Source organism: Malus domestica, chromosome 03 (genome assembly GCF_042453785.1).
Source record: "Malus domestica chromosome 03, GDT2T_hap1".
Classification (NCBI taxonomy): Eukaryota; Viridiplantae; Streptophyta; class Magnoliopsida; order Rosales; family Rosaceae; genus Malus; species Malus domestica.
This window is the reverse complement of record NC_091663.1, coordinates 22,659,975-22,804,153: the sequence shown is the minus strand read 5'-3', so window position 1 is coordinate 22,804,153 and position 144,179 is coordinate 22,659,975. Positions and strand designations below refer to the sequence as shown.

General features: G+C 40.3%; 4 protein-coding genes and 1 pseudogene across 4 annotated transcripts; 3 read left to right on the top strand and 2 right to left on the bottom strand.

Annotated features, from left to right (window-relative positions):
* The first annotated feature begins 7,688 nt into the window (after positions 1-7,688).
* On the top strand, positions 7,689-12,012 carry LOC103402116 (autophagy-related protein 23-like). Its single transcript, XM_029100033.2, has 5 exons — positions 7,689-8,386; positions 10,131-10,418; positions 10,671-10,850; positions 10,941-11,159; positions 11,454-12,012. The coding sequence occupies exons 1-5, from the start codon at positions 7,910-7,912 to the stop codon at positions 11,856-11,858; spliced, it is 1,569 nt and encodes a 522-aa protein (XP_028955866.2). The 5' UTR covers positions 7,689-7,909; the 3' UTR covers positions 11,859-12,012.
* Positions 12,013-13,224: 1,212 nt separating this feature from the next.
* On the top strand, positions 13,225-24,251 carry LOC103399998 (uncharacterized). The gene is made up of 3 exons (XM_029100032.2): positions 13,225-13,386; positions 23,674-23,774; positions 23,859-24,251. The coding sequence occupies exons 2-3, from the start codon at positions 23,681-23,683 to the stop codon at positions 24,002-24,004; spliced, it is 240 nt and encodes a 79-aa protein (XP_028955865.2). The 5' UTR covers positions 13,225-13,386; positions 23,674-23,680; the 3' UTR covers positions 24,005-24,251.
* Positions 24,252-25,953: 1,702 nt separating this feature from the next.
* LOC139194480 (uncharacterized) lies at positions 25,954-28,000 on the top strand. The gene is made up of 2 exons (XM_070819164.1): positions 25,954-26,861; positions 26,935-28,000. The coding sequence occupies exons 1-2, from the start codon at positions 26,634-26,636 to the stop codon at positions 27,379-27,381; spliced, it is 675 nt and encodes a 224-aa protein (XP_070675265.1). The 5' UTR covers positions 25,954-26,633; the 3' UTR covers positions 27,382-28,000.
* A 27,881-nt stretch (positions 28,001-55,881) lies between these two features.
* Positions 55,882-59,239, bottom strand: LOC103424993 (isoeugenol synthase 1). The gene is made up of 7 exons (XM_029100031.2): positions 59,215-59,239; positions 58,603-59,080; positions 58,313-58,447; positions 57,931-58,159; positions 57,108-57,311; positions 56,551-56,740; positions 55,882-56,179 (listed from the first exon to the last, which is right to left on the bottom strand). Exons 2-7 carry the CDS (start codon positions 58,924-58,926, stop codon positions 56,173-56,175), a joined length of 1,089 nt encoding a protein of 362 aa, XP_028955864.2. The 5' UTR covers positions 58,927-59,080; positions 59,215-59,239; the 3' UTR covers positions 55,882-56,172.
* Positions 59,240-66,908: 7,669 nt separating this feature from the next.
* On the bottom strand, positions 66,909-143,952 carry LOC114823974 (isoeugenol synthase 1-like; annotated as a pseudogene).
* Positions 143,953-144,179: the final 227 nt, after the last annotated feature.

The window sequence follows — 144,179 nt, the reverse complement described above, 5'->3', positions numbered from 1 at the left end:
TCTTAGGAAGTTACGGATCTTTCGGATCAAGTTACGCAGGGTTGTCGACCCTACCGTGGACCTTTGACAGACGATTGACTTTTGGTCAATGGGTTACAAATCATTCTAGAATGTCCTTGGGGATGTGTTTTATGTAAGTTATGTGTTCTATCGATAAGAATTCTAAGACGTGATTTGATGTTTGTTCTAGGTGACGATTGCTCATGCTAAGGAGTTGTAGAGCAGACTTCAGATGAGTGGGTCTTTTCTTTTATATAGTATATACATATTTGGTAGTTTCCATTTATACATGGAAAGATAGTTTACTACATTTTCCTAGCTTAGATTAATGCTGATAAGAATTAGTGAACTAACAGAAAATTACGAAGTGATTATAAATCCTACGGGATGCACATGTATGCGTATGTTTATTGATGCCATGATTATACCTATGACTATGAATTATATTATGAGACTAAAATTATTAAATCATTATGGAATGCTTATATTTATGTAATCTGCTCATCATTGCTGCACTCGATGTTAGTGCTATTCCAATGCCAGGGTCAGTCTTTCACATGTATGTTCACATCCGCACTGTACGCTCGCCTTGAATCCAAATAGGTGCCAATCATGTCGTACAGGTTGCAACAGGCAACTCCGACATCTTGTCGTACATGTTGCAATAGATAACTCCAACTCGCATGCGACCGCGAATGACGCCTGTCTTCATGTAATTGTACCACTAGAACATATATTATGATTACACCCAATCATGTTGTACATGTTGCATTAGGCAAATCCGACTTGTGTGCTAGAATAGATTGATAAGCATCAGTCCAATCGTACAAGTTGCAATAGGCCTCTCTGATTTGTGTGCAAACATAAATCGATGAGCATTTGATTTTATTATGCTACTGTTGAGATATTGTGATTGGCATATTTATGGAATTATTGTTGATTTGGATTTGATTTCATGCTTATACGTAGTATGATTTTTTCTAGAAACTATACATGTTTTACGGTGAGAGGTTATAACGTTTTCAAAAGGTTTTTATAAAACTTTATTTTCAAGCCCACTTACCCATGTTTTTCGCCCATCCAGGTTTTATTGCAGAGCTTTTGTATCGACGAGGATTCTTGGCAAATCTTGGTGTAGACGATTACCTTCGATAGTATAATTCTCACCCTATCTTACTGTACCATACTTATGCTCTAACATCACGTGTGAAATGAGTTCATTCCCACTCACAGCGCACTCTTATATTTAGGCACTTTTAGGTTTAAATTTATTCGCATATTCCACCACAAACACAGCTTGATTCGGAATCTAAATGAACATTCCGGGTCGGGGTGTGTCACTTCATACAACCAATTTTCTAATAAACCAACTGCCAACCAAAGTTGTAAACTTAATTTTCAATGGGAACCATCATATGAATTTTTCAAAGTTTTTGGGTGTGCCTGCTTTCCCTATTTACATCCAACATGTCTAATAAGCTACAATTTCGTTCCAAGAAATGCATATTTTTAGGTTATTCTCAAAATAAACTTGGGTATAGGTGTCTTGATTCGTCAACGGGTCATGTTTTAATGTCTAAGCATGTTATTTTTTATGAAACTTGTTTTCCATTTCATGAAACGTCCAGTGTTACTTCTCACGCATCTCCTCTCTGCATAATAGTACTCCCATTGCACTTGGGTCTTCTGAATTAATTTTCCTTTAACCATCCCCACCAAACTCGGTCCTTATCTAACCCCACAACCAACCTTCTCCATCCACCATTTCCTATATACAATCAAACACTATCCCTAACTCAAACTCCTTTATTTCAGCACCCTTATCTCCTCCCTCACCTATCCTACCCCATTCATCACCCCTTAGTTGGCCTATAGCCCTTCCCCCCTAACCTACAACGTTTAGTATCCACCCAAATACATCCCATAGTAACCCGTGCCAAAGATGGCATTCACAAGCCTAATCCTAAGTATGCCCACAAATCCACCATTAATGCTTTACCTGAACCTACTTGTTATAGTCAGGCACATAAATTTCAAGAATGAATAACTGCAATGGCAGATGAATTTAACACCCTCCAGTGGGCTAGCACCTGGTCTTTGGTCCTCTACCATCCTTCAATGAACGTGCTTCCCAACAAATGGGTTTTAAGAATTAAACGAAAATCGGATGGGCCCATTGGCAGATTTAAAGCTCGACTTGTTGTGAATGGATATCTTCAACAACCTGGACTTGATTATGGAGAAACGTTTAGTCTCGTGGTTACTCATTCCACCATTCGCATGATCATTTCACTTGCAGTTTAATTTTCTTGGCCCATACGGCAACTGGATGTTCAAAATGCCTTTCTCAATGGCTCATTGTCTGATGAAGTATATATGAAACAACCAACAGGCTTCGTGAATTCTCAATTTCCAACACATGTTTGCAAATTGAAACATTCTCTTTATGGTCTTAAACAAGCCCCAAGGGCGTGGTTTCAATGTTTTTCCAACCACTTGGAACATCTCGGTTTTATGGCTTCTCAGGCAGATTCGTCTATCTTGTTTACTATCATGGTTTAGTTCGCATTTATTTACTAATCTATGTTGACGACATCCTTATCACAGGCAATAACATCCAGTGCATTAACACTTTGATCAAGGACATTGGCACAACTTTCTCCATGAAGGATCTTGGTCCTTTGAATTATTTTCTGGGCATGGAGGTTCACCATTCTAGCAATGGGATTCATTTATCTCAGTCCAAGTACATCATGGACTTACTGAAACGAACAACTATGGTTGATTGCAAACCAATTTCCACACCTGGAATCAGTGGCAAACTACTTAGCCTTTACGATGGCATACCATTGTTAGACATCATGAATTCAGAAGCGTGGTAGGTGCTCTTCAATATCTCATATTCACACGTCTAGATATTGCATTCTCTGCTAACTAGGTTTGCCAATTCATGCACAAACAAACCACTACACATTGGATTGCTGTCAAGAGAATTCTTCATTATTTAAAATCCACACTTAATCATGGTCTTGTGTATAAACGCGGACCTCTCACTCTTACTGCCTTTGCTAATTCTGATTATGCTGAAGACCCTAATGATCGCATATCAACAGGAGGATATTGCATTTTTCTTGGTTCTAATCTTGTGTCCTGGAGTTCCAAGAAACAAAAAGGTGTTTCTCGTTCAAGCACAGAGTTCGAGTATTGCCAACTTGCCATTACTGCCGCCACAATTTCATGGTTTCGAAAGTTATTCAATGATCTTCATATCCAGCTTTCTCCTCCAAAAGTATGGTGTGACAATATTTCTGCAATCTCCATGGCTTCCAACCCAGTTTTCCATGCCCGGACACAACATGTTGAAGTGGACTACCATTATATTCGAGAGAAGGTAACTCGACGTGAAATTCAAGTGGGATATGTAGCTACCCAAGATCAAGTTGCAGATTTTTTAACAAAAGGCCTGTCCACTTATTGGTTTAACTATCTTCTATCCAAGCTTCCCATTCGTCGGCGACCACTTAGCTTGCAGAGGTGTGATAAACCAAGTTTGAAATCAAAGCTTCCTGCCACAAAACTCACTAGAGATCACAATGGAATCAGTCAACGTGAATGCGTAGCTATAACTTCTCAACAGTCTAATCCTTTGGTTGTTGAATGCTTTTGAATTCAAATAGATTATTTGTTAATTGTATTATCTATAAATTATCTTTGATTTGTTTTTGAAGAGTTTGTTCTTCACTTAAACTCTACTTGTAATCTCTATATAAACATTAATACAATACGCTCAAACTATCAAGCACAATTCTTATACAAAGGAAATGGCTATGGGGTTTTGGCAGAGAGAGTGGAAGGAGTAGCTTCCACAATTTTCATTTGAGATGGGGGAATCAAATCGATTGATCAAGAAGATGAAATTGTTGTGTTTGTTCAGGTTCTGGTTCGGCAGGTTGTTGAGATAAAAGAAAGAAAGGAAGAGGGAAGAGAGAGAAAGAAAGGGTCGTATTTGCTTTTAACAGACAAATGACAAAAATTTCATTTTGGGCATAAATCTTAGCAGACTTCACCACAAAGGGTCTAAATTCAATCTCAGAATTTGCCTTGTCCAACCCTAACTCTATGTCTAAACGATGTTAGCTCTATTAAAAAATAACAATAATAAAAACTAAAAATATAACTTGAAACCTGAAGCCCAACCCTTCCTGCCACTCACACTCTTACACTCAATGCCACCACCAACATAGCATGGGATGTTGTTGCAGATGATGTTGGAAATTTGAGTAGTTTGAGTAGAAATTTCTTTGTCCCAAATTGGCCATTCTCAAAAGATTTTATCACTTTATAAGGCTTTGTCCTTTATAGAAAGTGATTTGAGTAATAGGCCTGGAGACTAAAATTGGGCTCATCCTTAGGGTTGGGCTTTGGGGTGTACTAATTAATTGGTAATTAATATATAATTAATTATAATTAATATATAATTAATTATTTTCTGAATTAATTAATTATTTTTAATTTTGAATTTAAATTAATTAATTATTTTCACCAACAGACTCATCTTTTCAGATGAAGTCTGAAGTGTGAGAACGCATAAACAAAAACACCCTTTTCAGCAAATGTCTCCCAACAGATGCATCCCTTCCTTATACCTGTTGTGAACATGTATAATCACAGTATATATACATCCATCTGCATGACATTTAGAAAACAGAAAAAATCATAAATCTTCTCCTGCAATCATAAACATCATTTCTGAGAGAACCACATTAATATTCGCCAAAAGTCAATTTTCCGGTGCTGGAATTTTTGACTTAAATCGTTGAATCCTAGTGAAGCAGACGTCCTTAGAACTACAAGCACTGAGTAGGGGCGAAATTTCTGTTTCAAAGACATTGCGGTACGCAAGCCTTGATCTTTTATTACTCTGCTTAATTAATATTTCATCTTGTTAAGTCTCTGGAATATATTCATTTGTATTTATTATTAGCATATTTATTTTATTACGGATTGTTAACATATATCCAACAGACGATGTGACCTCTGAGGAAATGAGGCTTAAAGTGGAAGGGGCTTTACATGATCCAAGTCGTCAAAGAAGTGGATATCATTCAATTTGGATAGGAACGGGTTCATCGGGCTGAGGTGCAGAGCCGATATAGAGTCATTGAGAAGGTCGCAGATTGACGGAAGAATTTGGGGCATGAACAGTTGGCGGCGGTTGGATTGCTTGAGAAGCTCTCTCTCTCTTCCTTTCTTTCTCTTCCTCCCGCTGCCTAACATTCAAGAATTTTGCGTCCCTGTGAAACTAACTCGAAATTGGAAAGAGAAACGAAAATGAAATCTCAGTTCCTAATCCCTCAAATTCATCGCTCTGTTATGTTTGAGGACATGTGTCAAACTTTAAGAGATATGCCACAGAGGAATTTGGGTGCAGAAGATTTGAACTTGACATTTAGTCGTCGTTTATTGAAAGAAGTACTAAGTTAAAAGTTCTAAATGACAGTCACTGATTGATCCAAAAAAAGAAACGAGAAACAATAAGAACTGAGTTTTCAACTATGAACATTTGAATAAAAACTAAAATAGTAGATTAAGCGATGAACAATGCTTGGAACGTACTTTTGATACTTGGGAAATGCGAATGAAATCTTTTTCTCAAAACTTGTTCTTGATTATCAAAATAAAATTACTGTATCTCATGGGTTTAAAATCCCCGTTCTAAAGCATGGAAGTCTCTCGTTCGATCAACCAATGCTAACTACTTGAGTCTCTATTGGAATCTAGAAATATAAAATATGAAATTTTTATTCATAAATAACTAATAATTTACCTTAGTTCCTAATCTACTTACTTATCACTTAATCATTCCATTTTTTGTTTACACGCATTTATACCGAGGAGAATGGGGCCAGATTTGTCACAGCAACTATTTACAATATTTTCAAATTTTAAGCATGTTTTGCACGTCTAATCCTACTATTTGTATATTTGAAGGCAAGGGGTTCCTAAACCTACTGCAACGTCTCTCTCTCTCTAGAAGGCCGTTTTACGTACAATTCAAATTGATTTTTTAATGCTCAATAAAAATATGATATATTCAATCTAAACTGAAAGATGGGACATGTTTGAACTTAAAATGCAATAGGTTATATGACATGAACGGTTCATCACTTACAATTCAAGTGCAATGTTAATAAACATATGAATCAGTTCAGACATTACACTAAAATACAAAAACACTTCAAATGAACAAATATTTTAGGGATAAAATCTGTTGACTTTGCAATAAGAGAATAGCACCAAAGAGGATTCAAAACTAAAAATCAGTTGGAATATGACAACCAACTTAAAAGACAATCTTACTAACACCCTGCAATTTGGATTTTATTTAGTGATTCAAAACTTTAAAAGATGTTTTAGTGGAAACGTCCAATTTCAAAGATCACTTAAAATGCAGTTTTACTAGCACTCTATAATATGCTGAAGACACCCTTTTCTTTTCTTTTTATTCGTTGAAAAACGAGACTAAAGGAAAGCACGCAAACAAACCGACATAATAATAAATCTAGACCTGAACATCCTTTTCAAAATTTAATATTGAGTCAATTTCTTATTTTTTCTGATAATATTTTAACACTTTATTTTATTATTTTAAAAAATAATAGACATGTTATTTAATTTTTCTTGAACTTTAAAATAAAAAACATGTAGTATTTTTTTTTATTGAATTAAATCAAAAAGCAAATACATGGAATACTTATCAGTGAATGCCGGTATTACCAAGATCAAATGGTCATACATAAGGAACAAACGTTGAGATCTCTTTTTTGGTAGGGATTCTAAGGATCATGTGATCGTTCATCGTATATCATGTGGTCAGAAATTATTTTAAATTTTAAAATTAAATATAAATAGTATTTAACGAAAAATGACCGCACGATGTACAATAAACGGTCAGCATCACTGGATCCCTAAGAAAAGGATGCGGCGATGATCATTTTCCCTCTTTTTTCTCTTTGGGTTCACAACAAACTTTAAAATATGCCTAAAGCCAAAAATTATTATTAAACTAAGACCATGAAATACATCACTCAGTATTACGATCTGGTGGTATTCCTCTTCACTTGTAAGTGAGAGGTCTGATGAGTAGATTTTATATTTTATCATATTTGATTTTAATTAAAATTCGTTTTTAATATTATCTAAATTCAAAATCACCTTTCTTAATTTTTAGTTCGAATCCCTGTGATATTATTTCCACTTAGTGGGAAAAAAGCTTTGTTGTTGTTGTTATTGTAAGTAGTTAATTAGGAATTGTTTCTACATAAATTAGTAAAATAGTTATTGAGGAGGATGACCTTACATGAGCATTTATACTACAACATCATTATATTATTGCAAGTATTTTTAAGTGTTATTATCCTTATTTGTGTAGACGGTAAAAATCTCATCAAGGTCTTAGGTTCAAATTTTGTGAATGGCGAATTCGATATCAAATTAGGTTACCTATTGTGTGGCTTAACCGAACTCTCCTCTCCTCTTCGAACTCTCCTCTTCTCTTAGTGTAAAATATATTGTTCTACTCAACCAAAAAAACCTGAAATACTATTCAAATTCCAATAAAACCAAAAAATAAAAGACAAAGGGACCAAACTAGATACCAATACATTTGGCCACACAAAATTAACATCAAGCGCAGCTTTCATTTGAAATCCCTGTTTCTTGCACTGAACGAGGTTGCACGCTCTCTCTCTCTCTCTCTCTCTCTCTCTCTCAACTCAGATGTTAAGCTACAGCTTACACTATACAAACAAACAAGATGAAGCCTAACGTCTAGCTTCTTTCTTCCTTTCATTTTCAAACCCAAAAAGGAACACAAAGTTCGTGTCTTTTTTAATCGTCTCGACTGCAAATGTCATCCTCCTCTGCAACTGCAGTTACCGCAACAAGAAGATTTAAATGGCAGTACCCACCACCCCAACCAACACCAAGAATCCTCCACCTCCCTCGGAGGCCTCGCCGGAGAGCTACCAAGAACGTTCATGGCGGAAAACACAATTCAGGGGAGGCCAGGAAGGACCACAAGGGAAAGCTGGAGGCTCTGTTTGATCAAGAGAGAGCTTTTTCGAGAAACGGTTCGCCGGTTGTGCTTCTAGAGTGTGGGGATGGGGAGGAGAGAGAGAGGAAGAGAGAGAGGGTTAGAGAGGAGGAGGAGGAGGAGGAGGGTGGGGGAGTGGTGGAGGAGGAGAGGTGGAGGTTTCAGGCTGAGATGCTGAGGGCGGAGTGTAATTTGTTAAGGATGGAGAGGGATATTGCTGAAAAGAAAATGGAGAGGACCAAGGTTAAGATGGAGAGGACTCTTAAATCAGCTGTGCACACTCTTGTTTCTGTAAGTCCTCTCTCTCGCTCTCTCTCGTTTTGTATTTGTTTACGTAGGTTTTGAATTGCCTGATTGGTTGATGAGAAAATGCTAGAAGGAGAAGGAAAACCCCAACAGGGTTTTTCTGTTTGGTTGCTGAGAAATTTGATAGGAATAAGTGGAGGATTTTTCAAGTTCGTTTCGTGGTGATAGTTAGATTACAAAGAAAATTGAAGTTTTGAAACACATGGGGAAATTATAAAAACCTGGAATTGAAATTGCCGTGCTTGCTCAAGTTTTGAATGATAGATTATATTTGGTTTTGAAAGCAGAACTATTCTATCGTTTCTCATGTTTTATCAGGGGAGAGAGAGAGAGAGAGAGAGAGAGAGAGAGAGAGAGAGAGAGTATTTATCTGGTTTGAATATTGCAGATTCTTTTTTTTTTTTTTTTGAAAAATATGCCTTTAGACCGTCTCCCACGGGGACGGGGGTGGAATAAAAAAACATAAGAATTTTGAGTTTGGAGTGGGTATTTGAGTCTCCAATGGCCCCCGGACGGATAAGGAAGCGATTGGAAGGCCCCAGCAAGCAGCAGCACCACATGAAAGGGATGGAAAGGGCGGAGCCGCTCGTCAAGCGCAAGTGGACCGAGGGATTCCCTGCTGCCAGGGTCACAACAAGCGCATTTTTTACGGCTCAGATGCGCTAGGCCATGTGATCCGGTGAGACGTGCTCAGACTTTCCAACAGTAACTCTGCTGTGCTGCCTAGATTTCTTTACCGTTTCAACCCAACTGTTTAACATTCTGGCTCAGTAAAACTTTCTATTCGTTTATAATATTTCTACCTTTGGTTAAAAAGAAAAAAAAAAACCCAACTGTCAGTTTGAAATTTTTTCGACCGTAGGTTTTATATTTCAATGGCTTAAATCTAATTTAATCAATTTTGACGGTAATAAAATAATGTAGCGGCTTAACATTTGAAATCCAACGATCAAAATAATATTATTAATTAATCCAATTCTTCTATATTGAATTCTTCTAGTATCTGAATTCGCTTGTCATGACTTGAACGCATTGAAAAATTAAAGTGTTTAAGCAAAAGTATGAGATTTAAGAATGAGGTGTGTGTTTGTGTACAACTCCTTCAGCTTATAAAATAGAATTGAAGATACCAAATATGTAGGAAATCAGACAAGATAGCTGAACATAGGAAATCAGAAAAATAAAAGAAGAGATCTTAAAAGATTAAATTTTCAGAACTCAAAAGCATTTTGTTTGTTGGAATCTGAATTTATGTACATAAAAAATGAAAATGTTTGTAAAAATAAGACAAGATAGATTATATAAAAACTAATTCCAAAATTGTTAGCAAAAAAAAATAAAAAAGTTTAATAAATTATAAAGTTGGGGTGGGAATTATAGGTCCCTTACCCTTGGAGGAAAAAACTAAACTGACCTCATACGTAGATGAATAGTTGAAAATACGGGGCTAAATTTTTGGATTTCCCACCCTTGAGTTGGAGATGGTCTTACTGCTCAAATCTGAACTTTGTTTCTGTTTCAGTTTCTTGGATTGCTCGGTAAATTTTTCCATTTGCTTAAGAAGAAATTATATTGAACTAAAATCAAGGAAAAATTCGAATCTTAAACCGTGCTAGTGCTTCTTCTGCATTCTTCGTTGTATTCTTATGATATTCCAGCAAGTTTTTCTTCAGAATAATGGACAATGGCTTTGTGTGAGACAAATTTTGATGTTGTGACTGGTTTTCAGGGGCAAAAGAAGATTTGCAACGGAAAGGTTTTGGAGGAAGAGATTCAACACTTGGCAGAGAAACTACAGAGTTTGCAAAGAAATTTACGCGTTAAGGATTCGGAGGTTGGGAAGAACTCTAGTAATTTTGATAAACAAGCCTATCATCTCCAAAGAAGGCTTCAGAAGTTTAGGACGACATCGGATGAGATACGTGTGAAGGAGATCCAAGGGATGGCAGAAGCAAGCTTGTCGATCAAATCAAGCTCTCGAGTAAATGAGAACTTGGTTTCGGGTGGGAAAAGCAATGTGAGCATTATCTTCCTTTCGTGCAAACTAGTGTCATCGATCTTCCTTTGATACTTCAATTTGAAGACACAGATGATTTTGACTCTTACGATTTATATTGTTATGATGCGTGTGTGTCACGTCTCAACTGGATCATATTAGTTTTGACTTTAAAATTGATATAGCGGGGAGACTCTCGGTAACCAGGCGTGCATTGTTTTACTTCATGATTTGCATGGTTGCCTTATCGGTTCTATAAAAAATACTACGCAGGCGGAGATTCTGAGAAGGAAAATGGAGGGATTGTCGAATGGGATGTTATTAGAGAGGATCAAGGAAGAGTATGGTTCAATGCTGTCTACAGCCAATGGTTCGGTTGCCAGTTCTGCCTCTTCTTTCCAGAGAATCGAAGCTGCAAATCTGTCTTCTTCCTTGATACAACAAATTTACAAGGTATATTCTTGCAAAAGGTTGACTTATTTATGGAATAAAGAAAACATTGTTACTAGAAGGAATTTTAGGTTTGGACAATTTGCTCTGCAGGAGAAAGAGTCTCGTGAAGAGGACGTATGCTCAGGACGTTGCAAGGCAATAGTTCGAAGAATTGTAGAGCAAGTCCGAGTTGAGACAGAGCAATGGTCTCAGATGCAGGAGATGCTGGGGCAGGTGAGGGAGGAGATGGAAGAATTGCAGGCTTCTAGGGACTTTTGGGAAGATCGAGCTCTAGATTCTGATTACCAGATTCAATCCTTACGCTCAGCTGTAAGATATTTCGTCCTTTACTATGCTATGCTTAGTTATAGTTTACAAATTTATCTAGACCAAGCTGCTACTGGGAAGAGGGCTATCCTCAGCTCTTTTTGGCTGGGCTACATTGCTCTCTTCGATGTTTTAGGAGAATCTAATATCCATCGAAAAGCAATATGCTCGGAATAGCTGGAATATCCTTGATTTTCTGCATGATTTTGCAACAGGATTGACAGGTTTCTTATGATGCTTAGAAGTTAGAAGGCCTGGAACTTAGTTTAGATGATTCCTTTTCAATTTCTTCTGCAGGTGCAAGAATGGAGACAGAAAGCCATTTCATCTGAAAGCAAAGGAAGGGAGTTACAAGTGCATGTGTCAACGCTCCAAGGAGAGCTTGATAGGTTGAGGAAGGAAGAAAGCACAAGACTAATGAAGTCCAACGGTTCGCCACTTATTCCCCGGAATCCACATAACGAAATGGAAAAGCGGGTACTGATTTGTCACTTGAAGGAAAATCAGCGTACCAAAGAAGACGGGCGCAAGCAAAGGGAGGGTTTAACTGATGAAAGGAAAAAACCGGACGCATACATCAACACAACACCTAATGCTCCGAAGCGAACGCCATTTCAAAACATCGGAAACTCCTCATTTTCGGCGAGGCAGAATGGCAAAGCAGTCTTCCCGTGTCATTACCCTCAACCTTCCAAGACATAGAAAAGTTTTGAGATAGATTCAGTACATGGATTCAGCTTAGGAATTTTCATCTACTTTACCCATATTAACTGTAGGAAATTGTTCCCCCTTTCTAATCATGTTAACTGTACGGCCCATTGTTCTAATTGAAGAGGGTTGGTGAGTTGGAATCTAAGTTCTAAGGAGTCGGTATCAACTTATGCTTAATTGCTCCGCATATAGTGTTGGAAAATTTAATAATATTATTATTATATTAAATTTATTAGTTGAATGAAAATTAGAAGTTGAGCCTTTTGGTAGAAAGATATGTCTACTTAAAATCATAAGGTCATTTAAATATTTTTCTCATCTACCAATTTATTCATGTATATAACCTGTGTATTAGTAAACACAACACCAACAAAAAAACGTGCATACAATTAAATTCTAGAAGAATGAAGATTAAATAATTAATGTTCAACTAACATGTATGGTTTGGTGGTCAAGTTGGGTGGCCAGGACTCCAGTAGTGTGGAACGTAAAATGTAGATCCTCCATGCTTTGTCGGGTTTGCTGAGTTCTAGTATTTACATCAAAATGGATGATTTTTTTTTTCTATCTTAAGGTGATGGAAGTAGGGGATGTTAAAAAACTGAAAACTGAAAAAAAAAAAAAAAAAAGGGACCAAACACCGAACTGAAAAACAGAAAACCAATAAAAAATTGAACCGAACCGAACCTTATTGGTTTGATTTTGATTTTGGAGGTTCGAAAACCGAACCGAACTGAATCCCTTTACACTTTATAAATGTATGCCCATGATGTTTCTTTTGTGAAACTTGTTGCCAAATTTGAAACTAAGCCTAAGACTTTTTCAAGGAGCATACTTGTTTCAATTAGGGAAAATATTTCTTTGGTAATAGATAAAAGTTTCAGAAGGCTTTGGAATGGTTTCTCTGTTTATTTGTTTTTTGAATGGAAAATGGTGATCACTTTTCATTGCAATTGAGGTTAATGATAGAATATGATTGATTTATATGATCTTGTATATGCAAAACTACCTTTCCATTTTCCACTTTTTCTTATTATTAGTTGATAAATGCAAATCTCTTTTCTAAATTTCATATTAAAAAAAGAATAAGTTGTATAAAATAAAATTAAAAAAAAAACTGAAACTGTACCAAAATCGAACCAAACAAAACCAAACTTAAAAAAAGCAAACAAAAAGAAATTGAACCGAACCGAAATTTCAATTCGATTTTGATTTTGACAAAAATCCAAACCAAATGAAACCAAACCTACCCGTAAATGGAAGACGAAGCATTTCCTCTGTTTCTTCTAAAAACGCATCACAGCCGCTGGTTTCAAGTTAAAAAAATGAGAGGTCGAGATTAAGTTTAACCGGGTCATGCGCATCTCACGCGCACAACCCACCATATGCGCAGGAGAGAACCACTCTTATAAATTCAGATGCGGCACAATTTGTGCCTCCGTTACCTGAGTCCCACCCACCATTTGCAGCGCCCTGCTCTCAACGCCGTCGTCTAATCTCTCCCCATTGCAATTCATCTGTGAGTTCTCCGTTTCATCAGTTTTGATATCCGCAACGTCGCGCTCTGAATTACATATCTGCTGATAGATCTAGGGTTTCGTTTATTATGCTTGGGATTTTCTCAGATTCGTATACTACAATTTACCAGATGAATTACTTTTATTGATTTTATATTTGTATATTATGTTTGGTTTCTGAGAAAATGTGGGATCATAGACTTGATAAATTGGATTCCAGGTTGATGTTTTAGCAGATTTTCATTTATTGATTGAGAAATCTAGAAACTTTATACATTGAAAGAACTTACATTTAACATTGGAAACGACCCTGTCTAGCCGCTGTTTGGTTATGCGAATCTCCGCCATCTTTTTGCTCTTTCATATGGTAGTTGCTGTATTTTGTTTCGCTGTGATGGTTTAGGTTCTTTCTAGCCTTGCCGAGTCACTGTATTATTTTTTACTTTGAACAATGCTCCCGTGTTTATGTTGGACAATACGGAAACTGAGTTGCTATATATTTGATTCAAGGTTTTTAGTCATCTCTTATATGCATGGTCTATATGCACCGCACGAACATGCTCCTTTATCAATATAGTTTTCAACTGTACCTTGTAGTTCTCTTTGGTTGTCAATTTGTTCTGTTCGGTGTCAACCTTGTTGTTGCGGTGGGGATGATGGGGACTGTAGAGTAATAAGCTTTAGGATTAATTGCTCTAGTTCTCCCTGAAACTAGTGTTAAATCCCACATTTCCACCGGATTACTAATATGTATTTACTACAACAACAACAACAACAACAACAACAAAGCCTTTTCCCATTAAGTGGGGTCGGCTATATGAATCCTAGAACGTCATTGCGCTCGGTTTTGTGTCATGTCCTCCGTTAGATCCAAGTACTCTAAGTCTTTTCTTAGAGTCTCTTCCAAAGTTTTCCTAGGTCTTCCTCTACCCCTTCGGCCCTGAACCTCTGTCCCGTAGTCACATCTTCGAACCGGAGCGTCAGTCGGCCTTCTTTGCACATGTCCAAATCACCGGAGCCGATTTTCTCTCATCTTTCCTACAATTTCGGCTACTCCTACTTTACCTCGGATATCCTCATTCCCAATCTTATCCTTTCTCGTGTGCCCACACATCCCACGAAGCATCCTCATCTCCGCTACACCCATTTTGTGTACGTGTTGATGCTTCACCGCCCAACATTCTGTGTCATACAACATCGCTGGCCTTATTGCCGTCCTATAAAATTTTCCCTTGAGCTTCAGTGGCCTACGACGGTCACACAACACGCCGGATGCACTCTTACACTTCATCCATCCAGCTTGTATTCTATGGTTGAGATCTCCATCTAATTCTCCGTTCTCTTGCAAGATAGATCCTAGGTAGCGAAAACGGTCGCTTTTTGTGATCTTCGCTAGATTGCTCCGGTCATTAGTGTGGATAAGTATATAAATGGATAGAGATAGGAAAGCAAACACAAGATGTACGTGGTTCACCCAGATTGGCTACGTCCACGGAATAGAAGAGTTTTCATTAATTGTGAAGGGTTTACACAAGTACATAGGTTCAAGCTCTCCTTTAGTGAGTACAAGTGAATGATTTAGTACAAATGACATTAGGAAATATTGTGGGAGAATGATCTCGTAATCACGAAACTTCTAAGTATCGGAGTGTGGTGTCGTCTTGACTTGCCTTTTCTGTCTCATAGGTAGATGTGGCATCTTCTCTGGAAGTACTCTTCCTCCATCCAGGGTGGTATCTTTAACTGGTGGAGATGCACAAGGTAATGTATCAATTTCACTTGAAGCTTACTTGTAGTTTCAGGCTTGGTCAAGCGCGATACAAACCATGTAGTAGGAGTCCCCCAAGTCGCCGAGCTAGGGGGTCTACTGAAAGAGGTGACAGACAAGGTAAGCAATCAAAGCTCCGACTGATTGTTCACCTTCTCCCCATCTTGCAGCAGCATGAAGGATAAAGAGAAGAAAAATGAGAAGAGATGATATGGGATACTTTTGCTTTTGAAGAAGTAACTTTCCACAGGCTTATTCTTGAACTGAGCTGGAGGGTTTTCTGGTTTCCTCCAGAGTATAAGGCCGACTGAAGAATTTGAGGGTCAAAACAAGTCCATCAAATCTAGAGTACGTTCCACCCTGCTGATATGGGATACTTTTGCTTTTGACAGAGTAATAGATGTATCGGCACGTGTGCTGATACGCTTGTCTCCACATGCTTCCTTGTATCCTTCACACTTGCCCTATCTGTTCCTCAAGCAGATGCGGAATCTTCCCTGGAAACATAAGATGTTGAAGATGAGTACTCGAGAGCAATGCCAGGTAAGTAATCAGGTAAGGGGTTCCAGGCAGTCAGTTCCTGGCTGGAAGCTTGATTCCAAGTGCTGACTGATTGCTCTCTTTCTCCTTGTCTTGCAGGTAAAAACAAGGCCAAAGGAAAAGACAGGGAAAAAGCATGATATGGGATACTCTTGCTTTTAACCCTGATGATATGAGATATTCTTGCTCTAGTATAGCTTGTTTGCAGAGGTATTATCGGGGGGAAAGAAAGCTGAATATTTTGAAAGGCTTCGTTGGGAGTGCCCTCTCAGATATGATGAAGGGTTGAGCATTTTTGCAGGTCTGCCTGTCCGTTGGGGATGGAGGTCGAAATATATAGGAGTCTCCCTAACAACAAGTAGTAATGCTATTCCTTTACCCTGCTTGGTCATAGCACGGTAGTGGGAGCTGCCAATTTCACATGTTTTAACTCTGTCAGAGCACTTTGAAAAAGTGGTCTGTGGTATCTGGCTCTCGAGATTCGGAGAACGATGCCTCTTCGATTTTTGAGAAAGCAATCATGCTGGGGGTTTGGCTCTCGAGATTCGGAGAGCAGTGTCTCTTCGATTTTTGAAGAAGTAATCATGTTGGAAGTCTGGCTCTCGAGATTCGGGGGGCGGTGCCTCTTCGATTTTGGAGCAAGCAATCCTGTTGGGAGTGTTGTCTCGAATGTGAGTAAAGGTTGGGCATGTTTGCTAGTCTACCTTGCCACGAAGCACAAAGGTTGACACACAGGGACTTTCCAATTATCCAGCAATGGTACTGTTCCTTTACCCTCTCTTCGCTTTTGAGAAAGTAGTCATGTTGGGAGTCTGGCTCTCGAGATTCGGAGGACGGTGCCTCTTCGATTTTGGAGCAAGCAATCTTGTTGGGAGTGTTTTCTCGAATGTGAGTAAAGGTTGGGCATGTTTGCTAGTCTACCTTGCCACGAAGCACAGAGGTTGACACACAGGGACTTTCCAATTATCCAGCAGTGGTACTGTTCCTTTACCCTTGTGGGTAATAATATGGTAGCTAGACCTTCAAAATTTATGTGTCTAAACTTTGTTAGTGCTGTTTCTTTGCTATTCTTTTACCTTTCTTGGTCAGAGCGATGTAGTGGGAGCTGCAAGCTTCACATGCTCAACTTTGGCAGAGAACTTTGGCAAAGTTATCTGTGGTACCCATGAGCTATTGTTGCGTGTGGGAAGTGGGTGATTGAACAGTAAGATTCATGTGCTTTCTACTTCACCAGAAGTCTTCGACAGAATGCCCATAATTTCTGCAAAGCTGAGTGTGCGTGTGACAGGTGCTGACAAGGCTAGAAAAGTAGGTGCCTCTTCGATTTCTGAGATCGGCCCTCGTGGTCTCTGAGCAGCCCAGCTTTGGAGAAAGCGAGCGCCTCTTCGATTGATTCGGAGAACGATGCCTCATCGATTTTTGAGAAAGCAATCATGCTGGGGGTCTGGCTCTCGAAGATTCGGGGAGCAGTGTCTCTTCGATTTTTGAGAAAGTAATCATGTTGGGAGTCTGGCTCTCGAGATTCGGAGGGCAGTGCCTCTTCAATTTTGGAGCAAGCAATCTTGTTGGGAGTGTTTTCTCGAATGTGAGTAAAAGTTGGGCATGTTTGCTAGTCTACCTTGCCACGAAGCACAGAGGTTGACACACAGGGACTTTCCAATTATCCAGCAGTGGTACTGTTCCTTTACCTTTGTGGGTAATAATATGGTAGCTAGACCTTCAAAATTTATGGGTCTAAACTTTGTTAGTGCTGTTTCTTTGCTATTCTTTTACCCTTCTTGGTCAGAACGATGTAGTGGGAGCTGCAAGCTTCACGTGCTCAACTTTGGCAGAGAACTTTGGCAAAGTTATCTGTGGTACCCATGAGCTATTGTTGCGTGTGGGAAGTGGGTGATTGAACAGTTAGATTCATGTGTTTTCTACTTCCCCAGAAGTCTTCGACAGAATGCCCATAATTTCCGCAAAGCTGAGTGTGCATGTGACAGGTGCTGACAAGGCTGGAAAAGTAGGTGCTTCTTCGATTTCTGAGATCAGCCTTCGTGGTCTCTGGGGAGCCCAGCTTTTGAGAAAGCGAGCGCTTCTTCGATTTCTGAGGTCGGCCTTCGTGGTCTTTGAGCAGCCCAACTTTTGAGAAAGCAAACGCCTCTTCGATTTCTGAGATCAACCCTCGTGATCTCTAAGCAGCCCAGCTTTTGAGAAAGCAAACGCCTCTTCGATTTCTGAGCAGGCGCCTCTTCGATTTCTGAAGCTCCGTCGAGTGCAGATTTTTATAGGGGCTGGCATTAAGTTCCAAAGCACACTTGAATCTCCACCAGTAGAAGCTTCATTCTTGCACTTCTAAGATCTTGATTTGTCCGACCTCTTCTCTCTTCAACACCTTTGAAAATGTCTGGCCCCTCCGACCGTCGTTTTGACTTGAACCTTGTTGAAGAGGCAGCCCCGCCTTCTCCAGACAACATATGGCGCCCATCCTTCGTCTCCCCTACTGGTCCTCTTACCGTTGGGGATTCCGTGATGAAGAATGATATGACCGCTGCGGTGGTGGCCAGAAACCTTCTCACTCCCAAAGATAACAGACTACTTTCCAAACGGTCTGATGAGTTAGCTGTTAAGGATTCGCTGGCTCTCAGTGTTCAGTGTGCAGGTTCTGTGTCTAATATGGCCCAACGCCTATTTGCTCGAACCCGCCAAGTTGAATCATTGGCGGCTGAAGTGATGAGTCTCAAACAGGAGATTAGAGGGCTCAAGCATGAGAATAAACAGTTGCACCGGCTCGCACATGACTATGCTACAAACATGAAGAGGAAGCTTGACCAGATGAAGGAAACTGATGGTCAGGTTTTACTTGATCATCAGAGATTTGTGGGTTTGTTCCAAAGACATTTATTGCCTTCGTCTTCTGGGGCTGTACCGCGTAATGAAGCTCCGAATGATCAACCTCTGATGCCTCCTCCTTCTAGGGTTCTGTCCAGTACTGAGGCTCCAAATGATCCCCCTCCGGTGCCTTCTCTTTCTGGGGCTCTACCGACTGCTGAGACTTCTCCTAAGCGACCTTTGTGAAGGCTCCCTCTTGTGTGTTTATTTTGACTCATGTATATGTACATATTTGTAGCTTATCGGGGATATCAATAAATAAGCTTTCCTTCATTTCAACGTATTGTGTTAAATACACCAAAGCCTTCTTCGCTAAGTTCTTTGAATTTTCTTTTGTTGAAGCTTGTATGTTGAAGCTTTCTGAGTGGAGCATGTAGGTTGGGGTAGTGTTCCCTTAATTTCCCGAGTGAGGAAAACTTCTCGGTTGGAGACTTGGAAAATCCAAGTCACTGGGTGGGATCGGCTATATGAATCTTAGAACGCCATTGTGCTCGATCCTGTGTCATGTCCTTCGTTAGATCCAAGTACTCTAAGTCTTTTCTTAGAGTCTCTTCCAAAGTTTTCCTAGGTCTTCCTCTACCCCTTCGGCCCTGAACCTCTGTCCCATAGTCGCATCTTCTAATCGGAGCGTCAGTAGGCCTTCTTTGCACATGTCCAAACCACCGTAACCGATTTTCTCTCATCTTTCCTTCAATTTCGACTACTCCTACTTTACCCCGGATATCCTCATTCCTTCTTTCTCGTGTGCCCACACATCCAACGAAGCATCCTCATCTCCGCTACACCCATTTTGTGTACGTGTTGATGTTTCACCGCCCAACATTCTGTGCCATACAGCATCGCCGGCCTTATTGCCGTCCTATAAAATTTTCCCTTGAGCTTCAGTGGCATACGGCGGTCACACAACACGCCGGATGCACTCTTCCACTTCATCCATCCAGCTTGTATTCTATGGTTGAGATCTCCATCTAATTCTCCGTTCTTTTGCAAGATAGATCCTAGGTAACGAAAACGGTCGCTCTTTGGTATTTCTTGATCTCCGATCCTCACCCCTAACTCGTTTTGGCCTCCATTTGCACTGAACTTGCATTCCATATATTCTGTCTTTGATCGGCTTAGGCGAAGACCTTTAGATTCCAACACTTCTCTCCAAAGGTTAAGCTTTGCATTTACCCCTTCCTGAGTTTCATCTATCAACACTATATCGTCTGCGAAAAGCATACACCAAGGAATATCATCTTGAATATGTCCTGTTAACTCATCCATTACCAACGCAAAAAGGTAAGGACTTAAGGATGAGCCTTGATGTAATCCTACAGTTATGGGAAAGCTTTCGGTTTGTCCTTCATGAGTTCTTACGGCAGTCTTTGCTCCTTCATACATATCCTTTATAGCTTGGATATATGCTACTCGTACTCCTTTCTTCTCTAAAATCCTCCAAAGAATGTCTCTTGGGACCCTATCATACGCTTTTTCCAAATCTATAAAGACCATGTGTAAATCCTTTTTCCCATCTCTATATCTTTCCATCAATCTTCGTAAGAGATAGATTGCCTCCATGGTTGAGCGCCCTAGCATGAATCCGAATTGGTTGTCCGAAACCCGTGTCTCTTGCCTCAATCTATGCTCAATGACTCTCTCCCAGAGCTTCATTGTATGACTCATTAGCTTAATACCCCTATAGTTCATGCAATTTTGTACGTCGCCCTTATTCTTGTAGATAGGCACCAAAGTGCTCGTTCGCCACTCATTTGGCATCTTCTTTGTTTTCAAAATCCTATTGAAAAGGTCAGTGAGCCATGTTATACCTGTCTCTCCCAAAAGTTTCCACACTTCGATTGGTATATTGTCTGGGCCTATTGCTTTTTTATGCTTCATCTTCTTCAAAGCTACAACCACTTCTTCCTTCCGGATTCGACGATAAAAAGAGTATTTTCTACACTCTTCTGAGTTACTCAACTCCCCTAAAGAAGCACTCATTTCATGTCCTTCATTGAAAAGATTATGAAAATAACCTCTCCATCTGTCTTTAACCGCGTTCTCTGTAGCAAGAACATTTCCATCCTCATCCTTGATGCACCTCACTTGGTTTAGGTCCCTTGTCTTCTTTTCCCTTGCTCTAGATAGTTTATAGATATCCAACTCTCCTTCTTTGGTATCTAGTCGTTTATACATATCGTCGTAAGCCGCTAACTTAGCTTCTCTGACAGCTTTCTTCGCCTCTTGCTTCGCTTTTCTATACCTTTCACCATTTTCATCGGTCCTCTCCTTGTATAAGGCTTTACAACATTCCTTCTTAGCCTTCACCTTTGTTTGTACCTCCTCATTCCACCACCAAGATTCCTTTTGGTGTGGGGCAAAGCCCTTGGACTCTCCTAATACCTCTTTTGCTACTTTTCGGATACAACTAGCCATGGAATCCCACATTTGGCTAGCTTCCCCCTCTCTATCCCACACACATTGGGTGATTACCTTCTCTTTGAAAATGACTTGTTTTTCTTCTTTTAGATTCCACCATCTAGTCCTTGGGCACTTCCAAGTCTTGTTCTTTTGTCTTACTCTTTTGATATGTACATCCATCACCAACAAGCGATGTTGATTAGCCACACTCTCTCCAGGTATAACTTTGCAATCCTTACAAGTTATACGATCCCCTTTCCTCATTAGAAGAAAATCTATTTGTGTTTTTGACGACCCACTCTTGTAGGTGATCACATGTTCTTCCCTCTTCTTAAAGAAGGTGTTGGCTAAGAAGAGATCATATGCCATTGCAAAATCCAAGATAGCTTCCCCATCCTCGTTTCTCTCCCCAAAACCATGGCCACCATGAAAACCTCCATAGTTGCCTGTCTCCCTGCCCACGTATTCATTTAAATCTCCTCCTATAAATAACTTCTCCGTCTGAGCAATTCCTTGCACCAAGTCTCCAAGATCTTTCCAAAATTTCTCCTTCGAACTCGTATCCAACCCTACTTGAGGTGCGTACGCACTAATCACATTGATAAGTTCTTGTCCTATTACAATCTTGATTGCCATGATTCTATCTCCTACCCTCTTGACATCTACAACATCTTGTACCAAGGTCTTGTTCACGATGATGCCAACACCGTTTCTCGTTCTATTTGTGCCCGAATACCAAAGTTTAAACCCTGAGTTTTCTAGATCCTTTGCCTTACTACCAACCCACTTAGTTTCTTGTAGGCACATAATATTTATCCTTCTCCTCACCATAACTTCCACTACTTCCATAGATTTTCCCGTTAAGGTTCCTATATTCCACGTTCCTAAACGCATTTTGCTATCTTGAACTCTACCCTTCTGTCATAGCTTCTTCACCCTCCCCCGTCTAATAGGATCAAAGTACTTCTTTTGTGTGTCCCGGGTAAAGTTGATAGGAGCATATGCTCCCAAACAACTTTGAGTGGAGTCGTTCGAAAAGAAGTTTCTATGGCCCCCTTGCTCATTTAACACTGCATCCGGGTGCCGATGGAGATACAGCGACCCTTGCTCACTTATCACTGTGCTCGGGCCACACAGCGCGCCACTTACGGGTGACGCCCTAGCTTTAGCGCGATTTTGTTCTGGATTCATTTTCATAAGGATTCGACGTGATCATGGAGTGCCGGCTGTCGACTACCTGACGCCCTCCCCCTCCTCCTTTATCCGGGCTTGGGACCGGCCATGTAAAACATAGGCGGAGTTATGTATTTACTACAAAAAAAAAAAAATGAAAAGAAGGAAAATTCCCCATCTCTTCTTTACTCCATCCCCAGCCCTAGCCATGACCACTTTTCCTCCACCCCAGCCGTGACCCCTTTCCCACCATCCCCTCCCCAGCCATTCATCTAAAACAGACCTCCCCGACCTAGTCTCAGATCCTCAACCTATCATTACATCCTTCTTAATTCTATAATTCCCTACCTCCCAAAACAAAACAAAGCATCAACTCTATCTTCACCCAAAGCAACAATGACATAATACAAGTCTCTTTTTGGGCAATTGAGTCTCTTATGTGGATTATTTTGGGTGTGGGTTTTGAACTTGGGCAGAAAAACTTGGAACTTCATGGAGTTGGGTAAGAATTTATTGGTTCGTCCCTGCCCTCTGCTGCCATAAGCACACCCACCTGTGTGTGTGTGTGTGTGTGTCTTTCTAGACAAGCTCAACTAGGCATGAATGCGGTCAACGTGACTTCCAGGAAGGTGAGGAAAAAGCTTTCCTAGCCCTATACCACAAAATAAAAAAGAAGTTCACAGCTTTTCTTTACCCCAGCCCCAGCAGTGACCCCTTCCTCGGCTGTTCACCATCATTACATCTTCTTAATTCTATAATCCCTACCTCCCAAAACAAACCGAAAGATTCAACTATACTTCACCCCAAGCAGCAACGACTGAATGTAAATATCTTTTCAAACAATGGGCCTCTTATTTTGATAATTTTTTGTTTGGGTTTTGCTTTGGGGTTGAACAACTTGTCTTCATGGGTTTTGGCTAAGAATTTGTGTATTTTTTGGCTGTGAATTTGGGGGTTACTCTCTCAGCTGAAGATATGTTGGTAGAGCTAATGGTCTCTTGGATTGTTACCTTGTAAATCACCATTATCTTATGGTTTTAATGTTTCAAGCCTTACTCCATTATCTGATTGAAAGACAACTATATTCTAGGGTGTCTTAAATGAGATTCACACATTAATTCATCCCTGAAAAATTGAACCATAGGTTTATTTGTGAAAGAATGCTTTTGCTGATTTGAACCCTTTGAAGTTTATGTGCATAGGCTCAAACTAGGACTTGTTAGAAATGTTATCTTAACTCAAATTTGTCATATTTTAGTTATCAGTATTTTTCTTCATTTATGGTAATATTCTCAGAAGCTGGGTTTGACCAGTGTTCGTAGATTCATTAACTTAAAAATTGTAAAAAATTGTAAGTGATGCTACTCCTTCTGACCTTGTGCTTGTGTACGTTAAAGGCTAATGAACGCATCTGTTTTCAACTTTCTATCTTCGTTGAGTTAACTCATTCCGAAACGACGCACAATGAGATAACTGGCTCTTCTCGTTGCCCATTTGTCCATTTTGCTTATTGTTTGACTTTATGTTTCTGCAGTTGAAAAATGGCAGCAAAGTACATTGCAGGATCTGTTTTGGGAACCTTTGGGCTTGCGTATGTTTTTGACACTACTATATCTGACAAAAAGATATTCGGAGGTACTTTTGATGACAAAACTGCTTGATGAAGTCGTTTAGCGTAATAAATTTCTGTGCAATTTAACACTATTAAATTATAACCAGGTAGTACTCCTGGTACCATTTCAAACAAAAAATGGGGGGAAGAAACTGACAAGAAGTTACAGGCTTGGCCACGTACTGCAGGACCTCCGGTCGTGATGAACCCCATTAGTCGCCAGAATTTCATTGTCAAATCAGGTTCGGAGTAGTGAAATGTTTCGTCATAGACTCATGACTTGAGCTGTTATTGTTTCTGCTTTGGTGGAAGATGCATTAAACTCCCAGAGGCATTTTTTTGACAAAATTCCGTTCAGTTACGGGTTCTTTTGCATTTGAAATAAGAATAGCGCACTTGTGCAAAATGAAAGGTATAGTTTACCGATTGCGTGATCTTGCTTTTTGGGGCAGTTTTCTGTGTACCGATTGTGTTAATGGAAGTTATTTACTGATTTGAAATTTCAGGCCATAGTTACAAACCTTCCTGACAATCCATCGTTATACCTGTAGGGATGAGTGATCAGGAAGGGAGGACGATTCTCTTTACTTTTTCATTGTTTCTTGCACATGAAGAAATGAATTTTTATCACAAACGGTCTCTGAAATTGACCTATCTCATCACTTTGGTTTCTCAATTTGAAAATCAATCAATGTCGTCTCTAAATTTGACTATCGCACATTACTATAGTGCCTGCAGTACGAATCTGTCAAATTGTCCCGTAGTTTGCTGACATGGCACATAGAAAAGTCACACAACCAATATAATGATGCCACGTGGATGATACCTAAAAGAACTCACTTTTTAATGGTTTAAAAAACAAGGGTAAAATATATTTTTACCCCCTCAAGTTTAGGGTTGATTTTAATTTCTTACAACATTTTAAAAACATTTCAATTTCTTACAACATTTTAAAAACATTTTAATTTCATACATTTACTTTTCATTTTATTTCAGTTTCATTCATCTATTAGAAAATCTGTTAAGTAAACCGTGAAATGATGACGTGGCAAATAAATGATCTATATTTGTGTTGACGTGGTTATCACCTTTGTGCTATGTGGCTAAACGCTTAATAAAAATTTTAAAATATTAAAATAATTAATTAAAAAAATAAAAAAAAACCAAGAAATCCCCTTCGTCTTCCCCACCTTTTTCTCCCCACCCGAGCCTACCCCTAAATCAGACACATTCCCCCCCCTCCTCTCTCTCTCTCTCTCTCTAATCCCTAGCTTCAAAACTACCCTTATCGTCCTGTATTTCCGAGTCCCCGTCCTCGTTGGTGTAGAACACCTCTCTGTTCGGCCGCTGGCAATTTCTATCCCTCCATCTTCTTATTTTCTGAAAAGAAACAAATCAGAATGCTGCAAACATCTCCCTCTATCCTTGCAAATCAAAACCTGCCAGGTTTTATCCCTTCCTCTATCTTTCCACTGCACATCTCCTTCTATCCCACCAACGCACTTCTCCGTTTCCACGCACATAGCTTCTGGATCTGCACTGGTGAAATCTGAAATGCAGAGGGACACAAGACGACGAGCTGTACAGAACTCCGGCAAAGATTCTGGCCAAATCTTTGCCGTTCTAACGAGGCCAGAACCATTTTGTTCCATCTTCTTGAGGAACTCCAGGGGAATAGGGACGAGAAGCAACATAGCAAAGACCTCGTCGATGGTGGGGACGACGAGGAAGTGGAGGGTGGAGATCCCGCAGAGAATGAAATGCTTGGAGAGGAGTAACCCAGAGAATGAAATGCTTGGAGAGGAGTAGAGGGGATAGGAGGGCGGCATATTAGGAGGTAGAGGATTGCTCGAGGTGGCCCTGAGGGCGGCGGTGGAGGAAGAGCTAGGGTTTAGAGAAAGAGGGAGTGTGTCTGATTTGGGGGTGGGGAAGACGAAAGGGATTTCTAAGGTTTTTTTGTGTTTTTTAAAAGTAATTATTTTAATATGTAAAGTTTTTTTTATCAAGTGTTTAGCAACGTGACACAAATGTGTCAGTCAAGTCAGCACAAATGTGGACCCCATATTTGCCACGTCATCACTTAACGGTTTACTTAACAGATTTTCTAACAGATGTATGAAATTGAAATAAAATGATAAGTAAATGTATGAAATTGAAATATTTTAAAGATGTAAGAAATTGAAATCGATAACAAACCTGAAGGGGTAAAAATGTAATTTACCCAAAAAACAATTAGAAACCAAATAACTAATAAAAACAAAAAAAGCCCAACGACATCTGCCTTGCCGCCTCCGTCCATCTGCCACACCCATCTAGCCTAAGTCCAGTCACAGTCCGTCAACGAAACTGGCGAGGAGTAAATTTTGAGCAACATAAATTGGTTGGTGCAATTGGGTTAGTGGGTATTTGAATCCATTAATGGCGGTGTTCTGTTTTTGCAATTGAAGTAGAGATAGAAAGATGCAATAAGAAAGATTTTATTTTTTATCACGTCAGCGAATTTAACAGAAAAATTGACGGATTTGGATGGCTACATTGATGTGCGTTAGTCAAATTTAGGAACGACATTGATTGATTTTGAAATTGAGGGACCACAACAATGAGTTGGGTCAATTTCATGGACTATTTGTGATCAAAACCCTAAAGAAATAGGTGTTACGGATTTGATCTAGTGATATTTCTTTTCAATTATGATTGAAAAATCTTAAATTCGACTCATTGATAACAATTTCGAATTTTGATACCAAGTTGAGGTCCTCAAGATTGCTGCCTCAAAGAAGGCTGAAGATGAGGCCATCGGGTGTGCTGCTGCCATAGTTGCAGGGGAGGAGAGACGACTGTTGCCTCTTCTTCCTACCATTAATCCCATATTTCTTCAAACCATGGAGTCTACTGACCAAGAAGGTGGCCCTATCTGTAGCCGTAAGAGAAAGTACAAGGAAGAGGTTGGCATCATTCATTGGAAGGACTTGAAGGTTGCCATACAGCCAAGTAGTTTTAGGTATGTCAATAATTGCTTGGCAGGACGTCGATCCACTGTTGATGAGCTTGGCGAGCCATTAGATGAGAACGAATCAGATCGTGACCGGATGATGAGGCTATCTTCTTATGTAAGTGTTACTTTGTCATTTCTTTGCTTTTTCCCCTATTTTTCTTGGTGATGACGATTATCTTGTCATGTAGGTCATGACCGAGTACGATGACAGATTACGAAAAGTCGAGCGGTACAAGGAAAAGTTTAAAGAGAATAAGCAGCTTGTGAATGACGCCAGAAAAACGAGCAAAGCTTTGGCTGATGCCATCCACCTTAAGGTTGAAAACTTTAAGAGTTTGAAGAGGCGGAATGGTGAGAACGTGAGGCTCAAGAAACAATTGGAAGCAACTAAGGAACAGTTGGAGACAACCATCCTTGAGGTTTCCAAGGTTAAAGGGGAGTTAGATAGTGCCTTGGTTGAGGTTTCTGGGCTGAAGAGGAGTATCCCAACTGAGAGAAATGTTGTTGTGCAAGAGTTCTTAGGTTCCCAGGGCTTTCACGATGCTTTTAGACCTCACGGCATTCGAGCGGCTAATTTTAAGAAAAGGAAATGGATGGCCTTCCTTAAGCGTTATGACAATGGAAACATTATTTGAAAGTACCGTGATGAGATGGATGAGTACCGACAAAAGGGTGAAGCCTTCGTCCTCGCAGTTGATCCTAGTAGTGATGATGACTCTGATAATGAGGCTAGTATCAGTGAGCAGTCTCAGGAGAGTGAGGATGGTCCTGGAGATGCTAAGGAAGGTGGTGATTGTGATGGGGTTGAAACGTAGAGTGATATTGTCAAAGGTTTGGCCTCAGATGAGGATGACTCATAGTGCCCTCTTTTTCTGCATGTACTCTGGATGCACGAGTTTGTTGTTTGTGTAGCATGTGCAATGTACTCTGGATGTACTAGTTTGTTATTTGTGTGGCACAATGTGTGGCTTGTGCCATGTACTCTGGATGTACTAGTTTGTTGTTTGTGTGGCTTGTGCCATGTACTCTGGATGTACTAGTTTGTTGTTTGTGTGGCTTGTGCCATGTACTTTGGATGTACTAGTTTGTTGTTTTTGTGGCATGTGCCATGTACTCTAGAGTACTAGTTTGTTGTTTGTGTGGCATGTGCTATACTCTGGATGTACTAGTTTGTTGTTTGTGTGGCATGTGCCATGTACTCTGGATGTACTAGTTTGTTGTTAATTACCAAGTATTTGCACTATTATTGATGAATGCCTGGCTATGTTTGAGCAAATCCTTTGTTTATATATAAGCCATAACTTGGATGTACTAGTTCTGTCCAGTATTGTTTGTTTATTTGTATAGTTTTGTTGACATATACTTAGACTTGATTTCCTGTTGGAAGCATTCATGTTGAAGCTTTGAACCCGAGTGTTTCATTGCTAGGAATGTAAGAGGATTAGGACCGAGTTGTCTAAATCACCTTTTTATTGAATTCATGCCAAATAGTCTTCGTTACATAGGATGCTGAACGGCTGAAGCTTAACACTTGTACAATGTGAGTTTACTTGTAATAGTACTTCAAGTGATCAGCGTTCCATAGATGGCCAAGGGTTTTGCCTTCGGAGCTTCTAAGCTTGTAGGAGCCAGGACGACTGATGCCAACAACTTCAAACGGTCCATCCCAGTTTGGACGAAGTGTTCCTTCACTCGGGACTCTGTCGCAGAGTAATCTTTTCTTCAATACCAGTCCCCCACTTTGAAAAAATGAGGTTTGACCCTTGAGTCATAGTAGTTGGAGATGCGCTGCTTGTAGGCGACATTCTTCAAGTGAGCCTGGTTTCTGTGTTCCTCGACTAGATCTAAGTTGAGGGTAAATTGTTTGTCATTTTCGCTTTGCACGTAGTTCTGGACTCGGAACGTTGCTTGCTCAAGCTCAACTAGGACAACTGCCTCTGTACCAAAGGTAAGTATGAATAGGGTTTCTCCTGTTGATGTCCGATACAAAGTGCGGTATGACCAAAGAACTTGGGGTATAAATTCTGGCCAACAAGATGGTTTTCAAAGTTCGCTTGATTATTTTGTTGATGGCTTCAACTTGTCCATTAGACTGGGGATGAGCTAGGGAGGCAAACCAAAAGTTGATGTTGAACTTAGAGCAGAACATCTTGAACTTATTGTTGTCGAACAGTCGCCCGTTGTTAGTGACTATCACATTGGGAATGCCGAATCTGCAAAGTATGTTATTCCATACGAAGTCTTCTATTTTTGCCTCAGTAATGGTTGCCAAGGTTCTACTTCGGTCCACTTTATGAAGTAGTCAACTGCAACGATTGCATAACGGACCTTGCCCTTCCCTGTAGGCATTGGGCCGATCAAATCAAGTCCCCATTGGGCGAAGGGCTAAGGGTTAATCATAGGAGTGAGCGGCTCGGGAGGGGAGTGAGGAATAGTTGTGTAGTGTTGACACTTATCACATGAGTGGGATATTCTGATGGCATCTTGGTGGAGTGTTGGCCAGTAATATCCTTGGCGAAAAGCCTTGTGTGCTAGGGATCGAGATCCAGTATGATCTCCGCAGACTCCTTCATGTATTTCCAGAAGGACAATTTCCGCCTTTGCGGCTATAAGGCATCTTAGGTATAGTAGGTTAAAACCCCGTTATAGAGTTGGTCATTAATGATCAAGTAACGGGTAGCCTTGTATCGAATATGCTTAGCTTAGACTTTGTCATTTGAAAGGGTGCCATGAGCAAGGAATCTATAAATCGGGGTAATTTAACTATCCCTGTTGTAAGTTGCACATTTCTGCAGCCATGGTGCTTGGTGCTGCCAACAATTCGACCTGAATTTTTCTCCCAATCTTGTCTTTCACCGCTAAGGCGAGGCGAGCCAAAGCATCTGCATGACTATTTGTCGCTCGAGGAATTTGGATGATCTGGTAGTGGAAGTGCTGGAGCAACAACTGTGTTTGTACCAGATATGCTGCCATAGAGCTATCCTTAGCGTCAAAGTTGTTGGTGACCTAGTTAACCACCAATTGGGAGTCACTGAAGATATCAATTCGTTTAACCCCAAGGTGTTTGGCCAAACATAAGCTTGCTAAGAGGGCTTCATATTCGACCTCATTGTTCGATACCTTGAATTTGAAACGAAGAGCATGCTCCATCGCCACTTTGTCAGGGGTCGTAAGGACTAGTCCTGCTCCACAACCCTGTTGGTTGGACGAGCCATCAACATATAGACTCCATGCTAGGGTTATTGGTTCTATTTTCTGTGCTTCCGAGGGTAATGAAACTACTTCTTTAGGCGTAGAAACAATATCAACAGGATATGTGAAGTCGGCGATGAAGTCTACCACTGCTTGGCCCTTCTCAACTGGCTTTGGTTGGTAGGAGATGTCAAACTCACCCAATGCTATCGCCCATTTGATCATTCGCCCGGAAGTGTCAAGACTTTGGAGTATCTGTCGAAGAAAATGATTGGTAAGCATGATGATAGAGTGTGCTTGGAAGTAAGGGCAAAGTTTTCGAGTAGATATGACCAATGCTAAAATTTCTCAATGTTGGAGTATCGTGTCTCTGCATCTTGTAAGGCCTTGCTAGCGTAGTAGACATGCCGTTCGACATTACCATCATTTCGAATGAGAACGGAACTTACTGCTGAAGCCGATACCGACATATAGATAACAAGAGTGTCATCAATCTCAGGTTTGGAGAGTAGAGGGGCTTTACTCATGTAGTCTTTGAGGTTCTTGAATGCCTCAGCACATTCATCAGTCCATGTAATGTACTTCTTACTTCCCTTAAGTGCTTTAAAGAAATGAGCACATTTGTCTGTGGCCTTAGAGATGAACCTAGTTAAGGCTGCCACTTTGCCAGTAAGGCTCTAGATATCTTTTGAAGTTACCGGTTCCTTCATGTTGAGGATTGCTTTGATTTTCTCGGGATTAGCCTCAATGCCTCGTTGGCTTATCATGAAGCCTAAGAATTTACCAGAGCCTACGCCGAAGGCACATTTGTTTCAACCTCATTCGATACCTCTTCAGAATGGTGAAAGTGTTTGATAGGTTCGTGATGTGTTGGTTAGCATGTTTGCTCTTGACTAGCATATCATCAACGTAAACTTCCATGCTCTTCCAAATCTGTTCGGCCAACATTGAATTAACCAGTCTTTGATAAGTTGCTCCTGCATTCTTTAGGCCGAAGGGCATAACTTTATAGCAATAGTCCTCTGTCAGTAGTGAAGGCTGTGTGTTCTTGGTCCGGAGGGTTCATGATGATTTGGTTGAATCCTAAGTAAGCAACCATGAAGCTCAAAAGTTCACACCATACTGTATAATCTATAAGTCTGTCTATGAGAGGAAGAGGAAAACTATCCTTTGGGCATCCTTTGTTTAGGTCAGTGTAATGGACACACATTCTCCACAAGACCTTTTGGAACATGAGACTTTCCTTGGTTGGATTCTTCTTAACAAGGACAACATTTGCTACCCATGTTGGATAATTGACTTCGCGGACGAAGCTTATGCCTTTGAGTTTTTCAACTTCTGCTTTCATTGCCTCGTACTGTTCAGCGTCATAAGATCTTCGCTTCTGTCTCACTGGCTTGGTCTTGGGGTCAATACTTAAACGATGACAGATGATATTGGGAGAGATGCCTGGCATGTCCTCGTATGACCAGGCGAAGACCTCAGTGTTCTCTTGCAAAAAAGAGATCAATGCTAACCGAATGGGTGGTGACAAGGTGGTGCCAATCTTCATCATGCGATCCAGATAATCTTTTGAGATAGAGACCTTCTCCAACTCTTCAGCAGGTTGTGCTTGCTTGGTGAAATAGTCATCTCAAGGATCGTTAGGTTGATTGTTACCACTGTGAAGATCCCAGTTGGCTTCGTCTGGGCTAGTCTTTATGACTTGGTCATGTACAAAAAAGGTTTTCTTGGGCACAGGCAAGTACTGTTGCTTGACCGAAGTGTTGTAACATGATCGTGCACTAAGTTAATCTCTTCTGATGTAACCATTGCCATAGGGGGTTGGAAATTTCATCAACAACATATGTGTGAATACCATGGCCTTAAGATCATTAATGCATGTGCGTTTGAATATGACATTGTATGCCATTGGGCAATCAACCACCAAGAAGTTAGTGGTAATGGTAGCTGTGTAAGGGCCTGTACCAATGGTGAAAGGTAAGTGTATGCTCCTCAAAGGTTGCACGATATCACTGGAGAAGCTTATCAGAGGGGAAATCAAGCAATCGAACAAGTGTTCAGCTACATTAAGTGCCCTGAAAGCTTCAATAAACATGATATTGACCGAAGTCCTAGTGTCTACCAGGATTCATCGTACTTCAAAGTTGGCTATGTGAGTTTCCACGATCAATGGGTCGTTGTGAGGGTAGATGATACCTCTTTCTTCCTCAGGGTAGAAACATATTGAATCCCAGTTAGGCTTTTGATACTTACCTCCCTTGATGTCTTCCACGTGAAACACTTGGTGGCCAGACCTTAAAGCTCGTTCACTATTTTTCATGGCCCTATTGAAAGATTTAGATATGGGTGTGCCACCACTTTTGGAATATATCATATTCACCTGGCGTTTGTTACGGTTACCCCTTGGAAGGTGAAGGAGGAATTGATCAATTTTTTCTTCACGTGCCAAAGCTTTAATATGATCACGAAGGGTGATACACTTCTCGCCGTCATGGCCGTTATGCTCGTGGTAGTAGCAAAACGTGCCCGTGTTCTTCGTGGGCTTGTAATCCGGGTGCTTTGGCTTTGGCTTCGGTATCAGGTGTGCTATGCTGGGGTAAATGGCCACGCATGTGGCGTTCAAAGGTGTGTATGCCTCATACCTCGGGGTCGGGGCTGTCCTGACACGTGCTTGACTTACTGTGTTGACTGCCTGGGGTCGGGGATTATCATGGCGATACCCTTGGTTATCGCGGTAGTGTCCCTTACTCTTTTTACTAAAATGAGATTGGTGAGGATGTAAATCTTTCCTTTTGCCCTAAGATTGATATGTCTGTAGACTTGGCAAAGTATTAAGTAAGGCGGAGTGAGGCACCATTGCCATTTGGTTGGATCTGGCTTTCACTCCCTACTTGCTGATAAGGGGTGGTTGTGGGGGGTTTCCCTTGATATGTCCTTGCCTCGGCAGAGGCATGGTTGTAAGCCTGTGCTATCACCTCAGAGTAAGTCTTCCAAGTGTTGGCATTGATCATATACTTGAAGAAACAATCACGTAGGCCTGTCGTGAATACCTTGAGGGCGGTTTTGTCATCTGCCTCAACGCAGCAAAAATACTCATGGCTGAAACGACCAGCATACTTTCGTAGTGACTCGTCCGGCTTCTGGCGAATAGTGTACAAGTCATCTGCAAAATGCAAGCGATCGGTCTATAAGATGTGTTGAGAGACAAACAATTTCCTCAGTTCCTCAAATGAGTCTAATGTCTCAGGTGGAAGAAGGCAATGCCAATTTAAAGCTCCGCCAGAGAGGGTAGAGGGGAAGAAAAGACATCGCTCTTCGTCGGTGTGCATCCGATATGCCATGGTGAACTTAAAAAGGTTAAGGTGTTTAATTGGGTCCTCGCTTCCAGTATAGAGTTGTAAACCAAGCTTTTGTTTTGACTTCGCTTGAAGGGGATGTCGAGGATCCTCCTTGTGAGAGGGCCAGACCTAGGTTGGTTCCAGTCAGGTATCTTGGCCTGACGTTCAGCCTTTAACTTGTTTACTTCCTCAAAGAGTTGTAGGACAAGGGGATCTTGAGTAGAGTCGTGTACCACTGGGATTTTCTTTCGTAAGTCTTCATCGTCTATTGGAAGTAGGAAAGTTTGAGCAAGGGCGTGTGTTTTTCCTTGGACTCGTTGTACTTATTTCTAGGGCGAGTCTGTCGGAATACCTCAGAGTCCCCTGTACTTTCATGTTCCTTTGGGTCCTGTCATTCCTTCCCTAGATTGGCAGCTGGCCTGGGTCATAGGAGGGACCGAGTCTTTCAGAAACCCTTGGGTCATTGATCTTCGAGCATATGTGGAAGGGATTCTCTCGAGTTGCTTTAGGAAGTCTCGGCTGTCACGATAAACGGCTTTCGATCCTTCCAACCCTTCTGCAAGGTTCTCCACTTTTCCTACTTCAGGTCGAAGCAGCTGGGTTGAGAGAAGTCTCATGTTGATCAATGTTTTGATGATTAGCTCGCTCCTCATCAAGGATACCCATGTCGAAGGAAGGTGACCTTCCGTGTTGGGGGTACCCAGATGATGGTTGATGTCCACAGGGGCAACGAGCTCGCATGTTTAAGTACGCCTAGTTTCATGGAGCGTCTCAAAGAGCTTCTCATACTGCTCCTGGAGGACCTCATTCTTGATTGCTATCTTGTTGATCTGAGCTTCTAGCTCATCGACTTTAGCTTGAAGAGCAACCCTTTTTCCTTCCTTCTTTCGTTGCTTGGCACTAGGTACAAGAGGGGTGTCATTCTGTGTGTTGTGGCTTCCTTCGCTCCTCACGTTGGAAATGGATGCCTGGTCAAAAGAGAGTGTATGAATGGTGGAAACCAGCTTGACAAAGCTGGAGAGAGTGGGAATAAATGTCGTTCCCACGGACGGCGCCAAATGTTGATGCACAAAATCAGTGAGGACTTTGGTACAACATAAAATGTTAAGTTTGTGACCTTCACTAGATTGCTTCGGTCACTAGTGTGGATAAGTATGTAAATGGATAGAGACAGGGAAGCAAACATAAGATGTACGTGGTTCACCTAGATTGACTATGTCCACGGAGTAGAGGAGTTCTAATTAATTGCGAAGGATTTACACAAGTACATAGGTTCAAGCTCTCCTTTAGTGAGTTCAAGTGAATGATTTAGTACAAATGACATTAGGAAATATTGTGAGAGAATGATCTCTATTTATAGAAGAGAGTTTCTAGTTTCATTTTGACATTGACACGTGTTGTGTTGTGATTGGCTTCTGATGTTGACACGTGTCGCGTTATGATTGGCTTCTGATGTCGACACGTGTTGCGCTGTGATTGGCCTCCTAGTTGGAGGGAAACTCTTCTGGGTCCTTGACGGTATAACATTGACCGGTGCTCAGTAATTTCGGGATTGGTCAAGTATGGTACTAACATAATCAATGGGTGTATTGTGAGAGAAATGTAACTCACTTTTGAGGGCTAAACAATATTTTCACCGTTGCACAAAGGAATATTGTAAAGAAATATGCTTTTTTTAAGATTATTTTGAAGTGTTGAAAAGAAACTTTAAGGAGCATAATTTAAGTGAAGACTATGTCGTCAAAAGTGAGTTACATATCTCTAAAATGTCGGATATTTTGAAGAAGTTGATTGATCAATAGAGATTTGTTGTAGTTCTATTTCCATTAGGAGAGTGATTATGAAAATTCTAGTAGATTATGTATAGAAATCCTATGAGATTTAGATGATTCTTCGTTATGCAACTTGTAGAACGTGGAGAGCAAGTTTTTCTCTCCTTTGTTAGTATAAATAAAGGCACAAGGCATGAGGAATATCACATACAAAATTCCTCAAGCCCTTCTTTCTCTTCTTCTTGCCGCCGGTTTCTCCCTCTCTTTTCCCTCAGTGAAATAGGCGTACAATATGCTATCAGCACGCTTTTGTTGCTACACTAAGGAATTGAAGAATTTTGGAGACAACATTTAAAGGCTTTTATTGTTTCCATCCAATCCAGTTTCTTCTAAAATGTGAAATTAATATTTTATAAGCCCTGGTGTCATGAAAACATTTACCATAATGCATAAACCTCGAATTTATTTTTTGCTTATACTGCATATATTTCTCAATTATACATATTGTTGAAGAAACTATTTTATTATGTTTGTTTTTGCTATGCAAAAATAGCATGAACAATATTCTTAAACCTTAAACCTGTAAAATCTATCTCTATTTTGAAATAAGAGATCATTGGTTATGTACATATCTGTACCTTTACCAATGTTGGTAAGGAGTACCATTCCGTAGTCAATTTGTAAGACTGATTTTGCTCCAACTTTTACATATAGATGAGTAGAATTTTGACATGGTTGCCCTTAATGCTTGAATCCCCTGAGCACAATTTGGTTTACTTTGTGAACGATTTTCTATGTTCCCAGATGCAAGTTTGGTGTTTTGTTTTTGTTATGGATATTGTCCGTGAATACCAGTTAATTGAATCATGTTTCGTTTATACATGTGGCAAATTCAATTAACATTTGATTAGGTATAAATGTTGGAAGTTAGTTGTCTGGATAAAAGTGCTACTACACACATTAACTTCATATCTAAAGCAACTCTCTAACAATGATCTATCCAACTTGATTAAAGGTCTTATCACCGCTCCTAGTTGTATGAATGGTACTACGTTACCATTAAGGGGCCTTATATTCTCCCAGTTCCATAAGAACATCATCGAATCTTAAGGAAGGATATTCGAGAAAACAATGATCATGAATGAAACAACTTAGGAAAATAGAGTGAAATATCTTTGCACTACCAACAAAATACGAAGCCCAAAGCTATTTCTAGGGCCAATAAGCTACCTCCCAATTAGGATGCATTATAAGGCCAGCCTGGAGCCGAGTGAGTCAATCACTTTACTTGATTCGACATGACCATTTGAGACACTTAGGTCGATCAGTGACTCCATGCATTATACGGCGCATCTCTTTATCCGAAGTAAGGATCTTGTGAGTACAAGCACAATTTCCCGAGCATGCTCTTGGGGAAATTTGATTTGGGGTCTTTCGCCATCTGGGTCGACCCGAACGACATCAAAGATGGATCTTTTGCTACCACCGCTCCGCTTTTCCCACTCCATCTCCTCATTCCTGGCTTCCCACAACCTGAAAACCTAGAAAATCGAACCCATAAAACCCATAAAACCCAAAAGACCGAACCCATAAAACCCAAAAACAAATCTGTGAGATGAGCTTGAATCAACGATGGGAGTGATGTAGATCAAACCCAGAAAACATAAAAATTGTTGATCACAAACTTTACCTATCTTTCACCTTCGAGCCAATTGCATATGCACCCTACCCCAACTCCTTAATTTACACTCTATTTTTTGCTTTGTGGTTTGATTTTGAAGATATGCACAGTTGGTTATAAATTGTGAGAGGGAGGGAAGAGGGTGAAAAGGTGGGGCAGAAGGAGCTGGACGGGAAACGGAAAGGGAAGAGATGGAGAAAAGGAGGAGAGATAGTTTGACTAAAGAAAAAGGGAGAGACAGAGAGACTTACTGGAATCTTTTTTTTTTGTGTAACAAACATCATTCTAGTGTTCTTTGATTCCTTTAATTATTTTTTTATTTGCAGTTGCGGTTAACAATGGTGAGATTGATGACAATTCCAATACGGCAAGAAGAGAAAAAAAAATAATTTTTTTTTATTTTTTTATTATTCTGGTATTTAGTCCGACATTGCACCAAACACTTCACTAAACTAGTCCAGCTTAGTCTAGTCTAAGCCAGTCCAGCTTAGTCCCTGAAGCAAATCCAGTCCGAGACAGTCCGGTACAACAAAAGCCCCCTAAAGGGAATACTTGTGGACTAATCCAACCAATATGCGGACCATTTAAATATTAATGATTTTGGTTGATGTATCGATACACTGGTCGCAGGGCTTACCACACATATTGCTGTTAACCTCTCGGCCCTTTTTACACATTAGTTGATGTCAACTCACTAGTCTCATCTTTCTTGTATGCAGTTATTTTGGTCTGCTTGAGGCCAATCACCACCTAACCTATTTTTGGCGTTACAGTTAGTTACTGGGTGACGTTTCATACTTCTGCATTGGTGTGTGCATTTTATGTACCAAGTTGCGCAGCTGCAATGAGACCAATATGGCCTTTAAAAAAGCATGTGAATATTTGTCAATTATGATTCTCTTTCAAATTAGCTTTTTAAAACCCTTGAAAGCGATCTCTTTACAACTATATTTTGCAAATTTTCACTTCGATGTGAAGGGGAGATAAGAACATTAACATTCATGAAGAACGACGCGAATTAGCATGGACGTTGCCCTCTCATCTTAACTCTTGTACCCCACAAGTATGATAAGAAAGTACGATGTATTCTACTTTCAAAATGTTGCTTTAGGTGCAATTCCATGATTTAGCTAAAGTAACTAGATAATATACGAGTTGCAAACATGCCTGCAAAGATAGACATACCTAATGTACGTTAAGTTAACTTACTCAAAGAGTGTGCCACCCCTCAAGGATGGTTGATAGCCCCTGTTGGCCGGCCCGATACCTCGACGGCTAGCCAATAAATCTCTCTTTAGCTTGAAGCGTGACAAATCACTCAGTTCGTAGGATTCACTTCCCTAGAAGAAGAAGAATATGGTAGAAAACAAATCCATACTCGATCGCTGTCTCAACCATTTTCTTCTTATGAGATTAGTTCAAATTATCCCGAAACTTGAAGTTCTTAGTCCAGTATACTAGTTTGGTAACATATAGATTATCATTGACGATGTTTCAATTATATGGTATTTATCGACATAAATGAAAAATGACGATATTGAACCACGTTCTGTTGATTATTGACAACAAAGAACTAATTGGCCAATTGGAAATAAACAATCTAGGTCGAATCTTAGATTCCTTACCAAATTGTGTTTGAACCTGTTGTTTCTACACCATTCAAGGTAACCCTGTTGCGCTACAAGGGCAAAAGGAAGTGTAATGAGAGGAATGAAATAGTGCAATATGATGCATGCCTTATGGTGCAATGTTTTTCTCATAATGTTCGGTGATTGATTGTAGCATTATGAATGTGGTTAGTGTTTCTCCATGGGGACACTAATATACAGATCTATATGTAAGTTCTCGAAGAATTATGTTAATGCACAAAATCGGGTCGATCTTGGACCAACGTAAATCCGACCGTGAATCACACAAACGCACAAGAATACTAAAATATAGCGTGGTTCACCTCAAGTTGAGGCTACGTCCACACTAGTGTTGATTCCATTTCACTATGTAAATGAATGTTGAATATACATGGAGGCTATAGGGGCAATGTTTGCTCTCTTTGCTATTATGTTTGCTCTCCTGTTTCCCATCTCCATTTTGTTTTTCTCCCCCTCTTAAGTGAGTGTGAGGGAGCCCTTGTATAGAATAAGGGTTTCTTCCCCTTTTACATAAATCATGGGCTAAGTAATGAAGCCCAAATACTAAGGCCCAATATATGGTATAACAGGAGTCCCCCAAGTTTTCAATCAAGAGAGTCTTTTAGCTGGAGACTTCAAATCCAATACATGTGCGGGCCGAAGTGACAAGATGTCGTCCAGAACTAGTACTCGACATGAGACAGTGCTTAACGTCAAGCAATACTCAGCTAGAGGTAGCACACGTTACGAGGTTACTCAGCTAAAAGTAATGCTTTGTGCAAGGCGGTTGCTCGGCTAGAGGCGATGCTCGTTGCGAGGCGGCTCAGCTTGTGGCATTCTTTATTGCGAGTATGCACTCGACATCAGTGTGAGCTCATTATGAGTTAATTCTCGACATGACTCAGATCCGCTTGTTGGGTTTGCATATGGGTCGATGCGTTGGCTAGAGACTTCAAATCTAATCCATGTACGGGCCGAAGTGACTAGATGTTGTCCAGAACTAGTACTCGACATGAGATGGTGCTTAATGTCAAGTAATACTCAGCTTGAGGTAACACACGTTGCGAGGCTGCTCAGCTAGAGGCAATGCTCTCGGCGAGGCGGTTACTCGGCTGCAGACAGTACTCGTTACGAGGCGGCTTGGCTTGTGGCGTTCTTCATTGTGAGTATGCACTCGACGTCAGTGTGCGCTCATTATGAGTTAACTCTTGACATGACTTGGGTCCGCTTGTCGGGTCTTTGATTTAGGGCCATCCGTTAGGTTCGTAAGTCGGGGTTCGAGCTCAAGGGTGTCCAAGCACATAGGTGTCCAAATGAGTGAGTGTCCGAGCAAGTGGGTGTTCGGTCAGATAAGAGATCACCATTCAGACTAAATCTTTGTCACCATAAGCATGTGGCTCATCGATCTATAGGCTGATCAATAGTGTCAATAGGCTTCCTTAATCAACAACAATATTGATCAATAGAGCTAGTTGCCCAATAATTCCTAACAATAAATGATAGTATAAGTATGAACGCATAATGAATAAATCAAATTGACAAAGTTTGTCAAGGCAAAATATTGTACTATGTGCCTACTACAAGTAAATAATTTATTCAGTTGTGTGGTAAATCATATGTTGTATAAGTGACATAGTGAAAGACAATCACATATCACTAGGCAATGAATAAAAATTTGCACAAGTAATTGACTATGTGAATTTCTGCGATCACTAAATGAGTTATTATTTGCACGGCACCTTGAGCATATGTAATTACTGTAGCATGTAGCATGTAATCTTAATAAGATAAATGTAGGGATAATGTGCGTATATGTATATATGTACAACTTTGTATTGTGGAGTGTGGACCGTGTCTTAACAGTGAAAGAGTGAAAATATGTCATGTGTCAGACTTTCCACACAGTGGAATAGTCATGTGGAATAATCATGATAAAGTGGCATTATGATGACAAGCATGGACGCACATGGTACATGGTATTAGCAGCCTGTGTTGGCATAGTAGTAATGATGCGACAAAAGATTATCATCATAATAAAAGCTATGTTATTTTAAAAGGAGATGGTCGACACCTTGTAACAAATATCACAATATATATTAATAACATATTAAATAAAAAGATAAGGTTCTTATCTTCATCCTGGTTTTCCCGTGGGTTTTTCCAGATAGTGGGATAGTGGGTATACTGACTATATACGTATCATAGTAATGGTCATAAAGTGATCAAAGTAATGGTAAACATCACAAACAATAATAATAATAAAGTAGTAAAAGTAGGAATCTAAGGCCATGTGACCCGACATAATAAGCACATAAAGGTAATCATGTAACCTTGGGCACACAACCAATATATATATATATATATATATATATATTAGTGAAAGTTTTGTGAGTGCCGCACTCATGTGACAAACATAATAATAAAATATTAAATAATAAACAAGTTAATGAATTAGAAGAAAACTTATCTTCTTCGTTGGTTGTCCCGTGGTTTTATTTTTCTTCAGAAGGTGGAAAGGTACGGCGGCGTCACTCCTCAACGAGTTTTTTCAACACCGACAATTTCAGAGAGTTTCCCCTGCGAGGTAGCCAACGCTAGAGTCATTCAGGTTGAGTGGTGATGACAGTTCGAGTCCCCCGATTCCACTAGTTTTGGTGGCGTTGCAAGTAGATGAATGGAATTCCACCAATCGCGCAGGCAGCGACCTCGACCTAGGTTCGATGAAGGCAGTTCCGTCTCTTCTAAGCCAAAATGAAAATCCTTCTAACACCACCCATTTGCTTTTCTTGGTATCTCTGATGCGTACTAATAAGCTGTTGAAGAAAAACTTATTTGTTACTGTACAAGCTGTTAACGATGAGGTCCATGAGGTGACTGACCTCACCCTAATACTTGTACGTCTCAGGAGGAGGTGCGATTGATGCGTCAGAGGCTGCAGCAGTGGACTCATACCGATTGCCGAAATACAGGCTATTTGCCAAGTTAAAAGTTACGTAATTGGTAGTGTTACACTTCCCAAGGACCAACACTGAGTGCCATCTGACTTGCATATCAATCTCTCCCACCGAACTACAGTGCGTAGGAGATAGGTGTCGTCGAGTTCCGGTACCGTGCGTCACCGTGGCGTAGGAAGACGGAGACAGAGCATCATGAGAGCCTGTGCATATTGGTTGAGATGGAAAGATGAAAGCCAGAGAGAGAGTGTGTGTGATGACTGTGAATAGGTGAGAGAGGGCTGGAAAGTGGAGAGAGGAGTTTTGGTTTCTTGGGTTTTGCAGATTCACGGTGGAATGTGGTAAGGTTGTGAGGGTTTTACGGTGGTGAGATGAAAAAAATGAAAGAGAACCGACATAGCTTTTCGTGTCATTTCCCACAGACGGCGCCAAATGTTGATGCACAAAATCTGGTCGATCTTAGACCAACGTAAATCCGATCGTGAATCACATAAATGCACAAGAACACAAAGATATATTGTGGTTTACCTCAAGTTGAGGTTACGTCCACACTGGTGTTGATTCCGTTTCACTATCTAAATGAATGTTGAATATACATGGAGGCTATAGGGGCAGTGTTTGCTCTCCCGTTTCCCCTCTCCTTTCTGTTTTTCTCCCTCTCTTAAGTGAGTGTAAGGGAGCCCTTTTATAGAATAAGGGTTTCCTCCCCTCTTACATGAATCATGGGCTAAGTAATAAAGCCCAAATACTGAGGCCCAATATATGGTATAACAAATTACATAGACTAGTTCAAATAGTTCTAGACCACATAACACTCTTTCAATTCAAACAAGACGTTCACTTTATGGATTAAAATAATCCAGGCAGATTTGGTATACTCGTCTAAGCAATTATTTGATCAATCATGGATATGAGAATAAACTATGCCATTGCGTGTTAACTAAGAAGTTTTTTGAATTACTAGAGTTGTAGTTTACGTCGATAACATGAATATCACTAAGACTCTGGAAGAGTTTAAGAAAACTGTCTTGCACCTGAAGACATAATTTAAGATAAAGGATCTTACAAAAACTCGTTTATGTCTTGACCTAAAGTTCAAGCATTGTTCTCACAATATTCTAGTCTACTAGTCGAACTACACCCTGAAGGTGTTGCCTTTTGAGTATACCCATGATCATCCATACGGTAAATGCAAAGGAGACCTTGAAGAGATTGTGGAACCCAAAGTTCCATATCTAAGTTCAACTTTGCATTTCGTTATATTTAGCTTATTGCATTAGACATGATATCCTTCATTATTGATCTATTGACAAGATACATTACTGCGCCTACACACAGCCACTGAATTAGTGTTAAAGATGTTTTTCCCTTATGTAAGGTACTACAGATGTGGCCTTATCCCTACATATTCGAGTGGATCCAACCCTCTGTTCCTCAGAATTATACTTGCCTTAATTGTTATGTTGACGCTGGTTACTTATTAAACCAGCATAAGGCATATTCCCTAACGATTATGTCTTTACCATTAGGGATATCGCTGATATGAGCATATTTATGTGACTTCCTTAGCTTGTTCTTATGCAATTATGTTGTTATTTCTTAGTTAAATTAGTACTTTAAGCCAATTTTGTGTGTTTGTAGGTCTAAAGGATTAAAGAAGCAAAAAAGTGCATTTTGGAGCTTTTTGGAGCAATTTTGGACATGGAAGGAATATCATTTGTTTGGAGCAAGAGAGATGGACGAAATTGAAGACCTAAAGATGCTAGGATTCCTAATTGAAGATGGATTCCTAGAAGAATGAGGATTTCTACTTGAAGTAGGAAAGTTAAGCCAAGGTTTCCTATTTTGGTTTGACCTTTCTTAATCCTAAATGTCCCTAAGTTCCAGCAACATTGAAGGTCTCTTATGCATTTTAGGACGCAAACCAAAGTATCCTTGCACCATACAAGGCCTTGCCATGGGTTATGTCCCTTTCCTCTTCCTTGCCGTGCATGAGAGCCATCTCTTTCCTATTTTCTGCCATAAATCACATTCCCTTTTCAATTAAAAGCTTTTCCCTTTCTTTCCTAAACCCAGCCGCACATTCCTTACCTTTTCCTTAGGATTTTGACTTTAATTCCTATTTCCCTTTATGTTTTGAATTAATTCCTGTTACCTAAATTATTTTCCTAACCTTAATTACCCTAAAGGCCTTAAATACTCATCTTTGCCATGGGAATCAGACCATTCATCATCACCCACTTCCATACACCCTAGCCGAATCCTTACACCATCAGAATCCTTTCCATACACCTTGGTCGTAACCCTTATCAATCCAAAACACCACCATACCTGTTTCCATCCATTCCTCCATACAAACAACCCTTCAAACCATCACCAACACCTTGTGCCGCAACAAAGGAAGGGAAGGAAAGTGCCTGGATGTGCTTGTTGTCCAAGTCGAATTGGTTGGAGCATTTAGGTGTTTTCTTTCTTTTGTTTTCAATGTATAAATCTGTTTATCTTTGTTTTGCAATTATGAGGAACTAAGCCCTTCTTGGCTAGGGGGCTATTCAAAACCATGATTATACTTGCATTATGAATTGATCACCTCAGTTGTTATTTCATAAGTTGTGAATTCAATTTGCTTAACCGTTTGATTGATAACTTATTCTTGTATGTTTATTAAGAGTGCACACTTAGTTTTAATGCAGGGATTTGAAGCTAAAATATAAGGGAGTTTCACCTAATAGTTACAATATTATATTTGCAAGTAGTGGAGGTCGCTTATAAACGATCGAATTAAGTGAATTCTTGGCAAGAGTATTATGCTCATCATAGTTACGAATGCCTCGTCAATACTTATAGTTTTCATGAAGCTCGATGATCTTTAATTGTACCTTTATTGTGCTTTTCACGTAGGGGACTTTTAGAGAATGTTTTGAATTGTTGTATGTGCTTTCCCATCTAATTCATTAACTTAAGGAGAACTTGAAGGTTAAAAAAGTGTTGTCACAGTTAACCTGGAGTATTGAGTTTCATGGTTTATTGAAAGAAGCAATTGGAAATCAATTTGAATGCAAGTGTGTCATGTGTGGAGAAGAACCATCTAGCTAGCCCATCATCCAACTAATTCAACCAATTTCGTGCAAATATGTCTACTTTTAATTCTTGCTTTGTTTTACTTTATTTTTGTCCAAAACCAAATCCCCCTTTACTTTAGAGTGTCTAATTACTTAGAATATGTTTAGTTTGTGTTTTTAAGTGTTTTGAATCAATATAAAACCTAAATTCGTCCAAAATTTTAGGCAGTTTTGAGTGTTTTTAGCTTGTTTTGAGTCTTTTGAGTTTGTTTTGAGTTCTTTGAGTCTAGTTAAGTGTTTTTAGCCTATTTTTACATATTTGAGTCAGTTTAGAGTGTTTTAGCAATCCCTTATAATCCCCAGTTTCAGAACGATCCCTACTTATCCATACTACAATTGTCAACAAGAGGGTTTAATTTGTGTGTTAAGTTAATTTTCGCATCAATCGCAATATCTTAGAGATCCATGAAATATATCTTAATTACAAAGTCTTCAAATCATTCCACAGCTCAATGTGCCTCACTGTCCCACATGTGAGAAAAAGGGTTGAGAACTTGTGTTGAGCATATTCGAAGTACCTATAGTTTTTCATCCATCGTTGGTCACAACGACGATCCGTGAAGATAATGTCGCATGTATCGACCATACCAAGACATGATACATCAACAAAGTCAACACCAAGCATATTATGCTCTGATCACATAACAAAGCATCGAAAGATTAAGGGCAAGTAAATTCGATCCCAAGACAACCTTGCCAACATCTTCACAAAGTCATTACCTAAGCCAACGTCCCAGCATCTTGTCTGAGGATTTGGTATGTGAAACTATCTCATTTACCATGCTTGTAGTTCTCATTTGGAAGTTTTATCAAAGTTAGGAGGAGTATCCAGAACTATACTCACTTGACCTTAGTGTACTCTTTTTTCCTACAATTAGGAGCATTTGTCCCTTTGGAGTTTTGCTATCTAACGACGCTTTAACGAGGCGCCCATCTTGGGCTGGTCATACCTTGTGTGTTCTACTTGCGTTTTAAAGGCTTTTAGTTCTGACTTAATGCAACTTCTCACTTTTCTCCTTGGACTATGAGTTTTTTTACCTACCTTGGGTTTTACCATAGTGAGGTTTACTATAGTGAGGTTTTGTGTGTTTTACTATGTATGCATTCTTCTGTTTATTTTTAGACTCTTATTCGCTCATTCCGTCGACTAGCCGAGATGGCTTCATCAACTATTTAGACATCATCACACGAAAACCCAATGTGCTACTTATTAAGTATTTAGACACTCAAGGGGAGTCTTGCCTTTCTAATTCTATTAGGAGTGTGATTGTGTAAATCCTAGTAGGTTATGTATAGGAAAATCTTATGAGATCGAGATGATCTTTCCTTGCACAACTTTTATTACTTGGAAAGCAAGCTTCTCTCTCATTTATTAGTATAAATAATGGCACAATACATGAGGAATATAACACATAGAATTCCTCAAGCCCTTCTCTCTCTTCTCTTTGTCGTCAAATTTCTACTGCTTTTTTACCTTAGTAAAATAGGTATGCAACATATTTCTAATTATTCGTCAATTAATCATTAATTTTGAAGCGTTTATTTAGCAAGTTTTGGTATCTTTTTCTTCTTCCTTGCTATTAGACTAGATTTAATTAATCTGGACGTTTTGCGTAATTTTGGCATGTATTGTAGTAATGTAATTTTCAATTGTAATTAGTGTAGGATTCCTACCTTAATAAGGATTAATATAACCCTATAAATTGTAATATTTTTCATATATTAATTCAAGGGGTCATACTTTTACATTGTATCATTTGTGTAGGTTTCTCTCTTTGGTCCTTGGGTTTTCTTTCTTCTTTTCTTGTTCAATATAGTACAAAAAAAAAAAAAAACACAAGCTTATTATTGTCCATCATTTTTGGTCTAGCTAGGGTTCTGTGCTTTTTCTCTTTTCCCGGTCAAACCTCTCATCCTTTTGGTCTCTTTTGACTTTACAAAGTCAAATCTCTTATCCTTTTAGTCTCTTTAGGCCATCCCCAATCGAGTCGGCCAAAGGACTATATGCCACAACATAGTCCGTTTTGACACAAAATTCATCTCCAATGGAGGGTTGGGCCAAAACAATTTGGGACCCACAAGGCTAAAATATAGTCAAATGGCCAAAGGGTTGGGCAAACATAGCCAGCTAGTTAGCCCTGAAAGTTGGGCCTAACTATGCTGCTAGCTGACGTCATGTAGCCTTTTTATTTATTTAGCTTTTTTAAGATGAAATTTAAAAATTCTAATTTTTTCCTATACATACCTAAGTCATTTATACACCATTTCTCACATCCTTTTCACCCTTCGATGCTATCTTACCTTATTTTAATGTCTAAGTTGTTAAATGCAAGTAAAATTAAAATATTTAATAACATGAAACTTAAAAAACATGAAAATTTAAACAACATTTAGCACAAGCGGCCCTCAAAATATGTTTGGAAACCTTATTTTAATATGGTAGTTTAATTCAATAAACTGATCAAATTAAAGAACAAACTTACAACAACAACAACAACAACAACAACAAAGCCTTTTCCCACTAAGTGGGGTCGGCTATATGAATCCTAGAACGCCATTGCGCTCGGTTTTGTTTCATGTCCTCCATTAGATCCAAGTACTCTAAGTCTTGTCTTAGGGTCTCTTCCAAAGTTTTCCTAGGTCTTCCTCTACCCCTTCGGCCCTGAACCTCTATCCCGTAGTCACATCTTCGAACCGGAGCGTCAGTAGGCCTTCTTTGCACATGTCCAAACCCATTTTGTGTACGTGTTGATACTTCACCGCCCAACATTCTGTGCCATACAGCATCGCCGGCCTTATTGCCGTCCTATAAAATTTTCCAAGTGGCCTACGACGGTCACACAACACGCCGGATGCGCTCTTCAACTTCATCCATCCAACTTGTATTCTATGGTTGAGATCTCCATCTAATTCTCCGATCTTTTGCAAGATAGATCCTAGGTAGTGAAAACGGTCGCTCTTTGGTATTTCCTGATCTCTGATCCTCACCTCTAACTCATTTTGGCCTCCATTTGCACTGAACTTGCACCCCATATATTCTGTCTTTGATCGGCTTAGGTGAAGACCTTTAGATTCCAACACTTCTCTCCAAAGGTTAAGCTTCGCATTTACCCCTCATGAGTTTCATCTATCAGCACTATATCATTTGCGAAAAGCATACACCAAGGAATATCATCTTGAATATGTCTTGTTAACTCATCCATTACCAACGCAAAAAGGTAAGGACTTAAGGATTGTTGATGCACAAAATCTGTGAGGACTTTGGTACAACAGAAAGTATTAAGTTTGTGATCTTCGCTAGATTGCTCCGGTCATTAGTGTGGATAAGTATGTAAATGGATAGAGACAGGAAAGCAAACACAAGATGTACGTGGTTCACCCAGATTGGCTACATCCACGGAGTAGAGGAGTTCTCATTAATTATGAAGGGTTTACACAAGTACATAGGTTCAAGCTCTCCTTTGGTGAGTACAAGTGAATGATTTAGTACAAATGACATTAGGAAATGTTGTGGGATAATGATCTCGTAATCATGAAACTTCTAAGTGCCAAAGTGTGGTATCGGCTTCACTTGCCTTATCTGTCTCATAGGTAGATGTGGCATCTTCTCTGGAAGTACTCTTCCTCCATCCATGGGTGGTATCTTTAACTGGTGGAGATGCACAAGGTAATGTATCAATTTCACTTAAAGCTTACTTGTAGTTTCAAGCTTGGTCAAGTGCGATACAAACCATGTAGTAAGAGTCCCCCAAGTCGCCGAGCTAGGGGATCTGCTGAAAGAGGTGACAGACAAGGTAAGCAATCAGAGCTCCAAGCAATCAATCCCATATCAGAAGTTTGATTTCGAGTTCTGGCTGATTGTTCTCATTCTCCTTATCTTGCAGGCAGCATGAAGGATAAAGAGAAGAAAAATGAGAATAAATGATATGAGATACTTTTGCTTTTGAAGAAGTAACTTTCCACAGACTTATTCTTGAACTGGGCTGGAGGGTTTTCTGGTTTCCTCCAGAGTATAAGGCCGATTGAAGAATTTGAGGGTCAAAACAAGTCCATCAAATCTAGAGTACGTTCGACCCTGCTGATATGGGATACTTTTGCTGTTGACAAACTAGTGGATGTATCAGCACGTGTTCTGTTACGTTTGTCTCCACATGTTTCCTTGTATCCTTCTCATTTTCCCTATATGTTCCTCAGGCAGATGTGGTATCTTCTCTGGAAGCATAAGATGTTGAAGATGAGTACTCGAGAGCAATGCCAGGTAAGTAATCAGGTAAGAGGTTCCAGGCAGTCAGTTCCTGACTAGAAGCTTGATTCCAAGTGCTGACTGATTGCTCTCTTTCTCCTTATCTTGCAGGTAAGAACAAGGCCAAAGGAAAAGACAGGGAAAAAGCTTGATATGGGATACTCTTACTTTTAACCCTGATGATATGAGATATTCTTGCTTTAGTGTAGCTTGTTTGCACAGGTATTATCGGGGGGGAAAGAAAACTGAGTATTTCGAGAGGCTTCGTTGGGAGTGCCCTCTCAGATATGAGGAAGGGTTGAGCATTTTTGCAGGTCTGCCTGTCCGTTGAGGATGGAGGTCGACATATATAGGAGTCTCCCTAACAAGTAGTAATGTTATTCCTTTACCTTGCTTGGTCATAGCATAGTAGTGGGAGCTGCCAGCTTCACGTGTGTCAGAGTACTTTGAAAAAGTGGTCTGTGGTATTTGGAAAGCTGATGTTGCGTGTGAAGATTACAGGCAAGCTTTATCCAAGGGGATCTGGCTCTCGAAGTTGAGAAAGCGGTGCCTCTTCGGTTTTCGAACAAGCAATCCTATAGGGGATCTGGCTCTCGAGATTCAGAGAAAGCTGAGTGTTTTCTCGATTATGAGTAAAGGTTGGGCATGTTTGCTAGTCTACCTTGCCACGGAGCACAGAGGTTGACACATAGGGACTTTCGAATTATTCAGCAGTGGTGCTGTTCCTTTACCCTTGTGGGTAATAATATGGTAGCTAGACCTTCAAAATTTATGTGTCTAAACTTTGTTAGTGCTGTTTCTTTGCTATTCTTTTACCTTTCTTGGTCATAGCGATGTAGTGGGAGCTGCAAGCTTCACGTGTCTAAACTTTGTCAGAGATCTTTGGCAAAGTTATCAGTGGTACCCATGAGCTGATGGTGCGTGTGGAAAATGGATGATTGAACAGTAAGATTCACGTGCTTTCTACTTCACCAGAAATCTTCAACAGAATGGCCTTAATTTCAGCAAAGCTGAGTGTGCATGTGACAGGTGCTGACAAGGTTGAAAAAGCAGGTGCCTCTTCGATTTCTGAGATTGGCCTTCCTGGTCTCTGAGCAGCCCAGCTTTTGAGAAAGCAAGCACCTCTTCGATTTCTGAGATCGGCCTTCGTGGTCTTTGAGCAGCCCAGCTTTTGAGAAACCAAACGTCTCTTCGATTTCTGAGATCGGCCATCGTGGTCTCTCAGCAGCCTAGCTTTTGAGAAAGCAAACGCCTCTTCGATGTCTGGGAAAGTGCCTCTTCGATTTCTGAAGCTCTGTCGAGTTCAAATTTTTATAGAGGCTGACATTAAGTTCCAAAGCACACTTGAATCTCCACCAGTAGAAGCTCCCTTCTTGCACTTCTAAGATCTTGATTTGTCCGACCTCTTCTCTCTTCAACACCTTTGAAAATGTCTGGCCCCTCCGACCGTCGTTTTGACTTGAACCTTGTTGAAGAGGCAGCCACGCCTTCTCCAGACAACATATGGCGCCCATCCTGGGTATCCCCTACTGGTCCTCTTACCGTTGGGGATTCCGTGATGAAGAATGATATGACCGCTGCGGTGGTGGCCATGAACCTTCTCATTCCCAAAGATAACAGACAACTTTCCAAACGGTCTGATGAGTTGGCTATTAAGGGTTCTCTGGCTCTGAGTGTTCAGTGTGCAGGTTCTGTGTCTAATATGGCCCAACGCCTATTTGCTCGAACCTGCCAAGTTGAATCATTGGCGGCTGAAGTGATGAGTCTCAAACAGGAGATTAGAGGGCTCAAGCATGAGAATAAACAGTTGCACCGGCTAGCACATGACTATGCTACAAACATGAAGAGGAAGATTGACCAGATGAAGGAATCTGATGGTCAGGTTTTACTTGATCATCAGCAGTTTGTGGGTTTGTTCCAAAGGCATTTATTGCCTTCTTCTTCTGGGGCTGTACCGCGTAATGAAGCTCCAAATGATCCACCTCCGATGCCTCCTCATTCTAGGGTTCTGTCCAGTACTGAGGCTCCGAATAATCCCCCTCCGATGCCTTCTCTTTCTAGGGCTCTACTGACTACTGAGACTTTTCCTAAGCAACCTTTGTGAAGGCTCCATTTTATTTGTTTATTTTGACTCATGTATATGTACATATTTGTAACTTATCGGAGATATTAATAAATAAGCTTTTCTTCATTTCAACGTAATGTGTTAAATACATCAAAGCCTTCTTCACTAAGTTCTTTGATTTTTTTTCTTTTTTTGAAGCTTGTATGTTGAAGCTTTGTGAGTGGAGCATGTAGGTTGAGGTAGTGTTCCCTTAAATTCCCGAGTGAGGCAAACTTCTCGGTTGGAGACTTGAAAAATCCAAATCACTGAGTGGGGTTAGCTATATGAATCTTAGAACGCCATTGTGCTCGGTCCTGTGTCATGTCCTCCGTTAGATCCAAGTACTCTAAGGGTGCGTTTGGTACGCAGACGGAACGGAACGGGACGGGACGGGACGGGACGGAACGGAACGGGACGGAATGAAGGTGTAATTTTTGAAAAAGACATGGGGTATATTTGTCTTAAAATGGTAAAACATTGCGTTCCACAGACGTGGAACAAACCCGTTCCAGGGGGGGAGGTGGGACGCAAAAACACCCAAAATCTGTCCCGTGGAACAGCCCGTTCCACCCATTTTTGGCGCACCAAACGCGGGACGGAACGCTTCGTCCCGTTCCGTCCCGTCCCGTCCCACGTACCAAACGCACCCTAAGTCTTTTCTTAGAGTCTATTCCAAAGTTTTCCTAGGTCTTCTTCTACCCCTTCGGCCTTGAACCTTTGTCCCGTAGTATCATCTTCTAACCGGAGCGTCAGTAGGCCTTCTTTGCACATGTCCAAACCACCGTAACCGATTTTCTCTCAGCTTTCCTAAAATTTCGGCTACTCCTACTTTACCTCGGATATCCTCATTCCTAATCTTATCCTTTCTCGTGTGCCCACACATCTAACGGAGCATCCTCATCTCCGCTACACCCATTTTGTGTACGTGTTGATGCTTTATCGCCTAACATTCTGTGCCATACAGCATCACCGGCCTTATTGTCGTCCTATAAAATTTTTCCTTGAGCTTCAGTGGCATACGACGGTCACACAACATGCCGGATGCGCTCTTCCACTTCATCCATCCTGCTTGTATTCTATGGTTGAGATCTCCATCTAATTCTCCGTTCTTTTGCAAGATAGATCCTAGGTAGCGAAAACGATTGCTGTTTGGTATTTCCTGATCTCCGATCCTCACCCCTAACTCATTTTGACCTCCATTTGCACTGAACTTGCACTCCATATATTCTGCCTTTGATCGGCTTAGGCGAAGACCTTTAGATTCCAACACTTCTCTCTAAAGGTTAAGCTTCGCATTTACCCCTTCCTGAGTTTCCTCTATCAACACTATATTGTCTGTGAAAAGCATACACCAAGGAATATCATCTTGAATATGTCCTGTTAACTCATCCATTACCAACGCAAAAAGGTAAGGACTTAAGGATGAGCCTTGATGTAATCCTACAGTTATGGGGAAGCTTTCGGTTTGTCCTTCATGAGTTCTTACGGCAGTCTTTGCTCCTTCATACATATCCTTTATAGCTTGGATATATGCTACTCGTACTCCTTTCTTCTCTAAAATCCTCCAAAGAATGTCTCTTGGGACTCTATCATATGCTTTTTCCAAATCTATAAAGACCATGTGTAAATCCTTTTTCCCATCTCTATATCTTTCCATCAATCTTCTTAAGAGATAGATTGCCTCCATGGTTGAGCACCCTGGCATGAACCCGAATTGGTTGTCCGAAACACGTGTCTCTTGCCTCAATCTATGCTCAATGACTCATGCTTAATGACTCTCTCCCAGAGCTTCATTGTATGACTCATTAGCTTAATACCCCTATAGTTCATGCAATTTTGTACGTCGCCCTTATTCTTGTAGATAGGCACCAAAGTGTTCTTTCGCCACTCATTTGACATCTTCTTCGTTTTCAAAATCCTATTGAAAAGGTCAGTGAGCCATGCTATACCTGTCTCACCCAAGACTTTCCACACTTCGATCGGTATATCGTTTGGGCCCACTGCTTTTCTATGCTTCATCTTCTTCAAAGCTACAACCACTTCTTCCTTCCTGATTCGACGATAAAAGGAGTAGTTTCTACACTCTTCTGAGTTACTCAACTCCCCTAAAGAAGTACTCCTTTCATGTCCTTCATTGAAAAGATTATGAAAATAACCTCTCCATCTGTCTTTGACCACATTCTCTGTAGCAAGAACCTTTTCATCCTTATCCTTGATGCACCTCACTTGGTTTAGGTCCCTTGTCTTCTTTTCCCTTGCTCTAGCTAGTTTATAGATATCCAACTCTCATTCTTTGGTATCTAGTCGCTTATACATATCGTCATAAGCCACTAACTTAGCTTCTCTCACAGCTTTCTTCGCCTCTTGCTTCGCTCTTCTATACCTTTCACCATTTTCATCCGTCCTATCCTTGTATAAGGCTTTACAACATTCATTCTTAGCTTTTACCTTTGTTTGTACCTCCTCATTCCACCATCAAGATTCCTTTTGGTGTGGAGCAAAGCCCTTGGACTCTCCTAATACCTCTTTTGCTACTTTTCGGATACAACTAGCCATGGAATCTCACATTTGGCTAGCTTCCCCCTCTCTATCCCACACACATTGGGTGATTACTTTCTCTTTGAAAATGACTTGTTTTTCTCCTTTTAGATTCCACCATCTAGTCCTTGGGCACTTCCAAGTCTTGTTCTTTTTTCTCACTCTTTTGATATGTACATCCATCACCAACAAGCGATGTTGATTAGCCAAGCTCTCTCCCGGTATAACTTTGCAATCCTTACAAGTTATACAATCCCCTTTCCTCATTAGAAGAAAATCTATTTGTGTTTTTGACGACCCACTCTTGTAGGTGATCACATGTTCTTCTCTCTTCTTAAAGAATGTGTTGGCTAAGAAGAGATCATATGCCATTGCAAAATCCAAGATAGCTTCCCCATCCTCGTTTCTCTCCCCAAAACCATGGCCACCATGAAAACCTCCATAGTTGCCTGTCTCCCTGCCCATGTGTCCATTTAAATCTCCTTCTATAAATAACTTCTCCGTCTGGGCAATTCCTTGTACCAAGTCTCCAAGGTCTTCCCAAAATTTCTCCTTCGAACTCGTATCCAACCCTACTTGAGGTGCGTACGCACTAATCACATTGATGAGTTCTTGTCCAATTACAATCTTGATTGCCATGATTCTATCTCCTACCCTCTTGACATCTACAACATCTTGTGTCAAGGTCTTGTCCACGATGATGCAAACCCCGTTTCTCGTTCTATTTGTGCCCGAATACAAAAGTTTAAACCCTGAGTTTTTAGATCCTTTGCCTTAAGACCAACCCGCTTAGTTTCTTGAAGGCACATAATATTTATCCTTCTCCTCACCATAACTTCCACTACTTCCATAGATTTTCCCGTTAAGGTTCCTATATTCCACGTTTCTAAACGCATTCTACTCTCTTGAACTCTACCATTCTGTCCTAGCTTCTTCACCCTCCCCCATCCAATAGGATCAAAGTACTTCTTTTGTGTGTCCTGTGTAAAGTTGATAGGAGCATATGCTCCCAAACAACTTTGAGTGGAGTCGTTCGAAAAGAAGTTTCTTTGGCCCCCTTGCTCATTTAACACTGCATCTGGGTGCCGATGGAGATACAGCGACCCTTACTCACTTATTACTGTGCTCGGGCCACACAACGCGCCATTTACGGGTGACGCCCTAGCTTTAGCGCGATTTCGTTCTGGATTCATTTTCATAAGGATTCGACGTAACCGAGGAGTGCCGGTTGTCGACTACCTGACGCCCTCTCCCTCCTCCTTTACCCGGGCTTGGGACCGACAATGTAAGATAAACTTACACAGGCGGGATTAAATTAAAGAACAAACTTAAAATAATAAATTATTAAGGGCTAAAAAATAGCCCTTTCGATTGGAAATTGTATATAGATATGGCTTGACATTATTCATTAAAAAATAATTTCTCGCATGGCTATAATCTGAACGAAGGCTAAATATACTCCTTTGATTGGAGATGACCTTGGTATTTCCTGCTTCTTTCTCCTTTGTCCTTTAGTTTACTCAAGGTTTTTCTTTTATAATGGTGTCATCCTCTTCTTCTTTTCTTGGCCCAAACACCATTCCCATCCTCCATTTTCAGCAACAGACCCAGCACTATGGCTGGCCTACGCCCCAGCCCTAAAAGCCTGCCGCAACGGCCCAGATGCATTAACCTGGTGCTTGGCCCAAGAGCGCTTGATATAGGGCAACCAGACCTGCTACTGTAGGCCTTTTAGGCCCTCCATGTTGTTAACGATGTTTTCACTTCTCAACACACCCACGCAACATGTCCTCACAAGTACCATGGGCTCGATACCGCTCATCCTTTCACCAGAGTCCAATTTACACCTCCATACCATCTGAACTATTATTTTGAAACCGATGCGACTCATTATATGACGGGCCAATCCTCTGCTTTTTAAACTCCTCAACCCGATCCCATCCCTATCCGCTGAATGTTTATTTGAGTAATGGCTATCTGATGAATATTACCCACACTAGTACAATTCCTCTAACTCTTGGTCCTATTAATTCCATCTTCGTAATGTTTTTCTCATTCTGACCTCCGCAAAAATCTTCTTTCTGTTGCCCGTTCCACTCAAGAAAATCCAGTCTTTTTGTGTTTGCTCTTAACTTCTATTAAATCTATAACTTTCGCACTGGTATTTGACCTTTTCAAGGCCTTTGTCAGGATGGGCTTTATCTATTGACCCTATCATCTACCACCTCCCCTGTTCCCAAAGCTTTTGTTACCATATTTTTCTTCCACATGGCATCAGCGATTTCGTCCCCGGTAAAGTCTTGTGTTTGTTACCATATTTTCTACCTCCTGTCATGAATTTGGGCATTGAACATCGTTACTCTTGCCCTCACACTCCTCAACAAAATGGGATTGATGAACCTAAGCATCGTCACATTGACACACCCCAACTCAAATAACTACCTAGCTAAAGGTGGAGATGTGATGACTATCACTAAATCAACAATTTAACCTCACCGTTAAGGTGATGGGTACCATCAGCCTAATGACGAAGATATCAGTAAGAAAAGAAAAATGTGAATAAATTTAAACCAAATGACTCTTTATTAAAAATATTAAAAGTTATCTTATGCAACCTTCTCACTTGGGAACACATTAGGGTTCAACCCTATTATTATCACATTAGTTCAGAGCATAATAGTTACGCACACAACGGTAATCACAAAGTATGTGTTGTGCCAAGCATAATCGATAGTACTATCATGCATTGTTACAAAAACCAAATAAACATAGCTAAAGGGAGTCACCCTACACAGTAGGAAGTTGGCACTCCTACCAAGCCCACTTGTCATCAAACTTTGCCTTGTGCTCACTAGGTCCTAAAGGGCAAAAGAAAAAAAAAACAAAGTGTGAGTAGATCATTATCATTTATATAGTCAAAATCATTTCAAATATCAATAGCTACCAAACTAAGAGAAACTAAACATAACTACAAGGAAGTGATTTCCGTTCACTAGTTTTTTTTATTTTTTATGTGTACAACTCTATTTATTTCCAGTTGTTGGATTGAATAAAAGCAACGGAGAATCAAGGTATAAAAATAAACACAAGTGGACATAAGGAGAAAATTAGTGTGAGTGAATCACTTCTATAGACTACATAAGCTCAATGTAATAAATATGTAATTATATTATATTATCATAGCATATCACAAAAATCTATTAAATAAAACTAAATTACAATTACTTACAATGTTGCTAATTTTGGCTTGGGAGGATCAACCAAGCAAATATCAAGGAAGTTATCAATGGAAGTGTAGTTGTAATCGGGATATAATTCTGAGGCCTCTAGGTTGTTTGCTGTGTGTTCAATCCTCATTTGACCTTTGATGAATAAGCTGTGAATGATTGCTGCACGTATATTGTCTGGGGGAGGAAGAGCTACAAGAAAATGAAGCAAAATGCTTTAAAAAAACAAATAATAATAATTGAGATCATCACCATCCATTTGATTCACAAAATCAAACTAGTTAGTGACATTATTTTGTTTATTACTGTAAGAATTGTTTGATTATCAGGTTGAATTAGATGGTAATTAAGTCATAGTGGTTAATTGAAGTGGTGAGGAAGGGTGCGGTAACGACTTAGGAATTAGGATTATGTTAGGGCTAAGTTTGATTTCTTCTAACGTATCAAAGAAAAAGTGCAAGAAACATAATCTGTATATCCATAGAGAAAGGTATAATGTATGAATCTGTAATCTTTACTTTCATATATGCGGTTGTATACAGATTAGAAATATTCTTACTCTTAGAGTGATTGAGGATTTCTTGTTCTGGGATATGAATCCTTCTGAGCATCCGTCCTTTCTTCTTTTCCCAACAAGAAATCAAATCCAGCTGAGATATAATGTTTCGTTGCGGTTTACAAGTGAGAACGTGATTGGCTGCCCTTGGATCTGTTGCTGCTTTTATTGTGTAGGTGGCTATATCTTCCTCGTAATTCAACACAGCTATAGACATCCAAAATAAGAGAATAAGGAACACAAAGAACATCAAAATTATTGTATTGCATATTGGTTTTTCAACTATACATTTCCTATGTAAGATAAATGAATTCAACAATATACCCTTTTTGTTGGTCGAAACAAGAATGTAAATTACAACCACGAAGAGAAGAAAAATAATCCCGTTGAACTAAGATGTGTCTATGAGTCTCAACCTAGACACTGAGCATGTGTGACCACAAAATGTATTGTTTTTAACAGTTATATTTGTGATTATCAATAACGTCTCCGTTTCATACATTCTACTGCTACCTCCTCCCTCTTTGCCATATTTCTTCGCACCTTATTATTTTCATACACTTTCATGCTATTTCTAGCAAAAAAAAGTGTGAACTAAATTAAGATACGAAAAACAAAAAATTTATCAAACAAGTCCTTAGCGATCACCAACTTCACTGGGGCAAAATACTATTCATTTCATTTCTCAAGCGACGTAACCGGTGTAAATTATTTTTATATAAATAAACAAAAAAAAATAAAAATAAAAAAAACAAGTAACATTCTACTAGCTAGGAAAATAGTGCATTTGTGGTTCAGAAGTAAAGTGCAACACTTGCATACTTACCCTTGGCTTCACCAGTGCCATAAACAATGACTTCCTCAAGTTCTTCACGAGGATGAAGCAAATAATCAACAAAATATGCAGCAAATGAGTTTGCACACACATAAGTGTACGGAATTCCTGCTGCTTCAGTCGCCCTTCTAATCACCCTTCTATTCTCATGTATAGCCTCGAAAGGCGGCAGCGCGCTTGCTCTTTCTGGATCATCTCCAAACTCTGCCGGAATAAATCTCTGATTTCATAGTCCCAACATATATATGTTGTACGCAGTTAGACACGAACATATATATGAAATGAACTTGACTGATGTAACCAAGAATATCCACATAATCATGGTTCAGATTCACAGTCAACGTGAAAGAACATTTTTCACATATATTTTCACCTTTATATTTCCAGCATCTTTGATGGCGTTGATAATTTTGAACTGTTGAAGAAGCTGAGGAATAGGCAATGTAGATATTACAATGTCAACTTGTCGAAGCACTGCGACTAGCTTTTCGTGCTCATCGAGTTCACCCTGTCCAGTTCACAACATATCAAATTGGTTCTCCTAAACATTAAATTGATTAGCTATATACGAAATATGAGCAGTGAATTAGTAGAGTTTAGCCAATTAAGAAATGAGAGGTTAATTAGCATAAGTAATATATATTTATATATATAATTAATTACTTGGAAGATGGTGACTCCCATGGCTTCATATTCTTTATGCAGCTCAAGCTTGGAAGGGTGAGTGCTGGGTTTGATTGATCGGGCGTAAGCATAGGTTGGATGGCCCAATGAAACGCTTGCTTTCACCATGTACTTGCCTAGGTACCCTGTGGCTCCAAATATCAGTATCTTCTTGTTCTCACAAGCCATAACCTTCTTCATTAATATTGTTCTTCCCAGCTGATACTTGTAAGGGCTATTGTGTTTTATATAGGGAAAATGAGTGCATGATGAAGATGGAACAAAAATTCCACAGTGCTCTAAACTACATGGTATTTTGAGCATTTGAACCGTTGGATTTTGGTTTTAGTGTTTTTTTTATCACAGATCTAATGGTCAAAAACTCGGAATATCCAATGGCACTCGAGAGGATCATGGAAAATCTCAAAGATGGAAATAGGTACATGAATTGTCACGATTGCTGACCAGATTATTACACCTGTGAATTATGCAATAGGGTTGGCAGTAATAATGTGGATTTAATATTTGATACTTCGATTGCTGACCAGATTATTACACCTGTGAATTATGCAATAGGGTTGGCAGTAATAATGTGGATTTAATATTTGATACTTCGTACTTCACATGAGGATTTTCTCCCTAGAATGTACGTTTCACGTTAATATTGGCAAGAGACCAAAAGATAAAAGCTGCACTGCGTACAGCCATAAATTAAAAGTTCCACTCTTTATAGCCACAAATTCCACATTATCCAATTCGACACTCAACTTTTTGCTTGAGACTCAAATAATATAAGCTGAAGTTTTCTAATGGAACTTAGCATTCGTCCGAGTTCGTACTAGATAATAAGTTTTGCTGCTGCAGTGGCGGAGTCAAGGATTTACAATCATGGAATTATAAAAAAGAAGCTTAAAAAAATTATCATACATTCATTTACATAGTCCATGACTGTGTTCTCATATTCGGAAAAAATTGTATCACATCATTGTTACGACACTCAAATGTAGGTTTCTAATAATTTTGATACAAAGTCAATAGTTATACACATAGCTATGTATTTTTATATTTCCTTATGCCATTATATACTTGGGAAATACCCCAAAATGGGACAATTCATTAATCTTGGGACAGAAATAGGACGAACCAATCATTCACAAGCCATGCACACCATGCACAAAACCAAAATTACTAAAATACTCGCATATAAATACTAAAAATCACCAACACATTGCATCATTGTTCACATTTAGAAGAGAGGGATGTCAAGAGAGCTTTGTGAGCTCTGGGTTTCTGGGTTGAGCTCAGATCTCTGAGCTCCAATTTCGAAGAGAGGGAATGAGTTGGGTTTTGGGTTGACCTCATACCTCTAATATCGAATAAAGGGATGTGAGAGAGAGGTGAGAAGAGTGAGCTGGATTTTGTACCATATTTTCTGTTTTGGCCAGAAAGTTTCATTTTTTCCGGCAACTAAAGCTTCGACATGCATAGTAAGGTACAATGTTTAGTTCCAAGTTCCTTCATCAATGATTCATGAAATAAATGGGTTGTTTGTAAGATGAATTAATACTTATAAGTTAAATTAGGGTTTGTGTTTCATGTTGGGGCGTATTGGTTCTGGAATAAATTTCAAGTTTTGACATGCTACAAAACTGGGATGGAACAATTTCAGGTTCAAGTGTCCAATTGCAGAAAATTGTGAAAATTTTTCTGTCATGTGCATATGGTGTGCATGGCTACATCTTAATATGAGAAGCAGGAATGTTCACTAGTTATGATGCACGTATGTTGTGCCCCGGAATTTGGCAAGTATGACAACAACCTAGTTGGCCTCGGCGAAAAACAAAATTAAAAAAAGCTTAGAGGACGTTAATGGTCATGCATGTCCATGAAATAACGACAACGAGTATCATGTTTTCCATGTGCCTGATTAAGCAGTGGTTGATATACGTAACAAGACTTTTCAAATTGTCATTGTAACCATATATACGTAACAATTATATTTTAATTGTATCCACTATACCAATATGTTGCCGTTAAAGTTTCTCTTGTTATGTGCATATCATGTGCATGTACTGGACATGTTATGTGCATGTATTGTACATATTATGTGCATGTGGTGCACATATAATGTATATGATGCGTATTTACATCTTTGATACTCTTCTCATTAATGTAGTTTACTACTTTTTCCTTTGATTTATAGGTAGGCGACGAGTTCGTGAAACAATTTTCTTTGATTCAATTGGGTTCTTTTGTGCCCATTCAAACTGCAATTTTTAAATCCTTGAAATATTTGAACTCAATCAAATTTGATACCAAATTCAAATTAATGAATTTTCGATTCTTCATATAAAGTTTAGGTCATTTATCTGAATGCATCATTTTTCTGATTTCGAAGAGAGAGTTCTGAGCTATGGGTTTGAGCTCAGATTTGTGAGCATAACATGTGCATGTCGTGTACATACAGTGTATGAGCAAGCTTAATACGAACAGAACGAATGAGTACGCGAAACAATTTCATCCATATCCTTCTCTCTTCCTTATTTCCACTCTGATTTCTCTCTTTTCCCTCCAATTTATCTCTTCTCCAAAAAGCAAATGACCTTTATACTAGGAGAAAAAAGGTCATCAACCATAATGGATGCCTATTGTAGATCGAAATCCACCACAGACACTTTGCCAGTTAATATTTTGGATGTGATAAAAAGTTCGGGTTTTTACCACGGGCAAAGTACGATGTCAATAAGCAAATAATCACATACATGACCCGTGGTAAATTGTAACCTAACACCACATGCTAAAACTGTTGTGAATCATTAATTGTCCAAGGCCAATGCCCATTGTAAAAAATTTTCTAAAAATAAAAAAATAAAAAACATTTTAATTAAAAATAATATTAGAAATACCCAAAAAATTGCTAATTAACTATAATACAATAACTTTTTAAATAGTCACATATTCAAATAGAATTATGTACAAGCATTACACTAAATTACAACAAAAGTCACATATACAATTGTTTGCGCCCGATTTTACACTATTGGCCCGAGTAATCGAGGCCGTTGAATGAGCAGAATTTTAGACCGTTGAATGAGAAAGTGAAGATAATTTTGTTATTGTTAAAGGATATTATTATTGATTTATCATAATAATTATCTTTTAATAAGGAATTATCTTAACATTTTCCTATCCAAGATAAATGGGATGCAAACTATATCTGCGATTTGGAAGTAAACAACACAGTTTGAGTTGGGACTCTTATCACATGGCATGGCTAGGATAAGGAAATGGTGATGTGATGTGGTAGAATGTTGGCTTGCATGTATGAATAAAGGTTATGGTGGGACCGAATATCCTTGGCATCCTGCCAAGAGTCTTGTCAAATGGCATCACATGGAAGAAACACATCTCATCAATATAAATTTCCATGTGAATTAATGAAGATTGCATGAAGATAGGCATGCATGCAACATGTGAAGTAGAGACAAGCCTACGTGGCTCTTTGTTATCCACCTAGAGTCCCATTTGAGATAGAAACACATCTCATCAAGCACATGGCCTCATCATGAAATATTGTTTAAATAGTGATGGGCACATGATAAAGATGCATGCGGATTACACTAAAGAGATTATGATTTGACTAAGGTTTGAATAGTGAAAGAGTTTTAGTAGCGTGGTGGAACTTCAAAGTTTATCAACCGCGTACTCGTCCCTATAAATATAGAGGCAGTGGCAATGGAAAAAGCCTTTCTAACTCAACATACAAACTGCCCTGCGCAAACTCTCGCTCTACGCGAAACCTCTCAACAATCTTGAGATTTTTATTTTCTTTTTCACCAACACATTTTCAGTTTGGATAAACAGCACTGTGAAGGCAACCGGCGAACACCTTCAGTTTGGATAAACAACACTGTTGTCCGTAGAATCAGCCGACTGCGAAACACCTTCAGTTTGGATTCAGTTTGGATAAACAACACTATTGTCCATAGAATCAGCCCACCGCGAAACACCTTCATTTTGGATAAACAACACTGCGATGAGGCCGATTGGTTATCTATCCAAGTCTCGGTCGAGATGGATTTTCAAATCCTTATTTTCAGAGGTCATCTCATCAGCCTTCTACGTGAAGTGAGGTGTTACCAGGTTACTATATTTGACACCCTGAGAGCCGAATTTGATATTGAACTTCGCAGAACTAGTAGCCTTGTCTTTAGGCTCTAGAACCCGAAGGCCGAGATGTGTTCCTTCTTCGGCTGCAATTGCAAGATCAAGAAGTTAGCAGCACACCCAATGTAACATCAACAAATTTTACTCACCGGCCGAAAGGTATAACAAACTCCTTGACCGGATCATTAAAGCATATCAACAAATTTTGATATGCGTTGACAAATAATTTCCTTGACCATTCGGCTTATGAGCCAAAGCTTAATGAAACTGGAAGGCAATGTTTGCACCCGATTTTACACTATCGGCTCGAGTAATCGAGGCCATTGAATGGGCAGAATTTTAAACCGTTGAATGAGTAGAATTTTAGACCATGGAATGAGAAAATGAAGATAATTTTGTTATTGGTAAAGGATATTATTATTGATTTATCATAATAATTATCTTTTAATAAGGAATTATCTTAACGTTTTCCTATCCAAGATAAATGGGATGCAAACTATATCTGCGATCTAGAAGTAAACAACATAGTTCGAGTTGGGACTCTTATCACATGGCATGGCTGGGATGTGATGGTCATGATAGGCTTTAGCCTACGTATGGGATAAGGAAATGGTGATGTGATGTGGCAGAATGTTGGCTTGCATGCATGAATAAAGGTTATGGTGGGACCGAATATCCTTGGCATCCTGCTAAGAGTCTTGTCAAATGGCATCATATGGAAGAAACACATCTCATCAATATAAATTTCCACGTGAATTAATGAAGATTTCATGAAGATAGGCATGCATGCAACATGTGAAGCAAAGACAAGCCCACATGGCTCATTGTTATCAATCTAGAGTCCCATTTGAGATAGAAATACATCTCATCAAGCACATGGCCTCATCATGAAATATTGTTTAAACAGTGATGGGCACATGATAAAGATGCATGCGGATTACACTAACGAGATTATGATTTGACCAAGGTTTGAACAGTGAAAGAATTTTAGTAGTGTGGTGGAACTTCAAAGTTTATCAACCACGTACTTGTCCCTATAAATATAGATGCAGTGGCAACAGAAAAAGCCTCTCCAACTCAACACACAAATTACCATGCTCAAACTTTCGCTCTACGCGAAACCTCTCAACAACCTTGAGATTTTTACTTTCTTTTTCGCCAACACATCTTCAGTTTGGATAAACAACACTGTGAAGGTAACCGACGAACACCTTCAGTTTGGATAAACAACACTGTTGCCATAGAATCAGCCGACCGTGAAGCACCTTCAGTTTGGATAAACAACATTGCGACGAGGCCAACTAGTTATCTATCCAAGTCTCAATCGAGAAGGATTTTCAAATCCTTATTGGCAGAGGTCATCTCATCAGCCTTCTCGGTAAAGTGAGGTGTTACCAGGTTTCTAGATTCGGTACCCTGAGAGCTGAATTTGATATTGAACTTCACAGATCTAGCAGCCTTGTCTTCAGGCTCTAGAACTTGAAGGACAAGACATGTTCCTTCCTCGGCCGCAATCGCAAAATCAAGAAGTCAGTAGCGCACCCAACGCAACATCAACAAATTTTACCCACCGGCCGAGCTCGGCTGACGAGTTGGCACACCCCGCACGCAACCGAAGGATGTTGTTAGCTCATTAGTTACTCGGCCTGCACGTCACGTAGTCTTGGTAGTTTTTAGGGTCAACAAAAACCTACAAGCTAACCTAAGAAATATGAAATTTACAAGGAAATTGTTACTTAGAAGACTTTAGTTTTCCTTGAACACCTCGAAACAAAATCCTTTCAAATGTGCAATTGCTCGCCTATGCACACACTTCAAAGTTCAAATTCGCAGTTACCGGTAAATATAATAGTTGACATTAGAGTTATGGACCCTCGTAAATTAGAACCACCAACCACTTATGAGATAAAACAAGAAAAAATATATATGTTACAAAGCAAAACTCATGTCTCAACTCAAGGACATGATACATGAAAAAATTTAATCCAAATGAACAGTACCATGAGCTTTTTGTTAAAATTCCCTAAAGTCAATTCCCAAAAGGCAAGCAATCCATCATCTAAGTGATAACAAAATGTCCAAGTGCCAATTGTGCAAGGGATATATTAAACTACTAAGACAGGTAGGGGATCGACATGTATCAAATGCTGAACCCGAGGATCAACTATCACATTGAAATTGAACAACACAAAATATTTAAGGAAGCCAAGTTAATTAAATAAAATAAAATAAAAGGACTGAAGGAAGAACATTTATGCGAACAAAATTCTACCCATCGTTCCAATTTGGTATCTGCACCAACTGAATTCGAGAGGCTTAACGGGAGAAAAGCACTATCAAGTATCAACCAATACTTCACATAGAAAATTAAGAGAATAAATTGTAAAACCTAAATCATGAAGCATAGAATCAAACCTAAATTGAAATTCTTACCAATTAAGGGGCTTCAATAAAAAAATTTTGAATTTAAAATTTAAAATTTTGGTCTCCCGCCTCCTGATTTTTTAATAAAATATATATAATTATACAACACATTATCCCCGTTGTAATAAAAAGACGTTGTGGATACTATCAATATTGACCACGAGCATTACCTATGGTGGCTTATTATTTTTACAATGTGCAACTCTGTGCATGATCATTAACTGCAATTTTATAACGGGTTAAGATTTGCACATGGTAAAAAATTATTATTAAACACGTGCTTATCATGTCCGTGGTAAATTTGTATTTTTTACAATAGGCTCATAAAGATTGTGATGGAATTGTCGTTGTAGATGAACTATTGTCTTGTAGTTGTAAATTTGGATCGAGAGAGGGAGTAGAGGGAATGAGAAGACAGAAGAAATGAAAATCCACATATAAATAAGAGAAACAATAAAAAAATAAAAAATAAAAAATGAAGGATTTGAGTCTCCAAAAATCCAAATCAATCACTTCAACTCCAAAAATCCATTAATCAAAAGGCAAAATTAAGCAAACCTGGTTCACAAAACCTACAAATGAAAATGTAGAGAGAGGGGATAGAGAAAGAGAGAGCTTGGATGAAGAAGATGGGTGGGTTAGAGATAGAGCACTTGGCCTCTTTGTTTCTCTCTCTACAAATGAGAAATGAGAATTGAAATTTCTGGATAACTCATTTACATGGGAGGACAATTTGGTTATTTCAAGGTGTAGGAAAAATCCTATTTATGTCCGATTGTTGTACATGGCGTGTGCATATTCGAAATGTCCTATGTCTATACCAAGATTAAGAAATTGCCATATTTCTGGGTATTTCCTTATATACTTTGTGCTTGTACACATTTTTTGCATGCTCGACTCATGAATTTTAAGCCGTTGGATGAGAGAGGATCTTAGGTGCAAATTCTGTGGGTTTAAGTTTTGTTGTGTTTTAATCATGATAATTATCTTTGGATTTTTGTTGAAAATACCTTACTTAAAGATATCAAATATTTTGAAATATTTTTTATTGGGTGAGGAACAAATGGGATGCAATCATCTTAATTTTAAAGCAATGGACATAGCTCAAATTGATGGAGTTCTTATATCATGTGGACCAGTAGGCATGTTATTTGGCATGAAAGTGCATAGGCAGTGTATGAGCGATTCGTGAAGATTGTTATTATAGGCACCTCAAAATTTTATTATGGAGCAAACTGAGAAAAATTGACCACTAGCTGCCAAACTGAGAGAAAATGAACATAATGATGGGGAAGTGATTATTGTTTACTCTTTTTCTTTATGTGTACAACTCTGTTTATTTCTGGTTGTTGGATTGAATAAAATAAACGGAGAATCAAGGTATAAAAATAAGCACGAGTGGCATAAGGAGAAAATGAGTGTGAGGGAATCACTTCTCTGGACTGTATTGTTGGAAAATAGAATCTCACATCAATCCTATGACAAAATGATATACAACTAATACATAGGAGTTACCACCTCCAATATCACCCAGATCTTTTGTGATAAAACCTGCATGGACCTATAAAGTTTATCATGAGATCATAGCAGGCTATTCTTATATTATTATTATTATTATTATTATTATTATATTATATTTTAGCATATCACAAAAATGTAATAATGAAAAACAAATTACAATAGTACTTTAAACATGCAAATATCAAGGAAACTAGTTACAATGATGCTAATCTTGGCTTGGGAGGACCAGCCAAACAAATATCAAGGAAGTTATCAATGGAAGTGGAGCTATAATCAGGATATAATTTTGAGGCCTCTAGATCGTTTGCTGTGAGTTCAATTCTCATTTGACCTTTGATGAATATGCTGTAAATGATTGCTGCTCATACATTGTCTGGGGGAGGAAGGGCTACAAGAAATTGAAGAAAAATGGTTTTAAAAAATCATTATAAATGAGGTCATCACCATCCATTTGATTCACAAAATCAAACAACTAGTTAATGGCATTATTTTTATTATTACAGTAAGAATTGTTTGATTATCAAATTGAATTAGATGGTCATTAAGTCATTGTGGCTAACTCTTGGCCCCCAGAAGGTGGATTGTTGTGGCGAAACCATCAGCTGGTCCTTTTTTCTAGAAATAAAAGAAATCATTGTGGCTAATTGAAGTGGTGAGGGAGGGTGCGGTAGTGACTTAGGAATTAGGATTATGATAGGGCTAAGTTTGATTTCTTCTCACATAACGAAGAAAATGTGAAAGAAACATTATCTGTGTATCCATGGAGAAAAGGTAATGCATGAATCTGTAATCTTTACTTTCGTATATGCAGTTGTATGTAGATTATAAATATTCTTACTGTCAAAGTGATTTAGGATTTATTGAATCCTTCTTAGAATCCGTCATGTCTTCTTCTCCCAACAAGAAATCAAATCCAGCTGAGATATAATGTTTCCTTATGGTTTACAAGTGAGGACGTGATTGTCTGCCCTTAGATCTATTACTGCTTTTATTGTGTAGGTGGCTATGTCTTCCTCATAAGAGCAACTCTACTGTTGCAAAATGCCCTAGGGCTATTCACTATTTAATCCACCCAGTGAACAGTAATTGCCTTTAATGAATAATAATTATCTTTTGCATCTCCACCCCTACACTAAATAGCCCTGACAATAGGCAATAAAATATTAGTATTTATTTATTTATAAAATAATACAAAATAATTTTATTTGTAATTTCGGATAAGATTTTTAATCGTTCTCGTTAAGCCACGTGTCATTAACCGAAAAGACAATTATTGGTGATGGATTTCGATACAATTTTATCCAATGCCGTAATGCCACATGTCATTACCTTTTCAGAATAGTTGAGGATAGATTTTCGATAAGATTTTTAACCAATCACGTCACGCCATGTGTCACAATCTGTTTATTTCGATTAGATTTTTAACGAATGACGGCATGCCACGTGACATTATCTACAGCCTAATCCTTTCTGAATCCTCCATATAATCCACCATCCATCCTCAGAAATCTCACACCAATTTTTTCAAGATCTCAATCATTATTCATAGTTTCTGCTTCATTCTTCACCAAAATCAAAATCTGTATCATTATTCATAATTTCTACTTCCTTCTTACAATGTCTTATTCTTCAAGGATGATGCGGGAAATCAATCAGCAGGAGAAAGAATTGTTTAACCAATCAGAAGGAATGTTCAATCTCCAGGTGGCCCAAAATGAGATGAAAGAGGATGAGGAGCATAGAAGGAGAGATGACCAAGCAAGAATGGTTAAAGCCTTACATTCCCGTCGAGTCATCCAAGTTGTGGCTCATATTTGCAGGCCCAGCCGTTCCGCAAACCTTGATAGAAGCATGCAACGACGAGGTACAGATCTCTTGGACGATTATTTTGTCCGTAACAGTGCATTCCCTAATACGTACTTTAGACGTCGTTTTAGAACGACATTTGTTCAACAGAATCATGATTGCTATTTGCAACCATGATTCCTACTTTGTGTAAAAGAATGATGCTTTTGGTGTTATGGGTCTCCTTTATGAGCAAAAAATTATTGTTGCCTTGCGGATGCTTGCATATGGAGCATCTGCAGACCAAGTGGATGAGATAGCGAGGATCGGGAAATCAACCATTCTTGAGTCCTTGATGAGGTTTTGCAGAGCAATCGAATCTATCTACACTGTAGAATACCTCTAGAAACCTACTGAGATGGACTTGCTAAAGCTTCTGCAGAAGGGCGAGATGCAAGGTTTTCCCGGGATGATTGGAAGTATCGACTGTATGCACTGGACCTGGAGAAACTATCCACGTGCATGGTAAGGCGCTTATGGGGACAGAAAATGAGCAAAAAGTATCATTTTGGAGTTGGTTGCATCTTTTGATACATGGATTTGGCATGCCTTTTTTGGCCCGGGAGCTCAAAATGACCTCTGTTGATGCACAAAATCAGCGAGGACTTTGGTACAATAGAAAGTGTTAGGTTTGTGACCTTTGCTTGGTTGCTTCGATCACTAGCGAAGATAAGTACGTAAATGAATAGGGACAGGGAAGCAAACACAAGATGTACGTGGTTCACCCAGATCGGCTACGTCCACGGAGTAGAGGAGTTCTCATTAATTGTGAAGGGTTTACACAAATACATAGGTTCAAGCTCACACTTTGTGAGTTCTAGTGAATAGTTTAGTACAAAATGACATTAGAGATTATTATGGGAGAATGATCCCTATTTATAGAAGAAAGTTTCTAGTTTTGTTCTAACATTGACACGTGTCGTGTTGTGATTGACTTCTGATGTTGACACGTGTCGCGCTGTGATTGGCTTCTGATGTTGACACGTGTCGCATTGTGATTGGCCTCCTGGTTGAAGGGAAGCTCTTCTGGGTCCTTGATGGTATTACGTTGACCGGTGCTCAGTAGTTTCGGGATTGGTCAAGTATGGTACAAACAGTGCTCCCCTAAGTTCCCGAATGAGGGAAGCTCCTCGGTTGGGGACTTGCAAGATCCAAGCCACTGAGTAATCACGAAACTTCTAAGTACCGAAGTGTGGTATCATTTTCATGTGCCTTATCTGTCTCATATGTAGATGTGGCATCTTCTTTGGAAGTACTTTTCCTTCATCCATGGGTGGTATCTTTAACCGATGAAGATGCACAAGGTAATGTATCAATTTCACTTGAAGCTTACTTGTAGTTTCGGGCTTGGTCAAGTGCGATACAAACCCTATAGTAGGAGTCCCCCAAGTCGCCGAGCTAGGAGATCTGCCGAAAGAGGTGACAGACAAGGTAAGCAGTCAAACTTCCAAGCAAGCAACCTAGGATCGGAGGTTCGACTTCGGCTTTCGGTTGATTGTTCTCCTTCTCCTTGTCTCTCATTCAGCTGCCGGGATAAGGAGAAGCAAATGGAGAAGAGATGATATGAGATACTTTTGCTTTTGAAGAAGTAACTTTCCACAGGCTTATTCTTGAACTGTGCTGGAGGGTTTAATGGTTCCCTTCAGAGTATAAGGCCGACTCAAGAATTTGAGGGTCAAAACAAGTCCATCAAATCTAGAGTACGTTCGACCTTGATGATATGGGATACTTTTGCTGTTGACGGAATAGTGAATGTGGTATGGAATTGTGTCGTGCTGTAGTGATCTGTTTCAGCTCACCGTTGAACCTTCTGCTTCAATCTTTTGCATGGCAGAAGTGGTGTGCAACCTTTGCATTTAAATGGTCCTTCAGAACATTCCTTCATAGTGACTTATCCATGCTTGGCAGCTTCAGTGTAAAGAGCCAATATCTGATCAACTGTCATGAGGTATGTGCCGGTGGAATTCATGACCTTGACAGCAGTTGAGGATGAGTTCTCGAGAGCAATGCTAAGTAAGCAACGAGGCAAAGGTCTCAGGCAGTCAGTTCCAGATTGGAGGTTTGATTTCAGGTTCCGACTGACTGCTCTTTTTCTCTTTGTCCTGCAGGTGTGGACAAGGACGAAGACAAAGACATGAAGAAAGCATGATATGGGATACTCTTGCTTTCGACCTTGATGATATGAGATACTCTTGTTCTTGGTGTGGCTTTTTTGCTGAGGTATTATCGGGGGGAAATAAAGCTGAGTATTTCGAGAGGTTATGTTGAGGGTGCATTCTCGAATGTGAGAAAGGGTTGAGCACTTTTGCAGGTTTGCCTGTTCGTTGAGGAGGGAGGTCGATGTATATAGGGATTTCCCAATAACAAGTAGTAATGCTATTCCTTTACCCTTCTTGGTCACAGCAATGTAGTGGGAGCTGCCAGCTTCACGTGTTTTAACTTTGTCAGAGCACTTTGAAAAATTGGTATGTGGTATCTGGAAAGCTGATGTTGCGTGTGAAGATTACAGACAAGCTTTATCTAAGGAAATCTGGCTCTCGAAGTTCTGAGAGTTGTGCTTCTTCAGTTTTCGAACAAGCAATCCCGTCGGGGATCTAGCTCTCGAGATTCGGAAAGCGGTGCAGCTTCGGTTTTTGAGAAAGTAATTATGTTGGGAGTCTTTTCTCGAAGGTGAGTAAAGGTTGGACGTTCTTGCCAGCATGTCTTTCCACAGAACACGGAGGTCGACACACATAGGGACTTTCTAGTTGTCAAGCAGTGGTGTTGTTCCTTTACCCTTGTGGGTAATAGTAGGGTAGCTGGAACTTCAAAATTCTCGTGCCTAAACTTTGTCAGAGATCTTTGGCAAAGTTATATGTGGTACCCAAGGAGTTGATGGTGCATGTGGAGAGTGGTGATTAAACAGTAAGATTCACGTGCTTTCTACTTCACCAGAAATCTTCGACAGATTGCCTGTAATTTCCGCAAAGCTGAGTGTGCATGTGACAGGTGCTGACGAGGCTGAAAAAGCAGGTGCTGAGCAACCTTTGTGAAGGCTCCCTCTCGTTTGTTTATTTTGATTCATGTATATGTACATATTTGTAACTTATCAGAAATATCAATAAACAAGATTTGGTTCATTTCAACGTATTGTGTTAAATACACCAAGGCCTTCTTCACTAAGTTCTTTGAATTTTTCCTTTTGTTGAAGCTTATATGTTGAAACTTTGTGAGTGAAGCATGTAGGTTGAGGTAGTGCTCCCTTAATTTCCCGAGTGAGGAAAACTTCTCGTTTGGAGACTTGAAAAATCCAAGTCACTGAGTGGTCGTGAGACTTCCGAGTATCAAGGTGCAGTAGCATATGGTAGGAGTCCCCCAAGTCTCTGGTCGAGGGAGTTGACGAATGAGGCATTTCCTTTCGAAGTGGTAGCCCAAAACTCCTTCTTCATATATATTTGTTATGAAAGTTGTTAGGCCCAAAGAAGAGGAGGCCTAGGCAATTTTTTTTTTATTTTTTATTTTTTTGAATTTTCAAATTTTTGAATTTCCGAAAAGCTTTGTTGGGCACCATGAATTGATTTTGCTTCGCACTATCTTGATGAAGAGTGTGTGAAGCTTTTATATGTTTTGGTGTTGAAATTTTGTATTGTAGGTGAAACTTTGGGGTTGAAGCTTGATAGGTGAAGCTTTGGTGTTGAAGCTTTATAGGTGAAGCTTTGGTGTTGAAAGCTTTATAGGTGAAGCTTTGGTGTTGAAGCTTTATAGGTGAAGCTTTGGGGTTGAAGCTTTATAGGTAAAGCTTTTGTTGGCACCATAAATTAATTTTGCTTCACACTATCTTGATGAAGATAGTGCGAAGCTTTGGAGATTGATATTTGTCCTCCATTGATGAAGCTTTTGTTGGCACCATAAATTGATCTTGCTTCACACTATCTTGATGAAGATAGTGCGAAGCTTTTGAGATTGATATTTGTCCTCCATTGATGAAGCTTTTGTTGGCACCATAACCTCCATTGATGAAGCTTTTGTTGGCACCATAAATTGATTTTGCTTCACACTATCTTGATGAAGATAGTGCAAAGCTTTTGAGATTGATATTTGTCCTCCATTGATGAAGCTTTTGTTGGCACCATAAATTGATTTTGCTTCACACTATCTTGATGAAGATAGTGCAAAGCTTTTGAGATTGATATTTGTCCTCCATTGATGAAGCTTCTGTTGGCACCATAAATTGATTTTGCTTCACACTATCTTGATGAAGATAGTGCAAAGCTTTTGAGATTGTAGTTGTGTTCCATTGATGAAGCTTTGTTGAATTTCCCAATTTCCAATTTCCTTTTCTTATTTTTTTCTTTTTTTTTTGTTTTTGTTTTTTTGTTTTTGTTTTTTTTTTTTTTGGGAAAACTAGAAATTTGAAAATGTGGGAGAGACAACGTATACAAATTTTGCTTCCATACTGTTAAGCGAGAGATTGTGATGCAAGCCACATCTTGTAGTAGTCGAAGGTTTGGATGAACCATATAAATTGAATTTGCTTCGAACAGTCTTGATCAAGAGTGTGTGAAGCTTTTTATGAGTTGTAGTGTTTGCATTGTTACAAAGGAGAAATGTCTGAAGCAGATGCAAGAGGGCTGAAGAGCTTGATCTTCGTATACCATGCACTGAAGCCATTGTTGGCTTGCAATAAGACTTTGTTGGTGACTATAGCTCTTGTTAGGCATAAGTGCTCCCCTAGTTGAGTTGTAAAGCTTGATGGTTTTTGATTATTTGTGAATGCTAGGAGTTCATATGTACAAGTTGTACCACTCGTCTTCTGGTTAGTGGAATGAAGGGTGGGTTGCTTTCATCACTTGGTTGGTGGTACGAATGTGAATTCCTTAATCACCTTTCATCACATTTCATTACCTGGTTTGTGACATGAAGGAGAGTACGCGTTGTACATTTCATCACCTGGTTGGTGGCATGAAGGAAAGTACGCGTTGTACATTTCATCACCTGGTTGGTGGCATGAAGATGAGTTCCTTCTTCACCTGATTGGTGATAAGGGTGGCAGGTTTCCAAATAATATTAGAGTACGGGTTGTACATTTCATCACCTAGTTGGTGGTACGAAGGTGAGTTCCTTCATCACCTAGTTGGTGAGAATAAGGGCAAGGTGTCGAGGCATATTGTGGCAAATGTCGAATGACACAAAGTGTGTTGAACCCTTTCGAAGCACAGTTGGCTTATGTATGGATGTGTTGGAATGTATGATGTTTATGCATGAATGTGTTGGAATGTATGATGTTTATGTATGAATGTATTGGAATGTATGATGTTTATGTATGAATGTGTTGGAATGTATGATGTAGATCCTTTGTATAGTCTTGTTGACACATACTTAGATTTTGTTTTGTATTGGAAACATTTGCGTTGAAGCTTCAACACTTGAGTGTTTCATTGTTCAGAATGTAAAAGAGTTTAGGGCCAAGTTGGCTAAATCACCTCTTTATTGAATTCATACCAAATGGTCTTTGTTACATAGGATGCCGAACGGCTGTAGCTTAACACTTGTACAGTGTGAGTCTATTTGTAATAGTACTTCAAGTGGTCAGCATTCCATGGATGGCCAAGAGTCTTGCCGTCGGAGCTTCTGAGCTTGTAGGAGCCAGGGCGGCTGATGCTGACGACCTCGAACGGTCCATCCCAGTTAGGACTGAGTGTTCCTTCATTCGGGACTCTATCACAGAGTAATCTTTTCTTCAGTACCCAGTCTCCCACTTTGAAGGAGCGAGGTTTGACCCTTGAGTCGTAGTAGTTGGAGATGCGCTGCTTGTAGGCGACATTCCTCAAGTGAGCCTAATTTCTATGTTCCTCGACTAGATCCAGGTTGAGGGTGAGTTGTTTGTCGTTTTCACTCTGCATGTAGTTCTGGATTCGGTATGTTGCTTGCTCAAGCTCAACCGGGACAACTGCTTCTGTACCAAAAGCAAGTGAGAATGGAGTTTCTCCTGTGGAAGTCCGATATGAAGTGCGGTATGACCAAAGAACTTGGCGTACGAATTCTGGCCAACAACCTTTAGCTTTGTCCAAGCTAGTTTTCAGAGTGCGCTTGATTATTTTGTTAACGGCCTCGACTTGTCCATTAGACTGGGGATGGGCTGGAGAGGCAAAACATAAGTTGATGTTGAACTTAGAGCAGAACATCCTGAAGTTCTTGTTGTCGAATTGCCGCCCATTGTCCGTGACTATCGCATTGGGAATGCCGAATCTGCAGAGGATGTTCTTCCATACGAAGTCTTCTATTTTTGCCTCAGTAATGGTTGCCAAGGGTTATACTTCAGCCCACTTTGTGAAGTAGTCAACTGCAGCGATTGCATAGCGGACCTTGCCCTTCCCTGTAGGTATTGGGCCGATCAAATCAAGTCCCCAGTGGGCGAAGGGCCAAGGGCTGATCATAGGAGTGAGCGGCTCAGGAGGGGAGTGAGGGATAGTTGTGTAGCGTTGACACTTATCACATAAGCGAGATATTCTGATGGCATCTTGGTAGAGTGTTGGCCAATAGTATCCTTGGCGAAAAGTCTTGTGTGCTAGGGATCGAGACCCAGCATGATCTCCGCAGACTCCTTCATGTATTTCCCTAAGGACAATTTCCGCCTCCACAGGTGTAAGGCATCTTAGGTAGGGCAGGGTAAAACCGCGCTTGTAGAGTTGGTCATTAATGATCAGGTAGCGAGCAGACTTGTATCGAATCTGCTTAGCTTGGACTTTGTCATTTGGGAGGGTGCCATGGGCAAGGAATTTATAAATTGGGGTGATCCAACTATCTCCTTGTTGTAAATTGCACACTTCTGCGACCATGGCGCTTGGTGCTGCCAACAATTCGACATGAATTTTTCTCCCAATCTTGTCTTCCACTGCAAAGGCGAGGCGGGCCAAAGCGTCTGCATGACTGTTTGCAGCTCGAGGAACTTGGGTGATCTGGTAGTGGAAGTGCTTGAGCAAAAGTCGTGTTTGCGCAAGATATGCTGCCATGGAGCTATCCTTAGCATCAAAGTTGTTCATGACTTGGTTGACCACTAATTGGGAGTCACTGAAGATATCAATTTGTTTAACTCCAAGATGCTTGGCCAAACGTAAGCCTGGTAGAAGGACTTCGTATTCGGCCTCGTTGTTCGATGCCTTGAATTTGAAACGAATAGCGTATTCTATCGCCACTTTGTCAGGGGTAGTGAGGACTAATCCTGATCCGCATCCCTGTTGGTTGGATGAGCCATCAACATACAGACTCCATGCTGGGGTTGTTGATTCTGTCTTCTGAGCTTCCGATGGTAATGAAGCTATTGCTTCAGGTGTAGAAGCAATGTCAACATGATATGTGAAGTCGGCGATGAAATCTGCTACTGCTTGACCCTTTTCGGCTGGTTTTGGTTGGTAGGAGATGTCAAACTCACCCAATGCTATTGCCTATTTGATCATTCGCCCAGACGTGTCAGGACTCTGGAGTACCTATCGAAGAGGGTGATTGGTAAGCACGATGATGGCGTGTGCTTGGAAATAAGGGCGAAGTTTTCGAGCAGACATGACCCAATGCTAGAGCTAATTTCTCAATGTTGGAATATCGTGCCTCCGCATCTTGTAGGGCCTTGCTAGCGTAGTAGACGGGCCGTTCAACACCACTGTCCTTTCGGATAAGAACAGAACTGACTGCTGAAGTCGAGACCGATAGATAGATAATGAGAGTGTCACCAACTTCTGGTTTGGAGAGCAGAGGGGCTTTACTCATGTACTCTTTGAGGTTCCTGAATGCCTTGGCACATTCCTCCGTCCATGTAATGTACTTCTTATTTCCCTTGAGTGCTTTGAAGAAATGAGCACATCTGTCTGTGGCCTTAGAGATGAATCTGGTTAAGGCTGCCACCTTGCCAGTAAGGCTTTGGATGTCTTTTGAAGTTACTGGCTCTTTCATGTCGAGGATTGCTTTGATCTTTTCGGGGTTAGCTTCAATGTCTTGTTGGCTAATCATGAAGCTTAAGAATTTGCTAGATCCCACGCCGAAGGCACATTTGTTGGGGTTCAACCTCATTCGATACCTCTTTAGAATGGTGAAAGTTTCAGATAGGTTGGTGATGTGTTGGTCAGCATGTTTGCTCTTGACTAGCATATCATCAACGTAAACTTCCATGCTCTTCCCAATCTGTTCGGCGAACATTGAATTGACCAGTCTCTGATAAGTTGCTCCTGCATTCTTTAGGCCGAAAGGCATGACTTTGTAGCAATATAGTCCCCTGTCAGTAGTGAAGGCTGTGTGTTCTTGGTCTGAGGGGTTCATGAGGATTTGGTTGTATCCTGAATAAGCGTCCATAAAGCTCAATAGCTCACACCCTGCCGTAGAGTCTATAAGTCTATCAATGAGAGGAAGGGGGAAATTATCCTTCGGGCATCCTTTGTTTAGGTCGGTGTAGTCGACACACATTCTCCACAAGGCCTTTTGAAGCAGGAGACTTTCCTTGGTCAGATTTTTCTTAACAAAGACAACATTTGCTACCCATGTTGGGTAATTGACTTCACGGACGAAGCCTATGTCCTTGAGTTTTTCAACTTCTGCTTTCATCGCCTCGTATCGTTCAACATCATAAGATTTTCGCCTCTGTTTTACTGGTTTGGTCTTGGGATCAATACTCAAGTGGTGACAGATGATATCGGGAGAGATGCCCGGCATATCTTTATATGACCAAGCAAAGACCTCGGCATTCTCTTGCAAAAAGAAGATCAGCGACAACCGAATGGGTGATGACAAAGTGGTGCCAATCTTCACCATGCGATCTGATGGTCTTTGGAGATAGAGACATTCTCTAACTCTTCAGCGGGTTGTGCTTCCTGGGTGAATGAGTCATCTCGAGGGTCGTCGGGTTGACTGTTGCCATCATGAAGATCCGAGTTGGCTTCATCTGGACTGGTCTTTACTACCTGGTTATGTATAGAGAAGGTCTCATTGAGGACAGGCAGGTGTTGTTGCTTAACTGAAGTGTTGTAACATGATCGAGCACTAAGTTGATCTCCCCTGATGTATCCATTGCCGAAAGGGGTTGGAAACTTCATCAACAACGTATGTGTGGATACCATGGCCTTGAGATCATTGATGCCTGTGCGCCCAAAGATGACATTGTATGCCATCGGGCAATTGACCACTAGGAAGTTAGTGGTAATAGTAGCTGTGTAGGGGCCTGTACCAATGGTGAGGGGTAAGTGTATACTCCCTAAAGGTTGCACGATATCGCCAGAGAAGCTTATCAGAAGAGAAATCGAACGATCGAGCAAGTGTTCAGCTGCATTAAATGCTTTAAAAGATTCAGCAAACATGATATTGACTGAAGCACCTGTGTCTATCAGGATTCGTTTCACATCAAAATTTGCTATGTGAGCCTCCACGATCAGCGGGTCGTTGTAAGGGTAGATGATACCTCTTTCTTCCTCAGGGTAGAAACATATTGGATCCCAGTTAGGTTTTTGATACTTGCCTCCCCTGATGTCTTCCACGTGAAACACTTGATGGCCATGTCTCAAAGTTTGTTCACTGTTTTTCATGGCCCTATTGGAAGATTCAGACATGGGTGTGCCGCCGCTTATGGAGTATATCACATTCACCTGGCGTTGGTTACGGTTATCCCTTGGAGGGTGAATGAGGAACTGATCAATTTTTCCTTCACGTGTCAAAGCTTCGATATGATCACGGAGGATGATGCATTTCTCGCCGTCATGGCCATTATACTCGTGGTAGCAGCAAAACACGCCCGTGTTCTTCGTGGACTTGTAATCTGGTTGCCTTGGCTTTGGCTTTGGTATCAGGTAAGCTATACTGGGGTAGATGGCCGCGCATGTAGCGTTCAAATGTGTGTATGTCTCATACCTCAGGGTAAGGTCTGTCTTGACACGCGATTGGCCCACTGCGTTGACTGTCTGGGGATGGGTGTTATTGTGACGATATACTGAGTTATCGTGATAGTGCCCCTTATTCTTTTTATTAAAATGAGATTGGTGAGGATGGAAATCTTTCCTTTTGCCCTGGGATTGATATGTCTGCTGACTTGGATTCGGTTGGGGGGTGTGTTGCTACCGTTTGGAAGGTTGAGGTCTTTTCATTCGGTTGGATCTGGCCTCCACTCCCTACTTGCTGATAAGGGGTGACTGTAGGGGGTTTCCTTTGATATGTCCTTGTCTCGACAGAAGCATGGTTGTAAGCTTGTGCCATCACTTCAGAGTAAGTCTTCCAAGTGTTGGCATTGATCATGTACTTGAAGAAACAGTCACGTAAGCCTGCCGTGAAGGCCTTGAGGGCGGTCTTGTCATCTGTCTCAGCGCAGCGGGAATACTCATGGCTGAAGCGGCCAGCATACTTTCGTAATGACTCGTCCGGCTTCTGGCAAATAGTGTACAAGTCATCTACGGAATGCAAGCGATCGGTCTGGAAGATGTGTTGAGAGACAAACAACTTCCTCAACTTTTCAAATGAGTCTACCGTCTCAGGTGGAAGACGGCAATACCAGTTTAAAGCTCCGCCAGAGAGGGTGGAGGGGAAAAGAAGGCACCGTTCTTCATCGGTGTGTCTCCGGTATACCATGGTGGACTCAAAGAGGTTAAGGTGTTCAATCGGGTCTTCCCTTCCAGTATAGAGTTGTAAGTCAAGCTTCTGCTTTGTCTTCACTTGGATGGGGGTGTTGAGGATCCTTCTTGTGAGGGGGCCAGGCCTGGGTTGGTTCCAGTCAGGTATCTCGGTTTGACGTTCAGCCTTCAACTTGTTTACTTCCTCCAGGAGCTGTAGGACGAGGTGGTCCTGAGTGGAGTCGTGCATCACTGGAGTTTTCTTCCATAAGTCCCCATTGCCTCTTGGAAGTAGGAAAGTTTGATCAAGATAGCATGATTTTTCCTTGGACTCGTCACACTGACTCCTAGAGTGAGTATGTCGGAACATTTCCGAGTCCCCTGTACCTTCATGTTCTTCTGGGACTTGTTGCCCATTCCCTAGATTAACTGCTGGCCTGGGTCTTGGGAGAGGACCGAGTCTTTCAGAAACTCTTGGGTCATTGATCTTCGAGCTTATGTGGATGGGATTCTCTTGACGTTGCTTTAGGAAGTCTCGACAATCGCGATAGATGGCTTTTGATCCTTCCACTCCTTCTGTGAGGAGGTGTTTTCCTCTACTCCTTCTGCTTCGGGTTGAAGCAGCTGGGTTGAGAGAAGTCTCATGTTGATTATCACATTGATGTGTAGCTCGATCCTTATCAAGGATGTCCGTGTTGGATATCGGTGACCCTACGTGTTGGGGGGCATTCAGATGATTGTTGACCTCAGCAGGGGCGACGAGCTTGTGTGCTTGAGCATGCCTAGCCTCGTGAAGCATCTCGAAAATTTTTTCATACTGCTCCTGGAGGACCTCGTTCCTCATCACTATCTTGTTGTTCTGAGCTTCTAACTCATCGACTTTAGCTTGAAGAGTAACTCTATTTCCTTCCTGCTTTCGTTGCTTCATACTAGGTCCAATGGGGGTGTCATTCTGTGTGCTATGGCTTCTTTCGCTCCCCATGTTGGAGAGAGATGTTTGGCCAAAAGAAAGTGTACGGGCGGTGGAAACCAGCTTAACAAAGCTGAAGAGAGTGGGAGTAAGTGTCTTTCCCACAGACGGCGCCAAATGTTGATGCACAAAATCAGCGAGGACTTTGGTACAACAGAAAGTGTCAGGTTTGTGACCTTCGCTTGGTTGCTTCGATCACTAGCGAAGATAAGTACGTAAATGAATAGGGACAGGGAAGCAAACACAAGATGTACGTGGTTCACCCAGATCGGCTACGTCCACGGAGTAGAGGAGTTCTCATTAATTGTGAAGGGTTTACACAAATACATAGGTTCAAGCTCTCATTTTGTGAGTTCTAGTGAATAGTTTAGTACAAAATGACATTAGAGATTATTGTGGGAAAATGATCCATATTTATAGAAGAAAGTTTCTAGTTTTGTTCTAACATTGACACGTGTCGTGTTGTGATTGGCTTCTGATGTTGACACGTGTCACGCTGTGATTGGCTTCTGATGTCGACACGTGTCGCATTGTGATTGGCCTCCTGGTTGAAAGGAAGCTCTTCTGGGTCCTTGACGGTATAACGTTGACCGGTGCTCAGTAGTTTTGGGATTGGTCAAGTATGGTACAAACAACCTCAATGTCCTTGCCTAATCCCCAGTGTTCAATGATGTCGTGCAAGGAAAAGCACCAAGAGTCACGTATTGGGTCAACGGACATAAGTAATATGGGCCATACTACCTAGCAGACGACATTTACCCAAGATGGTCATCATTTGTCAAAACAGTGCCATGTCCGCGAAGTGCAAAGGAAAAACACTTTGCAAGCTGTCAAGAAGGGTGCAGGAAGAATGTAGAGCGTTGTTTTGGTATCCTCCAAGCTCGTTGGGCGATTGTCAGAGGTATTACCAAAATGTTTGATTTAGAGTCGCTTTGATCCATCATGATGATGCGCATCATTCTTCACAACATAATTCTGGAAGATGAGTACGATTATGATGTCGTTGATGAATATGAGCTAGACACGATGAACAATTCCAGAACACAAATATATTGTGCTCATGACGCCACCGAAGAACCCGTGCAACACTAGCCATTAGAAAGGGATGGACGTTACAATGAAAGGCTTATTCAACAATATACTGCACTTTAGGAGCCATATATGCACAATGCTCGGCAAATTGACTTGATAGAGCACCAGTGGGAATTGAAACAAGCTCAAGATACTTAAGTTCATTTAGTGTGTTTGTTTATATTTGGTGTGTTTGTTTAATTTTATTTGGTGTGTTTTTTAAGTTCATTTAGTGTGTTTGTTTTTATTTGGTGTGTTTATGTCCTTTGAATAAAGATTGTCTTAGTTTAAACACATTACCAAATTAAATAAATATACTCTTAGTTTAAATAAAGTACTATATTCAATAAATAAGAAATTACAACCCAAAGTGATTGGCAAATTATAGGCTCCGATTACAAACAAAGTGATTGGAAAATTATGGGCTCGTGAATGGAAAATCATCACTTAACCAATTTGTGGTGCTAGGACCATCTCCTCTTGCTCTTGCTTCTCTTGCACGCCTTCTTCACACCACGTCTGCTTTCTCCGAATTCTAAAAAATATTTAGAATTCGGAGACTTCCCTTCTAAAGGCATGTTCATAATGTCACAATCTCGTTGAGCCCTTCTTTCTTCTCTAATCTCTTCCCTTTCTTGCCTAAGCAGCTCTTTTTCTCTCTCATTAGCTTGAAATTCTTTCTCAACAGCTGCAACTTTTGCCTTATCTCTAGCATTATCAACCTCAAGTTTTGCCATTTCTCGTGCAAAAGTCAGTTCACCTTGGCGAGCAAGTTCTTCCATATACTTTGCATAATCATTCTTGGAAGCACTCCTTTTTCTCTTTGAAGCCTTCTTACTTTGATGCCTAATTGGATAACAGGTCGACCCTGACGCTTGTTCAGGGGGCGTTTCCAGCACTTCTTCTACATCATCATCAGGAACATACGAGGCATGATCGGGCTTAGACTGTAAAAGGGTGCTGTTCATGACGACTTCTGGACCGACGGACACAACTCTGAATTTAGGACAATCTTTGACAACATTCCAACATTCACATCGGGTGAATGATTGCTTTTTGTTTTTGGATTTGGCATTATACCAAGCTTGTGCTTGAAATGTCCACACAATGGGGGAGAGGAAATAATTATAATCAAAGTAGCTAATGTAAATTTGGGTATAGTACAAACAAATAAATAATATATTGTTACCTGATCCGCTAAATTTTCCCCACTTCGAAGATTACTACTAGCTTGTGCCAAGGCGTCTCTCCACATACTAAAAGATTGGCTGAGTATTCTCCAACGACTGGACATCGATTCTTTGATTCTTTTCCCACCAATTTTCCCAAGATAATTAGTATGAATAAGACTCCACATTTCTCACAACTGCATCTCATTACCCGTAATCGGATCATGAGTAACTTCAACCCAGCTAGTACACAACGTAACATCTTCAATAAGCGTCCAATTCGTACCTGCATCATTAGTCATTTTGATGGAAAAAAAAGTGGATTGAAACTTTGAGAGAAAGATAGGAATGGGGTTGAAAGTAGTTGAGAAAATATGAAATTGTAGTGTAAGGTAGAAGATAATGAGAAGGTATTTATAGAAAAGTAAAATAATTTTTTTTTTGAATTTTTTTGAATATTTTACATTTTTTTAAAAAAATTTATTCACATAATAAATCTCTACCGTTGGATTAAAAAAAATTGATTTCCAACACTCCAAATTGTGCCACGTGGCACAACGGTAAGATTTCAAAATTTTAAACTGTTTTTTTTTATTTATAAAGGCGAATAACGTGGAACCAACGGTTGAAATTAAATAAGGTTTTAAAAAAAATTACCGTTGGAAATCCAATGGTCCATAAAATGTTGTCGTTGAAATCCAACGAACGTATGGAAGCCACGCGGCATCCCCAATGGTAACATTTCAGAAAAGCGTCGCAGGCCCCACGTCTGAAACCGTGTTGGATGACGCGCGCTTGAAGTGCACGCACCTGACATAAAAAAGAGAGAAAACGTAGCTGATGTTGCCTAACGTCAACCTTGCATCACCTGGGCATCGGGCTCTCGGGCCAACTACTTTCGCCGAGCCTCTCCCTCGGGCCCTTAAGCTCAATCACCAGCTTGGGCTGGACCTTCTTACTTGGGATGCATTGTTTGATAGCCAATCTATCGGGCTATCAGCTCCGGTGGAGCTGCTCTAATTCAGCACAACTATAGACATCCAAAATAAGAGAACAAAGAACATAAAGAAAAAAAATTATTTTTTGCATATTTGTTTTTCAACTGTATATTTCCTACGTAAGAAAAATGAATTCAACAATATAACCTTCTTTTTTTTTGTGGAAACAAGAAAAAAATAATCCCGTTCGACTAAGATGCGTCTTCGAGTCTCAAGCTAGACATTGAGCATTTAATTTGAATAGTCAATAATTGTGATTATCGACAATATTTGTTTCATACATTCTACTTCATTCCTACCTCCTGTTGAAAAACCCGCACACTAGACCTTGTTCTTTAATGTAACCAACGACAATAGACTAAACTAGCAAATATTAGAAAACTTAGAAACACACAAGAATTATATTGGTTCGGCAGAACTTTTGCCTACGTCCAGTTGTGATTTCTCTAGGTAGAGAAATCACCGCTCATTTGATTAATAATAGAGATTACAGAACTTTTGCAAACCCTAGAACTAATCTCAAAACTCTTGGCTGTCTAGTTGTTTTCTTTCTCTCTTAAAAAATCAGCCTTGCCGCACCCTATTTATAGACATAGAGTTAGCTTAAATGTCCCAAAGCTGATTGAATTCCTATTTCTAAGTGGATTAGGAAATTACACTTATCCAAATCCAAATAGACTTCTAGAAATCCAAACCTAAATTGAATAAGGAAACTGAAATTCTTTCCTAATCCCTCTAGGACAAGAATCGGTATACCTTTAGGTCTCCTAAAACAATCCTAAACCAACTAGGACATATTTGACGAGCCAAAATCCTAACAATCTCCACCTTGGTGAGTCAAACCAAGTCTTGATCGTTGCACCCCAGAGTATATTTGAACCTTCTTGAAGCAGCTCTGAAAATCTTCAAGATTCTTCACCTTGGCAATCTTTTTCTTGCCTCATTGCACCTTAAGTGAGGAGGTGCTTCTCCTTAATCAATCAACGAGATTGATCAAGTTCAAGCAATGCTTGAACTTCTTGGCCGACACTATCTTTGTAAGGAAATATGCAGCATTGTCATCCGTATGAACCTTTTCAATCCAAATTTCCTTAGACTTTACCCAATCTCTGATTCTGTGATAACTTGCTTCAATTTGCTTTGATCTTCCAGAAAAACCTGATTCTTTGCCAAGTGAATGGCACTTTGACTATCACACTTCAGCTTTACTCAATCTTTAGTGATTCCCATTTGACTTACCAAGCCACTAAGCCAAATCGCTTCCTTTCTAGCTTCGGCCAAAGCAATATACTCTGCCTCTGTGGTCGACAAAGCTGTAATTGGTTGCAGTAGTGCCCTCCAACTGATTGGTCTTCCTACACACGTAAACACATAACCAGAAGTTGACATTCTCTTGCCTAAGTCCCCTGCATAATCTGCATCCACATATCCTAACACCCCTGCATTTTCTTTTTACTTCTCAAACATAATCCTTTATCGCCAAGAACCCTTCAAATAACGCAAAATCCACTTGACTGCATCCCAATGTTGCTTTCCTGGATTTGCCATGTATCTGGAAACGACACTGATTGCTTGAGCTATGTCGGGACGTGTGCAAACCATTGCATACATGAGGCAGCCCACTGCATTAGCATAAGGCACATTCTTTATTACTTATTGCTCTTCTTCGGATGTAGGACACTGTTGCCCACATAACCTGAAGTGAGCCGCCAAAGGAGTCGAAACTACCTTTGCTTCTTGCATGTTGAACTTCTCAAGAACCTTCTTAATATACTTGGCTTGTGATATCCAGATCCTTCCAGCGGTTCTATCTCTCTGAATTTCCATGCCAAGGATCTTTTGTGCAGCACCTAGATCCTTCATATCAAACTCCTTGCTTAACATCTTTTTCAAGTCTTGAATTCTAGACTTGTTTTGACAAGCAATTAGAATGTCATCCATATATAGAAAATATGATCATCCCATCTTGGAACACCTGATAATACACGCAACAGTCATATAAACATCTTCTAAAATTGATTTTCAGCATGAATGAATCAAACCCCTTGTACCACTGTCTTGGAGACTGTTTCAGGTCATACAGGAACTTCCTTAGCTGACATACTAGTTTCTCTTTCCCATATTCAACAAACATTTCTGGTTGAGCCATGAAAATCGTCTCCTCTAGATCTCTATGAAGAAATGTTGTCTTCACATCCATCTGCTCAATCTACATGTCATGCTGAGCTGCTATAGCTAAAAGCAATCTGACAGAAGTATGCTTGACTACAGGTGAAAAGATCTCATCATAATCCACCTCTTCCTTTTGTGAGTACCCCTTAGCCACAAGCCTTGCTTTGAATCTCACGGCATCTTGTTTATGTAGTCTTTTCTTTTTCCTAAATACCCACTTGTATCCAACTAGCTTTCTGTCTTTGGGCTTAGGAACCAACTCCCAAACAAAGTTCTTGTAAAGAGACTCCATTTCTTCTGTCATAGCACTTATCTAACTATCTCTCTCATCATTAGCTATAGCTTCTCGATAAGTAGTTGGATCTTCTTGACTAATGTTAAGAGCATAATTAACTTCGTCTTGGTCAAACCCAAATCTATCACGCTTCTTCTTGTTTCGATTAGGTTTTTCTAGTGCTATGCATCTCTGGAATGCAGGTGGATTGTTTGTTGGAATTCGAACCCTTTGGGATGTCTGGAGGATTGAAGTGCCTTTAATCTGCCCTGTTTCTTGCTCCACCTGATTCCTAACTGGTGAACGATGCTGATGCTCTTATTCTTCCTCAAAACCATTAGATTCGGCCTCTTGCTCGATTTGCTCCACATGAGCTTTTTCTTCCTTTGAATTGGTTAATGGAATATTTGTTGCTTTAATTTCAGCATCATCCATCTTCTCCCTACTGCTCTCAACTTTATTAAGAGGCATGGTTGTCTCATAAAAGACAACATCTCGACTGACAACCTTTTTCCTGTTGTTGAAATCCCAAAGCTTGAAACCCTTAACTTATTTCTCAAAACCTAATAATATGCAATGTGTAGACTTCGGTTTGAGCTTGGACCTTTCATCACTTGGAATATGTGCATAAGCACTACAGCCGAACACCCTGAGCTTGGAATAGTCCACCGGCTTCTCAGACCATACCTCTTATGCACTCTTTAAAACCAAGAACTGTAGATGGTGACCTGTTAATCAAATAACTTGCATGATTAACAACCTTTGCCCAAGAACTGTAGATGGTGACCTGTTAATCAAATCGCATGCTCATCTCTATCTTTATGAGAGTTCGATTCATCCTCTTAGCAGCTCCATTTTGTTGGGGATTCTTCTTTACTGTGAAGTGCCTTATGATGCCTTCCTGCTTGCAGTAATCGGTGAACTCATTACTTGTATATTCACCTCCATTGTCACTTCTCAGGTACTTGATCTTTCTTCCAGTTTGATTCTCGGTTTCTGTTTTCCAATCCTTGAACTTTGCAAAAACCTCGAATTTCTGCTTCATGAAATAAACCCAAACCTTCCTAGAAAAATCATCCATGAAAGTAACAAAATACCTAGCTCCACCATTTGATTTAGTTGGTGCAGGGCCCTAAACATCTAAGTGAATATAACTGAGTTGCTCATTGCTTCGGTTATCTACACTGCTACTTGCGAATGATACCTTTCTTTGCTTTCTGAGAACACAGTATTCACAAAAGTCTAGTTCGCAAGATGACATGCCTTCCAACAGGCCTTGCTTGTGTAATTCTTGCAACCCTTTTAGGCTTATGTGCCCGAGCCTATGATGTCAGAGTTCAGTCTTGTCTTCTACACTCTGATTTATAGAAACAACTGCTCCCCCGACTATAGTGGTGTTGGAAATGTGCCCTAAAACCAATCATATGATGATACTTTACGGACATTTCACATGTTAAACTAATGTAGTTTAAATATAAAGGGCAAAGATTATTGTTTGAGCCGTCTCATATAAATGTTATATGCTTAAACGATAAGTCCAAGGAATATGTGATTGGGAGAATGCAATCTAAAGAAGTTAGATTCATGAGACCATTCTTTCGTAGACACATCCTAAACGTTCCTGATCATAGGATTGCCAATTGGGCATTGACAGTCCGTTAAGATCAGTACGTGCTGTGTCTTCTCTCAGGGAGAGTGACTAGTCTCGAGTCATTGGTGTGTGTGACATCAAGACAAGTACGTAGGTGCTCAATAGAGAATGAGTTCACTGAACACGATCAACGAAGAGTTCTCATATTCATGTCACATGAGAACTCATGGTTGGGATAATGCAAAGTAGTCCTTTGACCTGAGGCATCACAGTCGTCTTGTGGTTAAGTCCTTGATCTTTGATTATGTCAAAGTCACCCCATCTGCGGGTGTCCACGGCATCGTTGGGGTTAAGCCACTTAGCCATGGAGGCAATTGAATGCGCAACAAGGGATCTCTAACCTTCAAACCGTTTGAGGGAGAATACTCTGTGATATGATTGAAAATCTCTGATCAGAGTATGAATGAGATTTAGAAAGGCGTTCCAAATCACATTCAAGGTAATCATATAAGTAAACGAATCACATTAGATAGTAGACATGAATAAACTATCAAACCAAACAATGTGGTCAAGAGTATTGTATTAGAGAAAGACCGTATTGCATTTGTAATCCTAAACTGAATAGGTTCTCCACCTCTTCTGATTAGCTTGGGTAACCATGATATGCTGCTAGGTGTCACTCATGGTTTGTGGAAGCCCTAAACGTGTATAATCACTAAAGGGAGAATTGAAAGTAAGTTTCAATTCACAATCAGTTTGAAAGAGTTCTAATCGCCCACTGCCTCGCTAAAAGGAACCTAATGGATCGTACACCGTGTAAGGTAAAGATTGAAGAAACAACGGAGATGAGTAAGAATAATTAAATGGTTTAATTATTTATGGCAAGGATTAATTAATATGTTAATTAATCAAACGAATAAGTTCGTTAAAAGACCACGGGTTAGTTTTGGGCCTCAAGGCCCAATGGGCTTCGAACGTCAAGCCCGTTGACTTAAGTTGTATGACAACTTAATTCACAAAGGCCCAAAAGCCTAATAAAACCCTTGTGGCCGGCCATGTTAGAAGAATGGCTTTTTGGTTCTTTAGGTCACTTATTTGAAGGGACTATATAAAGGACTTTGTAGCCTAAATTCATTAAGGGGTTTCTTTTGGAGAAAATATGAGAACACAAAGCTCTCTTTTCTCTCTAAAGAGGCTGGCCACCCTAGAGGAAATTAACTAGCAATCTTGCTTCCTCTAGGTCACTCATTTCTTCATCAATCCATCCTTGGTGTGGAAACTTAGAGGTTCTCAATTTTGGGAACTTGGAGAATCTATTCTTCCATCCAAATCCATGGATCTAAGAAGCAAGGAATAAAGGCCCTCTCTTTGGGTGATTAGCCTTTGCTTATGCAAAGAGGAATCTACAAAGGTATAAATTTCTCAACTCACTTTGATTTGAGTTGAGTCTTGGTTCACCAATCTACTAGGCTTTGAATTTCTTGGTTAATGTTTTGTTTTTAAGTGCATGCTAGCATGATTCCGCCTTTAATTGTTAATTGCATGCTAATAGATGTTGCTTAAATGAACATGTTTTCACAAAATCTTCCTTCAAGTGGTCCCAATTAACTTATACAACTTATTAGGTTGTAGGTTACCCCGCATTACCACTAGCGATCCTTTGGTTACCCTGAGTCTTCCTTTTTTAGACTTGTACTCATAATCGGCCTGATCTAAAGTACCCAAGGAAATCAAATTCTTTCTTAGTCTAGGGACATACCTAATGTTCCCCAAAGCTCGTATCATTCCATCGAACATTCTGATTCGAACAGTGCTGATTCCTCGTACGGGACATGAAGAATCGTCCCCCATTAAGACTTCCCAGCTGCTGACTTCTTTATAAGTATCAAACCATTCCTTTACTGCACACATATGAAAAGTACATCCGGTATCAAAAATCCAATTGGTGAAAGCTTTGAAGCCTGATGTTATTGAAAGAAGCTCTCCGTCACTCTCATGCTCAGTGACTGCACTAGCTGAACCTAAGCTTCATTCCATCTTGGCTTTTTTCTCTTTCCAAATCTTGCAGTTCCTCTTCCAATGATCAGCTAAACCACATTCGAAGCAACCTTCCTTTTTTCTTTTTTCTTCTTGGATTTTGACCTACCTCTATTGCCGATTTTCTCTTCCTTTGTCTTTTCCCGCCCTCTCTCCTTACCTTTGGCATAAAGGCCTTAAGAGCTTTTAGTTATATCATCCAATTTAGCATATGACTGAAGAGCTTGAATTACGTCTTCAAGCTTCAGGGACTCTTTTCCAAACATTAGAGTTGTTCGAAAGTGCTTGAAAGACGAAGGTAGAGACCTCAGCAAGATGATAGCCATATCATCATCTTTGTAAGTTTATTCGACCTTCTGAAGATTAGCTATGCAATTTTGGAACCTGCATACATGATCTTCAATATCACCTCCTTCTTCTAGTCGAAGCCCGAATAGTTCATCCTTTAGAAAAAGTTTATTAGACACGGTTTTGCCCATATAAACATTCTCCAACTTTTCCCATGCTTCCTGGGCAGTCATCTTTTCGGTGATGTGTGACTGAACTGATCTTGTGAGATGGATCTCGATGGAACTCTGGGCCTTCTTCAGAACCTTAGTCCATGCTGCCTTGGTCATGTTTTCCGGCTTCTTACCATCGAGTGCATCAACCAAATCCTGTTGTATCAGTATGTTCTTCATCATCATTTGCCAGTCCGTGAAGTCATCCTTGCCGTCAAAGGGCTTTAACGCAGGTCCTTGATCCGCATTCATCTTCCCTTTTGACATCGTATAACACCTTGATCCTAGCTCTTGATACCAATTGTTGAAAAACCCGCACATTAGACCTTGTTCTTTAATGTAACCAATGGCAATAGACTAAACTAGCAAATATTAGAAAACTTAGAAACACAAAAGAATTATATTGGTTCAGCAGAACTTTTACCTACGTCCAGTTGTGATTTCTCTAGGTAGAGAAATCACCGCTCCTTTGATTAATAATATAGATTACAGAACTTTTGCAAACCTTAGAACTAATCTCAAAACTCTTGGTTGTCTGGCTGTTTTCTTTCTCTCTTAAAAAATCAGCCTTGCCGCACCCTATTTATAGACATAGGGTTGGCTTACACGTTCCAAAGCTGATTGAATTCCTATTTCTAAGTGGATTAGGAAATTACACTTATCCAAATCCAAATAGACTTCTAGAAATCCAAACCTAAATTGAATAAGGAAACTGAAATTCTTTCCTAATCCATCTAGGACAAGAATCGGTATACCTCTAGGTCTCCTAAAACAATCCTAAACCAACTAGGACATATTTGACGAGCCAAAATCCTAACACCTCCTTCCTCTTTTCTTCGTACCTTATTATTTTCATACACTTTCATGCAATTTCTAGCCAAAAAAATGTGAACTAAAGATACTAAATACAAAATATTTATCAAACAAGTCCTTAGCGATCAATATTTGTTGTAGCTGAAGGTGACTTCACAGGGGAAAAATATTTTTCATTTCATTTCTCAAGCCATGTAATCGGTGTAAATTATTTTTATATAAATATTAAAAAAATAAAATAAAAGAAAAATTTGTAACATTCTACTAGGAAAATAGTGTGTTTGTGGTTCAGAAGTAAAGTAGTGCACCACGTGCATGCTTATCCTTGACTTCACCAGCCCATGAACAACGACTTCAACAGGTTCTTCATGAGGATGAAGCAAATAATCAACAACATATGCAGCAAATATGCTTGCACGCACATAAGTGTACGGAAGTCCTGCTGCTTCAGTCACCTCTCTAACCCTTCTATTTTCATGTATCGCCTCAAAAGGCGACAGCGCGCTTGCTTTTTCTGGATCATCTCAAAACTCTGCCGGAATAAATCTCTGATTTTACAATCGCAATATGTATATATTGTACGTAGTTAGACATGAGCATATATATAAAATGAACTTGACTGAGTAATGTAGCCAAGAATATCCACATCATGGTTCTGATGCTGTATGGCACAGAATGTTGGGCGGTGAAGCACCAACACGTACACAAAATGGGTTTGGACATGTGCAAAGAAGGCCTACTGACGCTCCGGTTCGAAGATGTGACTACGTGATAGAGGTTCAGGGTCGAAGGGGTAGAGGAAGACCTAGGAAAACTTTGAAAGAGACCCTAAGAAAAGACTTAGAGTACTTAGATCTAACGGAGGACATGACACAAAACCGAGCGCAATGGCGTTCTAGGATTCATATAGCCGGCCCCACTTAGTGGGAAAGGCTTTGTTGTTGTTGTTGTTGTATGGTTCCGATTCACATTCAAACCGAAAGACCATTTCTCACATATATTTTCACCTTTATATTGCCAGCATCTTTGATGGCGTTGATAATTTTGAACTGTTGAATAAGCTGAGGAATAGACAATGTAGATATTACAATGTCAACTTGTCGAAGCACTACGACTAGCTTTTCGTGCTCATCGAGTTCACCATGTCGAGTTCACACCATATCAAAATCGTTCTCCTAAACGTTAAATTTATTCTATAAAACCCAAATTGGTGGAACACTGTTCATGAACAGTGAAAGTAACAGTGATCTGACGAAATTGCCTCTGCTTGGTTTGTTTAATTTCAATTGCGGCATGTTTTACATGTGTTTGTCATCGGTGAAATGGAAGCAGGCTGAAAAATCTAGGGTGTTCCACCTGCTTCCTTGCTATTCTTTTCCTCTTCTGGACTCATCTTTTCCATCGACTTCTCTGTCACTATCTTGCAACCAACTACAACACCGATTCACCCTCCATTTCGTTTCTCTCTTTTTTCTTCTTTTCTTCCACCTCTTCGTTTGCCGAAGCAACTAAAAATAAAAAACCTACTCGCGGCTTCTTCCTCCCGATTTCGGAGCTTCTCTCTCTCTCCCCTCCATTGAAACACCTCTATACACAGGTATCATTTCTCTCGTAATTATATATTTAATTATTTGAAAGTTAGTTCTTCTATGTAAAATTCTTGAGCTTTTGATTACCTGCAATTTTCAATTTTCTACGATATAGGATTTTTGGATAATTTCATGATTTCACGATCCTACTAATGATATATCAAGTAGAATCAATATGAGGAATAGATTCTTCAATTTCGTAGCTTCCAAGACTAGTCAAGAGATTTTTTGCGTTTGTTTATGTCTGATTTGCACCGATTTTGGTCGGATCTATTTCTGATTTTGTTTTCCGTTTGAGCACCGGTTGTTTTTGCATCGCTGGGAAGTTACAACTGAGGTATGTTTTCTAATTGTTGTGTTTTGATTTTTATTATGTGTTTTGATTAATTTTGGATGGAATTGTAACTGTTTGGTTTTGGGTTGGCTCTGTTCCTGTGCTAGAGTTTTCCTGGCTAAGAGGATATTTTGCGGTTTGGTTCCTTGCTTGGTCAGTCTCAGATTTACCGACGGTTCCGGAGGGCCTGTTATTTTTGGGTAAGTTTTTTCTCTTTTTGATTTTTCCTGATTTGACAACTCCTTGGTTGGTGTTAGATTAAAATGTGTGTGATTTTTTCGAAAAATTACTGCTGAGATGGTTCGACAGGATTCTTGAGTGAAAAACAGGCTTTTTAGTGCGGTTAAACAGAAATATAGAGCTTTATTGTAAGAAAGTTGTGGACAATTTAATCAAATTAATTGTACTGATAGAGATATGAATGAGCCTAATGTTTATTCTTTTCACTCAAACATCATTATACCATTGTAAACACGGGAATTCCCATGATGAACGAGACAAGAACACGTGTACAAAATAATATTTTGTATTGATTTTGTGGGTTACAATCTCTTTTACAATTTGATCCTCTGATTCTATCTATGTAATGGGTAGATTTGTTGATGTTGTTGATCCAAAGGGTCGTCGGGGCTTAATCTTTAGGATGAATGGATGATGAATGATGAACACTTTCTTCAAGGGCCGTCGGGATTTGATTTTGAATTAGTTGAAGTTTCTTCAAGGGCCGTTGGGGCTTGATCTTGAAGGAGGATTTTGATGAAGAACGAAGAGGGCTTTCTTGATTCTTCAGGATTTGCTTGAGAGCTTTAGAGTTTCGAGGGTTCAAGGCTTTGGTGTGATGTGAATTCTCTTCCAATTTGGGAGTAGAGAAATGTATGTAAAATCCTCCCTTGATCCTTTGATGGGGAGGCCTATTTATAGGCTTTAAGAATGAATTACCACCATCCTTTTGTTTTGGTGGATGTTGTAAGTGGATTGGGTGGATTGTTGTAGGTGAATTGAGTGGATATTGTAGGTGAGGTGAGTGTATGATGTAGGTGAAATGAATGGAGGTTGTAATTTTAATACAATTGTCAATATTTATTTCACCGAAATTTCAATGTCTACAAATGCCCCCACTTTAAGGCGCGTTGTATACATGAGCTTGTCACGTGTAGAAGATGCATTTTGAAGTCCCTTAATGTAGATGTCGATCCAAGGGCCGTTGAGGCTTAATCTTGAATTGGGCTGGGAGTTTCTTTAAGTGCCGTTGAGGCTTGTTCTTGAATTTTGTTTGAAATTTCTTCAAGAGCCGTTGAGGCTTGATCTTGGATGAAATTTGGACCACAATAAGCTTCATGTGGTAGATGATCTTTGGCTTTGGTAATGGATGAATCGGCACGTATTTTGTTACGCTTATTGACTTTCCACAGCTTTGATCTTGAACTAGGTTGGAGGATTTTCTGGTTTCTTCCAAAGGACTTTCCACAGACTTAATCTTGAACTAGATTTGATTCAAGGGTGGTGGACACTTGATCTTGAATCTGGCTTATGATTTCTTCAAGAGCCGTTGGGGCTTGATCTCGAAGGATTTAACTCAAGAGTGGTGGACACTTAATCTTGAATCGGACTTGTGATTTCTTCAAGGGCCGTCGGGGCTTGATCTTGAACTTAAACATGACCACGAGCGGTTTCAGGATTTGGACACATGGCAAGTAAGCACAAGATGGAGGTGATGGTCTGTTTATTTGTTCAATCTTTCCAATTCATATTAAAGAAGGTCAGGGAATAAGGTCAGATGCTGCAAAGAATTTGCTTTGAAAGAGCAAAAAAGTTCACAGCATTTTCATATGAACCCGGAGCAGTTTGGTGAACGGTATGATCTTCAAGAGTTATCGAGACTTTGCTCTTCAGCGATAGTGCCAGCGAAAGGTTGTTGAAGCTTATCGAGCTTTTTTACTATAGCAACGATGGCGGGCTTGGATTTGACTTAGACTCATTTTTTTATATTATACAGTTCTGCCAAGAAGGGTGTCCTGTTATAATGCTTTGTTCCAGCTCATCGTGCTACGTTCTCTTCTGCTTGTTTCTTTCACCTGGCAGAAGTGGTGCGCAACTTTTTGCCTTTCAATGGTTATTCGGAGCATCACTTCTCAGCGATTCATCCATGCTTAGCAGCTTCAGTGTAAAGAGCCAACATCATATCAACTGTCCTGAAGTATTCGTTGAGGAAATTCGAGACCCGTCGGCAGTTGAAGATGAGCACTCAAGAGCAATGCTAGGTAAGCAACTAGGCAAAGGTTCAGGGCAATTAGTTCCCGATCGGACGTTTAATTTCAGGTTCCGACTTATTGCTTCCTTTCTCCTTGTTCTGCAGGCAAGAGCAAGGGCACAGGAAATGATAAAGGAAAAGCATGATATGAGATACCTTTGCTCTGGTGTGATTTGGTTAAAGAGGTGTTTCCAAGGAGGAAGAAAACTGAGTATGTTGAGAGGCTTAGTTACAGATGTATTCTTGGCAAGGAAGAAGAGTCAGGCGTTTGTATTTTCAGGGAGGAAGAAAACTGAGTATGTCGAGAGGTTTGGTTGCAGATGTATTCTTGGCAAGGAAGAAGAGTCAGGCGTTTGTATTTTCAGGGAGGAAGAAAACTGAGTATGTTGAGAGGTTTGGTTACAGATGTATTCTTGGCAATGGAGATGAGTCAAGCATTTTGGATGTATGCCTTGCTATGGAGGATGAAAGGCGAAGAGGAGGTGGAGTGGTTGATTGACAAGCATGAAGAACCAATGACCACGACGTAATTTTGCCGTTGGAGATGATTAGCCTGGGTCACAAAGCTCTCAAGAGCTTCTAATTTCTTCATTGCATTAGCCATTTGCGAGACACAACTACCTTCACCCAGTTGACCATCTGACACAGTCTCGGTCGGAGTGTGCTGGAGCTTGTACCTGTGCAACTTCCATGTCGTACATAATTTGAAGCAAGTTATTGTCTTGTTGGTTAGAAACGAACATTTTGACAAAGAAGTGAAGAGGCCGCCTGTGAAGTTGTTCGAAAATAGCATCGGTTTAAAAAGCCAACCAAAACTCTCGAAATCAAGTTCAACCTACATATGATGATGATTGTGAACTTCCGTGCAACTGCTACTGTTGTCGCTGTTTGTGAAGAGAGACGTTGGAGAGGAAACGCACGTGACCAAAGAGACTTGCTTGCTGCCTGCAACAGATCTTAGATGGCCAGCGGCGACTGAGTGTTTGGGCTTCCATGGCTCGAGCTCTTTCCACAACCGCAACCACTACGTAGAGCGTTGACTGGGGAGAACCAAAAGCGACCCAACCCTTTGACTTTTCGAAGGCGAGCTGGGAGAGGTACAATGATTATGGTGGAGGAAGATTATGTACTGCGGCTGACAGTGCTACCGCGGGAGGTGTAAGAGCAGCTGGTCCTGAAGTGAGCAACGCCATTGTTGTGCGTCTAAGAGAGACGAAGAAAGAAGGTGGAACGCAGTGAAGAGGTTGCTGTTTGTTAATGGAAGCCTTGTAGCAGAAAGGTGCACTACAGTTGGGTCCTGTCTGATGTGGCTTCATCTCTTGCAGCTATGGCTCTACGTCCATCTCGTTTTTGTCCTCGTGTTTCAACAAAGTCACGACCATCAATGGGGCACAGGTCATGTGGGTGATTCAGAATCGCTCGATGAATCTCATCAGACACCAATTTCCCCTTATTTATGACCTCCGTAATCTAATGAGTGAAGGGAGAGTCGACGTTGAGATGCAGGTCACGGAATGAAGTGGAAGAATGGGGGATTGAGGCTGTGCTTCTGGGCCTGACCTGAAGTGATCTTACAGCTGTTGACGATGAGCATGAGAAACCAGCGGAGATGAAGGCTTGAAATCGAATAGGGAAGATGATGGGCCCATATTCTTGGGTTTGCCGATGATAGGCTCGGGTCAGGAGGACAAAGGGCAGAGTTAAGGGAGAGCATGTGCTGCTGGGCCATACTGTGGGCCGAAAAGAAATGGAGACGGGCCTGATTTTTTTTTTAATGGTTTACTTATGTTTTTGTATGAAACAATTTTATTTTATTTTATTTTTAGTGTAAATTGACTTTCTTTAATAGAACATTTATTTATTTTTATTTTGATGTGATGCTAGGAATCTTTAATTTTGAAGAAGGCAGAGCATGATGCTGGAACCCTCACGAAGCTTTCAGAGACGTGGTATTATGAGTGAGCAGGACGTGGGCATATCTGTGCTTTCTGCTGCCTAGGGTTTGTGCAAGAGACTGCAACGGGGTTTCGTTGTGTAGTGCCTTTTGATCACAGTTTTCCCTCGGTGGTGCGCTGCCGTGTGGTGCTGTGCAAAAGATTGCAACGGGGCTTCACTGTGTAATGCCTTTTGGTCACATTTTTCCCTTGGTGGTGACGTCATAATGCGGTGTAAGAAACTGCTTGTGTAATCGATGCTGGTTTGCGTAGTGCGATTGCGTGACATTTTGGTTTCTTTGCTACTGTAGCGTGCTTTGAAGGATCGTCTTGTAGCTGTCCTATTTGCCGTGTTGCTTGGAGCTTGTTCTAGTGTGTCCTTTACCTTGTGGGGTTGTGCAAAAGACTACAGCGAGTTTATGCTGTGCAGTGCCTTTTGGTCACAACTTTCCTTGGTGGGGACGTTGCCGTGCACATTAACCTTGCTGCTTGCCATGGGCTCTTTGCTACTGCTGCTTGGAGCTTGTTCCAGTGCATCACCTTTACCTTGTGGAGTTATGCAAAAGACTGCAACGAGTTTATACTGTGTAGTGCATTTTGGTCACAACTTTCCTCGGTGGGGACGTTGCCGTGCACATTGACCTTGCTGCTTGCCATGGGCTTTTTGCCGCTGCTGCTTGGAGCTTGTTCCAATGTGTCACCTTTACCTTGTGGGGTTGTACAAAAGACTGCAACGAGTTTATGATGTATAGTGCCTTTTGGTCATAACTTTCCTCGGTGGTGATGTTGGCGTAATGCTCACCTTTGTAATACGGCTTTGTAACCAAATCATTCCTTTAAAGAAATAAAGTATTCATATTTTGAATTTTTGTTTTTATTCTTCAAAGTTTTTGTGTTTTTGTTGATGATATGACTGTACTTGAAGTTTTGAAGTTTCAAGTTGCCTCCATACTCTTCCAAGGAAGAGATCAAGTTACAACATAGTTCAGATACTTCTTTTTTTATGGTTTTAATGGTGATTTTGATGATGGTTTTTCCGTACATAGTTTATGCTCTTGCGGGCCAGACGCTTTGGTTCGTGCAGCTTAGGCTCGTGTGAACAAGGAGCATTTGGTTGTTGTGGATTTGTCAAGCGACTTGGGAGAGGCGTTCCTCACAATCCTCATAGCAAGGAGCCTTGACTGAGTAATTGAATAAGTCTTCTGGAAAGAAATCAAGCATTATGATGGGGGTGGACGATCTTTGTGTCGAAATTTCATTATCTCCAACACTTTCACATGGTTGCTGCTTGTCCAATTTCTTCGAAGCGATCTTGGAGAGGCGCTCCTCGCAATCTTCATAGCAAGGAACCTTGGTCGAGTATTTGAATAAATCTTCGAGGAATAAGAGATCGTGCATGAACGATCTTTGTGCCAAAATTTCCTTATCCTCAACACTTTCACATTGCTTTGGAGGTTGGCGAAAGCTGCTTTACCCCCTTTCCGATTGGTGCACTTGTGAAGAAAACGTATACTTCTCGTGCAGTTTCTTCAGAGTGACATAACTCCATCCTTCAAGTTCACTTGACTTGGAGTATGCCCCCAACGGTCGAAGTGAAGACTTGATAGGAGCATATTTATGCGACTTAATTGGCTTGTTCTTGTGCGTTTACGTTGTTTTTCTTTAGTTATTTTAGTATTTAAAGCCATTTTCATTTGTTTATAGGTCATAATAACAACCTTGGCAAGAAAAGTGCATTTTGGTGCATGTTGGATCAATATTGGGCTCAAATGGATTGCATGCATGAGGATGGACGTTTTGGGCATATGTGTGTGCAAGTGTGTGTGTGTGTGTAATTGCAAGGATAAACAATGACAACTCATACACATGCAAAGAAGCCCACATGCAAAGTGAAAGACTCTAAGTACAAAGTATGCAAGAAGATGCATTTTGGAGGCCTTTGGAGCATGTTTCGGGCTTGGAATGGATAGCAAATGCATGGGCCAAAGTGGATGGACGAATTTGAGAACTAAAGAGGCCAAGAATGTGAAGAATTATGGTCCAAAAGATGAAGAAAACAGCCCAAAAATCTGTCACCCCAACTTGCATTCCTTGCCATGCAAACCACATAGAATTCCCTTTGGATTCCATGCCATGCTTGATCACTCTTGTCCCCTACATAATTTCTGATTTCATGCTTCAATTCATTTAATTATTACACTTAATTGCTTGATACCTCTTGTTCCCTTCACCCACAAAATTTTATACAATTTTCACAACCATAACATGCACCAATTGATGCTCCATCATTCACATTTGGAATCCCATGCCTTGTGTACCACATGTTGCTGCACCTTTGACCCATTTATTGACACATTTTCACCTCCCTTTCCATCTCTATGCAATGTACACAATCATTCATGCTCCCTAGCTACAACACCACTCCATTTTACCCTTCACACTTTGCATCATCACTTCATTTTCACCCTTGGACCATTGCACACCACACACACCAACTTGCCATGCATTTCATCCCTAGCCTAACCTGATTTTCTAAGGTTTTTGGGGCCTATAAATACATGTTTACACCCCTTGGCCAAAGGACAATCCCCCATATTCATCATTTTATCACAGAAATTCGTCCATACACACCCTAGGAAGCAAAACACCCCAAAAACACCATTCTAGTGCCTAGAAAACATAACAGCCACTCCACCTTCTTCCACCCTCTTTGCCTAGTTCTCCACCACCTTCCAACCATCAAACACTCTTCCACACTCACCCTAAACCCCTCCATATCATTCCCCATCCATTCTACACCATAAATCCACCCAAAAATTGTCCACAAGCTTCATGCCGCAACAAGGAGGAAGGGAGATCCATTGATGCACTTGCTTTCCAAGTTGGAGCATTTTAGGTGTTTTCTTTCCTTTGATTTTAATGTCTAATTTTATGTATCTTTGTATTGCAAGAATGAGGAACTAAACCCCCTTAGTTGGGGGATGATTCGAAACCATGTACATGCTTGCAATATGATTTGATTACATTCAGTTGTTATTTCATAAGTTGCGGATTCAATTCGTTCATCTACTTGATTGATAACTTATTTGTGTATGGTGATTGAGAGTGCACGCTTAGTTTTCATGCATGAATATGATGCTAGATTATGAGGGAGTTTCACCTAATAGTTACAATCTTATAATCACAAGTAGTGAAGGTCGCTTGAAAACGATCGCGTTGAATGAATTCTTGGCACTAGTTTCATGCTCATCATAGTAACGAATGCCTCGTCAACACTTATAGTTCTCATTGTGCTTCATGATTCTTGATTGTATCTTTATTGTGCTCATCACGTAAGGAACCTTTGAGGAATGCTTTGAATTGTTGTATGCGCTTTTCCATCCAATTCATTAACTTAAGGAGAACTTGAAGGTTAATTTAAGCGTATCTAATTAACTTGGGGTGTTGAGTTTCATAATTTATTGAAAGAACAACTGAAAATCATTTTGTTTGCAAGTGTGTCATGTGTGGAGAAGAACCTCCTAACTAGCCTTTTATCCATCCTTTTCATCCAAAAACGTTTTACAATCTGTTTTGTTTTAAAGTTTCTGTTTTGTTTTCAAATTTTGTCCAAAACAAATCCCCCTTTATTTTGAAGTCTTAGATTAGTTAGAAAGTGTTTTGATTTGTGTTTCTAAGTGTTTTGATTCAAGTTTTCATCCAACTTCGTCCAAGTTCTTGTTAGGTTCTCAAAACTGCCCAGAAAGTGGTTTTTAGGCAGTTTTGAGTCATTAGGTTGCTGTTTTGAATTTTATGTTTGTTTAAGTATTTTAAAGTATAGTTTTGCATTCTTTGAGTCTAGTTTAGTGTTTTAAATTTTGTTTTTATGTTTTTAAGTCAGTTTTCAAGTGTTTAGCAATCCCTCCTAATCCCCGGCCTAGAACGATCCCTACTTACATACTTTACTACATTTGATAAAAAGAGGGTTTAATTTTGTGTGTTAACTTATTATTCACATCAAATTTTGGCGCCGTTGGGGGATTAGCAACTTTGCTAATCTCTTGGATTGTTTTCTTTCGAATTATTGTATTTTGTTTAAGTTTCTGTTTAAGTTGCTGATTTGTTTTGTTTTCTTTGTTTTTTGGTACTAGTTTATGACCCGTAGCTCACAACCTGTTCGTTAGCATATCTCCGACTTTGACGGTGATTTTGAGAGGACTTTGAGAAGGAAAAAGAAATTGCAAGAGTCTAATCCTCCTAGTCCCAAGCCTGAATTACAAGAGCAAGAAGTTGAGGTTGAAGAGAAGGCCACGGCACAAGTGGGTGGAGAAGAGCAAGGTATAGCCATGGACAACCGTACGCTCAAGGAGCTTGCCGCCTCGGGTTTGGATAATGCCGCACCATTGTGTATCCAATATCCCATGGCTGCTCAAGGTAAAACCGAAGAGTTCGAGTTAAAGTCAAGTTTGCTCCACCACATTCCAAAGTTCCATGGGCTTTCCATGGAGGATCCGAACAAACATTTGAAGGAATTTGAAGTGGTGTGCTCAAGTATGACTCCGGTTACCGTTGACGGAAGTATTTTAAAAATGAAGGCTTTTCCATTCTCTTTAATGGACAAAGCCAAGGATTGGTTATACGAGTTGGCTCCCGGTACAGTTACATCTTGGGAGAGTATGAAGAGGGCGTTTCTGGAGAAGTTTTTCCCAACTTCTCGCATCATTCTTCTTCGTAAAAAAATAAATGGAATTCAGCAAAGCCAAGGTGAATCTTTTCCATCTTATTATGAACGATTTAAATCACTTGTTGCTTCTTGTCCACAGCATCAGATGAAGGAGGAGTTACTTCTTCAATACTTTTACGAAGGTCTTTTACCACTTGAACGGCAAATGTTGGATGCTTCCGCGGGAGGAGCTCTAGTGGATAAGACACCTAGGGATGCCAAAACTCTCATTGCGAATCGAGCACTCAATGCACAACAATATGAAGGTGTTGGGCAAAGAGACACCCCACGGCCACATCGTGTCAATGAGGTAAGTTCTATTTCTGAGTTACAATCCCAAATGGCTAACCTTACGTCTATGTTATCACAGTTGGTTGAAGGCCCCAAAACGCAAGGAACTACAATCTGTGGTGTATGCTCCATTCAAGGACACCAATCTGATCAATGCCCTCAATTAATTGAGAATGGAGGATGGGAATCGGCCAATGCTGTGGGTTATGGGAATCAAAACCAACCAAGGAATGATCATTTCTCCAATACATACAACCCGGGATGGCGTGACCACCCCAATTTCAGATGGAGAGATGCACCACAATATGGCCAACAAAGTGGATTCCGACAACCCCCGGGTTTCTTTCCAAGGCCAATGGAACCACAACCACCTCCTCAGGCACAATCTTCCCAAACTAACCCAGGTACGTCTATGAATGATGATAAAACATATCAGTTACTAACCACCATGGCGCAGGGAATGCAGAACCAAGCAAATGAGGTTAATGAGCTGAAGAAGCAAATGGGCCAAATGGCCGAATTTTTGGGGCAATTCCGTGAAAATGGTAAGTTACCAAGCACTACGCTGGTCAATCCAAAGGGTGGCTTCGAATCTGCAAAGGCTATCACATTACGAAATGGAAAAAAGGTGAGAAACAAGGAAGATGAGAAGATACAACTCGAAGAAGATGAGAACACCTACCCCACGGCAAGGGTACCATCACCCATGCCGCAGCCATCTAAGACATCCCATCCGTCCACCTCAGGTAAGAATGTTCCAAATGTTGTGATTTCGAACACTAATCTGCCCAATGTCCCCTTTCCTAGCAGATTTTTGCAATCAAATAACGAAGAGGAGGAAAAAGATGTTCTAGAGACATTTAGAAAGGTGCATGTCAACATTCCCCTCCTTGATGCCATAAAGCAAATCCCGAAGTATGCCAAGTGTTTAAAGAAGCTTTGTACAACAAAGAAACGTGTCCGGGAGAAAGAGGTGGTACATGTAAGTGAGAATGTCTCCGCCATCTTGCAACATAAACTACCCCCCAAATGCAAAGATCCGGGGAGTTTTACAATTCCGTGTGTCATTGCTAATACCCGTTTCAAATCTGCCATGCTTGATTTAGGTGCTTCTATAAATGTTATGCCATATTCCATTTATGCATCTATGAACTTAGGAGCATTGAAAAATGATGGTGTAATCATACAATTGGCTGATAGATCTAACGCTTATCCAAAGGGAGTTTTGGAAGACGTTTTAGTGCAGGTTGATCATTTAATCTTCCCGGCAGATTTCTATGTCCTCGAAATGGATGAATCGGACCATGCCCCTTTATTGCCCATCCTCCTTGGAAGGCCATTCATGAAAACGGCTCAAACGAAGATTGAGGTGGCCAAAGGATTGGTCACTATGGCATTTGGTGGTGACATGATTAGTTTCAAAATTTCTGAATCCATTGAGACTCCTAATGTTGTTCATTCTTGTTGTGCCATTGATAAAATTGAAAAGATAGGACTGGACCGTTCAGCACCAGGCACAAAGGATGCATCAAGAACCATGCAAGACGAGGGAATTGGAGTGGCGCACAAGGACCATACGGCCACTGCTCTCAAAATGCTCAAATTGGCCGAACGCACCATGGGGAAGAATGTTCACATTGCTGCCACTTCATCACAACACATAGGTAAGCCACCTAATCCAAATCCAATTTCCATTAAAGTTGATAGGTGGTTCCCTTCTTTGGTGCAGGTACCCAAGCAAATCCCCGATGGTGGGCGTATGAACATGAACCTTAGGCAACACAACGCACCCATCAACAAACATCACTATCCATTTCCGTTCAAGGATGTAATCTATGAGAACTTTGTTGAGCATGTTGTGGAGGACATTCCCTTGCATGTCGTGGGCTCCAGTGGCGAGTAATTGTGTTCATCGTCCGGCTGGAAGACGTTAAAGCAAGCGCTTTAAGGGAGGCAACCCATTTATTCTGCTTGATTGTCAATTTTATTACTTGTTTAATTATTTTTTGTTGTGACTTTCTATTTTGAAACATTAACAAATATGCAAAGGATTTTAACATTAAACTTCGTGGAAATGAACAGCAAACTGGGAAATAAAGAAACATAACATAATACAAGAGAAAGCCTTCACAAAGGTTGCTTGGGAGAGGTCGCAGTAGACGGCGGAGTTGCAGTAGTCGGCGGAGTCTCAGCAGTCGGTGGGGCCACAGAAGGAGGAGGTATCAGAGGTTGATCAGTTGGAGCTTCACTACGCGGTGCCACCCCAGAAGACGAAGGCAGATGCTGTTGGAACAAACCCACAAACCTCCGGTGATCAAGTAAAATCTGACCATCAGTTTCCTGCAGCTGGTCAATTTTCCTCTTCATGTTTGTGGCATAACTGTGTGCAAGCTTATGCAATTGTTTATTTTCATGCTTGAGTCCTCTAATCTCCTCTTTGAGACTCTGTATTTCAGCCACCAACGATTCAACGTGACGGGTTCGAGCAAATAGGCGTTGGGCCATGTTGGACACAGAACCCGCACACTGCACGCTAAGAGCCAGAGACTCCTTAACCGCCAATTCATCAGACCGTCTAGCGAGCAGTCTGTTATCTCTGGGGGTGACAAGGTTCTGGGCCACCACCGCAGCGGTCATGTCATTTTTCATCACCGAATCCCCAACGGTAAGAGGACCAGTAGGGGATATGAAGGACGGGCGCCATATGTTGTCTGGAGAAGGCAGGGCTGCACCTTCACCAAGGTTCAAATCAAAACGACGATCAGAAGGGCCAGACATTTTTCAGAGGTTTTGGAGAAAGAAGAGATCGGACAGATTAAGATTTCGGAAGTGCAAGAAGGGAATGTTTACAGGAAGGAGCTCAAGTGTGTTGTGGAACAAAATTAATGCCTTTATAAAAAGAAGAAATCAAAGAGGCGCTCATCAGAAATCGAAGAAGCGTCCTCTCGCAAATCGAAGAGTCGAGGCTCCTTTCTCAAAAGTCGGATTCTTTTCTCAAAAGAGGCGTTTCATTTCTCAAAAAAATAGGCTTGCTCAGAAACCACGAGCCGAACCCCGGATTTCAAAAGATAAATTTGTCCAGACGTGTCGTCACTCGTCACATGCAACTTGCAGCTTTGCGGAAATTACGGGCAGCTTTGTCAGAAAGCGCGTAATTTGTACTATTTATCCATCCACCGACTGCCGACAATGAGTGAGAAAATAGTTCTGGTTGTGAAGAAAAGCCCTATAAGTATCTACCTTCGCCTTCCACAGCAAAGGCACACCCTCTCAGCATTTCTTCATCTCTCTGAAATGGCTTTCCAACAAACCCTCTCGAGTCACTCTGTATTTCTCATCCCCTGGGATACCCTTGCAACAACCCATCCAGAGCACAAGTATTTCATATCATACAGGTTGAGAGCACGAGTATCTCATATCATGCTTTCTCCCTGTCCTTTCTCCAGCCAGCACTTGCTCTCGAGTACTCATCATCTTATGTTTCCTCTTCGTCTCTCACGTATAAGGGAAGTGAAGATGATACCTCGAAGCATGTGGAGACAACGTGTTGATTCATCCTCAACTAGGGACAAGGAGAAAGAAAGCAAGAGGTGGGCACTTGGAAAGATTGAAGAAAGAAACAGACCAACACCTCTACCTCGTGCCTGTCCGCCATGCAGAGACAAGCAGAGAAGAATGCAGCTCGTACAATCAACCCAGCACAAGGAGTCCGAGTTGAAGAACTCAAGAAGCTTCAACAACATCGCCAAAGAGCAAAGCTTCGCTGTACAATTCCAATCCAGTTCAAGATCAAAGTTGTGGAAAGGCAACAAGATCATCTACCTCCATAACTAGATTTGCGTTCCTAAACTCTACTCCTTCTTGTTTTTACCTTGCTATATTTGTCATGTTTATTCATTATTTGTTTATTTGCTTGTTTTTTTTTTGTGTGAGTTATGCTTGAAACATTGAGGACAATGTTTGATTTAAGTGTGGGGGGGGGGGGGTAACTAGTGAGTGTTTTACATGAAATTCGTAGAAAATTATCACCCATTACTTCTAGTGTTGTTCCTTGCTGTTTTAAGTTTTTTTTTTTTAAGCTGTTTTGGAGTATTTCAGTGTGTTTTGACATAAAAATCCGAAAATTCATAAAAATTTGAAAAATTGTTTTTGAAAATCCCAAAAAGAGTTGTTTTTGTGTGCTTATTTGTGTCTTAGGGTACCTTCCAACACAATGATGAGGATTCGGTTTGTAATTGCATGACTGTTAAAGAGAGTTATAAACATGGATGAAAGTTTGATTTACTCTTTATTTATGCGTGGTTGTGGTTATAACTTATGAAATCACATGTAATCATAAAAAAAAAAAATTAGTTTTTTGTAACATGCTTGAAGGAAAGAACTCAAACTAACGCTACAACCTTGTGAGACTTGAGCCTAAATGTTTATTTGGAGAGTTAAAATCTGTGCATTATTGTTTTCTAAAGTCGTTGCATGATCTCATTATTCTTTGCTTGGTTATTACTTAGAAGGCGTTTCATCATTTAGTTCCAAATGCTAGAACTCATGCCTATTTCATTCAAAGCATGCTATTGATTTGCATAACACATATTCAAGATGAAGTTGTGTAGTTACCACCACCAAAGCCAAACTGCCATGTATCCCATATCGTTATATGTTTAAGTTAACCCCATTAAGCCTTGATAGCCTACATTCTTTGTTAAACCACATTGTCCTTACCTAGCCTAGTTTAGGACCATCCATTCCCTTGTTCTTGAAGCATAGTAAAGTATGAGTCAAATTGAATTCCTTTTGATTAATGTATGGCAGAAAACAAGTGTGGGGGAAGTGATTCTTGTGTGTGTGTATGCCAAAATCATTCATAAGGCACGAGTAGAAAAGAAAGATTCGTGAAAAATAGAATGAAAAGAAGAAGAGCTGTGAAGAGAAAAGGAGTTGAAAAATATGTGAAAAAGAGTTTTAAAGTGTTGCTTGTTGAAGAAAGGGTCCAAAACATTGAATTCGGCCCTAAATATTGCTTGAATCTTCCCTTCGTGTTTAAATGTTGATTACTGTAATCTAAGTGAAGTCTAAGTTTCCATTTCATTACTTTTCTTGCTATTGCTTTAAGAACGTTTGTTATCCCTATCTTTGACTTCAATCTTGAGTGTTATGTGTTTCAATTTGTGGAGTTTGAATTTGGTATGAGCATATGGTGTCACTGGTTCTCGCGTCTAAGTAATAGCATTCCATTCATGAGATCATATCTAAACATGCTTATTAACTCCAGAAATTGCTTTCTTTGTGATACATATATGTGAGCATTCGTTTTCATATCTACATCAATCTTCTCACATATAACTAGTATAGGGTGTGTAGTTGGAAAATCTGAGTGAAAATTGAGTGCATATCTTGTAAGGAATTGAGCGAATTCTCTAAGGCATGTTACTACATCAAAAACATTGTTTTAATTGATTAATTGTGAACTAGTAAATGGTGACTATGATTAAGTATGTGCTTAACTGTAAAGATGACTCAAATTTGTGGGGATAATGATTTTTAACATGTCATGTGCATTGGAAATCCCTGAGGCAAATGTTGGAAGGTTTAGGTTGTGTTTTATTTGTTTTGTTTCGTTTTATTTCTTTGTTTTGCTCGAGGACTAGCAAAAGCTAAGTGTGGGGGAATTTGATAGGAGCATATTTATGCGACTTAATTGGCTTGTTCTTATGCGTTTACGTTGTGTTTCTTTAGTTATTTTAGTGTTTAAAGCCATTTTCATTTGTTTATAGGTCTTAATAACAACCTTGGCAAGAAAAGTGCATTTTGGTGCATGTTGGATCAATATTGGGCTCAAATGGATTGCATGCATGAGGATGGACGTTTTGGGCATATGTGTGTGCAAGTGTGTGTGTGTAATTGCAAGGATAAACAATGACAACTCATACACATGCAAAGAAGCCCACATGCAAAGTGAAAGACTCTAAGTACAAAGTATGCAAGAAGATGCATTTTGGAGGCCTTTGGAGCATGTTTCGGGCTTGGAATGGAGAGCAAATGCATGGGCCAAAGTGGATGGACGAATTTGAGAACTAAAGAGGCCAAGAATGTGAAGAATTATGGTCCAAAAGATGAAGAAAACAGCCCAAAAATCTGTCACCCCAACTTGCATTCCTTGCCATGCAAACCACATAGAATTCCCTTTGGATTCCATGCCATGCTTGATCACTCTTGTCCCCTACATAATTTCTGATTTCATGCTTCAATTCATTTAATTATTACACTTAATTGCTTGATACCTCTTGTTCCCTTCACCCACAAAATTTTATACAATTTTCACAACCATAACATGCACCAATTGATGCTCCATCATTCACATTTGGAATCCCATGCCTTGTGTACCACATGTTGCTGCACCTTTGACCCATTTATTGACACATTTTCACCTCCCTTTCCATCTCTATGCAATGTACACAATCATTCATGCTCCCTAGCTACAACACCACTCCATTTTACCCTTCACACTTTGCATCATCACTTCATTTTCACCCTTGGACCATTGCACACCAACTTGCCATGCATTTCATCCCTAGCCTAACCTGATTTTCTAAGGTTTTTGGGGCCTATAAATACATGTTTACACCCCTTGGCTAAAGGACAATCCCCCATATTCATCATTTTATCACAGAAATTCGTCCATACACACCCTAGGAAGCAAAACACCCCCAAAAACACCATTCTAGTGCCTAGAAAACATAACAGCCACTCCACCTTCTTCCACCCTCTTTGCCTAGTTCTCCACCACCTTCCAACCATCAAACACTCTTCCAAACTCACCCTAAACCCCTCCATATCATTCCCCATCCATTCTACACCATAAATCCACCCAAAAATCTGTCCACAAGCTTCATGCCGCAACAAGGAGGAAGGGAGATCCATTGATGCACTTGCTTTCCAAGTTGGAGCATTTTAGGTGTTTTCTTTCCTTTGATTTTAATGTCTAATTTTATGTATCTTTGTATTGCAAGAATGAGGAACTAAACCCCTTTAGTTGGGGGGTGATTCGAAACCATGTACATGCTTGCAATATGATTTGATTACATTCAGTTTTTATTTCATAAGTTGCGGATTCAATTCGTTCATCTACTTGATTGATAACTTATTTGTGTATGGTGATTGAGAGTGCACGCTTAGTTTTCATGCATGAATATGATGCTAGATTATGAGGGAGTTTCACCTAATAGTTACAATCTTATAATCACAAGTAGTGAAGGTCGCTTGAAAACGATCGCGTTGAATGAATTCTTGGCACTAGTTTCATGCTCATCATAGTAACGAATGCCTCGTCAACACTTATAGTTCTCATTGTGCTTCATGATTCTTGATTGTATCTTTATTGTGCTCATCACGTAAGGAACCTTTGAGGAATGCTTTGAATTGTTGTATGCGCTTTTCCATCCAATTCATTAACTTAAGGAGAACTTGAAGGTTAATTTAAGCGTATCTAATTAACTTGGGGTGTTGAGTTTCATAATTTATTGAAAGAACAACTGAAAATCATTTTGTTTGCAAGTGTGTCATGTGTGGAGAAGAACCTCCTAACTAGCCTTTTATCCATCCTTTTCATCCAAAAACGTTTTACAATCTGTTTTGTTTTAAAGTTTCTGTTTTGTTTTCAAATTTTGTCCAAAACAAATCCCCCTTTATTTTGAAGTCTTAGATTAGTTAGAAAGTGTTTTGATTTGTGTTTCTAAGTGTTTTGATTCAAGTTTTCATCCAACTTCGTCCAAGTTCTTGTTAGGTTCTCAAAACTGCCCAGAAAGTGGTTTTTAGGCAGTTTTGAGTCATTAGGTTGCTGTTTTGAATTTTATGTTTGTTTAAGTATTTTAAAGTATAGTTTTGCATTCTTTGAGTCTAGTTTAGTGTTTTAAATTTTGTTTTTATGTTTTTAAGTCAGTTTTCAAGTGTTTAGCAATCCCTCCTAATCCCCGGCCTAGAACGATCCCTACTTACATACTTTACTACATTTGATAAAAAGAGGGTTTAATTTTGTGTGTTAACTTATTTTTCACATCAAGACTTTGAGTCGAAAAAGCCAAAAGTGAAGTCTTCCTTAGGGATTTCATATTATTTGTCTTTTTAGATTTGTTGGCGTGAAGATTGGCCGGTGTGGATGATGGTGCGCCTTCTTACTTTCAGTGGTCCATTTGTGTCAACCTCCAAAGTTGCTTGGTGCTTCATCCTTGAAGGAATTGAGCTTTGAATATCGCCTTTTCTGCTAGCCTGTCGAGCTTTTCTTCCTTTGACGTTGTCTCCCTATTTCTAGAAAACTTCCTGTTGTCTTCAAGTCTTTCCAAAGCTGACCGACGAGGAGGAGAGCTAGCCATGTTGCTTTGCTTCTTAGGTTTTGACAACCTTTCAAAAACAGAGCTTCAGGATGTTAGCCTGTTAAGCCTCTTGAAGACGGAGGTTTGGTTTTGACCACCAATGCGATTAAGTGCTGAAGTTCTGGGTCTTGAACGATTCATCCTATCGAAGATTGACGTTCGAAGGGTGGATTTAGGCTCCTCTTGATCTTGTTAAATGCTCACGTTGATGTGTTAAGTGCTAGCATTTTTCGCTTTGTTTGAAATCTTCACGGGTGCATTTGGTGTGAAGCCAAGTCCAGCTTTGTTGTTGTTAACTCTGTAACCATGCTTTTTCAACTTATTTTGAGTCTCGGTGAGGTCATTTTCTTTATTGTTGACGGTGTTTAAAACCTTCTTTCCAGGATTCGAAGAAGAAGCGAAGTTGTACCCAGCTTTCGACATGAGTTTGTAAGTTTTGGATCAAAACCTTCTTTGGTCCTCTTGGTTGGGAGAAAACTTGGTTCCACCCCCTTTGGTAGAGCTTTTATGAAGCCTTGTGGTAATCTTGCAACCTTAGCGTCGCCTAGCTGTGTCAGAGGCAAAACTGCATTCGTCTTGAGCAACTTTACATTATCCCTATAGCTGTGCATCGACTTTGATTGCTCCAGTTTCGAACGGAGATTGACCATTCTTTCTTCTCGACATCGTGATGTATCGAAAAACAGGTGTGTTTAGTCCATTTGAGGGCGTCCTACTCCCTTTGGTTGTTGTAGGTTTAGTAGGCTCGTCATAGTTTTTACTTGAAGACCATGTAGAACTTGGCGTCTGCGAAATGTGATTCGACTTCGGTGAATGGTTTGGTGTCACCATAAATCACCTTCACTCCTTCTCGGTAAAATTTTAAGCATTGGTGAAGGGTGGACGATACTACTTCATTCGTATGGATCTAAGGCTTTCCTAAGAGCAAGCCGTAGGAAGTTCTTGCATCAATCACGTGGAATATCGTGCTTGACTTAAGTTCGCCAATAGTCATCTCCACTTGGATCATGCCCATCGCTATTTGTCCTCCTTGATTAAAACCTTGGATTAGTAGACGACTTAGGGACAGTTCACCTGCCTTAATGCCGATTGTAGTCATTGTTGACTTTGGCATGATGTTTATGGCTGATCTACCATCCACAAGCATACGGTTGATTTTGTGCTCCCTTACATACCCAGAGACAAAAAAAAGAACGGTTGTAAGGCTTGAATCCTAGCAGCAAGTCTTCGTCGGTGAAGTGGATTGTGTCATCGGCAACACAGCATGTGGCACATTCATGTGGCCGAAGCTTTAAGCCTTCGTTCTTGCTTTCTTGCACTTCGTGGTCGTCGGGAATTACCAAGACCGCTGTCAGTGCTCTTCGTATCTTCTTTGTCAATCATAGCGCTTCCTCGATGCTAAAGTGTATCGGCAGGCCTTCTTTAGGTATGAGGGTAATTTCTCCCTCAATGGCGACGGCTTTGCCTTTTAAAGGTTCTTCCATTTCTACTTCGACCATGTGACATGCAGCGATAGTGCACTGTTGGAATAAGTCATTCGGGAAGTACTTGCGTAAGGAGACAAAAATGCATGGCTCTTGCTCCATAGGTTCCCCGGCATACGTTGGCCTAGTAGCTTTTACGTTTCTTTTAGGCTTCATACTGTTGCGGCGACGGTGCTTTCTCACTTGTTCCCCATTTGGCCTTATAGCTTATGGTCTTGGCTTCCTCGTCTTCTTATAGGTCACCAACGTCCACCCTTCTTCATCATCGGTAAGTGCATTATGGTCGTTTGCCCCCGGCGATGGTTGCACAGAAGGTATTGTGCAACTTGAGCATTGATAGGAATGGTCAAGTGTCGCTTGGAAAGGCACGGGATCAAAGGATCCAAATGTAATTGTAGTAGTATATGTTGTGGCCGTGTCTTCTAGGTCGAGCTTAATTCGCCCTTGTTATGCTAGATTCATGATGAGCTCTTTGAGGACGAAGCACTTACCAACAGGATGGCTCATGATTCGATGGTACGTGCAGTATTTAGGATCGTTTACGCGATTCATTTCTTCAGGCCGCTTGCATTCGGGTAGCTCGATTACCTTCTTTTCCAGCAAGGCGTCTAACATTGCATCCATGTCTAAGTCAGGAAAAAGGTACACCTTCTGCTCTAATTCTCTCAAAGTGTTTTTGTACCTGTCTTGGGTGCGAGGAGGCTCACCTCTCTTTATCTCCTTTGTTTTGGTTTTGGAAGAGATCTTGATAGGCGCGGAGGAGGTCTTGATAGGCGCAGTGTTGACGGTGAACGCTTACTTGAGGGGCTTCTTACTAGTTTTGTCTACATTCGGGGAGAACACCTTATCCTTCTTGAAATCAGTGATCGACTCTTTCTTTCTGTGATTGGCAATACTTAGCTCTATGTCGTCGGAACGAGTTGCCAGCTCCTCGAACGTTCTTGGTTTTATGCCTTGAAGGATGTAATGTAACCTCCAGTGCATGCCTTAAATGCACATCTCAATGGCGGAGGTTTCAGAAAGCCGATCTTTGCAATCCAGACTTAATGAACGCCATCTATTGATGTAGTCAATGACAGGTTCATCCTTCCACTGTTTCATACTGGTCAGCTTCAGTATGCTTACAGTGCGGCGGGTGCTGTAGAAGCGGGAACTCCCTCTCTAGCTGATCCCAACTATTGATAGATTCGGGCTCGAGGTCGGTATACCAGTCAAAGGCGTTGCCTTTCAGCGAGCGCACGAACTGCTTGACGAGGTAGTCTCCCTCTGTTCCAGCATTGTTGCAGGTTTCAATGAAATGGGCGACATGTTGCTCGGGTTTCCCTTTCCATCGAACTGCATGAACTTTGGTGGCTGATAATCCCTCGGCATCTTCAAAGCTTTAATTTTCTTGGAGTAAGGTTTTGAGTATAGTACGGAGTCATGTAAGCTTCCTTCGTACTGTGCCTTGATGGTGCTGGCGATCATCTCCTACAGCTGCTGAATAGAGAGAGATCCCATGAGTGCCGCTGCTTGGTCTGGCTCCGACTTTGCATCGATTTTCTCCACCTGAGGCTCATCTTCTTCGCCAGCTTCTCTCTTTAGTGGATTACCCTTTAGGTTAGGTTTCTCGTCTTGCTGCGTCTCTAATTGGTTAACGAGTGCAGCGATTTGTGAGTCTTTTTCTTCCACAATTCATGTTAGCCTTGCTATCGCTTCATTCATATGAGTCAGCTACTCATCGATTGAAGTCGCTTCCGTGGTCATGACTTGCATGGCTGAGCTGCTGCTTGAGTCGGTATCGGAAAGCATGGAACCAGAGTACTTCCTTGGGCTTTCCTCTCTTAGCGCCCTTAGCGAGGCCAGGGTGATCACAGGTTCGTGCCTCAGGTGCTCTTGTTCCTTCGGCGGAGTTGATGCAGGGGTAGAAGATGTGGCAGAAAGAGCTCTTACCTTGCTTCGAGTCGTGACGCCCGAAGTGATACCACCTGCGGTGATGACACTCTTGTTCCTTGCATTGGTTGCGAGAACAACTTGAGCCTTCTTTGATGCCATTTATGCTTTTTGCGGATTCAAAGATAGAGATGAGAGGTAGAGAAAGGTCCCACCGGGCGTGCCAAATTTGTAAACACGGGAATTCCTGCGATGAACGAGACAAGATCACGTGTACAAAATAATATTTTGTATTAATTTTTTGGGTTACAATCTCTTTTGCAATTTGATCCTCTAATTCTATCTTTGTAATGGGTAGATTTGTTGATGTTGTTGATCCAAAGGGCCGTCGGGGCTTAATCTTTAGGATGAACGGATGATGAATGATGAACACTTTCTTCAAAGGCCGTCGGGGCTTGATCTTGAATTAGTGGAAGTTTCTTCAAGGGCCGTTGGGGCTTGATCTTGAAGGAGGATTTTGACAAAGAACGAAGAGAGCTTTCTTGATTTTTCGGGATTTGCTTGAAAGCTTTATAGTTTCGACGCTTCAAGGCTTTGGTGTGATGTGAATTCTCTTCCAATTTGGGAGTAGAGAAAATGTATGCAAAATCCTCCCTTGATCCTTTGATGGGGAGGCCTATTTATAGGCTTTGAGAATGAATTACCATCATCCTTTTGTTTTGGTGGATGTTGTAGGTGGATTGAGTGGATTGTTGTAGGTGAATTGGGTGGATATTGTAGGTGAGGTGAGTGTATGATATAGGTGAAATGAATGGAGGTTGTAATCGAATCCTTATGAAAATGAATCCAGAATGAAATCGCGCTAAAGCTAGGGCGTCACCCATAAGTGGCGCGCTGTGTGGCCTGAGCACAGTGATAAGTGAGCAAGGGTCGCTGTATCTCCATCGGCACCTGGATGCAGTGTTAAATGAGCAAGGGGGCCATAGAAACTTCTTTTCGAACGACTCCACTCAAAGTTGTTTGGAAGCATATGCTCCTATCAACTTTACACATGACACACAAAAGAAGTACTTTGATCCTATTGGACGGGGGAGGGTGAAGAAGCTAGGACAGAAGGGTAGAGTTCAAGATAGTAGAATGCGTTTAGGAACGTGGAATATAGGAACCTTAACGGGAAAATCTATGGAAGTAGTGGAAGTTATGGTGAGGAGAAGGATAAATATTATGTGCCTACAAGAAACTAAGTGGGTTGGTATTAAGGCAAAGGATCTAGAAAACTCAGGGTTTAAACTTTGGTATTCAGGCACAAATAGAACGAGAAACGGTGTTGGCATCATCGTGGACAAGACCTTGACATAAGATGTTGTAGATGCCAAGAGGGTAGGAGATAGAATCATGGCAATCAAGATTGTAATAGGACAAGAACTCATCAATGTGATTAGTGCGTACGCACGTCAAGTAGGGTTGGATACGAGTTCGAAGGAGAAATTTTGGGAAGACCTTGGAGACTTGGTGCAAGGAATTGCCCAGACGAAGAAGTTATTTATAGGAGGAGATTTAAATGGACACGTGGGCAGGGAGACAGGCAACTATTCATGGTGGCTATGGTTTTGGGGAGAGAAACGAGGATATGGAAGCTATCTTGGATTTTGCAATGGCATATGATCTTTTCTTAGCCAACACCTTCTTTAAGAAGAGAGAAGAACATGTGATCACCTACAAGAGTGGGTCGTCAAAAACACAAATAGATTTTCTTTTAATGGGGAAAGAGGATCGTATAACTTGTAAGGATTGCAAAGTTATACCGAGAGAGAGCTTGGCTAATCAACATCGCTTGTTAGTGATGGATGTACATATCAAAAGAGTGAGAAAAAAAGAACAAGACTTGGAAATGCCCAAGGACTAGATGGTGGAATCTAAAAGGAGAAAAACAAGCCATTTTCAAAGAGAAAGTAATTACCCAGTGTGTGTGGGATAGAGAGGGGGAAGCTAGCCAAATGTGGGATTCCATGGCTAGTTGTATCCGAAAAGTAGTAAAAGAGGTATTAGGAGAGTCCAAGGGCTTTACTCCACACCAAAAGGAATCTTAGTGGTGGAATGAGGAGGTACAAACAAAGGTGAAGGCTAAGAAGGAATGTTGTAAAGCCTTATACAAGGACAGGACCGATGAAAATGGTGAAAGGTATAGAAGAGCGAAGCAAAAGGCAAAGAAAGCTGTGAGAGAAGCTAAGTTAGCGGCTTATGACGATATGTATAAGCGACTAGATACCAAAGAAGGAAAGTTAGATATCTATAAACTAGCTAGAGCAAGGGAAAAAAAGACAAGTGACCTAAACCAAGTGAGGTGAATCAAGGATGAGGATGGAAAGGTTCTTGCTACAAGAATGCGGTCAAAGACAGATGGAAAGGTTATTTTCATAATCTTTTCAATGAAGGACATGAAAGAAGTACTTCTTTAGGGGAGTTGAGTAACTCAGAAGAGTGTAGAAACTACTCCTTTTATCGTCGAATCAGGAAGGAAGAAGTGGTTATAGCTTTGAAGAAGATAACGCATAGAAAAACAGTAGGCCCAGACGATATACCGATCGAAGTGTGGAAAGTTTTGGGAAAGACAGGTATAGCATGGCTCACTGACCTTTTCAATAGGATTTTGAAAACGAAGAAAATGCCAAATGAGTGGCGAAAGAGCACTTTGGTGCCTATCTACAAGAATAAGGGCGACGTACAAAATTGCATGAACTATATGGGTATTAAGCTAATGAGTCATGCAATGAAGCTCTGGGAGAGAACCATTGAGCATAGATTGAGGCAAGAGACACGGGTTTCAGACAACCAATTCGGGTTCATGCCAGGGCGCTCAACCATGGAGGAAATCTATCTTTTACAAAGATTGATGGAAAGATATAGGGATAGGAAAAAGGATTTACACATGGTCTTTATAGATTTGGAAAAAGCGTATGATAGGGTCCCAAGAGACATTCTTTGGAGGGTTTTAGAGAAGAAATGAGTACGAGTAGCATATATCCAAGCTATAAAGGATATGTATGAAGGAGCAAAGACTGCCATAAGAACTCATGAAAGACAAACCGAAAGCTTCCCCATAACTGTAGGATTACATCAAGGCTCATCCTTAAGTCCTTACTTTTTTATGTTGGTAATGGATGAGTTAACAGGACATATTCAAGATGATATTCCTTGGTGTATGCTTTTCGCATATGATATAGTGTTGATAGATGAAACTCAAGAATGGGTAAATGCGAAGCTTAACCTTTGGAGAGAAGTGTTGGAATCTAAAGGTCTTCGCTTAAGCCGATCAAAGACAGAATATATGGAGTGTAAGTTCAGTGCAAATGGAGGCCAAAATGAGTTAGGGGTGAGCATCGGAGATCAGGAAATACCAAAGAGCGATCGTTTTCGCTACTTAGGATCTATCTTGCAAAAGAACGGAAAATTAGATGGAGATCTCAACCATAGAATACAAGTTGGATGGATGAAGTGGAAGAGTGCATCCGGCATGTTGTGTGACCGCCGTATGCCACTAAAGCTCAAGGGAAAATTTTATAGGACGGCAATAAGGCCGACGATGCTGTATGGCACAGAATGTTGGGTGGTAAAGCATCAACACGTACACAAAATGGGTGTAGCGAAGATGAGGATGCTTCGTTGGATGTGTGGGCACACGAGAAAGGATAAGATTAGGAATGAGGATATCCGAGGTAATGTAGAAGTAGCCGAAATTGTAGGAAAGCTGAGAGAAAATCGGTTACGGTGGTTTGGACATGTGCAAAGAAGGCCTACTGACGCTCCGGTTAGAAGATGCAACTACGGGACAGAGGTTTAGGGCCGAATGGGTAGAGGAAGACCTAGGAAAACTTTGGAAGAGACTCTAAGAAAAGACTTAGAGTACTTGGATCTAACGGAGGACATGACACAAGACCGAGCATAATGGCGTTCTAAGATTCACATAGCCGACCCCACTCAGTGAAGAAGGTTTTGGTGTATTTAACACAATACGTTGAAATGAAGCAAATCTTATTTATTGATATCTCCGATCAGTTACAAATATGTACATATACATGAGTCAAAATAAACAAACAACAGGGAGCCTTCACAAAGGTTGCTTAAGAGAAGTCTCAGCAGTCGGTAGAGCCCTAGAAAGAGAAGGCACCGAAGGGGGATCATTCGGAGCCTCAGTACTGGACAGAACCTTAGAAGGAGGAGGCATCAGAGGTTGATCATTCGGAGCTTCATTTCGCGGTACAGCCCCAGAAGACGAAGGCAATAAATGTCTTTGGAACAAACCCACAAACCGCTGATGATCAAGTACAACCTTACCATCAGATTCCTTCATTTGGTCAAGCTTCCTCTTCATGTTTATAGCATAGTCATGTGCGAGCTGGTGCAACTGTTTATTCTCATGCTTGAGCCCTCTAATCTCCTGTTTGAGACTCATCACTTCAGCCGCCAATGATTCAACTTGGCGGGTTCGAGCAAATAGGCGTTGGGCCATATTAGACACAGAACCTGCACACTGAACACTCAGAGCCAGATAATCCTTAACATCCAACTCATCAGACCGTTTGGAAAGTAGTCTGTTCTCTTTGAGAGTGAAAAGGTTCATGGCCACCATCGCAGCGGTTATATCATTCTTCATCACGGAATCCCTAACGGTAAGAGGACCAGTAAGGGATAAGAAGGATGGGCGCCATATGTTATCTGGAGAAGGCGTGGCTACCTCTTCAACAAGGTTCAAATTAAAACGACAGTCGGAGGGGCCAGACATTTTCAAAGGTGTTGAAGAGAGAAAAGGTTGGACAAATCAAGATCTTAGAAGTGTAAGAAGGGAGCTTCTACTAGTGGAGATTCAAGTGTGCTTTGGAACTTAATGCCAACCTCTATGAAAATCTGCACTCGACGGAGCTTCAAAAATCAAAGAGGCGCCTGCCCAGAAATCGAAGAGGCGTTTGCTTTCTCAAAAGCTGGGCCGCTCAGAGACCACGAGGGTCGATCTCAGAAATCGAAGAGAGTTTGCTTTCTTAAAAGCCGGGCTGCTCAAAGACCACGAAGGCCGATCTCAGAAATCGAAGAGGCGCTTGCTTTCTCAAAAGCCGGGCTGCTCAGAGACCACGAGGGCCGATCTTATAAATCGAAGAGGCACCAGCTTTTTTCAACCTTGTCAGCACCTGTCACATGCATTTCACTCAGCTTTGCTGAAATTACGGGCATTCTGTTGAAGATTTCTGGTGAAGTAGAAAGCAGTGAATCTTATTGTTCAATCATCCACTTTCCACACGCACCATCAGCTCATGGGTACCACAGATAACTTTGCCAAAGATCTCTGACAAAGTTTAGACATGTGAAGCTTGCAGTTCCCACTACATCGCTATGACCAAGAAGGGTAAAAGAATAGCAAAGAAACAGCACTAATAAAGTTTAGACACATAAATTTTGAAGGTCTAGCTACCATATTATTACCCACAAGGGTAAAGGAACAGCACCACTGCTGGATAATTGGAAAGTCCCTGTGTGTCAACCTCTGTGCTTACTTGCTCCAAAATCGAAGAGGCACCGCCTTCTGAATCTCGAGAGCCAGACTCCCAACATGATTACTTTCTCAAAAATCGAAGAGACACCACTCTCCGAATCTCGAGAGCCAGACTCCCAACAGGATTGCTTTCTCAAAAATCGAAGAGGCACCGTTCTCCGAATCTCGAGAGTCAGATCCCCGACAGGATTGCTTGTTCGAAAATCGAAGAGGCACCGCTTTCTCAACTTCAAGAACCAAATCTCCTTGGATAAAACTTGTCTGTAATCTTCACACGCAACATCAGCTTTCCAGATACCACAGACCACTTTTTCAAAGTGCTCAGACACACGTGAAGTTAGCAGCTCCCACTACCGTGCTATGACCAAGCAGGGTAAAGGAATAGCATTACTACTTGTTGTTAGGGAGACTCCTATATATGTCGACCTCCATCCTCAACGGACATGCAGACCTGTAAAAATGTTCAACCCTTCCTTATATCTGTGAGGGCACTCCCAACGAAGCCTCTCGAAATACTCAGCTTTCTTCCCCCCCCCCCGGTAATACCTCTGCAAACAAGCTACACCAGAGCAAGAATATCTCATATCATCAGGGTTAAAAGGAAAAGTATCCCATATCATGCTTTTTCCCTGTCTTTTCCTTTGGCCTTGTTCTTACCTGCAAGACAAGGAGAAAGAGAGCAATCAGTCAGCCCTTGGAATCAAGCTTCCAGTCAGGAACTGATTGCCTGGAACCCCTTACCTGATTACTTACCTGGCATTGCTCTCGAGTACTCATCTTCAACATCTTATGCTTCCAGAGAAGTTACCACATCTGCCTCAGGAACAGATAGGGAAAGTGAGAATGATACAAGGAAGCATGTGGAGACAAGCGTAACAGAACACGTGTCGATACATCCACTACTTTGTCAACAGCAAAAGTATCCCATATCAGCAGGGTCGAACGTACTCTAGATTTGATGGACTTGTTTTGACCCTCAAATTCTTCAGTCGGCCTTATACTCTGGAGGAAACAAGAAAACCTTCCAGCCCAGTTCAAGAATAAGTCTGTGGAAAGTTACTTCTTCAAAAGCAAAAGTATCTCATATCATCTATTCTCCTTTTTCTTCTCTTTATCCTTCATGCTGCCTGCAAGATAGGGAGAATGAGAACAATCAGCTGGAACTCGAAATCAAACTTCTGATCTGGGACTGATTGCTTACCTTGTATGTCACCTCTTTCAGCAGTTCCCCTAGCTCGGCGACTTGGGGGACTCCTACTACATGGTTTGTATCGCGCTTGACCAAGCCTGAAACTACAAGTAAGCTTCAAGTCCAGCTGAGATATAATTGTTGGAAATGTGCCCTAAAACCAATCATATGATGATACTTTACGGACATTTCAAATGTTAAACTAATCTAGTTTAACATATAAAGGGCAAAGATTATTGTTTGAGCCGTCTCATATAAATGTTATATGCTTAAATGATAAAGTCCAAGGAATATGTGATTGGGAGAATGCAATCTAATGAAGTTAGATTAATGAGACCATTCTTTCGTAGACACTTCCTAAATGTTCCTTATCATAGGATTACCAATTGGGCATTGACAGTCCGTTAAGATCAGTACGTACTGTGTCTTCTCTCAGGGAGAGTGACTAGTCTCGAGTCATTGGTGTGTGTGACATCAAGACAAGTACGTAGGTGCTCAATAAGAGAATGAGTTCACTGAACGTGATCAACGAAGAGTTCTTATATTCCATGTCACATGAGAACTCATGGTTGGGATAATGCAAAGTAGTCCTTTTACCTGAGGCATCACAGTTGTCTTGTGGTTAAGTCCTTAATCTTTGATTATGTCTAATTCACCCCCTCGGGGTGTCACGGCATCGTTGGGGTTAAGCCACTTAGCTATGGAGACAAGTGAATGCGCAACAAGGGATCTCTAACCTTCAAACAGTTGAGGGAGAATACTCTATGATATGATTTGGAATCTCTGGCCAGAGTATGAATGAGATTGGGGAATGCGTTCCAAATCACATTCAAGGAAATCATATAAGCAAACGATTCACATTGGATAGTAGACATGAGTAAATAAACTATCATACCAAACAATGTGGTCAAGAGTATTAGATTAGAGAAGGACCGTATTGCATTTGTAATCCCGAACTGAATAGGTTCTCCACCTCTTCTGATTAGCTTGGGTAACCATGATATGCTGCTAGGTGTCACTCATGGTTTGTGGAAGCCCTAAACGAGTGTAATCACTAAAGGGAGAATTGAAAATAGTTTCAATTCACAATCGATGTAAAATGGTTTTAATCGCCCACTACCTCGCTAAAAGGAACCTAATGGATCGCACACCGTAAAAGGTAGAGATTGGAGATTAAACGGAAATGAGTAAGAATGATTAAATGGTTTAATCATTTAATTATGGCAAGGATTAATTAATATGTTAATTAATCAAACGAATAAGTTCGTTAAAGACTTCGGGATAGTTTTGGACCTTAAGGCCCAATGGGCTTCGAACGTCAAGCCCATTAACTTAAATTGTATGACAATTTAATGAATAAAGATTCATTAAAGCCCAAAAGCCCAAACATCCCTAAATGGCCGGCCATATTAGATGAATTAGGGTTTTGGTTGTTTAGGTTACTTAAAGAAGTGACTATATAAATGACTTTATAGCCAAAATTCATTAAGGAAAAGTTAAGGGTTTATTTTGGGGGAAAATTGGTGAGAATTGTCTCTCCATTTTCTCTCTAAAGAAGCTAACACCTTGGAGGGTACATCTAGCAATCCTACTATTCCAAGGTCACTCATTTCTTCTACAATCAAACCTTGGTGAAGAGACTTAGAGGTTCCCTATTTTGGGAACTTGGAGAAACCTATTCTTCCATCCAAATCCATGGATCTAAGAAGCAAGGAATGAAGGCCCCTATCTCTTTGGGTGATTAGCCTTTGCTTATGCAAAGAGGAATCTACAAAGGTATTAATTTCAACTCACTTTGTTTTGAGTTGATTATTGGTTCACCAATCTACTAGGCTTTGAATTTCATGGTAATGTTTTGTTTTTGAGTGCATGCAAGCATGATTCCGCCTTTAATTGTTAATTGCATGTTATATGATGTTGCTCAAATGAACATGTTTTTCAAAATAAATCCTTCAAGTGGTATCAGAGCCTAGGTCTAGTAGTTGGTGAATCCTTTTGGGTTTTGTAGTTCATAAGTTTATGATTTAAAAGTTGTAATTGTTACAAGCTTTATTCTTGCTTCTTTGAATGTAAATTTTGTTTGAAAATTTGCCATCTCAAATGTTGTAGATGTAGTTCATATGAGGATGAATATTGGAGCTAAAATTTGGTGCCATGTTTTTGGGGATTTTCGGCCAAATCCAAAGGGTGATTTTTTGGGTTCATGTTTGTCTTGTTAAAATGGTTTTAAGGTGACTTTTGGAACCCCTAAGTACCCTAGGATGTTAGCCTCATTTTGAATGATAAAAATTTGAGTTTTATTGCATGAAAACATTCATGGAGCTCTTATGGGTTTTCATGGATGTTCTTCATATGTTCTTGATGTTCTTGCCAAGAACACAAAGGTTTGTGTTTTGATTCAAAGTTTTGATTTATTTCATAAAGTTTATGATATATGTTTTTCAAATGATTTATCATGTATTTAAAGTGTTAAATATTTGTATAAATGATGATGGAAACATCAATCATCAAAACATATATTATTTTTATGAAAGTATTTAAAGTGTTAAATATTTGTATAAATGATGAAAGAAATATCAATCATCAAAACATATATTATTTTTATGAAAGGTGAAAGCACTACTTGATTGTTTTTGACAAAACTAATAAATCAAAACACCCACCACTCCTTTTTATCCCTAAAAACCGGCCACCCTAATAAAATAGGGTAATTTTGGGGCTTTTATGCAATTACATAAAGTTTTGATACTTTTGTGTATTTGTACTTTGACCCGAAAGTTTACGTTTTGACGTTAAGGCCTAAAAACGCTAAAGGACAAATTGTTTTGCTCCTTTAATGAAGTTTTTGAATTTATTTAAATTTTAGGTTCTAGTTGTATTTACATGAAGTAGTGACTTTTGTGTTTTTACAAAGTGACCCCAAAAGTTTATGTTTTCGCAATATGGCCCAAAAAGTTGTGGTTATTGCATGATGGCCCAAATAGGATGAGAACAAAATTGTTTTGTCTCTTTAAATGAGAATTGGATTTTCATTTTGTTTAGCTCCACTTAAATCAATTTTATGGATACAAAAACCAAATGAAAATGTTGCATTCAATTAATTAGTTAAAGCGTTAATTAATTAAAGGATGATTATGAACCTAAGCCTAAAATAATTGAGCTATGTGAAAGGCGTTTCAAATTTGTTTGAACCATGGGAATGTGTAGATTAGATTTTGGTTGTAATTTGATTTGATCAAATGTTGTAAAAGGGCATAAGTCCTTCTTTACTTTAAGGTAATTTGTTTTATGCAAATGTTGTAATGAGCATAAGCTCATCCTTTACTTTGAAGTATTTCTTTCTTGCTTTATATGATATGCATGAAAATGAAGTAATTGGGTCCAACGCCCCTAAGACAACACGCCTTAATGTGATTAAACGCGTAACTAAAATCAATCTCCATCCCTAGACCGAGATTCAACACAAGGCTCGTGTTGAATCTAAACAAAGGTTCATAGTCATCCTAAGGCCCTAAGGCAACTATATAGTCCATCAAATGAATGCAAACCTTATGTTAGTAGTAACATATACTCTTGCTTTAAAAACCGTTTTAAAAGCATAGTGGGAGTATTATGTACAACTAAAACAATCATATGGACCAATAGTTGTAATAGGACCAAAATTGTTTTAATAGAGATTAAAATGTATATTGATATGTGATGAGACCTAAAACCCTCAACCAAACCATTATTAAGTTGATAAGCGTGAGAGTGCTTAGAACGCTCTTTCGTGGCCTTCCACTGTGGTGGGCTTCAATAGTTTGTGACTCGTACAATGTATTCGTCCAGTTCTGGGGTTGCAAAGTATGTGCTTACATTCAGGAGAAGCCCATAAACATATGATGAAGTGAAAGGTAGGCAACAAGTGTGGCCAATATGGAGTTCTTCTGAGGCCATTCTTGAACCCCTACTTGAACTAGCATGGTGGGAATGACTTAACTAAGTGCAATGGTGCCAATATGGAGTTCTTCTGAGGCATCATTCTCTAGAGGCCAAACGAGATGGGTACTTGCATTAGTTGCAAATGAGTAAGCGTACTCTCTCATTATTATCGTTGCTAGCCAATATGGAGTTCTTCTGAGGTGGGCTTGGTAATAGTGAGTCTCCCATAACCTACTAAGAGTTTCATCCAAAACTCTCGAATTCCAATGAGGGATATGGAATTTGCCAAAAATAGTGGGTGATGCTATTTGATTTAAAGACCCGAATCAAATGGCTTAAAATCAATCAATTTATATACGTTATGTATTTGTTTACCAATATATTTGCAAACGCTATCCAACACTTGACAAATAAAAGCCGAACGTTTAGTTTACGGACTTGGTACTACAAAACCATAGATTGTCTTTAATGGCTTGTAAATGTACCTAAGTAGTCTCATCCTCACAATCTTCCTATTGATAATGTATCATTAGAAGAATATGTTAGAAAAGGTCTATCATAGAGAGGACAACACTTTTAATGTCATAATTCTTCAATTACAAATTGTTGTATGAAGAAATAGGAGTTGCTTTGAACAACCCTTAGTCAATGCAAACACTTAGTGCTTGTTTCTTTGTTAAATGAACAAAGAACTTGAGAAGAAAGCACAAAGGCATGGACACTTAATGTGCCATGATTCTTCACTTGCAAATTGTTGTATGAAGAAATGAGAGTTGCCTTGTACAACTCTTGAAAGTTTGTAATTATGTTTAGAACATAATGGTTGGTTGACAAAAATAGTCCATTAACATGGACTTATGATGATTTTGAATCATTGAGTGTTGAAGTGTTAAACCACTTAACGAGACGGAAACTAGGCAAGGACTTCACCTTTGTGTCCCTATCCTAATGGTTCACTAAGTTTATTGTAAACTATGTAGTGAACAATAAACCACATGCTCTCCAAAATTGTTTGATGTGTATAACACAATTGAAAAAAGGTTTCAAGAGAGATAGTGGGAGTTTAGGGACCATGACTAATGTAGTCAAAGGTGAAAGTCAAATAAAGAAGATAAATAACTCCAAGGGAACAAACTTTCTTTATGAAAGGATGGACATTGGAAGGGGTATTTGCAAGAAATGTCTTGCAAGTGTCAAGAACACACCTTTCGAAGGTGTTGTAAATTGTTCTTGAATAGTTCAAAACAGTTGGTTCTTCTACTTGAATGTATGATTCCGTATTAGTAACTATGTTTTACAAATCGTTGTAAAAGTGTGACTAATAAGAAGTAGAAGATATATGAGAGAAGAAAAGGTACTTCACATACGGAACGTGAATAAGATATAGATCTCTGCGAAAGCAGATAGTACTTACTTCCTCATATGAACTACCAAAGAAATTGGATTATAGTAATCTAATTGATTGTCTCTATAGTAGAGATGATATGGTAGTGTTAACTGTTTAGAATATATGATGCTTAAAACCCAAAAGGTTGCAAGGTAGTGACTAATCCCAACTAAATTGTGATACCTCTAAAACATAAGTTACGAGTTGGTGAAACAAGGATGCTTTGGATCGTTAGATCCGGATCCAATACCTTCTTGTTAAAATTGTATAGAGGCGAAATGTTCGAATCTTTATTCTTTTGGAAAGAAGAAAGAATCACAAAAGTTGTTGAGGTTAATTCACTTAGATGTTAGTGGCACTTGTCCTCAACATAATACTACTCATGTTATATGACATTCACCGAAGATCACTCTCGGTTGGACTATAGTTTATTTTGAATAAACACAAGTCCGAATACTTTGCAAAAAGTTTCAAAGAATTCAAGAAATGTAAATAGATGAGTAAGATATCTAAAGTATTTACCTCTTTAGATTTGATCCAAGGAAAGGTAACACTTTAGATGAGTTTCCTTGAATGATATCAAGGAAAATAGCATCATAAGATAATGTATTTCTCCATTAGGAGAAGAACGAACTAAAATAAGATTTAGTTCGTTAGATGTTATCTATTACCCATATATAGGATATATACTTCTAAAACAATATGATTGTCAATTAGAAGATCTTCCAAAATTTTCATAACTCCATAAGATGTAGTTGGAAAGAAAGACAAATCTTAAGCATGTTAAGATTTGAGGTTGTGTGCTAATAAGCAATATTTGTTTGATAACAATCTTGTGGGATATCCTTAAATTAACTTTTGGATATCGCTTCTATAATCCAACTAACAAATGTTGTTTTGTTGGGAAGTTCATTGTAATCCTACAATGTGATTTGCCTAAGAGCAAATGAACGAGAGATAGAACTCAAAGAATGGGTTCTTTGAGAGACAAGGAAGTAATCAACAAATATAACAACCTAGTTCCTATACCTCAAGCTCCAAGGTAGTCAATAAGGATTTATAAACCGTCTCAGTTGAATGGTTTTGAACTTTATGACTATGTCATAGAGTTGCACCTCTTAATTCGAAAGAAGTAAGAATGAAAATCCTTATACACTGAGTGCATATACGATATATACTCAAGAAAATGGTAAAGTACCATTTGACTCGAAATAATGAAACCTTCATAGCTAATTGGTAGCTTAAGGTGACTACAATCAAAGAAAAATGGTTGACTTTGAAGAAACCATCTTTGAGATAGTCTTAGTTTCAATTAATTCGAAGATTGCTAGCTACAACTAAATGGTGATTCAATGTTTGGACATTATTAAGATAGTCTTGATAATATATGTCTAAAACTATGAATCACAAGACATGTAAGTTGTAGAGATCCATCCATCATGGATCTTAGCAAGCTAGTGGGAGCTATTTGCATCTTATGAGAAAAAGATCAAATCGTTTGATTGCTTATAAAGATGTAAATGAATCTTTTGTTTACTAGGTTTACAAAAGATTAGTGGGAGTTAATCATGTTCCTAAAATTTAAAATATATATGATATATTAATTTTGGAAATGAAATGAATTCTTCTTCGTTAAAGTTATGACTTTAAGCATTCTATAAACGATAGAATGTATATGGGAGATATAGTCTATATACATGGGAATGAAATCTATATTGATAGATTTTAGGATATAATTGGATTGTATCAATCCCTAATAATAGACAAGAGATGCTGGGAAGTTTCTCATATGATGATAAACTTCAATCAAATGGACAATTCTAGTAAGACTAAGAAGTTGTTGACTCCCAAAGAAATAATGCGTAAATAGAATCCTTTATGCGTAAGCAGAAAGGTGATTTATGTATTTCATATTGTATGAAAAACATTGATATGAGTTGTACCTAGAACGGTACAAGACGATATCAATACAAGCCCAGGATCAGAACCATGGCAACTGTCAAGTGAGTCCTTAAGTATTTAAGAAATACTAAAGGATAAATTCCTCAAAGATCGAGGAAGAATTAGAGTAACGTAATGGAAGCGTAAATGTATTAGATTATGAATCTAATCCATCATTGGATGTTTCTTCATTACGAATGAAGAAATAAACAGATATCTCTTTATTATGACTAAAGAGATATTTGGATGGAAGCATTAAAGTAATGACTTTAGTGTGTTCCATTATGAATGCAAGATATATTGCCATATAGAAGTTTACAACAATGTTGTTTGGATGGGAAAGTTCATTTATGAACTCTCTATACGGTTCCAACCAGAAAGTGTATGACACTAATGGGGCGATAGCTCAAGCCTGGGAATCAAGGGCTCATCAAGATCCGAACACAAATGAGAGACTGAACCACATGATTGAGAATCATGTATAATGGTGACGTCGTTATTCTCAACGTTGCTTCTATGGATAACATATAGATATCCATTGTCTAGGCCTACTTTTCAGCCATTTATGAAATGACTACAGAAGAGGTATCATCACTGATGACCAATGCTGATTGGCTCTAGTGCAAGTGGGAGATTGTTGGAAATGTGCCCTAAAACCAATCATATGATGATACTTTACGGACATTTCAAATGTTAAACTAATCTAGTTTAACATATAAAGGGCAAAGATTATTGTTTGAGCCGTCTCATATAAATGTTATATGCTTAAACGATAAAGTCCAAGGAATATGTGATTGGGAGAATGCAATCTAATGAAGTTAGATTAATGAGACCATTCTTTCGTAGACACTTCCTAAATGTTCCTTATCATAGGATTACCAATTGGGCATTGACAGTCCGTTAAGATCAGTATGTACTGTGTCTTCTCTCAGGGAGAGTGACTAGTCTCGAGTCATTGGTGTGTGTGACATCAAGACAAGTACGTAGGTGCTCAATAAGAGAATGAGTTCACTGAACGTGATCAACGAAGAGTTCTTATATTCCATGTCACATGAGAACTCATGGTTGGGATAATGCAAAGTAGTCCTTTTACCTGAGGCATCACAGTTGTCTTGTGGTTAAGTCCTTAATCTTTGATTATGTCTAATTCACCCCCTCGGGGTGTCACGGCATCGTTGGGGTTAAGCCACTTAGCTATGGAGACAAGTGAATGCGCAACAAGGGATCTCTAACCTTCAAACAGTTGAGGAGAATACTCTATGATATGATTTGGAATCTCTGGCCAGAGTATGAATGAGATTGGGGAATGCGTTCCAAATCACATTCAAGGAAATCATATAAGCAAACGATTCACATTGGATAGTAGACATGAGTAAATAAACTATCATACCAAACAATGTGGTCAAGAGTATTAGATTAGAGAAGGACCGTATTGCATTTGTAATCCCGAACTGAATAGGTTCTCCACCTCTTCTGATTAGCTTGGGTAACCATGATATGTTGCTAGGTGTCACTCATGGTTTGTGGAAGCCCTAAACGTGTGTAATCACTAAAGGGAGAATTGAAAATAGTTTCAATTCACAATCGATGTAAAATGGTTTTAATCGCCCACTACCTCGCTAAAAGGAACCTAATGGATCGCACACCGTAAAAGGTAGAGATTGGAGATTAAACGGAAATGAGTAAGAATGATTAAATGGTTTAATCATTTAATTATGGCAAGGATTAATTAATATGTTAATTAATCAAACGAATAAGTTCGTTAAAGACTTCGGGATAGTTTTGGACCTTAAGGCCCAATGGGCTTCGAACGTCAAGCCCATTAACTTAAATTGTATGACAATTTAATGAATAAAGATTCATTAAAGCCCAAAAGCCCAAACATCCCTAAATGGCCGGCCATATTAGATGAATTAGGGTTTTGGTTGTTTAGGTTACTTAAAGAAGTGACTATATAAATGACTTTATAGCCAAAATTCATTAAGGAAAAGTTAAGGGTTTATTTTGGGGGAAAATTGGTGAGAATTGTCTCTCCATTTTCTCTCTAAAGAAGCTAACACCTTGGAGGGTACATCTAGCAATCCTACTACTCCAAGGTCACTCATTTCTTCTACAATCAAACCTTGGTGAAGAGACTTAGAGGTTCCCTATTTTGGGAACTTGGAGAAACCTATTCTTCCATCCAAATCCATGGATCTAAGAAGCAAGGAATGAAGGCCCCTATCTCTTTGGGTGATTAGCCTTTGCTTATGCAAAGAGGAATCTACAAAGGTATTAATTTCAACTCACTTTGTTTTGAGTTGATTATTGGTTCACCAATCTACTAGGCTTTGAATTTCATGGTAATGTTTTGTTTTTGAGTGCATGCAAGCATGATTCCGCCTTTAATTGTTAATTGCATGTTATATGATGTTGCTCAAATGAACATGTTTTTCAAAATAAATCCTTCAATAATGTCTCGTTGCGGTTTACAAGTGAGGACGTGATTGGCTGCCCTTGGATCTGATGCTGCTTTTATTGTGTAGATGGTTATATCTTCCTCGTAATTCAACACAGCTATAGACATCCAAAATAAGAGAATAAGGAACACAAAGAATATCAAAATTATTGAATTGCATACTGGTTTTGTTGATGCACAAAATCAGCGAGGACTTTGGTACAACAGAAAGTGTCAGGTTTGTGACCTTCGCTTGGTTGCTTCGATCACTAGTGAAGATAAGTACGTAAATGAATAGGGACAGGGAAGCAAACACAAGATATACGTGGTTCACCTAGATCGGCTACGTCCACGGAGTAGAGGAGTTCTCATTAATTGTGAAGGGTTTACACAAATACATAGGTTCAAGCTCTCATATTGTGAGTTCTAGTGAATAGTTTAGTACAAAATGACATTAGAGATTATTGTGGGAGAATGATCCCTATTTATAGAAGAGAGTTTCTAGTTTTGTTCTAATATTGACACGTGTCGTGTTGTGATTGGCTTCTGATGTTAACACATGTCGAGCTGTGATTGGCTTCTGATGTCGACACATGTCGCATTGTGATTGGCCTCCTGGTTGAAGGGAAGCTCTTCTGGGTCCTTGACGGTATAACGTTGACCGGTGCTCAGTAGTTTCGGGATTGGTCAAGTATGGTACAAACAGTGCTCCCCTAAGTTCCCGAGTGAGGGAAGCTCCTCGGTTGGGGACTTGCAAGATCCAAGCCATTGAGTAATCAAGAAACTTCTAAGTACTGAAGTGTGGTATCATTTTCACGTGCTTTATCTCTCTCATATGTAGATGTGGCATCTTCTCTTAAAGTACTTTTCCTCCATCCATGGGTGGTATCTTTAACCGATGAAGATGCACAAGGTAATGTATCAATTTCACTTGAAGCTTACTTGTAGTTTCGGGCTTGGTCAAGTGCGATACAAACCCTATAGTAGGAGTCCCCCAAGTCGCCGAGCTAGGAGATCTGCCGAAAGAGGTGACAGACAAGGTAAGCAGTCAAACTTCCAAGCAAGCAACCTAGGATCGGAGGTTCGACTTTGGCTTCCGGTTGATTGTTCTCCTTCTCCTTGTCTCTCATTCAGCTGCCAAGATAAGGAGAAGCAAATGGAGAATAGATGATATGAGATACTTTTGCTTTTGAAGAAGCAAATGGTTCCCTTCAGAGTATAAGGCCGACTCAAGAATTTGAGGGTCAAAACAAGTCCATCAAATCTAGAGTACGTTCGACCTTGATGATATGGGATACTTTTGCTGTTGACGGAATAATGAATGTGGTATGGAAAGGTGTCGTGCTGTAGTGATCTGTTTCAGCTCACCGTTGAACCTTCTGCTTCAATCTTTTGCATGGCAGAAGTGGTGTGCAACCTTTGAATTTAAATCGTCCTTCAGAACATTCCTTCATAGTGACTCATCCACGCTTGGCAACTTCAGTGTAAAGAGCCAATATCTGATCAACTGTCATGAGGTATGTGCCGGTGGAATTCATGACCTTGATAGCAGTTGAGGATGAGTTCTCGAGAACAATGCTAAGTAAGCAACCAGGCAAAGGTCTCAGGCAGTCAGTTCCAGATTGGAGGTTTGATTTTAGGTTCCGACTGACTGTTCTCTTTCTCTTTGTCCTGCAGATGTGGACAAGGATGAAGACAAGGACAGGGAGAAAGCATGATATGGGATACTCTTGCTTTCGACCCTGATGATATGAGATACTCTTGTTCTTGGTGTGGCTTATTTGCTGAGGTATTATCGGGGGGAAATAAAGCTGAGTATTTCGATAGGTTATGTTGAGGGTGCATTCTCGAATGCGAGAAAGGGTTGAGCATTTTTTCAGGTTTGCATGTCTGTTGAAGAGAGAGGTCGATGTATATAGGGATTTCCCAATAACAAGTAGTAATGTTATTCCTTTACCCTTCTTGGTCACAGCAATGTAGTGGGAGCTGCCAGCTTCACGTGTTTTAACTTTGTCAGAGCACTTTGAAAAAGTGGTATGTGGTATCTAGAAAGCTGATGTTGCGTGTGAAGATTACAGACAAGCTTTATCTAAGGAAATCTGGCTCTCGAAGTTCTGAAAGCTGTGCCTCTTTGGTTTTCGAACAAGCAATCCCGTCGGGGATCTGGCTCTCGAGATTCGGAAAGCGGTGCCGCTTCGATTTTTTAGAAAGTAATTATGTTGAGAGTCTTTTCTCGAATGTGAGTAAAGGTTTGACGTTCTTGCTAGCTTGTCTTGCCACGGAACACGGAGGTCGACACATATAGGGACTTTTCAGTTGTCAAGCAGTGGTGCTGTTCCTTTACCCTTGTGAGTAATAGTAAGGTAGCTGGAACTTCGAAATTCTCGTGCTTAAACTTTGTCAGAGATCTTTGGAAAAGTTATATGTGGTACCCGAGGAGTTGATGGTGCGTGTGGAGAGTGGTGATTGAACAGTAAGATTCACGTGCTTTCTACTTCACCAGAAATCTTTGACAGATTGCCCGTAATTTCCGCAAAGTTGGGTGTGCTTGTGACAGGTGCTGACGAGGCTGAAAAAGCAGGTGCTTCTTCGATTTCTGAGATCGGCCCTCGTGGTCTCTAAGTAGCCCAGCTTTTGAGAAAGGAAACGCCTCTTCGATTTTTGAGATCGGCCCTCGTGGTCTCTGAGCAGCCCAGCTTTTGAGAAAGCAAACGCCTCTTCGATTTCTGAAGCTCCGTCGAGTGCAGATTTTTATAGAGGTTGGCATTAAGTTCCACAACACACCTGAATCTCCACCAGTAGAAGCTCCCTTCTTGCACTTCTAAGATCTTGATTTGTCTGACCTCTTCTCTCTTCAACACCTTTGAAAATGTCTAGCCCCTCCGACTGTCGTTTTGACTTGAACCTTGGAGAAGAGGCAGCCATGCCTTCTCCAGACAACATATGGCGCCCATCCTTCATATCCTCTACTGGTCCTCTTACCGTTGGGGATTCTGTGATGAAGAATGATATGACCACTGCGGTGGTGGCCAGGAACCTTCTCACTCCCAGAGATAACATACTACTTTCCAAACGGTCTGATGAGTTGGCTGTTAAGGATTCTCTGGCTCTTAGTGTTCAGTGTGCAGCTTCTATGTCTAATATGGCCTAACGCCTATTTGCTAGAACCCGCCAAGTCGAATCATTGGCTGCTGAAGTGATAAGTCTCAAACAGGAGATTAGAGGGCTCAAGAATGAGAATAAACAGTTGCACAGGCTCGCGCATAACTATGCTACAAACATGAAGAGGAAACTTGACCAGATGCAGGAATCTGATGGTCAGGCTTTACTTAATCATAAAAGGTTTGTGGGTTTGTTCCAAAGGCATTTATTGCCTTCGTCTTCTGGGGATGTACCACATAATGAAGCTCCAAATGATCAACCTCCAATGCCTCCTCCTTCTGGGGTTCTGTCCAGTACTGAGACTCCGGATAACCACCCTCCGGTGCTTTCTCTTTCTGGGGCTCTACCGACTGCTGAGACTTCCCCTAAGCAACCTTTGTGAAAGCTCCCTTTTTTTTGTTTATTTTGACTCATGTATATGTACATATTTGTGGCTTATCGGAAATATTAATAAATAAGCTTTGCTTCATTTCAACGTATTGTGTTAAATGCACCAAAGCCTTCTTCAGAAAGTTCTTTGAATTTTTTTCTTTTGTTGAAACTTGTATTGTTGAAGCTTTGTGAGTGAAGCATGTAGTTTGAGGTAGTGTTCCCTTCTCGATTGGAGACTTGAAAAATCCAAGTCACTGAGTGGTTGTGAGACTTCCGAGTATCAAGGTGCAGTAGCATATGGTGGGAGTCCCCCAAGTCTCTGGTCGAGGGAGTTGACGAATGAGGCATTTCCTTTCTAAGTGGTAGCCCAAAACTCCTTCTTCATATATATTTGTTATGAAAGTTGTTAGGCCCAAAGAAAATGAGGCCTAGGCAATTTATTTATTTATTTTTTTTTTTTGAATTTTCAAATTTCCGGATTTTTGAATTTTCGAATTTTCGAAAAAATAAAAATTAAAAATAATATATATATATATATTTAAAAGCTTTGTTGGTGAAGCTTTGGTGTTGAAGCTTTGTAAGTGAAGCTTTGAGGTTGAAGCTTTGTTGGTCATCATGAATTGATTTTGCTTCACACTATCTTGATGAAGAGTGTGTGAAGCTTTTATATGTTTTGGTGTTGAAATTTTGTATTGTAGGTGAAGCTTTGGGGTTGAAGCTTGATAGGTGAAGCTTTGGTGTTGAAGCTTTATAGGTGAAGCTTTGGTGTTGAAGGGTTGAAGCTTTATAGGTGAAGCTTTGGTGTTGAAGCTTTATAGGTGAAGCTTTGGGGTTGAAGCTTTATAGGTGAAGCTTTAGTTGGCACCATAAATTAATTTTGCTTCACACTATCTTGATGAAGATAGTGCAAAGCTTTTGAGATTGATATTTGTCCTCCATTGATGAAGCTTTTGTTGGCACCATAAATTGATTTTGCTTCACACTATCTTGATGAAGATAGTGCGAAGCTTTTGAGGATTGTAGTTGTGTTCCATTGATGAAGCTTTGTTGAATTTCCCAATTTCCAATTTCCTTTTCTTTTCTTTTTTTTTTTTTTTTGTTTTTGTTTTTTTGTTTTTTTTTTTTTGTTTTTTTTTTTTTTTGTTTTTTTTTTTTTTTGGGAAAACTAGAAATTTGAAAATGTGGGAGAGACAACGTATACAAATTTTGCTTCTATACTGTTAAGTGAGAGGTTGTGATTCAAGCCACATCTTGTAGTAGTCGAAGGTTTGGATGAACCATATAAATTGAATTTGCTTCGAACAGTCTTGATCAAGAGCGTTTGAAGTTTTCTATGAGTTGTAGTGTTTGCATTGTTACATAGGAGAAATGTCTGAAGCAGATGCAAGAGGGCTGAAGAGCTTGATCTTTGTATACCATGCACTGAAGCCATTGTTGGCTTGCAATAAGACTTTGTTGGTGACTATAGCTCTTATTAGGCATAAGTGCTCCCCTAGTTGAGTTGTAAAGCTTGATGGTTTTTGATTATTTGTGAATGCTAGGAGTTCACATGTACAAGTTGTACCACTCATCTTCTGGTTAGTGGAATGAATGGTAGGTTGCTTTCATCACTTGGTTGGTGGTACGAATGTGAATTCCTTAATCACCTTTCATCACATTTCATCACCTGGTTGGTGACATGAAGGAGAGTACGCGTTGTACATTTCATCACCTGGTTGGTGGCATAAAGGAAAGTACGCGTTGTACATTTCATCACCTGGTTGGTGGTATGAAGATGAGTTCCTTCTTCACCTGATTGGTGATAAGGGTGGCAAGTTTCCAAATAATATTAGAGTACGGGTTGTACATTTCATCACCTAGTTGGTGGTACGAAGGTGAGTTCCTTCATCACCTAGTTGGTGAGAATAAGGGCAAGGTGTCGAGGCACATTGTGGCAAATGTCGAATGACACAAAGTGTGTTGAACCCTTTCGAAGCACAGTTGGCTTATGTATGGATGTGTTGGAATGTATGATGTTTATGCATGAATGTGTTGGAATGTATGATGTTTATGTATGAATGTATTGGAATGTATGATGTTTATGTATGAATGTGTTGGAATGTATGATGTTTATGTATGAATGTGTTGGAATGTATGATGTAGATCCTTTGTATAGTCTTGTTGACACATACTTAGATTTTGTTTTGTATTGGAAACATTTGCGTTGAAGCTTCAACACTTGAGTGTTTCATTGCTCAGAATGTAAAAGAGTTTAGGCCGAGTTGGCTAAATCACCTCTTTATTGAATTCATACCAAATGGTCTTTGTTACATAGGATGCCGAACGGTTGTAGCTTAACACTTGTACAATGTGAGTCTATTTGTAATAGTACTTCAAGTGGTCAGCATTCCATGGATGGCCAAGGGTTTTCCCGTTGGAGTTTCTGAGCGTGTAGGAGCCAGGGCAGCTGATGCCGATGACCTCGAACGGTCCGTCCCAGTTAGGACTGAGTGTTCCTTCACTCGGGACCCTATCACAGAGTAATCTTTTCTTCAGTACCCAGTCTCCCACTTTGAAATAGCGCGGTTTAACCCTTGAGTCGTAGTAGTTGGAAATGCGCTGCTTGTAGGCGACATTCCTCATGTGAGCCTGATTTCTGTGTTCCTCGACTAGATCCAGGTTGAGGGTGAGTTGTTTGTCGTTCTCACTCTGCATGTAATTCTGGATTCGGTATGTTGCTTGCTCAAGCTCAACCGGGACAACTGCTTCTGTACCAAAAGCAAGTGAGAATGGAGTTTCTCCTGTGGAAGTCCGATATGAAGTGCGGTATGACCAAAGAACTTGGGGTACGAATTCTGGCCAACAACCTTTAGCTTTGTCCAAGCTAGTTTTCAAAGTGCGCTTGATTATTTTGTTAACGGCCTCGACTTGTCCATTAGATTGGGGATGGGCTGGAGAGGTAAAACATAAGTTGATGTTGAACTTAGAGCAGAACATCTTGAACTTCTTTGTTGTCGAACTGCCGCCCATTGTCCGTGACTATCGCATTGGGAATGCCGAATCTACAGAGGATGTTCTTCCATACGAAGTCTTCTATTTTTCCCTCAGTAATGGTTGCCAAGGGTTCTACTTCAGCCCACTTTGTGAAGTAGTCAACTGCAACGATTGCATAGCGGACCTTGCCCTTCCCTGCAGGCATTGGGCCGATCAAATCAAGTCCCCATTGGGCGAAAGGCCAAGGGCTTATCATAGGAGTGAGCGGCTTGGGAGGGGAGTGAGGGATAGTTGCGTAGCGTTGACACTTATCACATGAGCGAGATATTCTGATGGCATCTTGGTGGAGTGTTGGCCAATAGTATCCTTGGCGAAAAGTCTTGTGTGCTAGGGATTGAGACCCAGCATGATCTCCGCAGACTCCTTCATGTATTTCCCGAAGGACAATTTCCGCCTCTGCAGGTGTAAGGCATCTTAGGTAGGGCAGGGTAAAACCGCGCTTGTAGAGTTGGTCATTAATGATCAGGTAGCGAGCAGACTTGTATCGAATCTGCTTAGCTTGGACTTTGTCATTTGAGAGGGTGCCATGGGCAAGGAATTTATAAATTGGGGTGATCCAACTATCTCCTTGTTGTAAATTGCACACCTCCGCGACCATGGTGCTTGGTGCTGCCAACAATTCGACATGAATTTTTCTCCCAATCTTGTCTTCCACTGCCGAGGCGAGGCGAGCCAAAGCATCAGCATGACTGTTTGCCGCTCGAGGAACTTGGGTGATCTGGTAGTGGAAGTGCTTGAGCAAAAGTCGTGTTTGCGCAAGATATGCTGCCATGGAGCTATCCTTAGCATCAAAGTTGTTCGTGACTTGGTTGACCACTAATTGGGAGTCACTGAAGATATCAATTTGTTTAACCCCAAGGTGCTTGGCCAAACGTAAGCCTGCTAGAAGGGCTTCGTATTCGGCCTCGTTGTTCGATACCTTGAATTTGAAACGAATAGCGTATTCTATCGCGACTTTGTCGGGGGTAGTGAGGACTAATCCTGCTCCGCAGCCCTGTTGGTTGGATGATCCATCAACATACAAACTCCATGTTGAGGTTGTTGATTCTATCTTCTGAGCTTCCGATAGTAATGAAGCTACTGCTTCAGGTGTAGAAGCAATGTCAACATGATATGTGAAGTCGGCGATGAAATCTGCTACTGCTTGCCCCTTTTCGGCTGGTTTTGGTTGGTAGGAGATGTCAAACTCACCCAATGCTATCGCCCATTTAATCATTCACCCAGACGTGTCAGGACTCTGGAGTATCTGTCGAAAATGGTGATTGGTAAGCACGATGATGGCGTGTGCTTGGAAATAAGGGCGAAGTTTTCGAGTAGACATGACCAATGCTAGAGCTAATTTCTCAATGTTGGAGTATCGTGTCTCCGCATCTTGTAGGGCCTTGCAAGCGTAGTAGACGGGCCGTTCGACACCACTGTCCTTTCGAATAAGAACAGAACTGACTGCTGAAGCTGAAACCGATAGATAGATAATGAGAGTGTCACCAACTTCTGGTTTGGAGAGCAGAGGGGCTTTACTCATGTACTCTTTGAGGTTCCTGAATGCCTTGGCACATTCCTCCGTCCATGTAATGTACTTCTTATTTCTCTTGAGTGCTTTGAAGAAAGGAGCACATCTGTCTGTGGCCTTAGAGATGAATCTGGTTAAGGCTGCCACCTTGCCAGTAAGGCTTTGGATGTCTTTTGAAGTTACTGGCTCTTTCATGTCGAGGATTGCTTTGATCTTTTCGGGGTTAGCTTCAATGCCTCGTTGGCTAATCATGAAGCCTAAGAATTTGCCAGAGCCCACGCCGAAGGCACATTTGTTGGGGTTCAACCTCATTTGATACCTCTTTAGAATGGTGAAAGTTTCAGATAGGTTAGTGATGTGTTGGTCAGCATGTTTGCTTTTGACTAACATATCATCAACGTAAACTTCCATGCTCTTCCCAATCTGTTCGGCGAACATTGAATTGACCAGTCTCTGATAAGTTGCTCCTGCATTCTTTAGGCCGAAAGGCATAACTTTGTAGCAATATAGTCCCCTGTCAGTAGTGAAGGCTGTGTGTTCTTGGTCTGAGGGGTTCATGAGGATTTGGTTGTATCCTGAATAAAAGTCCATGAAGCTCAATAGCTCACACCCTGCCGTAGAGTCTATAAGTCTATCAATGAGAGGAAGGGGGAAACTATCCTTCGAACATCCTTTGTTTAGGTCGGTGTAGTCGACACACATTCTCCACAAGACCTTTTGAAGCAGGAGACTTTCCTTGGTCGGATTTTTCTTAACAAGGACAACATTTGCTACCCATGTTGGGTAATTGACTTCACGGACGAAGCCTATGTCCTTGAGTTTTTCAACTTCTGCTTTCATCGCCTCGTATCGTTCAACATCATAAGATTTTCGCTTCTGTTTTACTGGTTTGGTCTTGGAATCAATACTCAAGTGGTGACAAATGATATCGGGAGAGATGCCCGGCATGTCTTTATATGACCAAGCGAAGACCTCGGCGTTCTCTTGCAAAAATGAGATCAGCGACAGCCGAAGGGGTGGCGACAAAGTGGTGCCAATCTTCACCATGCGATCTGGATGGTCTTTGGAGATAGAGACATTCTCTAACTCTTCAGCGGGTTGTGCTTGCTGGGTGAATGAGTCATCTCGAGGGTCATCGGGTTGACTGTTGCCATCATGAAGATCCGAGTTGGCTTCATCTAGACTGGTTTTTACTGCTTGGTTATGTATAGAAAGGGTCTCCTTGGGGACAGGCAGGTGTTGCTGCTTAACTGAAATGTTGTAACATGATCGAGCACTAAGTTGATCTCCCCTGGTGTATCCATTGCCGAAAGGGGTTGGAAATTTCATCAACAACATATGTGTGGATACCATGTAGTAGTTGTGTAGGGGCCTGTACCAATGGTGAGGGGTAAGTGTATACTCCCTAATGGTTGCACGATATCGCCAGAGAAGCTTATCAGAGGAGAAATCGAGCGATCGAGCAAGTGTTCAGCTACATTAAGTTCCTTGAAAGCTTCAGCAAACATGATATTGACTGAAGCACCTGTGTCTATCAGGATTCGTTTCACATCGAAATTTGCTATGTGAGCCTCCACGATCAGCGGGTCGTTGTGAGGGTAGATGATACCTCTTTCTTCCTCAGGGTAGAAACATATTGGATCCCAGTTAGGCTTTTGATACTTGCCTCCCCTGATGTCTTCCACGTGAAACACTTAATAGCCAGGTCTCAAAGTTCATTCACTGTTTTTCATGGCCCTATTGGATGATTCAGACATGGGTGTGCCGCCGCTTATGGAATATATCACATTCACCTGGCGTTGGTTACGGTTATCCCTTGGAGGGTGAAGGAGGAACTGATCAATTTTTCCTTCACGTGCCAAAGCTTCAATATGATCACGGAGGATGATGCACTTCTCGCCGTCATGGCCATTATACTCGTGGTAGCAACAAAACATGCCCGTGTTCTTCGTGGACTTGTAATCTGGTTGTCTTGGCTTTGGCTTTGGTATTAGGTGAGCTATACTGGGGTAGATGGCCGCACATGTAGCGTTCAAAGGTGTGTATGTCTCATACCTCGGGGTAGGGCCTGTCTTGACACCTGATTGGCCCACTGCGTTGATTGCCTGAGCACGGGCGCTATTGTGACGATATCCTGAGTTATCGCGATAGTGTCCCTTATTCTTTTTATTAAAATGAGATTGGTGAAGATGGAAATCTTTCCTTTTGCCTTGGGATTGATATGTCTGCTGACTTGGCGAAGCATTAAATGAAGCAGGGGGTGTGCTGCTATCGTTTGGAAGGTTGAGGTCTTCTCATTCAGTTGGATCTGGCCCCCACTCCCTACTTGCTGATAAGGGGTGACTGTAGGGGGTTTCCCTTGATATGTCCTTGCCTCGGCGGAGGCATGGTTGTAAGCTTGTGCCATCACCTCAAAGTAAGTCTTCCAAGTGTTGGCATTGATCATGTACTTGAAGAAACAATCACGTAAGCCTGCCGTGAAAGCCTTGAGGGCGGTCTTGTCATCTGCCTCAGCGCAACGAGAATACTCATGGCTGAAGCGACCAGCATACTTTCGTAATGACTCGTCCAGCTTCTGGCGAATAGTGTACAAGTCATCTGCGGAATGCAAGCGATCGGTTTGGAAGATGTGTTGAGAGACAAACAGCTTCCTCAATTCTTCAAATGAGTCTACTGTCTCAGGTGGAAGACGGCAATACCAGTTTAAAGCTCCGCCAGAGAGGGTAGAGGGGAAGAGAAGGCATCGTTCTTCGTCGGTGTGTCTCCGGTATACCATGGTGGACTCAAAGAGGTTAAGGTGTTCAATCAGGTCTTCCCTTCCAGTATAGAGTTGTAAGTCAAGCTTCTACTTTGTCTTCGCTTGGAAAGGGTGTTGAGGATCCTTCTTGTGAGAGGGCCAGGCCTGGGTTGGTTCCAGTCAGGTATCTCGGCTTGACATTCAGCCTTCAACTTGTTTACTTCCTCCAGGAGCTGTAGGACGAGGGGGTCCTGAGTGGAGTTGTGCATCACTGAAGTTTTCTTCCGTAAGTCTCCATCGCCTCTTGGAAGTAGGAAAGTTTGATCAAGATAGCATGATTTTTCCTTGGACTCGTCACACTGACTCCTAGAGTGAGTATGTCGAAACATTTCCGAGTCCCCTGTACCTTCATGTTCTTCTGGGACTTGTTGCCCATTCCCTAGATTAACTGCTGGCCTGGGTCGTGGGAGAGGACGAAGTCTTTCAGAAACTCTTGGGTCATTGATCTTCGAGCTTATGTGGATGGGATTCTCTCGGCGTTGCTTTAGGAAGTCTTGACAATCGCGATAGACGGCTTTTGATGTGGGTTGAGAGAAGTTTCATGTTGATTATCACATTGATGTGTAGCTCGATCCCTATCAGGGATGTCCGTGTTGGATATCGGTGACCCTCCGTGTTGGGGGGCATTCAGATGATTGTTGACCTCAGCAGGGGCGACGAGCTTGTGTGCTTGAGCATGCCTAGCCTCGTGAAGCATCTCAAAAAGTTTTTCATACTGCTCCTGGAGGACCTCGTTCCTCATCACTATCTTGTTGTTCTGAGCTTCTAACTCATCGACTTTAGCTTGAAGAGTAACTCTATTTCCTTCTGCTTTCGTTGCTTCATACTAGGTCCAATGGGGGTGTCATTCTGTGTGCTATGGCTTCTTTCGCTCCCCATGTTGGAGAGAGATGTTTGGCCAAAAGAAAGTGTACGAGCGGTGGAAACCAGCTTAACAAAGCTAAAGAGAGTGGGAGTAAGTGTCTTTCCCACAGACGGCGCCAAATGTTGATGCACAAAATCAGCGAGGACTTTGGTACAACAGAAAGTGTCAGGTTTGTGACCTTCACTTGGTTGCTTCGATCACTAGTGAAGATAAGTACGTAAATGAATAGGGACAGGGAAGCAAACACAAGATGTACGTGGTTCACCCAGATCGGTTACGTCCACGGAGTAGAGGAGTTCTCATTAATTGTGAAGGGTTTACACAAATACATAGGTTCAAGCTCTCATATTGTGAGTTCTAGTGAATAGTTTAGTACAAAATGACATTAGAGATTATTGTGGGAGAATGATCCCTATTTATAGAAGAGAGTTTCTAGTTTTGTTCTAATATTGACACGTGTCGTGTTGTGATTGGCTTCTGATGTTGACACGTGTCGAGCTGTGATTGGCTTCTGATGTCGACACGTGTCGCATTGTGATTGGCCTCCTGGTTGAAGGGAAGCTCTTCTGGGTCCTTGACGGTATAACGTTGACCGGTGCTCAGTAGTTTCGGGATTGGTCAAATATGGTACAAACAGGTTTGTCAACCATACATTTCCTATGTAAGATAAATGAATTCAACAATATAACCTTTTTTTTTTTGTTGAAACAAGAATATAAATTACAACCACGAAGAGAAGAAAAATAATATCGTTCGACTAAGATGTGTCTATGAGTCTCAACCTAGACACTGAGCATGTGCGACCACAAAACGTATTGTTTTTAACAGTTATATTTGTGATTATCAATGATGTCTCCGTTTCATGCCTTCTACTGCTACCTCCTCCCTCTATGCCATATTTCTTCGTACCTTATTATTTTCATACCTTATTATTTTCATACACTTTCTTGCTATTTCTAGCCAAAAAAAAAAAGTGTGAACTGAAGATACTAAAAACAAAAAATTTATCAAGCAAGTCCTTAGCGATAACCAATATTTGTTGTAGTTGAAGATGACTTCACAGGGGCAAAATACTTTTCATTTATTTGCCAAAAAAAAAATACTTTTCATTTCATTTCTCAAGCGACGTAACCGGTGTAAATTATTTTTATATAAATATTAAAAATAAAAGAAAAACTTGTAACATTCTACTAGGAAAATAGTGCATTTGTGGTTCAGAAGTAAAGTGCACCACTTGCATACTTACCCTTGACTGTACCAGTGCCATAAACAATGACTTCCTCACGCTCTTCCCGAGGATGAAGCAAACAATCAACAAAATATACAGCAAATGTGTTTCCACACACATAAGTGTACGGGATTCCTGCTGCTTCAGTCGCCCTTCTAATCACCCTTCTATTCTCATGTATAGCCTCGAAAGGCGGCAGCACGCTTGCTCTTTTTGGATCATCTCCAAACCCTACGGGAATAAATCTCTGATTTCATAGTCCCAACATGTATATGTTGTACACAGTTAGACACGAACATATATATATATATATACAATGAACTTTGACTGAGTAATGTAGCCAAGAATATGTACATAATCGTGGTTCAGATTCACAGTCAACGCAAAAGAACATTTTTCACATATATTTTCGCCTTTATATTGCCAGCATCTTTGATGGCGTTGATAATTTTGAACTGTTGAAGAAGCTGAGGAATAGTCAATGTAGATATTACAATGTCAACTTGTCGAAACACTGCGACTAGCTTTTCGCATCGAGTTCACCCTGTCCAGTTCACAACATATCAAATTGGCTCTCCTAAACATTAAATTGATTAGCTATATACGAAATATGAGCAATGAATTAGTAGAGTTTAGCCAATTAAGAAGTGAGAGGTTAATTAGCATAAGTAATATATATATATATATATATATATATATATATATATATATATATATATGTATGTATGTATATATGTATGTATGTATGTAATTACTTGGAAGACGGTGACTCCCATGGCTTCATATTCTTTGTGCAGCCCAAGGTTGGAAGGGTCAGTGATGGGTTTGATTGATCGGGCGTAAGCATAGGTTGGATGGCCCAAAGAAACGCTTGCTTTCACCATGTACTTGCCTAGGTACCCTGTGGCTCCAAATATCAGTATCTTGTTGTTCTCACAAGCCATGACCTTCTTCATTAATATTGTTCTTCCCAGCTGATACTTGCAAGGGCTATTGTGTTTAATATAGGGAAAATGAGAGCATGAGGACGATGGACTTGTAGAATTTAGCACGTGAATAACGGCAAGAAACTCAAAAACAAAAGATGCATTCTTTATAGCACGTGAATAGCGGCAAGAGACCAAAAACAAGTTGCATTCTTTATAGGCACAACAACTCGTCACTCACATTCTTGTTTCAGACTCAAATAAAGCTTTCTATAATGGCACTCAGCATTCGTCCGAGGTTCATATAAATAATGTCTTGGCGCAAATGAA

Bases quoted from the DNA above. Each gene is read 5' to 3' on its own strand.
- LOC103402116 (XM_029100033.2), top strand. From the start codon at position 7,910: ATGTCATCCTCCTCTGCAACTGCAGTTACCGCAACAAGAAGATTTAAA. The intron at 10,419-10,670 runs GTGAGCATTATC...AATACTACGCAG, and splicing joins TTTCGGGTGGGAAAAGCAAT to GCGGAGATTCTGAGAAGGAA. The intron at 10,851-10,940 runs GTATATTCTTGC...TTTGCTCTGCAG, and splicing joins TGATACAACAAATTTACAAG to GAGAAAGAGTCTCGTGAAGA.
- LOC103399998 (XM_029100032.2), top strand. From the start codon at position 23,681: ATGGCAGCAAAGTACATTGCAGGATCTGTTTTGGGAACCTTTGGGCTT. The intron at 23,775-23,858 runs GTACTTTTGATG...AATTATAACCAG, and splicing joins TGACAAAAAGATATTCGGAG to GTAGTACTCCTGGTACCATT.
- LOC139194480 (XM_070819164.1), top strand. From the start codon at position 26,634: ATGGAGTCTACTGACCAAGAAGGTGGCCCTATCTGTAGCCGTAAGAGA. The intron at 26,862-26,934 runs GTAAGTGTTACT...CTTGTCATGTAG, and splicing joins TGATGAGGCTATCTTCTTAT to GTCATGACCGAGTACGATGA.
- LOC103424993 (XM_029100031.2), bottom strand. From the start codon at position 58,926: ATGCTCAAAATACCATGTAGTTTAGAGCACTGTGGAATTTTTGTTCCA. The intron at 58,160-58,312 runs GTGAAAATATAT...CTATGAAATCAG, and splicing joins AAGATGCTGGAAATATAAAG to AGATTTATTCCGGCAGAGTT. The intron at 57,312-57,930 runs GTAAGTATGCAA...GGATGTCTATAG, and splicing joins TGGCACTGGTGAAGCCAAGG to CTGTGTTGAATTACGAGGAA.